We start from the raw sequence: 119,278 nt of genomic DNA, 5'->3' as shown, positions 1-119,278 counted from the left end.
ATGGATGGAATGTTAAAGGCAGAACTATTATTTTTCTAATTCTTTAAACTTTTTATTTTTAAATAATTTGCAGAAAAGTTGCAAGGATAGTACAAACAACTCTTATGTATCCATGATCCACATTCCAAATTGCTAATATTATGCCACATTTCCTTTCTTTAAATTTATCTATATATTTTTTTCCTGAATCATTTGCAAGCAGGTTGCATACATTAAGCCTCTTGACCCTTAATCTTTCAGTTTGTAGGTCCTAAAAACAAAATTAGACAATGATCAAATCCAGGAAATTTCATATTAATAGAATAATTTAATCTACATTCCCTATTCCAGTCTTGTCAACTGTCCTAATGTCTTTTATGGTTTTTTTTCCCCCATGGACAGAATATAGTCCAGGATTATGTATTGTATCTATTTGTCTCCACAATGTAATGGTCTGTAATCTTTTAGCTTTTCTTTTCTTCAGCTTTTCTCATTATTCCATTGACATTTTTCAAGAATACAGGCCAAAACAACAACGCGAGCTGCTAAACAACTGTTAGAATGGCCAAAATCCAAAATACCGACAACACCAAATGCTAACGAGATGTGGAACAGCGGGAACTCTCATCCATTGCTGTGAGAATGCAAAATGGCACAGCCACTTTGGAAGACAGTTTGGCAGTTTCTTATCAAACTGAACATACTCTTACCACACCATCCAGCAATCAATCGCACTTGTTAGTATTTACTGAAATGAGTGAAAAATTTATGTCCACACAAAGACCTGCACACAAATGTTGACAGCAGCTTTATTCATAACCACCAAGACTTGGAAGCAAACAAGATGTCCTTCAATAAGTGAATGGATAAAGAAACTGTATAATTTATCCAGACAATGGAACATTATTCAGCATTAACAAGAAATGAGCTATCCTGCCACAAACAGACATGGAGGAAATGTAAACGCATTTTACTAAGTGGAAGAAGCCAATATGAAAAGGCTACATACTGTATGATTCCAACTGTATGACCTTCTGGAAAAGGCAAAACTATGAAGGCGGGCGGTGAAAGGATCAGTGGTTGCCGGGCACTGGGGGGACACAGGGATCAATAGGCACAGCACAGACAATTTTTAGGGCAGTGAAACTATAATGGTGGATAAGTGTCATCATACAATTGTCAAAACCCATGCAATGTGCAACACCAAGCGTGAGCCCTAATGTAAGCTGTGGACTTTGGGTGATGACGTGTTAACGTAGCTTCACTGATGGTGACAAATGTACCACTCTGGTGCAGAATTTTGATATTGGGGAAGGCTGTGCATGTGTGGAGGCAGGGGTGTTGGGGGAGGTCATCAAAAAGACATGACTGCCTATCAACCTGTGCGTTGAACACGGAAGGTGACTCACCCGCTCCCTTGTCTTTGGAATGTGGGTTCCCCATGCCTTTCCTGCTCCCAGAAGCTACTCCAGGGACACAGCCTTGAGATAGTGATGTGGTGTTGAGGACACCTGCACACTATACTTGACTAAGCCCAAGTAAGGCCTCTTTATGAACTTAAGATGTGGCGGGCAGGTGCGGGGATCCGATGCTGATGCTGCCGCCCAAGACAAGCCTTTGTATGTAAGTGCCTTTTGCTCTTAAAACTGCCATCCACCAGCCTGGAGTGGCCTGCCTCTTTCTTCCATCTCTCCCTCCCCCCTCCCTTCGCATTCAGTGTCAGATTTCACCCAGGAAGCTCCCCAGAGGGTTGTGAACCAAGGGGGGCTGGGCAGTATATGGAAAATCTCTGTACCTTCTACTCAATCTTGCTACAAATCTAAAACTGCTCTAACAAATAAAGTCTATTTTTTATTTTATTTATTTTTATTTTTTATTTATTTTTTTTTTTAAAGATTTTATTTATTTATTTTGACAGAGAGAGCGAGAGCAGGAACACAAGCAGGGGGAAAGGGAGCGGGAGAAGCAGGCTTCCCGCCGAGCAGGGAGCCCGATGTGGGACTCGATCCCAGGACCCTGGGATCATGACCTGAGCCGAAGGCAGACGCTTAACGACTGAGCCACCCAGGCGCCCCTAAAGTCTATTTTTTAAAAAAATTTTTTAATAAAGTATTTTTAAAAGTCTATTTATTCATTGGTGTTTCTCTGATCTTTCCTCATGATTAGATACATATTAAGTGCTTTTGACTTGAACACCACGGAAGTAATACTGCATCCTTCTCAGGTGTCACATGGGAGGAACAAAATGTCTGCCTTTATCAGCGATGTTAATTTTGATTACTTTGCTAGGGTTGCGTCCATTTTCTCCACTTCATTCTTTTTTATAAGTAATACGTGTTTTGGGCAAGATAAAACAGCTAGCAGGAAGCAGAAGTAACCTATCCAATAAGCAGAAGAGTAGATTTTTTTTTTAAGTATGTGCACATAGAAGAACATTTTACAGCAGGAGAAAAATGAAAGAATCTCAGCCACACATAACAACAGCTCAATCTAAACAATCTTAAATAAACAAACACAGAATGATTGTATTTGTCTAGAATTTAAAAATGCGCTGAAGTACACAAAATATTCTTTAGGAATGCAAACAATATGGTCTGGTTCATACAAACACACAGGGTAAAACCATAATGAGAAAGGAACCGTAAACCAAAACTTTGGAAAGTGGCTTCCTGTAAGGTGGAAGGAAGGGCATGGAATTGGGAGATAGTCCATGGGGATGAGGGGGTGGGAATGACCATGAGGATGCCCACTGCATCATTTTTTTATGCCGTATATTTTTTTAAGATATTATTTTATAGTTACTTGTTATCTGAAAAAAACTTTTTGAACTATCCCTTCTGAATGGAGGGAAGGAGGCTGTGGAGAGAGCTGAGCTGGGAGTGGAGTGTGCCTGGTCCCCTGGGGCCTGCCACTCCCATTAAGTTCAAGGAAGCTGTGACCTTTGCTGAAACATCATTTGGTCCTGGTTGGTCACCACTGAGGAGTCATTTCTCATTACCCTTGGCCAAGCCCTTCCAGGTCCGGCAGCTCTATGCCACTTCCAGGCCACTCTGCTTTGATAGTGGGGTTTGGGAAATCTTTGGGAGCTGCTTGGATCCCAGGCGACCTCCACATATTGCAAGCCAACCTGCCAGCCCCACAAAAGGTAACTCTAGGGGAGGAGACATGAAGGGTATGAAAGACTGTAAGAAGGCCACCAGGGCTTGAATATTAAGAGTGAGGTAAGGGAGTATGGGACAGCAAAGATGTGATGTGTTGCCTTTGAGGAGTGAGGTTGTGGGTGTGCAGGTGGAGGTGGGGAGAACAATTGCTTCCCATAATAATTCAACACAACCTGTAGAAGAAAGTGAAACCAGACACTGTCTTGTGTGGCTGACCCCTGTTTATGGGGCTGTTGAGCCTCAAGAGAGCTAGGTCTAACAGTGTCTCCTCATTATAGGAGCTAGTGTTCCCCCATGGGACTTTAATGACAAATTCTCTTTTGTATCATCAATTTATTCATTCTTTCAAAGCTCTGTTCAGCATCCACCTTATAGCAGGTCCTGCCCTTGGTGCTGGAACGCAAAGTTGAATCAAACATACTTCCTTGACCATGAGGGACTGCAAGTTGAGTAGAGATAAGACATCATTGTTTTTTATTTGTTACGTAAACCTATAGTGAACTATTGTGTGTCAGGTACATATTAGAGAAAAGATTATCAAATTTTTCCTCAGAGAACTCAAAGTCTGGAGAAGACAGGGAAGTAAGCCTTCAATGACCCTCCCATTAGAGCTGAATTGGAGACATGGACAGAGTCCTGTGTGGGCCCCAAAGAGGGCTGGGTAACCATCTTAAACTATTCCAGCTGCTACAACAAAAATGCCACAGAATGGGTGGCTTATAAATGCAGGAATTGATTTCTCACAGTTCTAGGGGCTGAGAAGTCCAAGATTAAGGTGCTAGCAGATTTGGTTCTGGTGAGAGCCCACTTTCTGATTCATGGATAGCCGTCTTATCACTGTGTCCTCACATGGTGCAAGGGGCCAGGGAGCTCCCTGAAGTCTCTTCTATAAGGGCATGAATCACATTCATGAGAGTCCTGTTCTCATGATCTAATCATGCAAACGACCCCCAAAGACTCCACCTTCCAATACCCTCACATGGTGGATTAGCTTCCAACACAGGACTTTGGGGGTGGGGACACCAACATTCAGTCGATGGCACTAACCTAGTCTGAAGCAGGCAGCCTAGGGCTCAGGGGACAGGTGATTAGTGGTGGTGTCACTGAGATGGGTTTGATACAGCAATTATATAGATTGTGATCACATTACCACTGATACTCTCTGACCTAGGAGTCACAAAATGAAGTATCTCATGGGATGTTCAGTTATGTCAAAAGTGAAGTGGACCAGATGGATGGAGATTGTTGCCTACTAGAGGGGCCAACCCTGCCTAAAGAAGGTCCCAATGCATATCTCTGACCACTGTTACCCTGAAGGGGCCAAGGATCTGGTGTCATGAGACCTTCTGATCTTTGAAGAGAAACTGGAAATCCAGATTACATAAATCCCCCTGATTAAATGTTGACAACTCTAGCAATTACACAGAATGTGAGACACTGATGGACCAACATGGTCATTGTCAGAACAAATAGGCATTCTGGCCACAGCTGGTTGCAACCTTCAATGAGCTAGCAAATGACTCTGATCTTTCAGAGAAGTGAGTCACAGTCACAGATGTGGCTGAGAAGACAGAGACGGTGGGCTGACTACAGGCCCCTGAAGAAGAAACAGCAAGTCTAGACCAAACATGAGAGGGAAAGAAACACTCCCGAAAAGTGCAGCTGAGACATCCTGGGGAAGCAGATGCTGTTGACAATAGGGTGACAGAAAGAAGATAGGAGAACAAAGTGTCTAAAACAAAGTCATCAATTTTTCTCCCCGAAGTCAGGTCTCACTTGGGACATTTTGTTTCTAGACATCTCAAACTCCTCAAAGGGAGACAAGGGACATGGGGACATGGGGACAAGGATATCCTAACCCTTATGACTGCCATATGGTGTGATCCAGTTCCTGATACACAGTTGCTGACTTTTATTGGAACTGTGGACAAACTGTTGGTCAATTATTTCACAATTTTATCTTTTTATTGTTTCATAACCATACCCATCAGTTGATTGCACAACCTAACCCCAGGATACAAGTCTCAGGACTTTCTATGTCAGAAAACTTAAAGACATGAGAAAGATAAGGATTTGCTACACAGCAGAACTACCCACGTCTGTAGGCAAGAGACTTTATTTTTCTGTTTTTAAATAGCTTTGTATTTTGACATAAGAATTCCTGGATGCCCTATTCCTAATTCATCAATAGTTAATATTTTGCCTTATTTGTTCCATAATGTGCTGTCTCATCATAGACATGTAATCTATGTGTACACTATGTATAATATATAATTGTATATATGTAAATAGATACATACTATTATTACCATTTGAGAGTAAGTTATACCCCTTTACCCCTAAATGTTTCAGTGTATTTCCTAAGAACATAGCCACAGTATCATTACCAAAATTAGGAATTTTATTATTGATACAATATTATTTTTTAATCCATAGTCTATATTCAACTTTCATTAATTGTCCCAATAACGTCTTGTTTAGCTATTTTCCCTCTCTGGTCTGAGATCATGCATTGTATTTAGGTGTCATGTCTTTTTAGTGGAGGCTTTGTTTTTTTTCCTTGCCTTTAACATATATCATTTAATACTCCTAAAAGCGATTCCAAATTACAAGTATTTTAATAGAATTTTCTAAGTACTAGAAAAGTAAAGTTTGTTAACTTTTTATGCTGAAATACAGGTCAGAACTGACATAAGGACTTGAAATTTGCTGAATAGCAAAGCTTTGTTAAGACCATCAGGGGAACTAGGTTGGTCAAAGGGGTTGAGATTCATTCTCCTGGGCACAAAGCGCTGTTAGCATAGAAAAATAGGATTTTCATCTATTTTATTGGGCCACACATCTCTCTCTCCTTCATTGTTCTTAGGCTACAGATGAGGCCTCTGTGCTTCTCAAAGTACCTTTGGTGAAGGATCAGTTTTGTTTCTGTGGTTATCAGTGCTTTTCCCCATATTTCAAGGACTGATCCTGCTGTAAAAATACAATAAAAGTAAATAACTAGGAAAGGAAATAAAAACAGACTTACAAAATTCACATCTTCTTTTTGCATGATTTGATTCACCTGACAAACTTTCTCAAATTGCTACAAGTTTCTAAAGACCTACTCTGAATTTCTGAACCTATTTCACGCCACTGGTACTCGGACCACACTGAGTATCACTGGTCTATATTAAAGCATGCACCATATTTCTATTTTAAACATTTTATTTATTTATTTGTGAGAGAAAGAGCGAGCACAAGCAGGGGGGCCGAGGGAGAAGCAGGCTCTCTGCTAAGTGAGGAGCCCAATGTAGGACTCGATCCCAGGACCCTGAGATCATGACCTGAGCCAAAGGCGGATGCTTAACTGACTGAGCCACTCAGACGTCCCTATAGTTTTTTTTTTTTAAGATTTTATTTATATATTTGAGAGAGAGTGAGAGAAAGAGAGACAAAGACAGAAAGAGACGAAGAGCATGAGCAGGGGGGAGGGGCAGAGGGACAGAGAGAAGCAGACTCCCCGCTGAGCAGGGAGCCCGATGAGGGACTCAATCCAGGACCCTGGGATCATGACCTGAGCCAAAGGCAGACGCTTAACTGACTGAGCCACCCAGGCGTCCCTAGCATGCACCATATTTAATTGTGTATGTGAACATCTTTCTCACTGGACAGGAGTCCCTATCCCTAGAGGGCAACAGACTTCTCGTGGTCATTTCATATCCCCCACAACCCGGAGCAGGAGGCTTTATATCCCAGCAAACTCTATGTGCACACTTGAACAGGAACTAAAAAATATAGCCAGAAGCCCAGCTTTGTAAAAATAACTCATGTTCTAAAGTCAGGCAATATGACTTTAGAGCCTCCATTACCGTCTAGCTCTGTGGCGAGTCATTTAACTCCTCCGTGCCTCAGTTTTCTCTTCCGTGAAATGTGGGTAACAACATGCAACTGGGATTGTGAGGCAGCAGTGACACACTGCTGATAAAGCAGTCAGCTCTACTACAACACAAAGGCAAGTACTCAAATCTCAGAAACAAACTGCAATCCATACTCCCTGGGCAAGCTTTTACTGTAAAGTGCCAGATAAAACACCTTGTAGGTTTCGTGGGCCTTAAGGGCTCCGTTTGGATGACTCCGCTCTGCCGGTATGCAAAAGCAGTTATACACAAAACGTGGAGGATGGGAAGTGGCTGTGTTCGAATACAATTTTACTTGTGGACACTGACACTGGAATCTCATACTATTTTCGAATGTCACAAAATATCATTCTTCTTTTGATTTTTTCCCCCCAACCATTTAAAAATACAAACATAATTCTTAACAAACAGGCCATACAAAAATAGGCAGCAGGCCAGATCTGGGCGGCTGGCCTTTGTCAACCCCTGTGCCTCAATTCAGTTAAGAATGCCTGCTGTATATTATCACCTTGGGCCTATAAGCTGGGAAAGTGGGAAAAACTGAATCTGCCATGTGCTAAGGATTTTTTAAAAAAAATTTAACTTCATTAGAAAAAAGTTGAAAAAACAATACAAAGAATTCCTTGTTTGAGTCCCCAAATGTCAACATTTTATCATATTTGCTTTATTGTTCCACGTGTATGTATATACTCATTTTTCCTGAACTGTTTAAGAGTTGCAAAGGTGATGCCCTTTTGTTTCCTAAAAACAAAGACATCTTCTTATATAACCACAGTGTGAGTATCCAAATCAATAAATTAATACAAAACTATTATTTAATCTTCAGACTTTGTACCCTTATCGAACTCAAGAAATTAACTTACAGGCCTAATTCTGACTTCATCAACTGTCCTACTAACACTCTGTATGTGCCAAATGTCTTGTAGTCATCACCTCTGCTAACTTCCCCAACTACCCTGTGAGTTTGATATTATTTTACCAATGAAGTAAAATGATTTACCAATTTACCAATGAAGAATGGTACTATTTTACCAATGAAGGAACTGAAGCTCAGAGAAGTTAAGTAACTTGCCCACAGTCACATAGATACTAAGTAGCATAGTTGGAATTTTAATTCAGGTGTGTCAGCTTCCAAAGCCCTTGCTTTTCAGTACTGGACCCAGGTTGCAGGGTTTGAAAAGGACTTCACCATACAAGGAGAAGCAGTCGGTGTTTCAGGCATGAGAAGAACCTGAGAAGGGAGAGCCAGTGACTATTTCTCAGTTTCTCAAGGAAATGCCCAGTGGGAAAAGAGAAAGGCATGAACAAATGGAATTTTAGCTATTTTGTTACACAATACAAAAGGTTTTTGAAACATTTTTAAAAGTAAAATATAACTTTTTAACTTATTTTAAAAATAGATACAGAAAGTGACATAAAACAAATACATGACTTAATGAGTTATATTATGGAGAAAACCCTTGTAACCACCCTTCAGTTCAAGAAACAAAACTCTCTTGCCTCCCAGCCCCCAAAAGCCCCTGCATGGCCTGGGTCCCAATCTCAGCTCCTCACCCCCCTAAGTAACCACTATTCTTGACTTCTATAGTCATTTCTCCCAGCGTTTAAAAACCAAATTGAGGGTTTTTTAAGGATCCACAAGTTGTACAAACTAGTGTTAAAGAAAAAATTATTCTGACACTTGTTAAAATGGTAAGGAAGACTTCCTTCAAGATGTAATGTGGGGTAGCTGGTTGGCTCAGTAAGTGAAGCGTCTGCCTTGGCTAGGTCATGATCTCTGGGTCTTGGGATCCGTGATGGAGCCACGTGTCAGGCTCCCTGTTCAGCGGGGAATCTGCTTCTCCTTCTGCCCCTCCCCTCACTCGCGCTCTCTCTCTCTCATAAATAAATAAAACCTTAAAAAAAAAAAGATGTTGCAATAGGGGAGAGAGATAGGTTTCAATTCTTTCTTTCTATTTTTTAGGTTTCAATTCTAAGTAGAGCAAAAACAAAGACAGCTGGGGATTTATAGCTTACCAGCAGAGTGAGGGGGTTGTGGGTAGAAAATTACAACAGGGGATATGAGAAAATTCTTGCTAAGGGCAGGTCAAAGACTTAGACGTCAAAGTCAGGGGATGAGGAACTTGATCAGGTATCAAGAGTCAGGGAATTTTCCCTAAACTGACTAAGCAGGATTCTTTGCTAAGACAAGGCAATGCAGGCCTGGCAAGGACAGGAGGAGCCTAACTAAAGTTTAGTTCAGGAGGGAATCTGTTAATAGCATAATTTAACCTTACATTTTATTTTTCAAAATAAGGAGTTAGCAAAATATAATATTTAAAAGAATTTTGTGCTGTCAATTATAACTAATAAAGCTGGAAAGAATTAAATATATGTATATATTTAAGGGGCGCCTGGGTGGCTCAGATGGTTGGGCGTCTGCCTTCAGCTCGGGTCATGATCCCAGGGTCCTGGGATCGAGCCCCGCATCCGGGTCCCTGCTTGACGGGAAGCCTGCTTCTCCCTCTCCCACTCCCCCTGCTTGTGTTCCCTCTCTCGCTGTGTCTCTCTCTGTCAAATAAATAAATAAAATCTTTAAAAAATAAAATAAAATAAATAAATATATGTATATATTTAAAAGTTTTATATATATACATACACACATATATATAGAAATGCAAACTAGAACAACCTTATGATCCAGCAACTGCACTACTAGGTATTCACTCAAGAATACATGAACACTGATTCAAAGGGATACATGCACCCCTATGTTTATAACTGCATTATTTACAATGGCCAAGATATGGAAACAGCCCAAGTGTCCATCGATTGATAGATAAAGAAGATGTGGTGTATATATATAATGGAATATTATTCAGCCATAATAAAGAATGAAATCTTGCCATTTGCAACGACATGGATAGAGCTAGAGAGTACAGTGCTAAGCAAAATAAGTCAGTCAGAAAGACAAATACCGTATGATTTCACTCATATGTGGAATTTAAGAAACAAAACAAACAAGCAAAGGGAAAAAAATAAGAGAGACAAAGCAAGAAACAGACTCTTAATTCTAGAGAACAATTTGATGGTTACCAGAGCAGAGGGGGTGCGGGGGTAGGTTAACTAGGTGATGGGGAGTAGGAGCTCACTCGTAGTGATGAGCACAGGGTGATGTATGGAAGTGTTGAATCACTATACTGTACACCCAAACTAATATAACACTATGTTAACTAACTGGAATTAAAATTAAAACTTTAAATAAATAAATAAACTGAAGGAAAGAAAATAGAAGCAATTTCCCTCTGAAACTCAGTTTCCATTAAAGGTGAGACTCTTGCAGTGTCAGTGAAGGGAAGTGGGATTTTCAGAGCTCCTGGGGAACCAGCCGGGAAAAGATTCTGTTAACTGAGGCTGCAGAGACTTTTTCTTTCCAAGTGTAAAAAGATATAATGCTATTTCACACCCATTTGACAGATTCCCTGCATTGCAAGGATGCTGGGAGACTCGTGCAAAATTGAAAGGTGGGAGGTGTTGCTTCTCTTACCTCTCAAAACCCAACCATGAAGTAGAAATTCTGCAAACCGGGTGCTTTGCGGGTTGGTATTCAAATTTTGTCACGGTTGAACCATACCTCTAAAACTAGTAACCTAGCACAGTGGTTCTCAAATTCTCACTGGAATAACCTGGAACATTTGTAAAAATGCAGATTTCTGTACCCCATTCCTAGAGTTTCTGATTGAGCGTTTCTGGGTGACGCCCTGGAACTTTCATTTCTGACAAGTACCAGGTATACAGTTGGTCCAGGGGCCACACTTTGCGGACCCCTGGATTAGTCTTGCGGAGAGCCCCGGACGCAGGGCTAGCATTCTATCTCCTCCGCTTAGGTGTATCTGGTCTCAACTTCCCCTTCTGTCCTCTCAAGGCAAGGGAGCAAGGAGACCCTTGTTAAAGTCCAGCCCCGGGGCGCGTTATCAAGCTGCTGACAGTCAGGCCTCCTGATTGCCTGTCCAAAGGGTCCCTCCCCGCGGCAGCTGCCAGCAAAATCCAGATAACACAATCCCGGAGTCACGCGACCGCCCGCGGCCCCCGGGTTCGCCCAGGCCCCTCCCTGCCCCCGCCCACGGCTCCGCGGTCGCGGGGCGGAGCGAGGGGCGGAGCAGGCGTGGGGCCGGTAGCAGGGCTGTTAAGGGGCGGTGCCAGGCCACGGGTCCTCAGTCAAGTGACGCGGAGCGGCTGGCTTGCGCGCCGACTGCGGAGCAGAGAGGCTGGAGAATGGACTTGCGGGGGGTGGTTCGCATTCTCTCTCTACTGCTGGTGCCGCTGCTGCTGCGTTCTGCGCGCGGCTTGCGCGTAAGTCCACAGGACCCCGCGCGGGGGCACACTGATAGGGGGCAGGCTGGCGGGGGACCGGGCGGGGGCTGCGGCCTCCCGGGGGCCCTGCAGGGCGTGGGCCTGGGACCCCGGAGCGCGCCCCGGCAGGCAGGCAGCTGGAGGAGCGCAGGCAGTGGACCGGCCCTCCCGTCGGGGGCGGGCCGGGCGGGGCGCGCGTCCTTCCCGGTAAGCTCTGTCGCTCGCGTGCTCAGCCCCGATCGCCCCTTTCGCTTGGACCCACTTCCCCGTTGGTGCAAGGACGGGGCGAGATAAGGTGCGCCCAAACCTTTCCAGCTTTGCAGTTTTCCGGGAGGGGGATTCCAAGGAGCGCTCGGCATTGGAGGGCGCCTTGGGCTGTGGCTTGAGGCGCCCTCCCTTGACCAGTTCGGGTGCTGCGGAGCTCTCCGGAAGGAGAAAAATGGGGTCAGATGAGGCCCCCGCGATGGGAACGTTGGATTGATTCCTTCGAGGTGTTCTCTTTTTCAGACATCTCGTCCCCTTCTCGCCACTCTTTGATGCCTACTTTTTTGGCTTGGATTTTCCCGATCTTCAGGGTTTGGCGGTGCAGGCCAAGGGTGGGCAAGAGATAGGCTGCAGGTGGCAGCCAGCGTTGCTGGAGGGGGGTCCGGCGGAGCAAGTAGGTGAGGTGGTGGGGGAGTGCAAAATTGGCGGGAGAAGGACAGTCTCAGTTAACTAGTCAGAGCTAAAGCATGGGCCCGACGGGCCTCCAGACCGCTGCCTGGGGAGGTCAGCATCACAGTCGTGGACAGATGGGGGGGGCAGTAATTGAAATGGGCACCTGCCCCTCTGCACGTTTAGCGAACCGACTGTGGTTCCCCCAAAGTTTGGGTGGGCTGATGCTAGGGCGTGTTTTCAGTAGAAGGAGGGGAAATTTGGGCCCGTTTACTTGTAAATTGCATCCCTTGATAAAAGGCTTTCAACGAGTGCTTAGAGAAAAGTCATGGATGTATCTAGAATCAAAGTTGAAAATTTTAAGTAGTTGAAAAACAGCCGCTGAAAATAGCTTAATTTGGGGTTCTAGGGAAAGGTCATCTCAAATTGAGTGTTTGCTAACTTCTGTCTGCCTCCGTTTCTGGTTTCCCTGCCCCATTTTGTGTGTGTGTGTGTGTGTGTGTGTGTGTGCGCGCGCGCGCGCTCCCTCGGGGTGAGAGCTACCCAGCTGTGAGAACCACTGGCCAGGGTGGAGTTGGGGAACTGTTGCAGGGAACAGTGGCAGAGAAAATGGGGGGTGGTGGCAGATCCAATATCTGGGAGGGTTGTGGGAGGAGAGAGATCAGGGTTTATGAATGGGGAGCTGGTGGGAAGGGCAGCCCCCTGGAAAACGGTTGTGCAGCATCATCCAGCAGGGGGGTGCCCAGAGCCTACACAGGGAGGCCGGCTTCACCCCAGGAATTCTTATGTCAGGTGTCTAGGTGTCCTTCCTGGGCCCAGAGCTTCGGAAAGATACCAGCAAAATAGCTTTCCACGATTTCCTTGTTTACACGTATATAGAACAGCGGTTCTCACACTTTAACTGTCCTAGAAATTAAAATAGAAAAATTTAAAATATTTATTATTTTATTTAAGAAATAATAAATCATTATATGTTAACAAACTGTATCTTTTGAAAAATAACAGTATTTCTCCCCAAACTTGAGGGGGAAGAGTGGCACTGTTTTACATTTTTGCAAACCTCTTTCACACCTGTCCTAATAGATGATAGCCGGGAACAGTCAGTCTTGCCACATCACATGTCACTGAGCCTCTGGAAAACCCCACTCTACACTCATGAGAGAATGAGAGTGCAAAAGACAGTTATAGCTTAGTATTATTATGAACATAATTTTGAGTAAATGTACCTCCTGAAAGGGTCTTCCCGGACCACACTTTGAGAACCGCTAATTTAGAATAACATTTTTCTTATTATTAAAAAAAAGTTCATATGCTCTGTGGAAAAACTTTTTTAAACATTCAGAAAACTATCAGTAGGAAAACGAAAACTGCCCACCACGTGACAATCCACTCTGTTTGTATTTTAATAATAAAGTGTAGCAACTGACTGGCATTTGAGTGGCTTGGATTCAAGGAGGGTTGGGTAGATATGAGTGGCCTTCAGGTTTTGAATGGGGACAAGGAAGCTCTAATATCCCACAAAGCTGACGCCGGTTCCTGGTTGCAGGCGGAGCTGACCTGGAAACCTCTGCTTGGCCACTGTCCTTTCTAAGGAACTCGCCTTCCCGAGCCCGCCCGCACAGAACTGGCAGGGGACCCTTTTAGGAGCAGAGAACATGGCGATCTTCAGGCAGCTGTCCCTGGGTGCAAAGGCTGCCCTGGCTGCCGGCACTGTCTTCGTGTCCATGATTGTGTCCCGCTCCTATCTGGCGGGGAGCCTCGAGCTCAGGGCCTGGCGTTGGCTGTTGCGCCTGCAGCTCGCCCTGTTTGCCAACTCGCTCATGCTCATTGGCTCCCTCTACATCTGGCGTAGCACAGTCAGCAACCTCAGCCACTCCCCAGCCGCAGAGTCCACCTGTTTTCAGCTTTGGAAGATGGCTGTTGTGGCATTTCTGGCCCTGGCCCATTCCAGTTTCTTCACCATGCTCTTTTTAGTGGCCGAGGAGCCCTATCTCTTCTCCGTGGCGGCCTACTCCTGCCTCGGGGCATACATCATCATGCTCTTCTTCCTGTGTACCCTCAGTGGCATGGAGCAGGCCTCCCAGCTCTTGGCCTGGCGCGGTGGTCGGGCCGTGGGCAGCCTTGACAAGACAAGGAAGCTGGCCATCAGGCCAGCCCTGGCAGTGGCAGTGACCGCCGTGCTCAGCGTGCTTGGGCTGCTGAACGCCGCCCAGCCCCCAGCTGTGAAAACCGTGGAGGTGCCCATCCAGCAGCTGCCTCCCTCGATGGACAGCCTCAAGATTGTGCTCCTCTCAGACATTCACTTGGGCCCCACGGTGGGCAGGACCAAGATGGAGATGTTCGTGAGGATGGTGAACATGCTGGAACCAGACGTCACAGTGATCGTGGGTGACCTCTGTGATGCCGAAGCCTCCATCCTCCGCACAGCTGTGGCTCCTTTGGGCCAGCTCCACTCACGCCTCGGCACCTACTTCGTCACGGGGAATCACGAATACTACACGTCGGACGTCAGCAACTGGTTTGCGCTGCTGGGATCCCTGAACGTCAAGCCCCTTCACAATGAGAACGTGAAGATTTCCGCTGCGGGGGCCCAGCACGGGGGTGGCGAGGAGGAGGACTGGATCTGCTTGGCTGGGGTGGACGATATCGAAGCAGACATCCTGCACTACTCCGGCCATGGCATGGATCTCGTCAAGGCCCTGGGGGGCTGCAGCCCAGACCACACCACCATCTTGCTAGCTCACCAGCCACTGGCTGCCAAGAGAGCCCTGCAGGCTCGGCCAGATATTAACCTGATTCTTTCTGGGCACACGCATGCTGGGCAAATCTTCCCCTTGAACGTGGCAGCCTATCTCTTGAACCCCTTCTTTGCTGGCCTCTACCAAGTGGCCCAGACTACGTTTGTATATGTCAGCCCAGGCACAGCCTATTATGGGATACCCATGAGGTTGGGTAGCAGGGCGGAGATTACAGAGCTCATCCTGCAGCGGGCTCCCTGAACCTGGCCCTGCCTCGTACGCCTCTTCAGCACCCTTGCCCTTCACCAGCCATCCCTCCTTAGAGCAGGTTGCCTGCTTTGCCCCCTTCAGCCTCTCCTGCCCAGCCCTGCCAATACACGCTTGGTCTCAGGCCTGGCTTGAACAGTGATTTGTGCTGGGGCTGCCTGGCAAGTCCAGGCTGGTTCACTCTGTAGATGGCCAGTTACTTTTTTATATGTATCTGTGAGGCCACTCAAGTCACATATGTAAGAACGAGCATCTGTTTTCCAGGTGATGTGGAGTAAGCTCTCTTCCTCTGCAGAGCTCACAAGGCTGAACTGAAACATGGGGTTGCTTGAAAGGATACCTCTAGAAAGCAGAACAGAGGAACACTGGCGTTTTTAAACCCTCTTTAGGACTTAGGCAGTTCCCAGGATCATTGATCCAGAGCTTTCTGGGGAAGGGGCAGTGTTGCTAGGTGATCTGGGAGGACAGGCAAGAGGGAAGCCGCTCTGGCTGCTGGAGAGGAATGTTTCCTTTTCCCTCGTGGTTCTGTCAGAGTCACCTTTATTGAGGTCATCAGGCAAACCCACGGGGGCACAGGGCTCGGGCTGTTCTGGGCCTCCAGTGCTGCTATTTTATTGCCCGTATTCCTGGGCCTTGGGGATTGGGGGTGGGGGTGGGGGGTTGGAAAGAAACATGAGCACAGTGGTAGGCATTGGTAATAGTACTGCTGCTTAGGAATTCAGTGGGGGTTTGCCTCCCTGGTCTCCTTTTATCGAACACTTGGGTGAAGTAATTAGGGATAAGCTGCTTTTTCCTCCTCGAAGGTGAGCAAACGGAGGCAGAGAGAAGCAGGATGCTGGCAACATGACAGGGTATGTAGGGGACCCTTGGCCGGAAGCCAGGTCTTCTGCCTCCCTGTCCACGGTCCGATGCTTAAGGAGCAGGATCTGTGACAAGTGAGGGCAGGACTCAAGCACATGCAACTGTGTAAAGAGAATGAACAAGGCTCTAGAACCTGATGGTCTCTCAGGGCTGGAAGGGGGTTGGCTTGTTTCAGCGTAGGATGTCTGTAACGTTGGAAGAAGAGTCAAGAAAGTGGACTCCCCCCACCGCCCAGGTTTGGGTGTGTGTTTTGTGAGAAACGGGTTCACTCTCTACCAGGGGAAGTTGAGGTTTCATGGGGAAGTGGCAGGACTTTGTGCTCTGGCAGGGCAGCGAGACCTTCCTTCCCTCCCTCCCCCTGGGCCCTGGCTGTGGAATGCCAGGACTGTCTTCCCTGCTGGGTGACTTCCACGCCAACACCTTCCTCTCCATCCCTCACCCCGTCCTGACCCCATCAGCATTGTCCTAGGGCTCTGGCCATAGAACCATAGCGCCATGCTGCTGGGCTCTGGACCCTCTGGAGTGACCCCACCCTGCTGGCCAAGCCTCTTGTGCCAGAGGCAAGAGACCCTTCAGCCCTGAGGTAGCAGTCAGTAAGCTCTCCTGTTGGAAAAGGCCTCACTGAGAAGCCTGGGGACCTCGGCTCAGCATTGACTTATTTGTAATTGGGAGTCTTTCTCCAACGGGGAACAAAAACACCACTCTGCCTGGAGAAGCTCACCCTGCTGCTCATTGGTCAGGCAGCATCTGGCAAATGACTTGCCCTCACCGAGCCTCAGTTTCCCTCACCCTAAAATGAGGATAATTCTCTCTACCTCAAGATTGTTTTGTGGGGCTGGTATTAAGACGTGGAGTAAGGTACACGTGGCCCATGTTGGTGGTGGTAATATTTAAACATCACATGGGGCACGCTAGGGAGCTGTGTTGGGCACAGGTGCCCAGAGAATTTATGGAGTGGCCAAACCTGGGGAGTGTGAGTGGGTAGCATGCTGCCTGTGGCCAGGGTCCGGTGATCTGTCAAAGCAGCAACTGCTGGGGGTCCGCTTCCCTTGGCCTGTGCACACTGGGCCTGGCCGCAGGGAGTTTCTTCATTTTCCTCCTGTCTTCCTGGTGTATAACGGAATCCTAGGCCATCGTGGAGACCCCCTTTCTTGTTTGCAGGAAGTCGAGATACTGACAGCGAGCCTTCCAGGCAAATTTAAAATCTGTCTTTGAGTTGAGATGTCAGTGGTTTCCTTATTTTGTATCCCCTTGTGCTCAATCGTCCTTGCAGCCAGGAGTATTTGGAGAACAAACTTACTCAGAACTGAGGAAGGGACCCTGGCCTTTCTTTGAATACATCTTGCAGATGGTGGGATTACAGAGAGGTGAAGTGCTTCACCCGGGGCTGCCGCCCAGCTCCCACAGTACGCTCCTCGCTGGCCACCCTCCCGGCCTCAGGGTGACTGCTCTTCCAAACCCTCTCCGTTCCGTGGGACCTGACCCCATTTTCTGGATCATTCCAGTTGACTTTCTTGTTCCCTTTTGTTTAGATCTCACCAGACTCTGCTAGTTGATGCCATTTGTCGTCCAGCCTTAAGTGCAGCTGCTGGTGGTTGACTTGCCTACCTTTTTGGATCTTTTTTCATCAGTGTTCTGAGCTTCATGAAATTAGCTTCCTTCCTTATTTTTTATCTTGCATCTTTGTCTCTTCTTTCTCCTGAAGGCTGTCATTTTGTGGTCTTGTGTACCCTTCATCCTTGTTCTGAAGTCCTTGCTTGACTGATTTCTTTCTACTCCTGGAAGTAAGACAGGGCCATCCTGTGTGTCTCGGGAATACTGAGCAGCAACTTCCCGTGCGTGGTTTATATCCCATGATGAGGTGCAATTGTTCCCAGCAGAAATCCCTCCATTACTGTGCAGATGTGGCTCTGGCAGGCTGCTCTCCACGCTACCCTTTGCACCTGTTCCCTGTTCCCCACTCACTTACCTTCTTTGTTTTGTTCGTTTATGGCTGGGGGAGGTGGTGAGGAACATTTACTTGAAGCTTGAAAATTCTTTCAATTTCCTTTCTGTTTCTTTCTTTCTTTTTTTTAATTTGTTAAACACAAGTTAAAATGAAATGTAATGCTTTTTAAAAATTAACAATAGGGCGCCTGGGTGGCTCAGTCGTTAAGCGTCTGCCTTCGGCTCAGGTCATGGTCCCAGGGTCCTGGGATCGAGCCCCACATCGGGCTCCCTGCACTGCAGGGAAGCCTGCTTCTCCCTCTCCTACTCCCCCTGCTTGTGTTCCCTCTCTCGCTATGTCTCTCTCTGTCAGATAAATAAATAAAATCTTAAAAAAAATAAAATAAAAATAAAAAATAAATAAAAATTAACAATAGCATGTGAAATATACTGTTGTTATAAAATCTCAATGAATTAATGCTGTGTCATCCTTTCCAAACATCCAGCCATCCTTTTCTCACCCTTATTTTATTTTGTTTTAAACTTTTTATTGTGAAAAAGTAAAAATATTCACAAAGCAGAGAGAATAGTATACTGAATCCCCAGGTTCATCATGCAGCTTCAGTAATTATGACTATTTCACTGTACTTTCTCATGTACCACTGCCTGGTACTCTTTTTTCTTTTTTGGCTGGAATATGTTAAAGCAAATCTTAGAAAACATAGCTTCAGAGGCGCCTGGGTGGCTCAGTCAGTTGAGCATCAGATTCTTGATTTCGGCTCAGGTCATGATCTCAGGGTCCTGAGATCGAGCCCCATGTCAGGCTCTGCGCTCATGCTTGAGATTCTCTCTCCCTCTCCTTCTGCCCCTCCCCGCCATGCTCACTCTCTCTTTCAAATAAATAAATAAATCTTTCTTTAAAAAAGGAAAACATAACTTCACCCAAATATACTTTTTAAAAAAGCACATCCATGTCATTGTATCCAATAAAGGTAATTCTTTAACATCATTTAATACCTAGTTAGGAGATCTGGGGCTGGAAGCCAGGTCTTCTACCTCTTAATAAAAGTGTGTTTTTCTGCTGTTTCAGGGTTAAGTAGTTGTATCTGAGTACGGGATTAAATGAAAGTAACTGTGTAGAGAATTCATGTTCTGTTTCTCCTGATTACATCAATTGTCTTTTTATTGTGATAAAAAACATGTAGTGTAAAACTGATCATCTTAATGATTTTTAGGTGTGCAATTCAATAGTGTTAAGTATATTTACGTTGTCATGAACCCCACCCATTAAACAATACCCCCCCCCCCCCCCCCCGCCCCCCAGCTGGCAACCACCGTCCTACTTTCTGTTTCTATGAATTTGACTGCTCTGGGTACTTCATATAAGTGGAATCAAACATTATTTGTCTTTTTGCGACTAGCTTATTTCACTTTGCATCACGTCCTCGATGTTCAACCATGTTGTAATATGCGACAAGACTTCCTTTTTAAGGCTAATGTTCCATTGTATGTATAGCCTACATTTTGTTCCATTCATCCATCAGTGGACATTTGGGGTGTTTCCACCTATTGTCTATTGTGAATAGTGCTGCTACGAACATGGGTGTGTATATATCTCTTCAAGGCCCTGATTTCTATTCTTTTGGGTACATACACAGAAATGGGATTGTTGGAGCGTATGTTAGTTCCATTTTTCCTTTTTTTGCAGAACCTCCTCACTATTTTCCATACCAGTTGCACCATTTTACACTCCCATCAGTGCATAAGAGCTCCAGTTTCTCTACATTCCCACCAAAACTTCTTTTTTTTTTTTTTTGATAATGTGGTTTTGATTTGCATTTCTCTGATGATTAGTGATATTGAGCATCTTTTCCTATGCTTATTAGCTATTAGTCTATCATCTTTGGAGAAATGTCCATTCAGGTCTTTTGCCTATTTTAAAAATCAGGTTATTTGATTTTTGTTGTTACCGAGTTATAGGAGGTCTTTATATATTCTGGATATTAACCCCTTACCAGATATATGATTTGCAAATATTTTCTCTCATTCCAAAATTGACTTTTCACTCTATTGATTGTGTCCCTTGATGTGCAGAAGTTTTTAAGTTTGATGTCTTATTTGTCTGTTTTCATTTTTTTTTGCCTGTGCTTTGCTGTCATATCCAAAAAAAAATATGACTAAGTTCAGTGTTAAAGCTTTTCCCCTTTGTTTCCTTCTAAGAGTTTTATAGTATTGGGTCTTATGTTTAGGTCTTTGATCCATTTTGAGTTAATTTTTATATATGGTGTAAGGTAAGGGTCCAGCTTTATTCTTTTGCATGTGGATATCCAGTTTTCCCAACATCATTTCTTGAGGAGACTCTCCATTCCCTGTTGAGTTGTCCGAGAGTCCTTGTTGAAGACCATTTGAGCATAAATATGAGGGTGTATCTCTGGCCTCTCTACTATATTCCATTGGTCTATTTGTCTGTTTTTGTTTTTAAAGATTTTATTTATTTATTTGAGAGAGAGAGAGAAAGAGCATGAGCAGGGTGGGGGAAGGGCAGAGGAAGAGGGAGAAGCAGACTCCTTGCTGAGCCCAGAGCCCAACACAGGGCTCAGTCCCAGGACTCGAGATCATGACCTGAGCCAAACGCAGATGCTTAACTGACTGAGCCACCTAGGCACCCCTATTTGTCTGTTTTTATACCAATACTGCACTGTTTTGATTACTGTAGCTTTGTAATATTTTTGGAATCAGGAAGTGTGAGTCTTCCAACTTTGTTCTTTTTCAAAATTGTTTGAGCTACTTGGGGTTCCTTGAAATTCCATATGAATTTTTCTATTTCTGCAAAAAAATGCAGTGGAGTGTTGATAGAGATTGCATTGAATCTATAGGTCACATTGGGTAGAATGGACATCTTAATACTCAGTCTTCTAATCTATGAACACAGGATCTCTTTCCATTTATCTCTTTCAGCAGTGTTTTGTAGTTTTCAGTGTATGAGTCTCACCTCCTTGGTTAGGTTTATTAAGCATTTTATTCTTTTTGATGCTATTGTAAATGCAGCTGATTTTTATTTGTTGATTTTGTATTCTGCAGTTTTGCTGAATTTGTTTATTAGTCATAACAATTTTTTTTTTTGTATATGGAATCTTTTCTTTTTCTTGCCTTGTTGCTCTGGCTAAGACTTCCAATACTCCGTTGAATAGAAGTGGTAAGAGCAGGCATTCTTGCCTTGTTTCTGATCGTAGAGGAAAAGCTTGTGGTCTTTCATCATTGAATATGATGTTAACTGGACTTTCATATATGGCCTTTTTTATGTTGAGGTGATTTCCTTCTACTCCTAGTTTGTTGAGTGTTTTGTCATTGAAATGGCGTTGAATCTTGTCAAATCTGTTTCTGCCTCAATTAAGATGATCATGTGTTTTTTGTCCTTTATTCTGTTAACATGGTGTATTACATTGATTGATTTTCGTATGTTGAACCATACTTGTGTTACAGGAATAAATCTCACTTGGTCATGTGGTGCAGTCCCTTTAATGTGTTGTTGAATTCAGTTTGCTGGTACTTTGTTGAGGATATTTGCATCAATATTTATCAGAAATATTGGTCTCTAGTTTTCTTGTTATGTCTTGTCTTGCTTAGGTATTAAGGTAGTGTTAGCCTTATAGAATGAGTTTAGAAGCCTTTCTCCTCTTTGATTTTTTGGAAAGGTTTCTAGAAAATTGGTGTTAATTCTTCTTTAAATGTTTGGTAGAATTCTCTAGTGAAGCCATCTGGTCCTGGGTTTTTCTTTGTGATTTTCAGTTACTGATTCAATTTTCTTTCCAGTTATTGGTCTCCTCGGATTTTCTGTTTCTTCCTGATTCAGTCTTGGTAGGTTGTATGTTTCTAGGAATTTTTTCATTTGTTCTAGATTACCCAATTTGTTGGCATACACTTGTTCATAGTAGTATCTTATAATCTTGTTTATTTCTGTGGCATCAGTTGTAATATCTCCTCTTTCATTTCTGATTTTAGTTGAGTCTTCTCTCTTTCTTCGTTCATCTAGCTAAAGATTTGTCGATTTTGTTGATCTTTAAAAAAAAAAAAAACTCTCAGTTTCATTGATTTTTTTCCCTATTTTTGTTTGTTTGTTTGTTCTGTCTTTCATTTATCTCTGCTCTGATTTTTATTATTTCCTTCTTTCTGCTAGCTTTGGGTTTAGTTTGTTCTTTGGTTTCTTTTTCTTTTTTTTTTTAAGATTTTATTCATTTGACAGAGAGAGACACAGCAAGAGAGGGAACACAAGCAGGGGGAGTGGGAAGGGGAGAAGCAGGCTTGCCGCTGAGCAGGGAGCTCAGTGTGGGACTCTATCCCAGGACCCTGGGACCATGGCCTGAGCCAAAGGCAGACGCTTAATGACTGAGCCACCCAGGTGTCCTGGTCTTTGGTTACTTGAGGAATTATGTCTCTTTATAGTTCTTTTGTTTGAATCAGGACCTAAAAATAAGACCCATATACTGTATATGATATATTTCTTAAATCTGACTCTATAAAACATCCTCCCCTCTTTATGTCATTTATTTGTTTAAGTTATCTGGATATTATCTTAGTATTTCCTACATTTTGGAATTGTGGTGATTAATGTACTGTCCCTCATATTGTCTGTGAACTGGTAGAGCTAGAGATCTATAAAAGTTGCAGTTAGAGGCTGGATAGATTCAGGTTCAACTTCTTTTCTTTTTTGGGCAGGACGACTTCATTGCTTTCAGTGAGGCTAAGACTGACCCACGGGTCCAGTGTTGTCAACTCGATCCCTCCACTGGAAAGTTCCTCATCATCTTTTCATCTAATGTTTCAGCAGTCATTGATGACTATTGCCTGACTATTCCACTAGGGATTCCAAAGTTGTGATTTTTTTTTTTTAAAGTTTGCTACACTCATTATAGAATTTAGTGAGCCAGAGTACTAAGAAGGCTTTCCAGGAATAGTTGATTACTTAACTTTTATATATTCAGGAGACAATGGAAACTTCTTTTACCTCTGTTCTGAATTCTGAAAGAGTTTTTGGAGCACTCAGAAATATAATCCTGCCATCAGCCCCCAAAATGGTGATTTTTAATTTCATCATCTGTGGTTCTTCTAAAAAGAACTCTCCTCATCAGTTGGTTACTCTGAAAAAGGCTGTAACAGAGGCAAGAGAGATGCTAGACTCTTCCCCTTTATTCATCAATTGTCAGAATAAAGAGTTGATGCCCCAGCAAACTCCAAGGATGTTCAATAATCTCTTCTTTGGGGTGGGAGGGAATATCATGAATTTGGCTGTTTTCATATATCTGATGTGTTTCAGTCCATTGAAGTGATAAATGTTTTTTTTTAGATTTATTTATTTATTTATTTGAGAGATAGAAAGAGAGAGAGAGAACAGAGGGAGAGTGAGAGGGAGAAGGAGAAGCAGACACCCCAGTGAGCAGGGAGCCTGATGCCAGGCTTGATCCAAGGACCCTGAGATCATGACCTGAACTGAAGGCAGACGCTTAACTGACTGAGCCACCCAGCCACCCCTGAGTGATAAATCTTTTGCTGCTCAAAATCTCCCACCTTTGGCCAGTTGGAGCGAAATTGCTTCTGTATCATACCGTAATGGTTTTTGATAGTTTTAGGCTTATTTTGTATGTATTCTGTCCTAGACTTGGACTAAGTAATTTCTTGAAGGAGCTCTGGTTCCTTTGAGTGGGAAATATTTAAAGGCCATAATTTAAGTGCTAGAGGAGCTAAGTGTTACTAGCCAGTGTCGTTTCTAAGCTGTTTCAGTGGCTGTTGCTAGGAAATAAATATTTTTTAGAAAGAAAAAAATTATAAGTTATATTAGTATTTCCAATTTAAATGGCAAATTATGAGCTTTTTAAAAAACAAGCTTTATTTTTTAGAGCAGTTTTAGTTTCACAGCAAAATTGAATGGAAGGTACAGAGATTTCTCACAGAACCCAGATGACAGGGTTTTTACTTAACTTTCTCAGATTTTATGTTTGTTTCTGTTTTACACTGAAAATTTTGGTTCCTAACAGCCAATGTAATTACTTATTTACTTTATCCTACTTAACATCTATTATGGATTCAAAATAGCAATGAAATATTATTGCTAGGATGAAATCTACTGGATGCAGTTTTGTTTGTTCATTTGTTTTACCTGAATGCAGTTTAAGATATATTTTTATCCTTAGGCTAAATACCATCAAAATACTATTTCAAATTCACTTGAAATGATTCTTTTCTGTGTGGGAAGAAAGTTAGGTCTGATTTTAACTTTTAAGAACTGTTTTATAATTTTAAAACTTATTTTTATTTTTTTAAGGCTATGTACTTACTTTTCTCTGAGCTGAGGAGGCAGAATTAAATCTGTAACTGCCTGTGAGTCCTGGAGGATTGGGAGCTGGTCCCAAGCTGTGTTCATTTCTCCTCCATCCTGCCATTTTCCTCCCGCTTCCGTTGTAATTTATGCTCCGTTGTAATTTACGCTCTTCATCCACTGTCTTTTTGGAATGCTGGACAAAAATCTTTTTGGAACAAGACAGGCATAAATAAATAACAACATTGATAAAAATAGAATGCATAAGCCATAGCAGGTCATCCACAACTTCCTCCCCATCCGTATTGATCATCACCCTTCCCTGTGGCTGTTTTGCTTCTTCAGCCTGTCTGGTGTCTGGTGCTTCCCTGACACTGGATGTTTGAAAGGCTCTTAGCTCTGGCACAAAGTTTGTTGTGTAGTCATCTGAAATACCCCTCTGTCTTTCTATTCTGTGAGCTGAGGGATCTGGGAAGCCCATGTGTATAAACACCCTTCCATCCCTATCTTCTCCACTCCCCTCAATACCTTGTCCCTCAACCGGAGGGCACTAGCAGCCTAGGAGGGTGGGTCTCTGCCACTCTGGAGCCGAGCAGCTCATGTCAGGAATTCTCCAGGCTCTTGGGCCTCTGGGGTGAGTGAAAGGGCATACAGGGTGCTGGGGATGCAGATCCAGTGGATAGGTGCTTTACTAGAGTCCTACTGAAGGGCTTGAAGATGTATTGTCTTCATATGGTCAGCATGACCCATAACTTGTGATGTCACTGAGCTCCTTTTATTTCTTTGTTCTGGTTGAGGAATGTGCATAAAGTAATGCTAATATAATGATTTTTAGTCCTGAGTATTAGGAAACCTGGGGAATGTTCACCTTACTTGGTGACATAAGTATTCGTATTATGTTTAGTTTTCTTAAAGAAATGCTTATTTACCACTGAAATAATCTACACAAAATAAATAACTTTAAAAATGTTCTGTAGGACAGTATTAGGTCTCTGCTGTGTAATTGGTTCAAGGGTATTTTGTTTGTACTGCTGTCTTTTTTCTCCAGTATTATATGCATTATGTACACAGGGGTCTTGGGAAGGTGTGTGCTTTGCCTTGCCTGCAATTGCTTTTTCTTTTATAAGTTTCTGTGCATTGTAATGCATTGTAAACACTGATGCTACCACAGCCCTGCATGTGTGAAATAAAACCATGGCTCTTCAGTGTTCCGTTCCCGTGCCAATTAATTTAGAAGGCGTGGAATCTGCCCACAGGTCAAATTTTATGTTGTTTGTATTTTGGGGGAATAAGCTCTGAAGACAGTTTCCCTCTTGCCTTGTCCCCTGACATTTCTCAGTTGCCTTACTTCTGTCAGAGGTACCACAGCTCAGACATACTAAGGACGCTGGCCCTTTAAGCTGGATCCTCTCAGGTCCTTCAGTGTTGAAAGGGGTCACTTTGGAGCCACGAGGCGGATTTTCCCTCTTGACCTTGGCCATGACAGCCACCATTTGGAAGCTGTCTCTTAGGTGATGCTGCTTCTGTGGCTGTCCCTATCACTCCACTCTGTGCTGCTTTTCTAAGCCTCAGTTTCAGAAACTTGTCACTGCTCCCTGGATCCAAATAACATGATGCTGTTTATCTGTCAGACCAGCATGACAGCCCATGGGATGTGCTGATGACCAGGGTGTCTCACTGGAGAGAGTGGGGCAGTCAGGGGGGCCCTGGGACAAGAGAGAGAATGTGTACTGCTCTCCTGCCCGCTTACAAACAAACTGCTTTTGATCCTTTCTACTGATGGTTTTGAAAAGAATAGAACATTAGCCACAGACCAAGCGCCAGGGCTGCGTTGACTCTCCAGTAATAATACTACACCCACACGGCAGGTGCCGCCTAGCTCAGTTTGTAGCCCACCATCCTGCACTGTGATCTGTCTGCTTTTTGCAGGGGCGCACATGTGACAGGAATAGGGATATGATGAGAATGTTTTGTGAGACTTTGTGGAGCGGATATGAGGATCTGCCATCCCAGGAGGAATTGTGGGCTTGCCTCAGATTTATCTTGGATCGAGGTGGGGAGTGGGTACTTCCACGATTTCCACTTGGCTCTTCCCTCCATAATGCCTCTGACTTGCGGTGTGGGTTCAGGGGGCTCTTAAGTAAAACCATCCGAATTCGTGCTCAGGACCAGGGAAATCACCATAGGATAGGCCCTCTGACTTGTTGGACCCATGTAGAGAAGGACTTGGGCCGTGGTTCCCTTTCTCCCCGGTCTTCTAAAGAGTGGTAAATGCCATTACATTTCAGAATACCCTGGTATGTCAGCTCAGGTGGATCCAACCGTCCCCAGAGGGCCTGGGGGGCCATATTCCCCAGGTACCCGAGTTCTGTTGGGGAAGGATTAGGGGACTATTCATTGTGTATACTGGAGTGGCATCACAGGGTTCTTCCTCAGGGGATCCATCCAGCCCTCCCTTCAGTCAATTTTCCATTGCAGTACTCGTGAGTTCTTGGTTGTTTTTTCCTTGTTGGACACATCAGGCAGCACACTGGCTGGTTACCCAGTCATCCCACCCACTGGTAGTGCTGTGGTTTATGAGCCTTTGCCTGAGATTGCCACAGGTCGGCACGCCCTGGTTGCACTCTGGCCTAGCTGGTCGTTGTGGTGATTGTGTGGTCCCTCTCTGGTGATGCCAGAGTCTCGTCATCCTCAGTGCCATGGCAGCATTTTCTGTCATCCCTCGCCTACAGAGGACAGCCTCACTGGGCTTCTCGAGGATGCCAGGGCCCTCCTCAGTAGTGCATTCCTTCCTGAAGGGAGCGTTCTCTGGCCTGTCCTGGGGGATATAGTCAGATGGTGGGTTGTCTGGTCACCATTTTTACATTCCATCTCTTTGAGACATCTCACACATTCCTCAGGATGCCAGGCCCATCCTGGCATCTCCCCCTCATTTCCCGTAGGCCGATATCATGCTCTGGCTCCAAGGAGCCAGCTCCCAACAGCATCGGAACTGGCTTAAGGTACCTTTGTCAAGATAGTAACTCACAGGGGCGCCTGGGTGGCTCAGTCGTTAAGCGTCTGCCTTCGGCTCAGGTCATGATCCCGGGGTCCTGGGATCGAGTCCCGCATCAGGCTCCCTGCTCGGCGGGAAGCCTGCTTCTCCCTCTCCCACTCCCCCTGCTTGTGTTCCCTCTCTTGCTGTGTCTCTCTCTGCAAATAAATAAAATCTTAAAAAAAAAAAAAAAAAGATGGTAATTCACAGGTCATGGGAGAGTGCACTGTCAATAAACTTCCCTCTGGCCGGCCTTACATTCTGTCCCTCAAGGTCCTCTCCCAGTGTGCCCACATGGTTAAGTCTTGAGCCTTACCCTTCTAGCTGGAGACATAGTCTCTTTAAAGATAGTCACAGAAGCCTCTGGCATCACAGAATGCCTGGAGTGGATGTTGATCCCATCAGGCAATCTTTCTTCAAAGCTTCCAAATCTGCTAATAAAAATCAGCCAACTTCACAATCCTTGTGAATTACCAGTACCCCTCCCCCCCATTCCAGGGGTAGAGCTGATGTAGACGCCAACTCCTCTTTTGCCGGTACCTGTTGTCAGTCCGGCACAGGTGAGGACCGTAGAATTCATATTTGCATAATATGGGGTGTCACCACCCACTTAACATCAATTCTAGGGTCTTGTTGCTGTTGACAGATATGAGAAATCCAGGTATAGGTTCACAGCCTGAGGATCTGCTGTTTAGGCCAATCCTGGTACCCATTGTCTTAATTTGGGTTCTTTTAGAAGCAAAACATGGAACAAGGGCTTGAGTGCAGGTGATCTGAGAAGTGATCCAAGAATGCAGGCATGAAGCACAGGTGGAAAGAAGCAGAAGTCTGTATAAGGATATATCATGGTTCTCACTGTGGGCAGTAGGGTCAGAATCCTGCCAGGATCTCCTGGAAGGTACACAGAACATCTCCAGTATTGTCTGCCTAAAAGATGCAGCTATCCACCCCATTGGTTGAGGGTTGGCCCCGGGGGCATGGGCACCCCAGCACTCCTGGATCCCTGGGAGAGAATCTTAAGCAGACTCCCACTGAGCATGGAACCTGAGGCAGGGCTCAATCTCATGATTCTGAAATCACGACCTGAGCTGAAATGAAGAGTCTGTCACTCAACCCACTGTGCCACCCGGGCGCCCTTCGTCAGTCCACTTTTTAATTTTATTTATTTATATTTATTTTTCCAGTTTTACTGACAAATGATTCTCATCACTGTATAAGTTTAAGGTGTACAGCATGATATTGTGATTTACATATATTGTGAAATGATCACCACTGTATGTTCAGCTAATGTCAATCTTCTCATATAGATACGGTGGAAAAGAAAGAAAAAAAGAAGAAAGGAAAAAAGTTTTCTCCTTGCGATAAAGACTTGTAGGATTTACCCTCTTTTTTTTAAAAAAAGATTTTATTTATTTGTGAGGGGTGCCTGGGTGGCTCAGTCAGTTAAGCAGCCTACTCTTGGTCATGATCTCAGGGTCCTGGGATCAAGCCCTGCATCGGGCTCCCTGCTCAGTGGGGAGTCTGCTTCTCTCTCTCCCCCTGCTCATGCACATGTTCTCTCTCTCTCAAATAAATAACATATTTTTAAAATTTTATTTATTTATGAGAGGGGGGAAGGAGCAGACGGAGAGGGACAAGCAGACTCTGTGCTGAGTGCCGAGCCTTACGGACCCCAATATCATGATCTGAGCCAAAACCAAGAGTCAGACACTTCAACCGACTGAGCCACCCAGGCCCCCCCCAGGATTTACCCTCTTAACAACTTTCCTGTATATCACATAGCAATGTTAACTATAGTCACCACGTTGTACATTTCATCTCTAGTGCTTATTTATCTTTTAGCTGGAAGTTGTACCTTTTGAACGCCTTTCCCCAGTCCCCGCCCTTTTTTATTTTGTCAACATTTTATTAGGAAAATTTTCACACATAGAGTTGAAAGAATTTTATACTCACCGTCCAGATTCCACCATTAACATATTACTGTCACTCTATCTCTCCATCCATCCACCCACCAATCCATCTTTTTTGGATGTGTTCAAAAGTAAGTTGCAGGCATCAGTGTACTTTTCCCCCAAGCATGTCTTCTATCATTAATTAGAGGTGAATATTTGTTTATAACTCTCTTTCCCCCTTTAAGGTAGACTTTACATACAATGAGATATACAGATCTCAAGGGTACCCTTTGATGAGTATTGAGAAATGCACACACCTGTATAATCCGAAACCCGTTTTCAGCTAGAAGATTACCATTACCCCAGAAAGTTCCCTCATGTTCCTTACCAAGCAGTACCTGCCTTCCCCCTCCCAAGGACAACAACTACTCTGATTATTTCCCGCCATAGATTAGATTTGCCTGCTCTAGAGCTTCATATAAATGGGCTCATACAGTGGGAACCTTTTGTGTAGGGCTCAAACTCAGCATGACAGTTTTGAGATTTATCCGTATTATTGGCAGCACCAGTAGTTTTGCTTTATTCCTTAGACGTATTCTATCGTATGAACACACTGAAGTTTGTGTATCCTTTCTCCTGTTGATGGACGTTTGCTTACTTCCAGTTTTAGACAATTATGAATGAAGCTGCTGTGAACATTTGTTACTAGTCTTTTCATGAATGTATGGTTTTGTTTTTCTTATAACCAAGAAAAAGGCTTTATTTTGAGGTGCGATTTGGTTTAAACAGTGTTGCAATTAAAACACACAAACGAACCAAGAATAACAGGTGTCCATAGCAGCTTCCACAGTGATCAGCTTTGCGCTGTGTGCCCTCTGCTCTTTTGTTTGCTCTTCTTCTTTTTCATCTGTAGTAACCCCAGAGGTTGTGTCATTCTACCCATAGAAACTTCTGTATGTATCTCTAACTGATGAGAACTTTTTTTTTCTTTTGTGTAATCAGCATGCCACTGTTTTAGCCAACAGAATGAACAGTAATTCTTTTTTTTTTTTTTTAAGATTTTATTTATTTATTTGAGAGAGAGAAAGAGCACAAGAGGGGGGAGCGGGAGAGGGAGAAGCAGACTCCCTGCCGAGCAGGGAGCCCGATGCGGGACTCGATCCCGGGACTCCAGGATCATGACCTGAGCCGAAGGCAGTCGCTTAACCAACTGAGCCACCCAGGCGCCCGAACAGTAATTCTTTAATTCCACCTAATGCCTGATCTCTGTTCAGACTTTCCATCTCAACATTGGGTTTTTTTTTGCAGTTCCTTAGAATCGGGATCCAAACCAGGTTCCGATGCTGCATTAGGTCGTTATGCCTCTTAAGTTCTCTTTTATTTTCTAACAATACTCTTTATTTTGTTTGATTTTAATGCCATCAATCTGTTGGAGCAACTCTATCATTGGACTTCTAGAGTGTCCCACACTTGGGATTTGGCATATTTTGTGCCAAATAAATAATAATTTATTTATTTATTTTGGATGTGTTCAAAATTGCACAAAATTGCACATAATTTTGTGCCTTGTGCTATGGGTAGATTAAGGTTCAGTTGAGGTTCAAGTTCAGTAATGAGGCCTGCTTCTAGGTGGGGCTGTACTTCCTGTTGAATCACAACATGAGGGACATAGTGTCTGCTTGTTCCATTTTTAAGAGGCTGACATTGAGCAGAGGAATCATGTACATGTAACTCCCAGTTGTTAATATCCGTGCAGGCTTTAATTTCCCCCAGTTGATACCTCTTTTAAGTCTCTCTCTTTTTTTAAATGCCCCCAATTTTTCCACCTGAGACCTGTGGGAGCCTCTTCAGGTTAGCCCCTGTGTCCTACATCTAACCACCCCCTGGTCCTGGGGGTTCCGCCTCCTGTCCACTGCCCACCTCTCTGCTGCCGCCACGGTCCATGACTCTGTTTCCCTTTTGCAGCTTCAGGAAAAGGCCAGAGTGACCGACATTTGAAAACACATGTTTTTTTTGTTTTGTTTTTTTTATTTATTTGACAGAGAGAGAGATAGCGAGAGCAGGAACACAAGCAGGGGGAGTGGGAGAGGGAGAAGCAGGCTTCCCGCTGAGCAGGGAGCCAGATGTGGGACTCGATCCCAGGACCCTGGGATCATGACCTGAGCCGAAGGCAGACGCTTAACGACTGAGCCACCCAGGTGCCCCTGAAAACACATGTTTTCACGTGGTCTTCCGTGTAAGTTGCTCTCCACAGCTCTTGGCATAAAGCCCAGGCCCATGAATGTGGACGTCAGGGCTCATTTGGTCTGGTCCCTGTCCATCTTCAGCTCCCTGCCGTGCACGGTCTGTACTGAGGTTCTAGGGCTCCTTCTCCGCACCCCACACACTGTCTTCTCTGCCTGTGTCCTTTCCCTTGCCCAGCTGCTCCTCATCCTGGGGCTTAGCTCAAGCCAGTAATTCCCAACCTTGGCTGTACCTGACATCATCATCTGGGCAGTTTTAAGAAATGCCGATGCCTCCACCCAAGATAAAATCTGAATGTCTGGGGGTGAGGCCTGACTTTGCTGTTTTTAAAAATTTGCACAGGTGATTCTGATGCCTGGCCAAGGTTGAGAACCAGAGTTCCTCCCTCTGGGAAACTTGTCCGCACGCCCCACTCCTGGGTCATGTGCCTTTTATTACCACTGCAGCTTTCCACTCTACCCCTGACCCCAGCTTTATTGAGGTACAATTGATAGCTAATACTGTGTAAGTTAAGGTGTGCAGCATGATGATCTTATCCTTACTTTACCATCTGGGCCTCACGATGTTGACATCTAGTCTAGATGGAAGCTTCATGTAGGCTGTGGCCACATCTGTGTGGCTCCCTCTGATATTACTCAGCACATAGTAGGTGGTTGTAATATTTGTAAATGGACGGCAGGGAGATACTTGGGCTGGATTCTGGGGTTGTTTGGATGCAGGGGTGGTGCTCCTCTGAGTGGGACAAAGGCCTGAGTCCATCGTCTGCTAAGATCAGGTCTCAGCAACCTCATCTGCTCCTCTGAGGCCCTTCCCCTAGACAGGCGGGCTACAAATGCCCCTCTGCATTTCCCCGTAGCTTACCCCCTTTCTACCTGTGCAAAGAATTTCTGCACCTCATGCATCACCTCTGAACTCACAGGATGTGTAGGAAACCCTTTTTTGGCACCTAATCGTATATGTGCTGTGAAAATGTTTTTAAAATCATCCATTGGGGCACCTGGTATAAGAAGTAACTTTCATATTTTTCGTTTCTTCAGGAGTTTCTTGCGTTTGAATGACAGTCAAAGCCTTGTTTACTAGAAGAACAAAGTGATATGCGATTGATGCTCTGGCCCTTTCTTTAGAAATTACTCTTTTTTAATTTTTTAAAGATTTTATTTATTTATTTGACAGAGAGAGAGAGTACAAGCAGGGGGAGCAGCAGGGAGAGGGAGAAGCAGGCTTCCTGATGAGCAGGGAGCCTGATGCTGGGCTTGATCCCAGGACCCTGGGATCATGCCCTGAGCCGAAGGCAGTCGCTTAACCGACTGAGCCACCCAGGCGCCCCAGAAATGATTCTTAAATTAGTTATTCATTTATTTTTGGTTAGCTTTATTGAGGTGAACTCACATACAGTATAGCTTTCCATTTGCCCCTGAGCGATCTACTCTGAGTTGTTTAACTTTCCATCGTAGTGCTTTAACTCCCTAGTTGGATTTCAGGCCAAATGTGATCTAGGACCTATGCTCTTACAGTTGTTTCCAGATATGGCTTCAAGGGAGGCCTCCAAAGCTGTCATGGACTGTGGTACTGCTATGAAAAAAAGCTTTTTTAAAAAAAGCCTAAAGCTGCACAGGGAATCTTAACAGCAATGGAGGAAAGCAATTAACTGGTTTCTTATGGCCCTGGTCCTGTTGGCACTCAGGACACCTCGCTGCCTTTTTCCATCCACCAGAGGGCAGTGTTCTATTCTACCTAACCATTGGCTTCCCTTCCAAATCCTAGCATTTTAGCTTCTGAACCAATCCCCAGTGTTTCTCGAAATTTGATTTGCCTAGATTTTGCTAGAAATACGCCTTTCTTTTTTTTTTTTTTTTTTTTGAGACAGAGAGAATGAGAGAGACAGAGAGCACATGAGAGCGGTGAGGGTCAGAGGGAGGAGCAGACTCCCCGCAGAGCAGGGAGCCCGATGCGGGACTCGATCCTGGGACTCCAGGATCATGACCTGAGCTGAAGGCAGTCGCTTAACCAACTGAGCCACCCAGGCGCCCGAAATACGCCTTTCATTGCAACCCAGTAGAGACATATATCAAATGCAACTCTGTATATGTATATATAACAAAAGTTTAATAAAACAATACTTGCCAATCATCACTCAAATTAGGTTCATGAATCACAAATTGGGTTGCAGCCTGTAATTTGAAATATACTGCCTTAAAGTTCATTTAGTCTGACGTCCTGTGTGTTTATGGAAGTGGAGATACAGAGTTAGAGAGGGTGTTTGCCTAGTCACTGCAAGACTTAGAGCCCCAGCCAGGACTTTAGACTTCTCATCTGTTGCTTTCAGCAAGGTGACATGACTGTCGAGATACATCTAGTGCTCCAGCCGGTCACAGCCACAGGGATGGAGGGTGTCCATGTATGTGTTCTATTCCCAGGACACTGTGCTTTGCTATACCAAGGAGAGAGTCTCCTCCAGCAGGGTTTTCCCTTGGGGAATAAAACTTCTGTGTCTCATCCACCGATTGTCACATTGGCGCTGGCCTCTGGAAGGTAAAACCTTTGGAGTCCTGCACATGGGTCCTCCCTGATGATTTCTGTTGCCTGGGTGCATTAGCCACTGGCTTAGCGGTGCTTTGTTTTATAGCCCAGAAGCCAGGCATTAACTCCATCAGCAAATTCCACAAATGAAAGAGGCAGGGAGCCACTTGCCATGGTCAGAGTGTCTGCTTCCGAAATGCGGAAGATGGAGGTTCTCATGTTGTCCCATCCTTGCTCTGTAGAATGCTTCCCAGAGGACATTCAAGATCGACTATGGTCACAACCGCTTCCTGAAGGATGGCCAGCCCTTCCGCTACATCTCAGGAAGCATTCACTATTTCCGCGTGCCCCGCTTTTACTGGAAGGACCGGCTGCTGAAGATGAGGATGGCTGGGCTGAACGCCATCCAAACGTAAGTAGGAGGGCACTGGGCTCTTGCCTGGGCCTAGACACCCACACCTAGACAGAGGGCACAGCTGCATTTCTCCATGCAGCTAGCGATTTCGCTCCTCAGAATGGGACACAACATAATCTGGAGTTCCGGGAGGGGCTTGGCATCAGCTCAATTGGCCCTTCTTCCGATCTTGAACTTGGTCTCTGGAAATCATAAAATGAACCTTAGCTTAAAAAGGCAAAGGGGAGTGGGGCGCCTGGGTGGCTCAGTCGGTTAAGCGTCTGCCTTCGGCTCAGGTCATGATCTCAGGGTCCTGGGATCGAGCCCCACATCGGGCTCCCTGCTCTGCGGGAGGTCTGCTTCTCCCTCTCCCACTCCCCCTGCTTGTGTTCCCTCTCTTGCTGTGTCTCTCTCTGTCAAATAAATAAATAAAATCTTTAAAAAAAAAAAAAAAAGGCAAAGGGGAGTAACAGTGACAGAGCATTTTCCGTGTGCAGGGCACTTTTCATGAAAGATTCCATTTCTTCATTCCCATTTACAGCTGGTGACACTGAAATTTACCCAAGTGCCTGTTTCTGGCCAGCAGTCTCCCTAGAATTTGGAGTGTTTGTAGGCAGCACGGCTTTCCTCAGCTCTAGGGGTCGTATGCCACGTCAGGTAGATTCCTGAAACCCAGTTTTCCTTGTGGTTCTGATGGGGTAATTCTATAGCCTAGACTTACAGAATTCCCCCAATAACCATCTCTCCTCATCTCTTCTGCTGTTGCAAGGTGACTAACTGGGGGGAAAGTTGGTGCGGCTGGCCACTCTGGTTTTCTCACTACTGATGAGGATTGCCGATAGCCTTTTCAAGATAAGGGGTGAGGGAAATGCAGAGGCAGATTCCTGGGGCTCGGGGACCTACCTGCAGTTTAACACTTCGCTCTGGGGGACCAAGGCTATCTGTCCCAGGGAGCCCTGAAGCCATGGGATTGTGGGAAAAGGCCACGAGCCAGGGGTCATCCAAGAGACCTCTGTGATGGCAGCGGGTAGCTTCGTAATGTAGTCTGTGGTCTAGGCTGAAGGCAGCCAGGGGAACTGGTAGAAGTTTTTGTCACTTTACTTCCTGCGTGCCGTTCCTGACAAAATCTTTTGCAGGAGGACACAGGGGTCAGAGGTTTTTTTTGTTTTTTATTTTTCTTAAAAAAAATTTCAAAAAGAAAAGTATACCTCTTATTACCTTAGCATAGATATTTTCATTTTCCTTTGGCCTTACACGGGCATACATAATTTTTACATAGTAGTAATTTGTGCTCATGTAATTCTGTGGTTTTTTAAAGTCATTACATAGGAATGGGCATTCTTTGTGGGTCATAAACTTAAGTGTCCCCCACCAAATTTGGTTCCCTTGGGTAACTGCTGAGAAAACTTGAAACAAGGCCTGGTTCCCAAGGGGCTGCCGGAGGGAGCTGTGTGAGTGTCTGAGGGTTTACACCCTGGATTTTTGAACCCAAGAAGGGGCTATGTGTGTCTCGGCAGGTACGTGCCCTGGAACTTTCACGAGCCCCAGCCAGGACAGTACCAGTTTTCTGGGGAACATGATGTGGAATATTTTATTAAGCTGGCCCAGGAGCTGGGACTGCTGGTCATCCTGAGGCCTGGACCCTACATCTGTGCAGAGTGGGACATGGTGAGTACGTCTAGACTGGGCTCTACCTGGCTGGTGCGCCCGACAGGGGTGGGCTGGCAGGCAGGGATCTGGGAGAAAGTGAATTAAAGCAGTTTAAATAAGTCTCTAATTCCAGATCCCACTGAGCCTGTCACTGTAGCCAGCGCAGGTGTCCTTTACCTTAGGAGGTGCCTCAGCAGAGAGGAACCGGTAAGGGTCAGAAGGCAGGTGTCCTCCTCTTAGTGCGCACTCATGTAGCTCAGTTTCCCCCTTTGTAAAAAGCAGGTAGTGATATGGGCCCTGTCTCCCTCTTAAGTGGAATAATTATACAAAGGCTTTGATTCTCCAAACACTGCATGCGTGTGAAGTCATCTTTCACTGTGTTACAATTTCTAGTTTCCTTGGAAGTTTTAAACCAGAAAGCCCAGTTAATACCTCTTCTCCGTGAAACTTTTCTTCTTTTCCCTCACTGCTAAGGGTATTCCTGTCCCTTCCCGGATCCCCAGATGTTATAATGGCTTTTCTCCTCTTCTTTTCTCTCCCCTTCCCAACCCCCATCCTAGGGAGGATTACCTGCTTGGCTATTATTAAAAGAGTCTATTATTCTCCGTTCTTCGGATCCAGGTAAGTTGTTACAGATGTCTTGAGAGAATTTATGATGTCTTTAGACATTTTATATCAGAAGTATCAGGTATTTTGAAGGCTGGGGTACCTCTGTACCTCTGAAAGCTTACTGGAAGTGTGAGGGTTAATCACTGTCCACTGCAGGCATCGAATGTGTAGGAAGTAAGGCTCGCTTGAACTATTTGACCAGATCTTGCTGATAAACTGGTAACTTTGAACTGGCATTGGGCCCTGTTTGTGGTTTACCGACTCACTTTAATGCTTTCTCTTCCTACTTTCTCATTAAATTACATGGCCAGTGATAGCATCTAGCTAATCAAACTGGCAATTCATTTGTCTACAGAGTGATCTGTAAATGAAGTCTTTTTCTTGTCTTTTTAAACAACTAGAAATTGGGGTGCCTGGGTGGCTCAGTTGGTTAAGCGACTGCCTTCGGCTCAGGTCATGATCCTGGAGTCCTGGGATCGAGTCCCACATCGGGCTCTCTGCTCCGCAGGGAGTCTGCTTCTCCCTCTGACCCTCCTCCCTCTCATGCTCTCTGTCTCTCATTCTCTCTCTCAAATAAATAAATAAAATCTTTAAAAAATAAAAAAAAAATAAACAACTAGAAATTATTTTAGCTGTAAACCCTGATCACTCAGAAGGTACCATTTAGCTGCACTTCCATCTTCTGAAGACTTCAGTTTTTCCTGGTGATGCTAGCGTTGGAGATGGTGATAAGAGCAGCTAACCATTGATTAAATTAAAATAAGATAAAAAGGGAAAACACCCAGTAGTGCAATTGCTGGGTCATAGGGTAGCTCTATTTTTAACTTTTTGAGGAACCTCTGTACTGTTTTCCACAGTGGCTGCACCAGTTTGCACTCCCACCAACAGTGTAGGAGGGTTCCCCTTTCTCCACATCCTCACCAACATCTGTCGTTTCCTGACTTGTTAATTTTAGTCATTCTGATTGGTGTGAGGTGGTATCTCATTGTAGTTTTGATCTGTATTTCCCTGATGCTGAGTGATGTTGAGTATTTTTTCATGTGTCTTTTGGCCATTTGGCCATTTGTATGTCCTCTTTGGAGAAATGGTGATCTGAAGGGGCACCTGCACCCCAATGTTTATAGTAGCAATGTCCGTAGTAGCCAAATTATGGAAAGAGCCCAGATGTCCACTGACAGATGAATGGATAAAGAAGATGTGGTTCTTATATACGACGGAATACTACTTAGCGATCAAAAAAAAAAATGAAATCTTGCCATTTACAATGACATGGATGGAACTAGAGGGTATTATGCTAAGCGAAATAAGTCCGTCAGACAAAGACAAATACCATATGATCTCACTCATATGTGGGATTTAAGAAACAAAACAGATGAACATGGGGAAGGGAAGGAAAAATAAAGACAAAAACAGAGAGGGAGGCAAACCATAAGGGACTCTTAACTCTAGAAAACGAACAGTGTTGCTAGAGGGGAGATGGGTGGGGGGATGGGGTAACTGGGTGATGGGCATCGAGGAGGACATATGACGTAATGAGCACTGGGTGTTACATGCAACTGATGAATCACTGAATTCTACCCCTGAAACTAATAATACACTCTATGTTAACTAAATTGAATCTAAATTAAAAAATTGAAAATTAATAAAATAAAATAAATGAAAAGGAAAAACACCCCCCCCACTCTGACAGAGAGAAAGACACACCATTCAGGCACTCTTTTCTTCATTCAACAAACATGGGCTGGATGCCTCCTGCGCTCCATGCTTGGTGTGTAGTAGTGAGGACAGGTACCGTGCATACCGCTCGTTGTCTACTGAGAGCTCATTGAGGACATGGCTCCTTGCAGGACAACTTCTCTGAGACTTTCAGTGCAGCAGCTACCCCATTTCACGTAGTCATTGAATCCAGCATGTCCTGGTCTCAGCTGCCAGCTCCAGGGTAAGGGGGTGGCCTTGTGTCTGTTTGCAGGACCAGGTGTGGAGTGGAGTTAACCTGTCTTGTTTTCCAGGTTACCTTGCAGCCGTGGACAAATGGTTGGGAGTCCTCCTGCCCAAGATGAAGCCTCTCCTCTATCAGAATGGAGGGCCAATCATAACCGTGCAGGTAACCTAGAGACGAGCATGGGTGGGCGGTAGGGAAAGCTTTCATCCATCCACAGCATACGCAGGAGTGATGCAGCTATGAGCCTCACAAGTCTGTTTCTTTGCGAGGCAGTGCCACAGCTGGTGGTTTTCTTGAAGTTGCGTTTTGGGGAGGCGTTATCGTTTTGAATGCCTGCTGTGTACCAGGCCCTGTGCTGATGGCCCTGTAGACCCTATTCCGTTATTCCAACCACCGTCTCTTTTAAAAGAAGAACTTCGGGGCGCCTGGGTGGCTCAGTCGTTGAGCGTCTGCCTTCGGCTCAGGCCATGATCCCAGAGTCCTGGGATCAAGCCCCGCGTAGGGCTCCCTGCTCAGCGGGAAGCCTGCTTCTCTCTCTCCCACTCCCGCTGCTTGTGTTCCCTCTCTTGCTGTGTCTCTCTCTGTCAGATAAATAAATAAAATCTTAAAAAAAAAAAGAAGAAGAACTTTGAAGAGGTTGAGTGACTGGGCCAAGGTCACCCGGCTGGCAGGTGGCCGAATCCGGATGGCAGCATAGGTCCCAGGTCCGCTGATCCTGTGGCCTGTCTCTTTCTCTAGTGTGTCAGGCCGCAGGGATACAGCACAGATGGAAATGCTCCGGTGTCTGCCCTGCTTAGGCTGTCAGCTCTCGCTGACGTGGAAAGAGGATGTGCTGAATTGGGGGCCATTATATTTTCCCTCCTGCTTCCTGCCCCCACTCTCCTTCTTTTATCTGTCCTTTGCTCTGCAAAGACTGCGATATTGTGGGGTAGATCGTGTGCCAAGTATTTTCCCTGTGAAAAATGGGGACCCTTGACCTGTAACAACTTGTGATGTTTGCAAAATTCCTTAGGTTAAAACATTAAAGCATGTTCACTAGTCATTTGCCAAGGAATAAATGTAACACTGGCTGCATCCTGAAACAATGGGGTGCGGTGTGGTGCTCCCTACAGAACTATGGCCAAGATTTCCTTCTTAGGGACAATACTATGGACAGTTGTAGGGACGCTCACTGTGGGAAGGGAGCATGGCCGCTCTCTTGGCCTGCAGGTGTATGTCGAATGAAGCAATGAGAAGGCGGATCTGGCCAGAGGGACCTTTCTGACACTGCACGTTGAAGAGAGGCCAGGTTGCTGCTCCTAGAGGGATGTCCAGGGAGCGCCGAATACCCCTCCACCTGACCTGAGTCTGTACTGGTGAAGCATACAGGAGCCCATTTTTCTGTATGAAGCTTCAAGGCTGCAACTTGAGTGTGTCTTTGCATGGCCGGGTGTTCTTCCTTTCTCTTAATCTCAAGTTTTCTCTAGTCTTCCTCCTTTTTTAGTCTCTGCTTCTTTCCAAGTCACTTTTAATTTTTGCTCACTTTTCTGTACCTTTTGGTTATTGAAATGCCACGAAAAGCGTAATCAGATATGAACTCTGCAGAGGAGAGCAATGTTGGCTGCCCTGGGGGCATTTCTTGAGTACATCCCTGGCAGCCTCGGATGGCCTGAACTTGACTGTGGGTCCTCCCCGGGGACTCAGCCTCCTCCTCCGCCTTTCACACGTCCACCTGCTTGAATGCCACCTAGTCTGTGTGCCCCTTGACTACTAAATAAACAAGTAAGTGTGGGAGCTACAGAAGAATATAAGAAAACAGAAAAGCCATAATTTCACTTAAATGTCAGGGGCCAGAAGCAAAGCTTTTCATATTTTGGAGAGATTTCCTTGAATTTTTTCCCATGCCTTTAAAAAATTTCTTTTTACAGAGTCAGTTTAAACTGTGTGACCAGTTTCTTATCCGACTTTTCTTACTTTAGTCTTATGTCATAAGCATTTTTTCATATCATTAAAAAATCTTTGGGATGCCTGGGGGCTCAGTTTGTTGAGCGTCTGACTTCAGTTCAGGTCATGGTCCCAGGGTCCTGGGATCGAGCTCCGCATCGGGCTCCCTGCCCAATGGGGAGCCTGCTCCTCCCTCTCCCTCTGCTGCTCCCCCTGCTTGTGCTCTCTCTCCCTCTGTCAAGTAAATAAATAAAATCTTATAAAAAAAAAAAAGCTGATTTCCCTGTCTGTCTACATTCAGGCCATGGGGCAAAATGATGGCTTTACTCAGTTCATGGTGTTGGTGCTCTGTCTGGGTGCCTGGAGAGTTTGAAGAGGCCTTGCCTATGTATCTGCAGGCAGGACAAAAGTGAGGTGCAGAGAGCCCTGCCTGGTCCTTTATTCATCCTTATGACTCAGTCATGTAGCAAGTGTTCTCTTCTGGAGGGGTTAGCTAATCCAGCGCCACCTTAGCTGGTTTGCCTCTGTGGATGTTTATCTCAGTTGGTACCAAGACCACACCTAAAATAAGTAAAGCCGCAGATGCCTATTAATAATATCCAAGGTGAAAATAATTAGGAGTGGGAACTTTTCACGCACAACTTTGCTTCATCCAGTTTTTCATCCAGTTTATGGGGTATTCCTCCTAAGGTAACAGCCCTACTTCTACCTGATGTTGTGTAAGATCAACAACTTTAGAAGTCGCAGTGCCTTGTGGCTTCATTAAGGAGCTTACAGGATGAGACAGTTAAAACTCTCAGACGGGGACCCGCGGTGGCCTGTTTTTGTAAATAACGGTACGTTGGCACCCAGCCGCGCCCAGTCGTTCACGTGTGAACGTGGCTGCTTTTGCACATCAGGAGCAGAGTTCATCGGTGCAGAGACATGTGGCCACAGACCCTGAAATACCCCGTGGGCCTTAATTGAAAAGGTTGGCTGACCCCTTGCTCTAGAAAACTCAAGCGTTCCTCTGGGTTGGGGTGTGGTGGTGGGCAGAAAGGAACATGAGGTGCAAAGGCTCCGGGCCGACTTGGTTGCTAGAGCTGACCCTGGAACTAGCTCTGAACTTGTGAATGGCCAAAGGACAAAGGAACACACAGCCATTTAAGTAGATCTTATTAAAAGACGGGGGGAGAAAGAAAATGAGGAGGAAAGTATCTCGCCAGTATTTGCAAGCTTTTCTTCGAGTTGCTCTCAATTATTTCCAAAGGGACACCTGTGGGACTAATCAGTGTCAGGAGCAGTTGCCCCGGTGGGGGGCGGGGTGGGGGCGGAATCTGCTCTGTGTGAGGGCAAACTCCTCCTTTTTCAAGGTGGCTTCAGGACCAGTGAAGCTCTTGGTGCTGGGCATACTTGCTGCAGTCTGAACCTGTAGCATGAAAGTATTATCAAAGGGATGGGCGCCTGGGTGGCTCAGTTGGTTAAGCGACTGCTTTCGGCTCAGGTCATGATCCTGGAGTCCCGGGATCGAGTCCCGCATCGGGCTCCCTGCTCGGCGGGGAGTCTGCTTCTCCCTCTGACCCTCCTCCCTCTCATGCTCTCTGTCTCTCATTCTCTCTCTCGCAAATAAATAAATAAAATCTTTAAAAAAAAAAAAGTATTATCAAAGGGAAATAGTCATTCATTAAACTCTTTGGGAAGCAGCCCTGTGCAGAGAATGATGGTGGTGTTTAGTTCATCTCCGTCCTTCACCGTCCTGTGCCTACTCCCTGACTGTCCACGGGTCACATGAAGCTACTGGCCATCTAGCAAACAGGGAGTGCTCTCTACCTGTTTTCTTCCCTGGTAGTGCCTTTCCCCCTAGAGCTACCTTGGGCAGCCCCTCCAGAGAAGCTTCCTTACCCGTCTCTCCCAGTCACCCTCTTTTTGGAGGGATCACAGTTTCTTGTGCTTATGTTTAATGACTATGGATTCCCCAGGATCACAAAAATTTATTTGCCTTATGTGCAGGTTGAGACTGGATGGCCGGGTATTATTGTCATTTTTGTAAAATCGTGAACTCTAATACCAGGGTGTGGCATAATGAAGCGTTAGGATGAGAACACCCACATAACCACCACCCGAGATGGGAAATAGCATATGGCCAGCACCGGAGAAGTTTCCCTGGTGTCTTTCGTGACCACCCCACTCCTTCCCACTGTCCTGACCTTCACGGCTATTCGTTTCTTGGTGTCATTTCTCTTTTTGCCACCTGTGTACGCACCCAGATTTATAGTTGGGTTGGGCCTGCTTTGAGTTTTCTGTGGGGGGCATACTATCTGTATTGCTTCCCTCAATGTCATAGCTCTAAGATTCTTTCATGTATTGGGTGGAGCTGAAGGTCATTCGTTTTATTGCTTTACAGCAATGTTTCTTCACCTTTTTTTCGTTGTTGCCCCTAAAGAGTCTCTTTAGACATTTTTTTCTAATTGCCTCCCCCACGAAATCTTAATGCCTTCCATCTACTGTATAAGTGTATGTATATCTGTGCTTTACAGATAAAAAAGAGTAAGGTGTTCTTTTCTCCTGTAAGAATCAATTTTCACCTCTTTGGGGGTGCTGTCCTCCCCCATTGAGAGTTTGCGAAAGTGGAAATGTGCCCTCAGCACTATTGCCATTTTGCACCTGATAATCCTTTGTGTGGAGGCTGACAAGTAGGAGGTTTAGGAGCATCCCTTGGCCTCTACCCATTGGGGTGCCAGCAGCACACTCCCCCCCTCCCGCCACTTGTGACAACCCAAAATATCTGCAGATTTGTCATATGTTCCCCGGGGGGAAAATAACTCCTGGTTGAAAACCACTGATGCTATTCAACGCAGACTGAGCGTTGGTGATGGAGTACAAAAAGGAGGAGGACCACCTGAACGTTTGACAGCAGATCAAGGAAATGATGGTACATCCTTATCCAGCCAGCATTTGTCCTCGTTACTGCCATGGACATTTTGCATAATGTGTTAAGGTGCAAAACTTATGTTACAACTGGTGCAAGTAATGTGATACCAGTTTTGAGAACAGAGAACAATGACTGTGTATTATCGTGTGTATTTAGGGTGTCTGTAGGTGTGTAAATCTGGAAAACTAAGCCAGAATGCTTATAGCACTTATCTCTGGCGAAAGGAATTAACACATGGTTTTTCTATTTTCTTTGCATTTCCCCCCATTTTCTAATATTCTACCATGGGAAGATCTTATTTATGTCACATTTAAAGTACCTATTATTTAGTACCGGCTAGAACATCACCACAATCCAAAACCACGTGGTGGTTTTTGTTTTTCTTACTTTGGTGGAGTGGGACATAGTAGAAGGTAAGTTTTTATGCTGAATTGCTCTTTGGAAAATGAGTGTTTGAGGACTGAGGGTAAGAAATATTTTTGGCAATCATTGGGCCTTGTCATCTCTCATAGATGCTCAGGTTTTGTCTACAAACAAAAGCTTGCCTTAGAATGAGGGTATCGGGCTCTCCTGATTTCCCCCGCCTCTTTTGTAATTTGTAGGTTGAAAATGAATATGGCAGCTACTTCACCTGTGATTATGACTACCTGCGGTTCCTGCAGAAGCTCTTCCACTACCACCTGGGCACTGACGTGCTCCTGTTCACCACTGACGGGGCACATGAGACATTCCTGCAGTGTGGGGCGCTGCAGGGGCTCTATGCCACAGTGGACTTCGGACCAGGTTGGTGTTTGTAATCACAGTAAAACCCAGCTAAGGCCATGCGGGCTTGGGCAGTGAACTCCGTCAGTCGCTCAGGGCAGCTGTGTGTTAAGTGGGAACATTGAATGAGATCTCTCAAATTTTCCTTTACGGAGGAGCAGGTGAAATGGAATAATGAATAAAGCACCCCTCCGGTGCGCAGATTTTATTTAAGCTGATTGGCCCTTTTGGGCAAGGGCTCCGTCTTTAGCGCTGGTGAACGCACCTGGAAGGTCAGCCACTGGCGGGGTGCGGTGGGCCTGTCCGCCCTGGAGTGCAGGGAACTTCCCTGCGCTTCCGTTCTCTTTCTGCGGAACTCAACACTATGAACCGGGATGGCCTGCAGGTGGTTAGCGGATGCCGCACAAATTGTGTTCCCTGACTGGTTCATGCTGTGTAAGCTGCAGAGGCTCCACACAGGCAGGTTCTGGGGGCAGGCAGTGTGGCCCAGAGGCTCCTGGCTGCCGTAAACGTTAAGAGAGCAGCTTTCATGAAGGGCATGACGCTGACAGGCAGCGTGTGCGCCTGAAAAGGGTCCCGGGTTGGACTTGCCTGCTTGCTTTCTATCTTTCTGTGCTATGAAGGACATTATTGGGACAATCGAATTTTTTGAATCAATTCTGTGGATTACATAACAGGATTGTATCCATGTTAATTTCCTGGTTTTTTATAATTGTATTGTGTTTATTTGAAGGATGCCCTTGCTCTTAGGGAACGTACACTGAAATATTTAGGGTAAAGGGAATTCATGTCTGCAACTTACTCATAAATGGTTCAAAAAAAATAAGTGTATTGAGAGAGAGAGAAACTGATAAAGCAAATGTGGCAAAATATTAACAATTGGGGAATCTTGGTTCTTTGGGAGTATGAGTTCTTTGTTCTATTCTCACAACTCTTCTCGAAGTTTGAAATTACTTCAAAATAAATGTTAACTCCCGTCCCGTCCCCCCCCCAAAAAATAGCTGCTCTTCAAGTAGCATAAAGACCCCATTGCCTTCCTGGCTGAGGGGTAAGACAGCCCGCCCACAACACACACCCAGTGCTGGCTTTCTCTCGAGACGCATGTACGGAAGACTGAAGTTGCACTTTGCAAGACATGTCTCTACGTTAGCATAAAAGAAAAGGACTGGCTTTAGGTGAATGGAGTGTTTCTAGACACATGGTGCGTGGCTGCGAGCATCTGGTGCTGAAATAACCCATCTACAAAGAGCGGCCCGGGAAGTGGCCCGCTGGTTTCCTCCTGCCTTGGCACACTTCCCATCACAGTGGTGAAGAAGCGCATAGCTTTCTGTTGGGAGCAACAACGGGAAGGTTATCCCGAGTCTGTCCTAAGCATTACGTGTGCGGGGGGGGTGGATAGCGTACCGGCTGTGGCTCTGGGTTGAAGGACAGCCCACTGGAAGGCCCGTGGTCGCGGGGCAGGTGGGGCTCGGGGCAGGCTCGTTCATGTGTGTGGGACGGGGGGCAGCGCCCAGGGTCAGGTCACGGGAGGAAGCTCATGAGAACAGAACTGAGAGATCTGAATGCCACCCGACACTTAATAGTGAGACATTAACAGCCATAAAGTAAATGAGATTGCACTCTGGCTGAGCACGTTCTCTCCTGAAACCTGGCCTTACAGAGAGCAAGGGGTTATTTGGAGGTCTTGGCCACTGTCACTTCCACTGTGGGTGCTGTGGGAAGTGGGTCGTGAAGTTTGGGGCCAGGGGGTCCCCTGCTCTGACTAGAGAGACACTCTTCATTGTTGCTCGGTCACAGAAGGAGGGCAGACCACTGCCTCTGTCGGGGAGAGCTTCGTTCCCTTTAGAGGAGGAGGGAGAAAGAAGACACCAGGAGCAAGCTCGCATGCAGACATCTTAATGGGGTATTTTAGGAGGAAAACTTGAGGGCACATACCACATAGCCTGGGATGGCCAATGATGTACAAATTCAAAATCAGCGTATATGCCATGATTCAGGCAGAAAGACAGACCACATCCATCCCTTTGATTCGTTAAGTACTGGGCGGATGTCTGTGGCACCACTATGTGTGTGGTGCTGTGGAGGCTGCAAGGAAGTACCTTCAAAGCAAGCCCCTCCTGTAGGGAGCCTCTAGGTCAGATGTCCATGTGAAGAGAGAAGAGCACAAAACACGTGTCCAGGCCTTGGGGAAACTCAGAGAAGACAAGCCTGCGACGTGATCTCCTGAGGCAGTGCAGTCAGGAGAGGCCAAGGGGACCACTCAGAGAGGAAGCAGTGTTGCATGGTCCCCACACGTCCATTGGGTGGATGGTCCAAGGCCAGCCTGCAGCTGGTCGGGCGGTGTTCCAGGCCCACGGGCCTGTGGCGAAGCATGGGGCCTCAGGCTGAAGGTCTGTGAAGGACTCCTTTTATTTAACTTCTTATCATTCCCATGATTCTCCCTCTTGTAATTTTCAGGTGCCAACATCACCGCTGCTTTCGGAATCCAGAGAAAGAGTGAGCCCAGAGGGCCGTTGGTAAGAATTGGGGATGAGGTGTGGGTTTGCTTGCACTAAGGGAATAGGGCCTTGTTTTCTCTGGCTGAGGGGTCAGCAGCTGATGGGACTGTGGACACGTGGCCCTCTGGACACATGAGTGACAGCAGCTGTGCTCTTATTGGAAACCGCGGCCCTGCTCTTGAGTGGAACAAGATGGGGACAAATGTGAGAGTCTGCCATGAATCAGGCTGTGCTCTTGCATGCTTCATCCCGTTTGGCCTTGCTCATAGGTAATATCATGGTCTCCCTTTTCACGAGGCTCAGAGAACAGGTCACTTACCAGGGTCGCAAAGCCGGTGAGTGGCAGTGCCAGGATCCGAGATCATTGTGGTGTTTCCCGAGATCTCTTTGTGACAGAGCTTCTCCATCTTCCCTGTGCTCCTAAATCACGTGGGAATCTTGGTGAAGATGCCAGCTTTGATCTGCTGGGCCCAGGGTGGGCCCCGAGGTTCTGCGTTTGTGACAGGCAGCCTGGCGAGCACACGTCGAGTTGCAGGGCCCTGTGGTGCGCAGGGCAGGCCGCGGGGGAGCTGATGGCAAGACCCGGGCAGGTCTGAACGGTCCTTCAGCTCTTCACGCTTGGCTCTTCCCTGCTCTATACTTGTTCCTGTTGTTTCTCGGCACAGTTTAAGGGCTGATGTCCTGTGCCTGCCCTGCGGCAGGTGCACAGAGCCTTTGCTGCTTGGTGAGCTGTGGAGAACCTGCATTCACAGACCAGGGGGGGCGGTGGCCGGGGAGGGGGTTCCTAGACCCTGAGACAAGAAGGCCCCAGAACACGTCCAGACTTCTTTTTCCTTCTCAAGATGAAGGGCGTGGCAGGGTAATGTTCAGGAGAAACATGAAGTGCTTAGGGCCTGCTTTGCAGAACCACTTGGATGAGTCCACCTCACTTGAAGTCAACCTGGGACCTAAAAATCTGGAGTGACACAAAGGGTGAACTTAGACCGGATCATTTTATTAGAATATTTTGCCGTCTAATTCTTTTGCCCAACAAACTTTCCTGCCTGTTTAAACTCAGGGTTGGCTAACAAAATTTTGTTGCAGGGACAACTTTTCAGGAATCTCTGTGTCGTCGGTGCCTAAACACTGAATTTGGGCAGTGCTGTCATTGGAACCCCCCGGGGCTCCCCAGCTCTGGGTCAAGCACCACATGTAACACACGGCTCTCCACCCGTCCTTCGGTGGAGTAGAGAGGGCGATGGGTACAGGGAGATGCCAGCCTTTGAAGGTCCTAAGTCCGTCCTAGGCTCCATGTCCTTTTCTCTTCCTAGGTGAATTCTGAATTCTATACTGGCTGGTTAGACCATTGGGGCCAACCTCACTCAACAGTGAGGACTGAAGTGGTGGCTTCCTCCCTCCATGATATACTTGCCCATGGGGCGAATGTGAACTTGTGAGTGTTAATTTCTGAAGGGCAGGGCACCCTCCACAGCTGTGGGCTCACAGTGAAGTATGTCTCTTCTCTTGTTTCCTTGTAGGTACATGTTTATAGGTGGAACCAATTTTGCCTATTGGAATGGTAAGAACAATCCTACAGGTGTGGAAGCTTATGCTAGAAAGTTTCTGGTGCTTGATTTGGGGGTGGGAAGTACCTACAGACAATTTTTATTTTCTATTTTTGTTTATTCCTAAATTTCCTGATATAAAAACTGCCTATATAATTTTTAAAATCATTAAAAAAAATTTTTAAGGAACATAACTTGTGCACTTAGAAGCCTTATTGTTTTTTAATTTTTTTAAAGTTTACTTATAATTTTTTTAAGTAATATCTACACCTAGTGTGGGGCTCAAACTCACAGCCCCGAGACCAAGAGTCACATGCTCTTCCGACTGAGCCAGCCAGGCGCCCCAGAAACCTTATTTCAAACCAAGTAGCTGGGCAGGTCCCATAGTCTCTGGCGATAGCTTACTTCCTCATGTATTCTGCTATGATCTTTTTCTTCTTCTTTTTTTTTTAACGTTTTGTTTTGTTGAGATATAGTTCACATACTATAAAAATCACAATTTTAAAGTGTACCATTTAGTGGTATTTAGCATATCACAAAGTTGTGCAGCCGTTACCACCATCCAATTCTAGAATGTTTTCACTACCCTAAAAAGAAACCCCTTACCTGAGAAACTTCCCTCTCTTCCTCCTCCCAGCTCTTAGCAACCACTAGTCTATACTCTCTGTCTTTATGGATTTGCCTATTCTGGACATTTCTTATAAATGGAATCATACAATATGTGGTCTTTTGTGTCTGGCTTCTTTCATTTAGCATAATCTTTTCCAGGTCCATCCATGTTGTAGTGTGGGTCAGTACTTTATTTTTCTACTGACAAATAATATTCTATTTATGGATATAAGGCATTTTGTTTATCCATTTGTCAGTTGATGGGTCTTTGAGTTGTTTCCACTTTTTGGCCATTATAAATAATATTGCTATGAACACTAACATGTAAGTATTCATTTGAATCCTCGTTTGAGTTCTTTTGGGTGTATACCTATGAGTGCAATTGCTGGGTCACGTGGTATAACTAATTCTATGTTTAGAGTTTGAGGAACTGCTATGGTGTTTTCCAAAATGACTGTACCATACCATTTTCAATTCCTATGTGGTCTCTTTTTATTTCTTTAAATAGGAAAAATTAGGGCGCCTGGGTGGCTCAGTTGGTTAAGCGACTGCCTTCGGCTCAGGTCATGATCCTGGAGTCCCGGGATCGAGTCCCGCATCGGGCTCCCTGCTCGGCGGGGAGTCTGCTTCTCCCTCTGACCCTCCTCCCTCTCATGCTCTCTGTCTCTCATTCTCTGTCTCGCAAATAAATAAAATCTAAAAAAAAAATAAAAGTAATAAATAAATAAATAAATAAATAGGAAAAATTATGACAAAATTCTCTTCATTGCCCTTGATTTTTGTGGACAAATCATGCTATATTAGGTTTTTTTTTTTTTTCTCAGGCTCATTGCTCACCCCTCTCCACATCTGCATTTTTCTCTCTGAATCATTGAGGATGCTCCTCAATGCTGAGTTTTGGAAGCTTCATTTGGGCCTGAGTCTCCTAGGATCTGTAACTGGATGCTACCAGCTCCTATGAACGGCTCTCTTTTGTGCAGGATGGGATGGGCTAGGAGAAGACTTTGCTTACAAATGTTACTGATATTATTACTATTATCAGAGCCAAGAAATGGAGATACTGCAAAACTCAAACGTCGCTTCTGAAAAGATCATAGTATGCCAGGCTTGCTCGTCAAGGTCTTGGATCATGTCTGTGTGTAGTCTTCTCATTAGAAAGTGATACCTTTTTCATTCAGTAGATAAGGACTCCACCTACCTTCCATTCAGGGACTTGAGCCAAGCATCCAGTCCAGGAATAAAGACTGATACTTTTGGGAAACTTTACAGTCCATGGTAGAATTTTTTTTATCTTGTATTATTTTACTTAAAATGATACATTCGTCTTTTTTAAAAATTTAGATAGATAAAAACAACCACTCAGAAAATGGAAGTTGTCCTTCTAGAAAAAGTCTGTTGCCTTGCTCCTGACCCTGCCATAAGCCCCCATAAAAGTCTCTTTTCTGCCTCTGTTTTCCCATTTAGTCCTCTTAGCAGTCTCATCTGTGCCAGAGATTATGGACCCATTTTACGGATAAGAAAAGCAGGGTACCAAAAAAAGTCCATGTGTTTCCCCTTCAGCTGGCAGGGGATAGGGCTGGCCTGGAACCTGGGCCTTGGAAAGCTGGTCACTGCCCTTGGATCACCTCTTGCATCCTGAAACCCCCGCACCAGCCCCACCTGTGTCTGTGGGCCTCTCTCACCTGCTCTAGCGCTTGGTCTCTTTGGGGACATGGAGGAGGGCCAGTCCGTGCTTCTTAGCTGCTACTCTTCAGGCCAGATCCCAGAGGAGAGCAATGAGAGCAAAACCCCTGGTGGGGGGCTTCCTGCTCATCCTGGCCACAGTAGATGCACCTGCTCATGCAGGCGTGTGCACCACACTCTGCCTGTGTGCATCCCCATCTGTGAGGCCCCCTGAGGGATCCAGGCCATCCGAGGCTTCTCACAAGACGCACAGAGTTGAGGAATGGTAAGCCTTGCCATTTCGCTTGCCTTCCCACCTCGCACTCCCTACTGTGGACAGAAGACACTTAAGTTAGGACTGTTTCTCTATGATACTACCCTGTGATGGTCTGAGGATCAGAGAATTTTCCAGAGAAAGATTCTGCTGGTGGAACTAGAACAAAGACTTCGTGTTTCAGTCCATCCTTTAACTCACTGGCCAGTTTCCTGCCTGGCTTCCCTCAGCCTGTAATTTTGTTTCTGGGAGTTACATCGTTCAATTCAACTTGGTAACCACTGATTGAGCTCAGCTCGGGTAAGTGAGGCCGCATCTACCTCCAAGGGGCAGGCAGCTAGTGTGGTGCCATGCATATAAATAGGAAGGGGTGGCCCGGGGTGTGGGGGCAAGGTGACTGCCACATTAGAGCTAGAGGAGGGGCCACGAAAGAGGTGAGCTCCTTGCAACAAGGGATGTGGTTTTATTTTCCTTTGCATCTCACAACAAAGGATGTGCTTTAATGTATGTATCCCCACAGGCAGGTGGACCTGTTGGCAGGCCGCTCCCTCTGATTAATACAAAAGACGGTAAAGGTAATAGGACTGGGTCAGTTGGTCAGTTCAATTGCCTGAGTGGTCCAGGTCCTTTGGAAATGTAGATTTTGTACAAAGAACAAATGAAACAGAGTACTGGGGTCGGGGGTCGGGTGGAATTGATCCTCAGCCTAGCTCATCTGTCAGCTTCACCACCAGTAGGATCACCCAAGGTGGCTCCATCATTTGTGGGCTGGGGGATCAGTCAAGGGAACTTGTTACTAAATCACAGGTGAACTATCAGATTTTATGCCTCATTTACTTAAAAATTAGGTTGGCTATAAGATGATCTGAAAGCAACTTTATTCTCATACCCTTGCGTTGTAAAATGCTCTTTGGAGTAGAAGAGAAAGGGCTGGCCCAGAGCCTGGCTGGTCCACAGAGGGCAGCATCAGCATCACCTGGGAGTCTGTTAGGAATGCAGAGTCTCAGGTCCCACCACAGACTTGCCAACTCAGAATCTCAGGTGGGGTGGGGCTTAGGAATCTGGACAAGCTCTCCATGTTGCATGGGTGAGGTTTCTAAGTAGCAGCATAGAATCACAGCCCACTGTTGCATCCGATCTCCTACCTGTGAACCTCATCTGTGACAAGGGGAGGGGCCTCTGCTCTAGGTTGTGCCGCTTGAATGATAATTGCAAAGTCATCTACTTTTCTAGTCTTTTTTGGCATTATTTATTGGTCTCTGTTGTGGGTTTCATTCCCTGGGAAAAAGACTGAGATTGCCCAGCAGGAGGTTTATTGGGGTGCGTTCCCAGGAACAGCACCTTTAGAGAGTGTGGGTGGCAGCCCTGGGCAGAGGAAGAAGTTGACCAATGAGGCCTCTCTGAAGGTGGCTCAGCTGATTCTAGAGGGAACCCTGCAGCTGGGACCGCCAAGGGTCTGGGTTTTTGAGCCCCCCTTGATCAGTCATTGGATATGGGCCCTCCCTGGAGGGCCATAACCTAGGCAAGGTCACCCAGCAGAGGCCCGTGAGCAGAGGGACTCCTCTGAGAGCCAGCAGCAGCTAACCCTCCCGGCAGCTGGGGGTGTGGGGGCATGACTTGTTCCTGAAGGGGATACGAGAGGACACCACAGCACCCTTGTTCTGCAGACGTTAACAAAGACCTTAGGGTTCCACTTGAATCTGGGGACTGACGTGTGTCACAGTCATCTCCTGCTCTGTGTGTTCTGATAACCCCTCGGTTGTGTTTGGCTGGTCCTTGGTCCGAGGGCATGGAAAAGATCACAGACTCTGGGATTATCAGTCAGAGGTGTGGGTCATGCCAGAAGCCCTTTACTCCTGGCTGTGAGACATTGAGCTGGTTTTGGAGGGAGCTTCAGCTTCCCTCCTGGTTCAGTGATGGTGATATCTGCTAGGGTCCCTGCTAAGAGCTTCTGCTGAGAGAATGGGTGGGGACAGAGCCTTGTAGACTCTCAGGTGCTTGGTGAGGGCCACCTGCAGGAAGAAACTCATTTCTCTAAATCTGGACTCCTTAGGGCCACCTCTGTATCACTTGACAATTGGTTCTTAATGTGTCCTTTATTTTCTCCCTCCACGACCCGAGCCCACAAATCCCAAAAACCTTGTCCCGGGGGAAGGCCTTCGGTAGTAACTAGTGGTGTATTTTTGTCTTCTAGGGGCCAACATGCCCTACCAAGCGCAGCCCACCAGCTACGACTATGACGCCCCACTGAGCGAGGCAGGGGATCTCACTGAGAAGTATTTTGCTCTGCGAGACGTTATTCGGAAGGTGGGTGCTTGGTGCGGGCTGCAGTGGGCTGGTCTGGGACCGAGCCTGCTTTGGACACATTGTGCTCTGTCAGTGATTCCCTGCTGTTTCAAACGACGTATGAAGGGAGGCCTCAGAGGGATTTGGCCTTGAGTCTCGGCCCCCACCTGATTCAGAGTGAGCCTGTGAGCAAGTTCCTCCACTAGTCTGTTCCCCGTAAAACCGGAGCGATAGCGCCTAGTTGCGTTATCAGGATTAAAAACACCAGTCAGGCATCCAGGATAGGCCTGGCCCATCTGTTGTGCACCGAGCGGTAGCCATTGCAGTTATTTATACTGAAGGTAAGAAAATGTGTGTCCACACACAGAGCTGAAGCGTGGATGAGAGCAAATCTGTGGGCTTTTGTGAAACACGGTACAAAGGTGAGCTGTCAGCAATACTTCATTTTTTAATTTGGGGCAAGTCATTGCTATTTCCTTTTGGCCTGCAAGCTCAACTGCTCAGTCCCACTAACGCTGTGACCTTTTGAGGCATCTAAAGCACCCAGGTGGGGTTTCCTGTCTCTGCTGTGGGTAAAAAAAAAACCCACAATTTTTCTGCTCAGTCACCTGAGTTTTGAAGTTAAAAAACAAAGGTTTTCTGCCTATAAATGGTATGGACCTTTGTTTTAAGTATGCCTTAGTCTCAGTTTAAGACTAAGTGTTAAAACTTACATGATGAAATATTTTAAGCATATTGAAAAATATGATCAATACTTAACTACTCATAGAACTTGTCCATTGCATCTGGATTTTCAGATTTGTGGTTGAAATGTTGTGCACGCTAATTTTTACTATGGGTTTCATCTCTGCACAATTTAAAGTGATGACTCCCAAGTTCTCTCTTTTGTGTTTGTTCTGTTTCAAACCTCTCTGTTCCTATCTTTGGTGTTTCCTTCCTTTATCTGAAACTTTGTAACCTAGCCTTTCTTTCAAGTACCTCTATAGCTCCAGCTCCTAAGTGTTGATATGTAATATATTTATATCATTTGCTTCTAAAAATGCCTATTTGGGCTCTGTGCGTGATGGATAGTGCGTTGGACTTCTAAAAATGTGTATTTGGATTTCCTTTGGCCCTAGAAATGTTCAGAAGTAGTTCAAAAGTAGCAGTTATTAAACATAAGTATTTTTTCTAGTTTGCTGGTTTCTAACATATTTGCATTCTGGGTAGAGAATATGGTCTGTATGATACCAATCCCTTAAAATGTGTCGAACCCAGTCCTAGAGCCTGGCGTGTATCAAAATTTATTTGTCAGAGAGAGAGAGCTCAATGAATGAATGAATGTTCCATGCCTTCTTGGAAAGACTGTATGTTTTATAATTGTTGGACATAATCTATATACCTGTTCCTTAGATTACGCTTATTCAAGGTGCTGTTGATATCTTTGCTATCCTTCCTGGCTTTCTGTCCATTTATTCGATTACTTATTGAAAGAATTGTGTTTACATATTTCTCTTTATACTTGTGTCAGTTTTTTTTTTTTTAAGATTTTATTTATTTATTTGAGAGAGAAAGAGAGAGCACAAGCAGGTGGAGGGACAGAGGGAGAAGCAGACTCCCCGCTGAGCAGGGAGCCCGATGTGGGGCTCGATCCCAGGACCCTGGGATCATGACCTGAGCCGAAGGCAGACGCTTAACGACTGAGCCACCCAGGCGCCCCTAGTTGTATCAGTTTTGAAGCCATGTTATTAGGTATGCAAACTGAGAATTAAATCCTTCAGTATCATTTATTTAGTATCATTATGTGGTAACTCTGTATCTCTAATAATGCTTTTTGTCTTCAAGTCTTTTTTGTCTGATACTAATAAAGCTTACCTGCATTCTTTTGGTTAATATTTACCTGGTGTACCTTTCACAAGGCTTTAATTTCAATCTTTTTTTTTTTAAAGATTTTATTTATTTATTTGTCAGAGAGAGAGAGCTCAAGCAGGGGGAGTGGCAGACAGAACGAGAAGCAGGCTCCGTACTGAGCAGGGAGCCTGATGTGGGACTTGATCCCAGGACCCTGGGATCATGACCTGAGCCGAAGGCAGATGCTTAACCAACTGAGCCACCCAAGCATCCTGAATTTCAATCTTTAAGTATTTTTTAACGTGTCCCTCATTAACAAGATATAATTGGATTTTTGAAAAATCTAGTTTGAGCTCTGTTTTCTAACTGGTGCATTTATTCATTCTCATTCATTATGATTCTTGATACACATTGATTATTTCCAACTGTCTCATTTTATAATAATCTTTTTATCCACGTTTTCCATTTTGTCTTCCCTTGATTACTTCTGAGTCATTTTTTTTTCTTATTTTTATCCTCCCCCTTAGCCGCCCCCCACCCATCATCCTCCCCCCCAGTTTGGAAGTTATTCAGTATATTTCTGTTCTTTTAGTGGTTACCTACTGAAGTGTAAAATATGTATCCCCCCAAAGCACAACTCATAAGCACCCCATTCAGTGAACTTATACAAAGTGAACACACCCCTCTAACCAACACATAGCACCCCAGAAGCCATGCTCATGCTCCTCTCTAGTCATGAACCTTCAATTCCCAGAGCCAACCACTATCCTGACCTCTGTCACCATAGGTTAGTTTTGCCTGTTTTTTTGACTTTATATAAATGGGTTCATACAGTATGCCTACCTTTATGTCCGGCTCTCAAAAAAATTTAACGTTCAGTTTTAGCTTATAATAATTTAAAAAGTAATCAATACAACCATCCAACCAAAACCTTATCTCATATTAACCCCAATTATATCCCTTTTGACTTATATGTTATTAATGTCATGTAGTTTAGTTCTCTTGGGTTTAGAGTTCATGTATTTCAATTCTTTCTTTAAAAAAAACCTTAGAAGGCATTATTATAATTGTTTCAGACACTATTTGACCTGACCCACATTGTTCATTTATTCACAAGTAATTCCAAGTATTTAGCAAGTTCCCTCTACATGCCAGGTATGGTTTTAGCCACTCAGTATGTATAAGGCCTCCTTGAGAAAGTGAAGCTGGAGTGAAGACTTTAAGGTGGTAGGACAGCCATGGGGGACATCCAGGGGGAGAGCGTTCAAATAGAATGTCGCCAGGGAAAGGGTAGGCATGTGCATGGCATTTAAGAACTAGCAAGGAGGCCAGTGTGGCTGGAGCCTAGTCAGCCAAGGGGAGAGTGGTAGGAGGTGAGATCAGAGAGATAATGGGAAACTCATCCCATAGGGCCTTATTGGGGGCCATTGTAAGAAAGGGCTTTGACTCTCAGTGCAATGGAGATCCATTGTAGAGTTGAACAGAGCAGCTAAAGGATTGCTCATGCTGCTATGTGGAGACTAGACTCTGGGAGGCAAGACAAGGATAGAACAGGAAAACCAATTCCAAGGCTTTTGCAACCGTTTAGGTGAGATGGCATTGGACGAGTTCAAAGATAGCTGTAGACAACTTTCTTGAAATGGCATTAGTGGGTCAATGTTGCTTGCCTCTGACATTCTGATAGATACTACCAAATGGTCCTTCAGTGAAATTGTACTTCCCCACAGTACCAATACTGTGAATTATCAGACTTTTTGACCTTGCCATTTGATAGTTATAAAGGATTGTTTTAAAAGAAAACACTGCATTTCTTTAGTGATGAGTGCTAGAGTTGTACACCCTCTCATGCATAAATTGTCCATACGCATTTCTTTTTCTACTTTTGCCGGTTCTTTCATAATTTCTCTGTTTGCCTATTTGTCTTCTCTGTAATTTGCAAGAGTTCTATTATTGTGGCATTTTTAACAGTTTGGGGGGGGGGGTTCTTCATTGTTTTTTTCTGTAAAAAACAATCCTGAATTTTTATGTAGTCAAATCTACCACTTCTCTCCTTCATGGCTGCTTCCCTAGTCTAGTAGTGTAAATAAATTCCTGTGGAGTGCTTAAAATTTTTGTGATTTCATATTTTATATTGATGCACATGGAATTGCTGTTTTTGCTGTTGGGAGTGAGGTAGGGATTTAGCTTTATTCATCTCTTAGATTACCAGAGACCTTTAACTATCTCCAGGTCCCTTTTGCTCTCCGATCTCTTTCAACTGTAAACCGTCAATGCTATATTACTGTCCTTAAAAGACAGGTGACATTATCACCAAGAACATTAATACTATTGCATACGCCCTGTTGAGGAACGTGAAGAAAGTGATGTATTCAGATACGCATTTCAGAAAGGGTATTGGATAAAACAACAAGAATGAATGTATATTTATTGTTTTTAGTAATCTCTATACCCAACGTGGGCCTCAAACTCACAACCCCAAGATCAAGAGTCTCATACTCCCCCAGCTGAGCCAGCCAGGCACCCCAAATGTGTATTTAAATGAGTAAAAAAAAAATCATTACAAATTTAAAAATTTTAAAGATTAAAATAATCACAAACATCACAAAACTTAAAAGCATATTTTGGATTTATTAACTGTTTAAAATATATCTGCTGGGGCGCCTGGGTGGCTCAGTTGGTTAAGCGACTGCCTTTGGCTCAGGTCATGATCCTGGAGTCCCGGGATCGAGTCCCGCATCGGGCTCCCTGCTCGGCGGGGAGTCTGCTTCTCCCTCTGACCCTCCTCCCTCTCATGCTCTCTGTCTCTCATTCTCTTTGTCTCAAATAAATAAATAAAATCTTTAAAAAAAAATAAAATAAAATATATCTGCTGTCCTTCTTTCCTTACAGTATTCTTTTGGCTGCATTCTTTTTTTTTTTTTTTTTTGTCTCTGTTATGTTTGTAATCTTTTTCTCCGGAGAGAACGGAAATCTTTCTCTTCAGCGTGGCTGATTGAACCTTGTCTTTTAGTATGTATTAAAAATTTAGAAAACAGAAAATTTCATGTTTTATTACTGATAATGTTATATAAATGGTTAGAATTGTTAACAAAATTGGGGCAATCTCTCTCCAGTTCCTTCCTACACGAGCTGCAGTATTTGGAAGAAGTTTCTCCAGACAGGTTCTGGCCCCATACATTTGAAACCCTGTGTCTCCTCTAGAACCCCCATACTTCTGAGGCTGGGTGCCTCAGGGCACTATCAAGTGATATGCAAGTGAGTCAGCACATTGACTGTGAAGTGACTATGAACTGTGTAGATATATTCTACACCCAAATTAAATAAATCTCCACCTCAGCTCTCCTTTGGTTGAATTCCAAAAATGCCTGTAGCAACTCCAAAGTCTCCTGATGTGAAAGGGTTATGTGACACAGGGAAGCTGGAGCAGAAGGAGACAAGGGTCTTAGCTTATTGTGGTTAAATTATATTACTTCTGCACATTTTACAAACACCTGTGACCATGTGAACGCACTGCCAGGACCCTCCCCTGGGACATTTCTGGACGCAGAAGATGAGCTAGGAGGCTGCTGCCATAACCTAGGAAGGAGATGATGTTAGGGGCAGCAGGGAATGGAGAGGAAGTCAGAGATTTGAAGAATGTTGAGGAAGTAAAATTGGTAGGATTTGGTAACTGACTGCCTGCCGGTGTGAGGAAGTATGAGGGGTCATTGATTTGTCCAGGTTATAGCTTCAGTTGGATAACTGGATGGGTATTGTGGGCAGCAACCATGATAGAGGATTGCAGACAAGGTACAGGCTGGGAAGGGGCAAGGGAAGCAACTTCCATTCTGGGCTTGTGCAGCTCCAGATGCTTCTGGGAACATCCCGGTGGAGGTGTCTATCCAGCAAGCACCTCACCTAAGAGGGAGAAACTCCAGAAGAAGTCAGTAGGACAGGGTCATCAGTAGATGTAGAGGCTGAAGTCCAGGAGAGGTTAAGATGGCCCATGGAGAGCTCAGGGAGAGGAGCAGTGGGCCAAGAAGAGACAAACCCAGGGTATCCTGAGTGTTTAACCAGGGGGCACAGGAAGATGAACCCATGAAGGAGACAGTCTGAAGAAAGTTTTCCCTATTCTCTTTTTTGATATTTTAGGTTTGGAAGAGAGAAATGAACTACTTTCTTAGACTTTGTAGATGCTCAGTTGGGTGGTTTGTTAAATGATATTCAAAATATTTGCTTGCATTGAGGAAAAGAATGGGATCATAAACACCCCCCTATATAGCTCTTCCTGTCTCTTCCATTAACAGAGACTTAAAAAGTGGAATGGGTCTCTTTTTTTAATCTATTTCAAGAGTAAGTTGGGTGTCTGTGGACAGTATCTTTCACTGACATGGACGCTCAGGGATAATTTCCCATCAGGCTGCACAGACCTGTGCTCAGTGATAAAGGCTCCAGGTGGCCCTTTGCATATGATTCTTTAAGGTATGACAAAGCTCATGACATTTGCATTTTCTGAGATATTCTCTTTGGTGTGGGTAAAACTCTACCAGACATGGTTAACACTTTGACCTCGAGGATGAACCATAATACTGTGGGGCAGCGCCCTCCTCCTCCCTACCAGTCCCTGAGAGGGGCAGTGGTGAGTTTATTTTTGTATGCTTTTGAATGAATTTAAGACCATTTTTTAGGAGTTTTGTTACACTTCTTCATGGGGATTCTATCAAAGATAAAAGTCCAGATGGGTTTTTGGCAATGGGTCATTTTACAAAAAATAATCAATTTGTATGTTGAGGACCTTGATCAGTGGAGCGGATCTTAGGATTCCCTGAGGTGGGCATTGGGGCTGGGTGGGGACTCAGAATGCAAAAATGGCCACAGTGACTCTTAGTACTTCAAAACTAAATGAAGGGATGCCTGGGTGACTCAGTTGGTTAAGCATCCAACTCTTGATCTCAGCTCAGGTCATGATCTCAGGGTTGTGAGATGGAGCCCCACATAGGCTCCACGTGTTCAGTGTGGAGTCTGTTTGAGCTTCTCTCTCTCCCCCTCTCCCTCTGCCCTTCCCCCCCCCACACACCCATGCTATAAATAAATAAATAAATAAATAAATATCTTCCAAAGGAAAAAAAAAGCTTAATGAAGTTTGAAACTTGACTGAGGACAAGTCTACACTGGCTGATTGATTGTTCTTGGTTTATGGATGGAATGACATCAGCTCAGTGAGTAGACACAAGCTATCTCTTGCTGATCCATGGTGCCTGTGGAAACAGTGTTTTATGTCTGATAATTAAGGATGACAAAGTGACTATTACATAACAAATGTTAGACTTTTAAAGCATTGCCTACACTCTTGTGGCACTAGTCTTTTCCTCTCCTGCAGACCTGGCTTTTCTAGTCTATCTTCCAGAGTGATTTCTCTAAAATGCTGATCTGATCAGGATGCTTCCCATGATTTGGCGTCCTATTTTCCTCAAGCCTCATTTTTCAATTCTCCCCTTGTTGTACGTGACTCTCCGGCCTTAAAATGAAGGTACATAAAATTCCATGAATGGGACAGTACTGTTGATACCTCCTGGCCGCTGCACATATGTTCCTTCTGCCCTAATCCATCTGGAAAATGAGGACACACCTCAGTTACTTTCTCTGGGGAGTTGTCTTTGATCTGTCTCTCTGCAGAGTTAGTCACACTTTGTTTTCTTCCACCACCTTACAGTGTGGAAATCTTGAACACTCTACTTCCCGTAGTGTGTTGATACAACTTGTTTACACATACATTTCTCATGATCTGGACTATTAACTCCTCACTTGGAGTAAAAGACTTTTTTTAGGGGCACCTGGGTGGCTCAGTCGGTTGACGTCTGCCTTTGGCTCGGGTCATGATCCCGGGGTCCTAGGATCGAGCCTGGCGTCGGGCTCCCTGCTCAGCGGGAAGCCTGCTTCTCCCTCTGCCTGTGCCGCTCCCCCTGCTTGTGCTCTCTCTCTCTGTCAAATAAATAAATAAAATCTTAAAAAAAAAAGGATTTTTTTAAACCGAGATAATGCTATAAACATAAAGTTGTTCATTGCAATGTTATTCATAATATCAAAAATTGGAAATGATCTAACTCCTAATATTGAAAGGATGGTCATATCCATTTGGATATAATATGCAATAAATAAAATTATTGTCGATATTTGGTCATACCAAAAGTACTTTTGGTAAGTAGCAGTAGCAAATTACAAAACTATCTCTAACCTTACATGGTGTATGTGCATAAGGGGATGGTCCAGGAGGAAAACTGGAAGATAAAAGGTTTTGTGGGGTGTTTTTGTCTTTGGAATTATGTTTAATAGAAGACACTTTCTGTCGTATTATTGTTGTACAATAAAGGAGGTCAGATGGAGCTGTAGAAACAACACTAGGCTTAGAGTCAGCAGCCCAGCCCACTCCTTTGCCCTCTTGATAATCTTGAGCAAGTTCCTTAGTCTCACCTCTAAAAAGGGAATACAATACTGGCGATGAGGGTCTTTGTGAGTAGCAAATGAGACGACAAAACCGGCAGAGAAGCACTCCATCAATGCTGGGTGAATGGAGCTTAAAGAAAGATGTCTGTGCAGTGACTTTTTCTTCCAATGTGGTAGATGAGATGGCAGTCCTAGTTACACTGGAATCCACTTTGACTTTCGGAGTTAGACATGACATGGTCACTACTATGTGCAGGTGAATGGGGGACCTCGGAAAACAGATCAGACTACTCTCAGATCCCCTCTGTGAATTTGTGTTTTCTGAGTTTCTTGGCCAGCTGAGGTGGAGAAGGAAGAGGTGCGTAAACTGCCAAAGGAGAATGAGTGTGTTCTAGGACTGTAGGGAAAGCTGGAAGAGAGCTCACATTTTGTCTGTCTGAGGTCAACAGTAATAACTCCTTGGCCTCACATTCATTTTAATACGAATCATGAAGATCATTTTAATGTACTCTTTTAAAAATTTCACAGAAATATCAATGCATAGAATACTAGAAATATAAAGGACTTCCACTTCAAGATGGCTGACTGACCACATACTCTGCCTTTCAAAATGTTATTAAATGATAAAAAAAGATTTTTTTAAAATGAAGCCAACAGGGGTGCCTGGGTGGCTCAGTTGGTTAAGCGACTGCCTTCGGCTCAGGTCATGATCCTGGAGTCCCGGGATCGAGTCCCACATCGGGCTCCCTGCTCAGCAGGGGGGTCTGCTTCCCCCTCTGCCCTCTTCCCTCTCATGCTCTCTGTCTCTCATTCTCTCTCTCTCTCAAATAAATAAATAAAATCTTTAAAAAAAAATAAAAATAAAAAATAAAATGAAGCCAACAAGGGCGCCTGGGTGGCTCAGTTGGTTGAGTGTCTGCCTTCGGCTTGGGTCATGATACCAGAGTCCTGGAATCAAGCCCTGCATCAGGCTCCCTGCTCAGTGGGGAGTCTGCTTCCCCCTGCTTCTCCCTCTACCCTTCCACCCTGCTCATGATCTCTCTCTCTCTCTCACTCTCTCTCTCTCTCTCAAATAAATAAAATATTTAAAATGAAGCCAACAAGGGGCGCCTGAGTGACTCAGTCATTTTGTTAAGCGTCTGCCTTCAGCTCAGGTCATGATCCCAGGGTCCTGGGATTGAGCCCCGCATCGGGCCCCCTGCTCCGCGGGAAGCCTGCTTCTCCCTCTCCCACTCCCCCTGCTTATATTCCCTCTCTCACTGTGTCTCTCTCTGTCAAATAAATAAATAAAATCTTAAAAAATTTTTTTTCTAAAATTAAGCCAATGAGAGGGAAGCTGTCCATGCATGAGAGATTTCAAAAACTTTCTGGGAAACCAAAATAGGTGGAGGGGACTAAGGAAGTAGCATAAGGAACTCTAGATCCCCAGTCCCCAGTGAGCATGAAAGGGGGTTATAGAAACAGGTAACAGAGAGTAGATTGCCGTTAAAGAACCTTGGAGAGCCAGGGTCCTGGAAGTACAGGTGTGACAAGAGACAGAATGAAACAGAGCTAAAAATGAGAAGGCTGATGAAATTCTACATACTTCGCATCAAGTCCTCCACTCTTCCACCCCTCTTTCAAATAGACTATCAGGGAAGCATCTTTTTTAACAGTCAGAAAATCAGAATTAAAAAAAAAAAGTGTGCAGCCTGAGAGCAAAGACCTTACATATTATCTTTGATTCCCTCCCAAATCACCCTAAAACAAAGTTCTCCACTGGACAAGCCTTGCTCCTATATACAGAACAGGACTGGCATAGAGAGGATGGTTATGCAAATGTTGGTGCATTCATTTGCATTACCATTAAATGTGAATGAATGGCCAAGGGTGGCCAGATGTTTGAGGACATCCATAAAACCTGTAAAGGAAAAGAGAAAGCCCAAAATGAAATAAACAGAAAAATAACCTAAGGGCAACAGAGAAATCAGGGATAGGAATGAAAGATCTTAAGCAAAACAAAGCAGACCGTCTCAAATTTATATCTTTCAGAGACGTTTGAAAAGATGTTGCTTCCACAATATAAGAATGGGATGCTTTGAAAAAGGAGCCACTAAAAAACAAAAAAGAGTTCCCCAAAATAAAAAATAATCTAGAAACTAAAACTAGAGGACAGAGATGGAAATAGAGAAAAGATGAGAGATATAGAGGGACAATCTAGAATGTTTAATTTACCTTTAAGGGAAAAAGATGGAGAAAAAGAAAATATCAAAGAATTTTTTTTCCAAAACAGAAAAGGATATTTGAGTTGCTCAGAATAGTAAATGTAAAAAACATACATATCCAAACACATCCTTGGAAAAATTTAAAACAGAGAGAATAAAGCACTTACAAGCTTCTAGAGAGAAAAAGCCAATCACCTTTGAAAGAACAACAATGAACTTGGTATCAGTCATACTGGATGATACAAGGAGGACATATCTTCCCTTCTGAGGGAAGATGATTTTCAACATAGAACCCTATAGTCATTCAAATTATCAGCTAAATGTGCCATTTTCAGACATTCAAAGATTCAAAAAATTTTCCTTCCACATACTAGTACTTGGGAAGTTACTTAAGATTGCTCCAGTGAAATGAGGTAGTTATAAGATCCTAGAAACAGAAGCTAAAACAAGGAGAATAATGAAGAGAAGTCCCAGAATATCAAGCCTAGAGGAGAGTCAGTTCCTTGGAGCAAGAAGACTTGAGAGTTCCAATAGGGAGTTCCCTAGGGGGGAAACGGATGTTTGGAGAAACTTGATACCATCTTTGGAAATTTGGAACAACCTGTAGAGGTATTAACCTAAAGGCAAACAGGAAAAAAGAAAGGCAATTGGAAGCCCCGGGGGAGGGAAAAAAAAACACAAAAAGCTGAACAAGACAGAACATGACATCATGGTATATACCACTTAACTTTTCAGGGAGTAATGTTATGTAATTATAATCATGTGAGCACAAGCACTATTGACTGATTTTGAATTTAAAGTCAATGTACAGGTGAAGGGAAGATCTATGGGTACAGGACAGACTGTTTTAACCTTGACAATGTAAAAGTATAGCTGATGGCTTGGGGGTGGGAGTAGGGAAGAGAGCTCAGGGAAGGATGCAAATAGCCTTAAAAGGTATGGATACAAAGGATAATCTTAACTGATGGAACTAAGATATAAAGGTATATTATTTCAAGCTACAAAGATAACCAGTAGAGAAACTGAAAATGCTGATATAACCATGTTAGTAAGAAAGATATTCAGAATAGTACAACTGAGCTAAATTCTCATGTATTAAGGAAATCAATGATAATGTTTTAATAGATCAAATAAGAAATCGCAGTAAGTATATTATTTAGAGACCAAAATTGCAAAAGGGGAACAATTAAATGAATTTAAAATGGTTTCTTCTGAAGAATAGAACTAAGAGAATAGTGAGTCAGGAGACTCTTGTTTTTCATTATAGCAGTCTGTTACCTTCCTTCTTAAATTACTTTTAAAAGGGGAAACTGAAGGGAAGGAAGGGAGAAAGGGAGGAAGAGAATAAGGGAGGAGGAAGGAAATATAAGGAGACTGAGAGATCATAATGCAACCTACTTGGAGATGGACACAGACTTTTGAGACCTGGCACTTACATCTTCTGACTCTAAAGTGTGTGTGTGTGTATTTAATAAGGTTTTATTTTTATGTTAGTTTTTAACTTTTATTTAAGAATAATTTCAAAGTTACAGAAGAGTTTCAAGAATAAAAGTAGTACAGGGCGCCTGGGTGGCTCAGTCGTTAAGCGTCTGCCTTCTGCTCGGGTCATGATCCCAGGGTCCTGGGATCGAGTCCCACATCGGGTTCCCTCCTTGGCGGGAAGCCTGCTCTCCCTCTCCCACTCCCGCTGCTTGCGTTCCTGCTCTCGCTATCTCTGTCTCTGTCAAATAAATAAATAAAATCTTAAAAAAAAAAAAAAAAAGAATAAAAGTAGTACAAAGAACACTTGAGTATCCCACACCCAGATACACCCATGTCAGCATTACACTCTGTGCATCATCATTTGCCCCTCACCACCCCCCTTGGGTTTCCTAAACCACTGGAGTGTTGCATACGTCATGAGCCTTTACCCCTAAATACTTCGGTGTGTGTTTCATAATAGGTAGGCATATGCTCTTATATAACCACAACAGATTTAACACTGATACAAAACTTTAATCTACCAGTAAGATTTAACCTGCAAGCAACCCTTCTCCCTACTAGGGCTGCCTCCCTTCAGGTTCTGTCTTGCTGTGGGCCTTCTTCCTTTTCTCCCTCCACCCCACCTCATTCTCTCTCCTTGTTTTTGCTCTTTCGAAGTCTTGTGTTCTATAATTAGTTGAATGATTCCTGGAGCTTAAAATGCAGAGAGAATACACAAGCACACACTTAGAAGTAAAAACTTTACCAGACCCTGTCATGGAAAAAGTCTTTTGTTCCTTTGCCTTTCCAAGAATCACTGGCACTATTGTTGGAGTCTTTGAGCCTCCTTTTGAAAAATGAATTGTATAACTGTGTTTCTGACGATTTAACAGCTTTTTATCTTCTCTTTTTCCACTCTGATTTATAGTTTGAAAAAGTACCAGAAGGTTTTATCCCTCCATCTACACCCAAGTTTGCGTATGGAAAAGTTGCTCTGAAGAAGGTAAGAGAGCACATAAGCAGAGCTGTTGAGAGTGGGGAGTGGAACTAAGCAGTTGTGAGTGAAAGTGTTACACTGGGGCGTTGGTTCTATTTTTCTGTGAATTTGTTTTCTGTGAGACTACTGGGGTAGGTGATGTTTCTGGGAACATGGGGACGTGAGAGGTGAGAGGATATGTGTGCAGGTTGACAGGATGAGCACGTGGGGCATGAGCAGGAGTAGGTGGGCGTTCTTAGATCACTCAGGTCATTTTGGTTCGATGATCAGTCATCCAAAGCAGCTTCAGGAGCCTTTGTGGGAATAACATGGTACCTTGTTATGTCCGGTGAGGCTCTTTTCCATAACTCACAGGCATTTTCATAGATCTTTGCACAATTCAGTATACTCTCCTCCATCTCAGAATCATGTTCTAATTTTTGTGCTCTGTGGTTTATATGGTAAATGGGACATCAAGGGGGAAAGCTAGAAATTAATCATAAATAAGAGAGACATTTTATTCTAGGAAAGAAAAAGGGGAGATTTCATTTTCTTGTCAGGAGTGACGTAAGCCAAAATCAATTTGTTTTGACCATCTTTGTCTTCAGGATTTCCCCTTTTATAATCCCTAACTCCTACATCTGTTAACTCACAAGAAAAAAAAAACAACACAAGCAGTTACATATTTCTTAAGAATCTTGATATGCTAAAATAGCGTAAGTTTTTATCTAACCAAAATGCCAAACATGATTGTATAATTTTTCCGTTCCTGAAGCCCTTTGATATTATGGTTGCTTGAGCTCTTGTAACATTTTCCACCTAGTGTCAGATACATGTGTTACATTCTACAAAGAATGTGGTCTGTCTGCCTGATAGGAATCTTTATTTAGTTCAGTCAGACTTTAATCACACTTGTAAAGGGAGCACCTTCTACTTTTTCATTGCTGCTGCTACTTAAGGTAAAGGTTGCTTAGTACCAAAAATACATTCTGTTTACAATGAAGGAAACTTGTGTAAGCAGAAGTAGCTTTTCATTATTAACTAAATGTGTACAATTTAAGGTAGCAAGTTTGCATATAACTGAATTAAATTTATATTGGACATGGTCATATAGAATAAAACCTTTTACCGTGAGTTGAATTTCTTTAGCTGTCCAAACAGAAAGACATCCATGTGAGTAGCTGAATTGATGGAATTGTACTTAAGATTTTGTTTTCCTTGATGCCACACATCAGCAAGGTAAAGTAACCCTGGCAAGTGTTTATAAAATTCCCAACCAGTATCATGCCGTGGAAAGTCCTGGGTTTGGAGCCAAACCTAACTGCAGATCTTGGCTCTGCCGTTGCTGCGGTGAGCCTCTCTGAGAACCTGTTTCCTCATCCCTAACATGGGGACAACGAGGGCAGCCTCCCTGGGTGCTGTGAGGATTCAGTGAGGTGTGCATGTAAGGTGTTCTCACCTGGAGTTGGGTAGGCGCTCAGTGATCAGTAGCTGTTACCATCCTTGTTACTGCATCAGAATAAACTTCCTGGGCTGCAAGAATACACAGTCATTTAGACTGAGTATAATAAGTATTTATTGAGTGTCTACTGTGTGCTGGGTATTGGGTGACACCGCACCGTACAGACCCTGCCCTAAGGAGCTGACAGTCTGGCAAGGACAGCAAAGGCAAACAACTAGTCAGTGATGCAGGCGTGGAAAATATGCTCCAGACAAGTTCAGAGGAAGGCACAGTCATGGTTACTTCCCTCAGGGATGCTAGGGAAGGCTTTACAGAGGAGGCAGCCTCTGAGCCTTGGTTTTCATTCATTTTAAGGGCCTTTAATACAAAGGAGGTTGTATTTGCGAATAGGTACGTTTGAAACCTTACCATTACCATCAGTTATTTTTCATCAAGAGTTCCCTAACTCATGGATAGACATGATTGAAGGTAACTTGGCAGTGCAGCATTGAGCGGGATTTGAACTACTTAGGTCTATTTAGGGATTTGGGGGAAATCCACTAATGTCTTTGATAATTTGCAAATGGCATTACCCTCCACCCAGGGGTGACAGTGAGTGAATGCTGCTTTTGTTTCTTTTCAGTTAAAGACAGTGGAGGATGCACTGAACATTCTGTGTCCACCTGGGCCCATAAAAAGCCTTTATCCCTTGACGTTTATCCAGGTGAAACAGGTAGGCCTCCTTCAGCCTTTCTCTGCTTACAAAAATGTCCTTTCTGCACTGCCTTGCAGGGCCTGTCCTGAGTGCAGGGACCAGAACGGTAGGCAGATAAATCAGATCCCAGGTAAATTCACTGCGTATTTCCAGGCTCTCTTCGGCTTTAAGTACCACATGGTGGGCTGATCTTTCCTATCTTCCCACCTCCCCATTTCTTATTATCACTCAAACAAGGTAGTAACTCAGCCTGATTCAACATAATTCTTTAGTGCAAGCTATAAACAGTGCATTTCTGATCTAATTAATCTGTATTACTAAAGGAAAATCACATTTTAATACGCAAAAAAGACAACTTAATTATTTGTCCTTGTTTGCTCAAAGGTATAGGGGCTGTGTTCTTAATAGATCAGGTTCTCAGAGATTCTCTTTCCTGCTTTTGAAGAGAACAGAGAGCAGGGCACGTGTGTGTGTGTGTGTATGTGTGTGTCAGTGTGTGCACGTATGCATGTGTGTGGTGAACCCAGGCACTGCCTCATATTTCTTTTTCTTTTTTTTTTTTTTTTATTCATTTGAGACACAGAGATAGAGAGCAGAGAGCATGAGCAGGGGGAGAGGCAGAGGGAGAGGGAGAAGCAGGCTCCCCGCTGAGCCAGGAGCCCGACGTGGGGCTCGATCCCAGGACCCTGGGATCATGACCTGACCCGAAGGCAGCATCTCAACCCACTGAGCCACCCAGGCGCCCCATTTCTTTTTTTTTTAGTAGGCTCCATGCCCAACATGGGGCTCAAACTCATGACCCTGAGATCAAGAATTTCATGTTCTACCAACTGAGCCAGCCAGGCGCCCCTCATATTTATTTAAAATGTTTTTCCCAACTTTTTATTTTAGAAATTTTCAAATCTAAAAACGTTGCCAGAGAAGTATAATTACACCCATATCGCTTTCATTTGGATTCACTAAGTGTTAACAGTTCCTCTGAGTGTATGTATGCAGTCAACTGCCTTTTTTTAACCCTTTGAGTTTGTGGTCAATATCCTGACACTTCACCCCTAAATATTACAGCATATATATATTTTTTTAAAGATTTTATTTATTTATTTGACAGAGAGAGAGACAGCAGGAGAAGGAACACAAGCAGAGGGAGTGGGAGATGGAGAAGCAGGCTTCCCACAGAGCAGGGAACCCGATGCAGGGCTCGATCCCAGGACCCTGGGATCATGACTTGAGCCGAAGGCAGACGCTTAACGACTGAGCCACCCAGGAGCCCCTACAGCATATATCTTTTAAGAAAAAGGACATTCTCCTACATAATCACAATATAATGATGAGACTTAAGAAATTTACAATTGATATAATCCTATTATTTAATATGCATTCTATAGTCAAGTATCCAATGACGTCCTTGATATCTAACTTTTTTCAATCCAGTTTCCACTCTATGATCACACATTGCATTAAGCTACGATGTCCCTCTAGTCTTCTTTCATCTGTAACTATTCCTAAGTCTTGTTTTTCCTCTCTCTTTCTCGCTACATGGACATTTCTGAAGAGTTTGGGCCAGTTGTTTTGTAGACTGCCCCTCACTGATTAGATTCAGTAACACATTTTTGGCGGGAACACGACAAAGGTGGTGTGTCCTTCTCAGAGCGTCGCGTCAGGATGCCTGTGAGGTCAGTTTGTCCCTTTGTTGTGATGTTAAGTTTGAACACTTCGTTAGGAATTCAGCCCCATTTTTCGAAATGGAAACTTATCTGGAACCCCCTTCATTGACTGTCTGTGGAGATCCCCTTCTGGAAGGTGATAAAACAATGGCATATCTAATCTTAGTTTAGTGTATTTTGCCCCCAGTGACTTACTTTTTACACTTGTGATTTTTATTCCAGCAACTCTGGTCAATAAAATGAGTAATGAACCCCCTCTCGTTAACACTGGATAGAATTCTTGCTCTAGCTCCAGCCAACACAGGCTATGTGTCCACATCTTCATCTAGAAGATGCACCCCGCCTTCTCCACCTCGTAGGGGAGCACTTCGGCAAGACATGGTCACTAGAGCACTTGGAACCTGGGAAGTGAGTTCCAGGTTGGTGTGGAGACACTTGTACTCATTGTTCTTGGCCGGACCCTCCTGCTTTGCGATCTCTGGCCAAGGCAGTGCTCGAGGACTGGGGGGACTCCCTGGGCCCTGGCTGTTTCAGGTCTGGGGCAAGCCCGCTGGATGTTTATTTCCAGCGAAACCCATCGAGGGCCCAGCTGCAGGGAGTAGGGTGCAGCCCTGTTACCTCTGCAGCTGCCCGCCCCCCCACCTCCCACTTCGGTGGCCTCAGCCACCTTCGCAGGGAGGACTGCAGCTTCCACTCCCCTCGTTGAAGCCCTGCACAAAGTGTTCCTCAGCCTCTGAGTTAGGACTTACCACTTTGGTTACTTTGAAAAGAAAAAAAACAAAAAACAAGAGCTGGAGATTTGGGGTCTGGGAGGGGAGGCATCCTTGTGCCTGAAGCCTGGGGTGGTGGCCCCAGGGACATTTCTTGAATTCAGCCCTTTCCTGCAACACAGGAACGTGGGTTAACGTTGGGGTTTTTTCAGCTCCTCCAGATCACCTTTGCATTTGCCGAGATGCACTTCCTTGCTTTCTGGGCCCTAGACGCGAGGAACTGTTTCTCTGCCCCATGCTGGATGTCTGTTGGATGCTCTTGTATGGCGGGGTCTGATCCAGCTCACCCTGGCCAAAGTCCGCAGCAAGAGCGTCACCAGCTGAGGCTCAGGGTGCTGTTGCTGCTGGGGCTGATAATCTGGCGCCTTCCTCTCAGACCAGGGATACCAGCATCTATGCGACTGTTTTCTGACTTAGCAACAGGCTACACCCCCATCTCTCACTATCTCTATCCCCGCCACCCCCGGCCCTCCACTTTAAACAGTTTCTGGTTGACTCTTGTGTTGTATGTTAGAGCACATGTAGCCCAAGAACCTGGAAAATGTTTTACTGAACATTCTTGGCTTTGTTGTTGTTTTTTAAGATTTTATTTTTAAGTAACCTCTATACCCCATGTGGGGCTTGACATCATGACCCCGAGATCAAGAATCACATGTTCTACCTGCTGAGCCAGCCAGGCGCCCCGGTTTGTCTTTTTGGTTGTTGTGTTGTGTTGTGTCGTGTTTTTGAGATACCAGAAATAACCTTTCGATATATATGATAGGATCCCCCCGAGTGATTCTGGGCAAATCATCGAACATGTCCCAGAGTCTGGTTTCCTCGTGTGGGAAAGGGCTGTCTGATAAAATGTGGGTTCCTTGCTGTTACTGCCGTGCTAGTGTCTGATCTAAAACTGTAAGCCGGGTCCCTTCATTCAGACTGAATTTTTGTGGGAGGCTGGGAAACCTCTTAGAAACATTGCTTTCCCACAGATCGAGGTGACCAGGGTATCTTTAAAAGAGTGATGTGTTTTTCTTATGTCTTTTTCTAACCAGTATTTTGGGTTTGTGCTGTACCGAACAACGCTTCCTCAAGACTGCAGTGACCCCACACCCCTGTCGTCACCCCTCAGTGGAGTCCACGACCGGGCCTACGTCGCCGTGGATGGGGTAAGAGCTGTCTCTGAGCTGTGTGCTTGTCTGCCCCAGCAGCGCGACGTGTGGTCTGCGCTTGGTAATGTGGCATTCCAGGCCATTGCCCACCTTTCCAAACTCGGGCTCTGCCCCTCCTCTTGATGTCCCTTCGCTGTGCCCCCTTGCTTGCCAATGTGGCCTCACCCATGCTCCTTCTGCCTGGAATATGCCCCCTCACCCATTTGAACCTGGAGGGGAGTGCTCAAGGCTCCGCTCTTCTCAGAGACCTCCCCGGTCTCCCCAGTCCACGCCACCCTCTCTGCCCCATCACAGAATGTTGCCCATGTGTCCTTCGCTCCTTGAGAACAGGGTCCGTGTTGTACATGCTGGAGCGCTGATTCATTTAACCTTGCGCCTTCATCCTGTGTGAGAAGTCCCACTCTAGAGCACTGTTCATGATAACGATCGCTACAATACGCAGAGATCTTTGTCTCCAAACACAGCAAAGACACACTGAAATAATCATGTGAAAGAACACATGAAGAGATTGTTCGAACCGAGGCAATTTGTTCAGAAATTTTAAATTAAAATGTTTCCATTCTCGGGGCGCCTGAGTGGCTCAGTCGTTAAGCGTTTGCCTTCGGCTCGGGTCATGGTCCTGGGATCGAGCCCCGCATCGGGCTCCCTGCTCCGCGGGAAGCCTGCTTCTCCCTCTCCCACTCCCTCTGCTTGTGTTCCCTATCTCGCTGTGTCTCTCTCTGTTAAATAAATAAAAAAATCTTAAAAAAAAAAAATGTTTCCATTCTCTTGTGATCAAAGGCTTTCATTTCAGTGGGAGCAAGTTTCTAGGACATTATGTGTATATTGCCCATGTGTATACGATGGCAGTTTCTTGAATTCCATTTTAGGGGTTGTCTTAGTGAATTATAGTCAGTGTAGCTTCTTTTTTTTTTTTTTTTTTTTTTTAAAAACCTCCCCTTTCAAAAAGTTAGGAATATGTTGCTGCTAAAATACCTGTTGTTTTTTCTCACTCTCTGATATAATTTACATGGTTAATGCACCATATCAGGTATTTTGAGGTGAGACTACTCCACCTAACTCTCTGATTTTATCTCATTTATCTGATTTTGTCTCATTTCTCCTCGCTGTTTAGAAGCTGCTTTTCATGACTGCCTTTTGTGCTGTGAGAACACAAAGCAGTTCCTGTGGCAGGGACCCCCTCCTGGAATTTTTGCCTCCATTCCCTTCCTATTAAAAATAGATGTGCAGCAAAACACCCCAGAGCAAAGGAAGCTAGCCTAGAGCTTCCCTTGCTCGGAGCTGCATCTGCTGAGTTGCCTGGTTCAGAAGCAGTGTGGGGGGAACTTGACCACCCGGCCGGTGACTTGGGCAAAGGGGCCATCAGAGCATTGCCTCCCAAGTCCGGTGACCCTTCGAGACAAGAAAATGAGTGTGATGACTGAGCAAGCCGTGCTCTGCTGACCTTCTCACCCCAGCTAATTCCCACTGGACTCTGACCCCGCAGGTGCCCCAGGGAGTCCTGGATCGAAGTGAGGTCATCACTCTGAACATCACCGGGAAAGCTGGAGCCTCTCTGGACCTTCTGGTGGAGAACATGGGACGTGTGAACTATGGCAGATATATCAATGATTTTAAGGTAGGACCGACCTCACTGTCAGGAATGAGGTTCAAAGGTTGACAGAACTGTGCCTGTGCTGCCACCCAAGGAAGGTTCTGGAAAGCCATTTAAAAACTCACATATACCTTCTTCTCCTCCAGCCCCGTTCACACACAAAAGCGATTTTTAAAACCGTGCACACTTTGCCAAGTTTGGCAAGTGAACCTACTGTGATTTGTTTTGCAACTTCAGAGTTGGGTTATTTTGAAGACCTGTTTTCCTCTGCAGGTGATGAGAAAGTTGTGCTTTGCAAAGAGAACCCTTGCTTTGTGTTCAGGTTCAGTCACCCAGTAGGAAGAAACAGAAGGAGGAAGCAACTGCACTGTGCTGCTCCTTTGCTTAACAGACCCAGCTCACTTTCGAAAGGCACTTGGTCTCCGACAAAGCCAGCCTAGCATTTGGTCTGCTCTGTTTTCTGGGTGTGGACAATCCATGACAATGTCTTGAATCGTAGAAAGCCTTTCCCTTGATGCACGGCCTCTCATCCCTGCTGGTTACTCTGTGTCCAGGTGTCTAGCCCTAGCCCAAATATTGTTCCTTGGAAAACATTTTTCGAGTGTTATTCAGCAAACACTTGTTAAGCTCATACTCTGTAAGATGCTCCGCAAGGTGCTTTGGGGCATGCAAAGATGTTGAGATACAGGCTTCCCGAAAGGTGGCTCACCATCTGCTAGAGGAGAGAAGGCCCGCATCGAAGGATTGATGGTACCACCCGCTCTAGGACAGAACCGGTGTATGGGGCTATTTCCTGACCCTCTTGGTGCAGCTCAGAGGCAAGGTGATTACCCTCTTAGAGAATGGCCATGTGGGGCAACCTTTACCTCCAGTAGAAATGTCCCCGTTAAAGTCCTTGTGCTCAGGCTGTAGTTAGTGGCCTTCCTGCTTGGCTGTCACAGGCCATGTTGACACACGGAGTGACAGGGATTCTTGTGTAGTCTCTGGGTCCCGGTACCCAGCAAGGGACCCGCACACAGCTGCCTGGTTCATGTTTATTGAATTACTAAGGGGGCAGTTGAGACTTGGTACTGAGAGTTGTCCTGGGATGAATTTGGGATCTCCTGGGGAATGGAGAAGTTCACCATGTAAAAGGCGGGAGAGAGGAAGCTAGGTGAGCCGTGAGCATAGGCTTCAGTGCAGTGGCCGGTGCCGTGGACACCCCGGCCTGCTGACCCGGCTGGATGAATAGAGCCAGCTGTTCACCTTCATCATCACTTCCTTTCTATCCTTCCACAGATATCAAAGTATCCTCGTTTATGGTTACCTCACTGAGTCCCACGGTGGGTGAATGGACTCAGGCGTGATCATCCCATGAGTGCTACTGAGGGGCTTAATGCCAAGACTTGCTCCCGGTCATATGAGGGGGCAGAATCTGTCCCCCCCAGCCCCCATTAGAGTGGCTAGCTGTTCTTCTGCATTCCTGACTCCATTCATTCTCCCGTGCCTCAGATGCCATCATCCCTTCCATTCAGCAGTGACTCTGAACCAAACATTGAAGATCGGGGGTCATGGGGTCAGAAGCTCTGGCCTCAAGCCAGATGTCACTTTGACATATGCACAGTTGGAGTCTCACTTACTGTTGGTGTTTCATATCCTAGTTTGTTCTCCCCAAGAATTCAGGGAGGGACACAGAGACACTTGAAGCCTTTTGTTTCCCACCCCAGCTCATTGCTGTGTTTCTCCTTTACAGGGTCTTATTTCTAACCTGACCCTTGGTTCCAATATCCTCACGGACTGGATGATCTTCCCACTGGACACTGAGGATGCGGTGCGCAGACACCTGGGAGACTGGCATGGCTGTAACAATGGACGCCATGATAAAGCCTTGGCCCACAGCTCGTCTAACTACACACTGCCGGCCTTTTATATGGGGAACTTCTCTATTCCCAGTGGGATCCCAGACTTGCCCCAGGACACCTATATCCAATTTCCTGGATGGACCAAGGTACGTGTCTTCGTGGAAAGTGATAAAGAATCAAAAAGAGCTGCTAATGAGATGGTGTGTGACAGTTCGGGAGTGGAGGGCTTTCCGTGTTAGTTTATCCATTCCTCAGTAGTGGGACCTTGGCCGATCTTCAGAGACTCAATGGCCAGCTTGAATATGTACCCTCTGCCCCATTTTCACTGACTGACAACTTCCTTGAGCAAATGATGGCTTTCCTGCTTCCTGTAAGAAAAACTCTAGCTCCTTTGGATACTGCTTATGAGGGACACTTTCTCTTTCTCTTAAAGAAGATTTGGTCCAGGCAAAGGGGTGAATCACTGGGAGAACTTGTTTTTATTTTGTCCGGGCCTACCTCTGTACCCCCACAACACCCCACCAGCCCTACACCCTGGGACATCCACCGCTGTCTGCATGATCTTCTGCTCTTCCTTGGCCATTTTACTGCCTGGTCACCCTCCCTCCCCTTTATTCTTTGAAGACATTCGCATGTCTTCCTTCACTGTTGTCTTCTTTACTTCAGTCCTATTTTCATCTTGGGTGACCTTACCATGACTCAGTTATTCATTCAACAAGTATTTTTCACTGGCCACTCTGTGCCTAAGCTTTGTGCCAGGTGCTAAGGATACAACGATGAACAGTAAGGATACAATGACTTGCCCTCATGGAACTTACATGCTAGTTGGGGAGACAGACCCAAATCATATAATCACCCAAATTAAATGGTGAGACTGCAGCTGCAGTGAGTGCTAAGAAGAAATATGGGAGTTGATAATAATTGGGGCATTTGACCTTGTCAGGAAGGTCAGTGAAGCCTTCCCTGTGGGAGTGATGCTTGACAGAGATATGAAGGATAAGAAGGAATTAATGTGGCAAAAGGGGGAGGGAAACATATTCCAGGCAGAGGAGATAGCATGTGCAAAGGCCATGTTGTCATAGAGGAAATGAGGAGCTTGAGGACCTGGTAAAGGACCCGAATGTAGGGTTTAGGTGTGGAGTGTGGTTCAGAGAGAAGACTAGAAAGTGGGTAGAGATGAGATTGGAATAGGCCAATTAAACCACATTAAAGTTTTTCTTTGTGTTGAGAGCCTTTGAAGCAGGAGGGTGCCATCACATGATTGTGATGGAACAAACCTCTCTGACCCCAGGGTACAGAGAGGGCTGGGTGAGGGCACCTGTGGATTTGCGGAAGCTATCTAGGTGACTGGACCGTAGTCTCAGTGAGAGACTAGGATGGTGGTAGCCAAGATGGAGATGATATCAACTATCTGAGAGATGTGTGACGTTAAATCAATGAGATGTAATGATGGATTGGTTATTGGGGTTTAAAGAGAAGGACATATCCTGGATGACTCTTAGGTCCCAGGCTGGTAGCTGGGCAGATGGTACCACTTATTGAAAGAAGAGTTTTCAGAGGAAAACATGGGCTAGGAGGGGGAGATCATGAGTTGGATTTGGACAGATTGAGTTTGAGAGGCCTTTGAGAACAGCTGAGAGAAGATACTGGAGGAGGGCTGTGGGATCTGTGGATGGAGAAGTTGGAGGAGGGATCTGGGCTGGGAATATATGTATCAGATCATCTGTGTGTGGATGGTCATGGAGACATGGGATGGAGGAGATCCCCTAAGGAGAAAGGATACAGAAGGAAGAAAAGAGGCACAAACATGGTGGGCAGAGAGTGAGGAGGAAAACTGGCATTTGTGCTGCTGAGGGGATGAGTGAAAGACAGGAGCTCTTCTACGGGATGTAGTAACACGGAGCTCCCTGGAACCCTCAGCAAGTGTATGGGAGTGGGGCATCCACAGGCTGCATTGCATGCTACTGAGGAGTGTCAGATAAAGGAACAAACTTGGGAACGTAAATGTGTTTGTTTGGGGTTTTTTTAAGATTTTATTTATTTATTTGACAGAGAGAGACACAGCGAGAGAGGGAACATAGGCGGGGGAGTGGGAGAGGGAGAAGCAGGAGCAGGGAGCCCGATGAGGGACTCAATCCCAGGACCCTGGGATCATGACCTGAGCCGAAGGCAGACGCTTAATGACTGAGCCACCCAGGCGCCCCAGGAGCATAAATTTGGATACTTGAATATAAACATTGTTTTTGAGAATTTTGACCCTGAAGGAGAAGAGGAGAAAAGTATATAAATCGCTTTTAAGAGGGAAAAAGATGCGCACAACATTTGTTTAAGAAATGTCCTTTGGGGGCTCCTGGGTGGCTCAGTCAGTTAAACGTCCAACTCTTGATTTTGGCTCAGGTCATGATCTCAGGGTTGTGAGATTGAGCCCCATGTCAGGCTCTGCACTGAACGTGCAGTCTGCTTAAGACTCTCTCTCTCCCTCTCCTTCCCCCCTCCTGCATCCTCTCTCTCTCTCTCAAAAAAATAATCTCATAGATTATTTAGAAATGTGTTATTTAATTTCCATATATTTGTAAGGGGTTTTTTTAGCATCTTATTTTTATTGATTTCTAATTTAATTTCTCTATAAAACTCCTCTAGAAGAAGGAAGAAAGTCTATGACCTTCAATTAGGCAAAGACTTTTTTTAAAAAAGATTTTATTTATTTATTTATTTGACAGAGAGAGAGACAGCGAGAGAGGGAACACAGGGGGAGTGGGAGAGGGAGAAGCAGACTTCCTGCTGAGCAGGGAGCCCGATGTGGGGCTTGATCCCAGGACCCTGGGATCTTGACCTGAGCCGAAGGCAGATGCTTAACAACTGAGCCACCCAAGCGCCTCTAGGAAAAGATTTTTTTAGATTTGACACCTAACGCATGACCCTTAAAGGAAAAAGTGATAAATTGGAGTTCATCAAAATTAAAAATGTTTGCTGTTCAAAAGAAATCATTAAGAAAATGAAAATCCGAGCCACAGAATGGGAGAAAATCATATGTTTAGCAAAGGATTTGTTTCTAGAATACATCGAGAATTCTTACAACTCAGTAATAGGAAGATAAACAACCCAGTCAAAAAATGTGCAAATTTCACCAAAGGAGATATACAAATGGCCGATAAGTACATGTATAATGCTCTCAACATCATTAATCGTTAGAAAAGTACAAATCAAAACCACAGTGAAATACTACTTCACACCCACTAGAATGGCTATACTAATAAAAGATAGACAATAACAAATTTTGGCAAGGATATAGAGAAATGAGAACCTTCCTATGTCACTTGTGGGAATGTAAAATGATACAAACACTTGGGAACACGGCTTGGGGTTTCTTCAAAGGTTAAACACGGACTGAGGAGTTCCACTTCTGGGTGTATACCCGAGAGAAATGAAAACCTATGTTTACTCAAAGACTTCTGTGCAAATATTCAGAGCAGCATAATTCATAATAACCCCAAACTGGATGTAATTCAAATGTCCATCAACTGATTAATGGGTAAATAAAATGTGGTATATCCATACAAAGGAATAGTGTCCCACAGTAAAACAGAACAGACTACCGATACACGCTACAATGTGGATGACTCTGAAAAACATGCTAAGCAAAAGAAGCCAGACATAAAAGACCACATGCTGTAGGATTCCATTTATATGAAATGTTCAGAAAAGGCAAATCTATAGAGAAGAAAAAGTAGGTTGATAGTTGTCTGGGGCTGATGGTGGGAATGGAGAGTGACTGCAAGTAGATATGGGGTTTCTTTTGGGGATGATGGAAATGTTCCAAAATTAAATCATGGTGACGGTTCCACGGTCTTCTTAAATTTATTGAAACTTGTTTCATGACCGAGCACATGGTGTATCTTGGTGAACGTACCTCCAGAATTTTAAGCTGTGATATCCTCTCTCTTGCTACGTGTTTCTATCCCCCAAACTCTCATGCCCTCCAGCCTGCTCTTGGATCTTATTGATGACCTGAAACTCTCCCCCATTAAGGCCACAGTTCTTCCCTATCCAGTCTAGACATCACTACTAATATTTTTTTTTTTTAAAGATTTTATTTATTTATTTGACAGAGACAGAGAGAGAGAGGGAACACAAGCAGGAAGAGTGGGAGAGGGAGAAGCAGGCTTCCCGCTGAGCAGGGAGCCTGATGCGGGACTCGATCCCAGGACCCTGGGATCATGACCTGAGCCGAAGGCAGTCGCTTAACGACTGAGCCACCCAGGCGCCCCCACTACTAATATTTTTTAAAAGCCATCAATCCACTGGCCCCCTTGACCTTCCGCTCTGTCTCCTTGTTCATCCTCTATTTTGAGTGGGTCCACAATCGGCCTTTGCTCCTTCACCAGTGACTGAGCACTGCCAGGGGGCCTCTCCAGCGTGCTCATCAGGGCCCCTATCCCTTCACTCTCTCCAGCCTCTGGAGGCCCCCAACTTGCCCAGCAGTCTTTGGTCTCTTCCCCTTTCCCCAGCTGGTCTTTCTAACCTTCACCTCTCCCCTTAGCCACCGTACTCCTCCCCCACCCACTCACCCTCTTTGACTGCTATCAAGTGTAACTCCTTTGTTCCCCCAGCTTCCTGTCAGACTTATCTCGGCCTCTACCCTCACTTCCTGCCCGGTGGCCCTAGGAGGAAGTCTAAGCTCTGAATCCCCTCCCCACCTTCTTCCTTCAGGCCAGGATCCTGCTCTCGAACCTCCTGTCCTGCATCATGTCAGCCTTTCAGTCTCCTCTGCCAACTTCCGGGTTGCAGCCAAGAAGTGACCTCTGGGGGCTCTAAGACCCCAAAACGAACTAAAACCCTCTCTGGACCTTCCCACTTTAGCCAGCAGGCTTGTTCTTCTTCCCTTGCTGCCTCCTTTCCTCCCCTCCCTCCTTGTCCCCTTTTCCCTCTTGGTGTCCTGCTTTGTCATATATCTCCTTTGTTCATGCTTTTTCACTCCCTCACTCTGCCCACCCAGCCATCACGTATTCATCTGTCAAGACCAGCCTTAACTCCTCTAAGAGGCCTTCCTAGACCCTTAGTCCAGCCCTCCCTTGAGCCCCCTCTGTGCCCCTCCTGGACTCCTCACACTTCGGCTGGCACCTCGGTTTCACCCACTGGGTCATAAGCTGCAGAAGCGGCATTTTTTAAAAGTGCTCAGCTTCTTCACCATCCTGCTCACCTCCCAGGGCCTGGTTGCTCTGTAAATGCTCTAGGTGGAAGGGTGCCCAGGTGTCTGTGTTGCTGAGCTCCTCCACCCCTGGGCGCCTTCCCCCCAACCAGGGAAGAAAGCAGGTGGGAGGAGTGGAGGCCCTCAGGCAGCCCTGTAGGTGATGAGGGGCTTTGCAGGGTGCTGTGGGTATAGGGCCAAGGCGGACGAGAAGACAAACCATTGCTCCCCAGGTGGTATCAGTTTCGTGCTTTAAGAGAAAGAACTTTCAGGAGATGTGAAGCAGAAAGAGAAGCTGTGCATGACAGGAACAATGAGAAGAGTGGGGTGACTCAGGAGACACAGGCCAGTGTTTCGGCTGCACAGAATAGAGGATGAACAGCAGACCTGACAGGTGGACAGCCCTTCCCCGGAGTCAGAGGGAGTTTTGTCAGGGAGGGAATTTTAAGTGGGAGAATGGTAAATGCAAAGGTGCAGACGTGGAAAAGCATGAGACGTCTTTGGAAGTCAGAGGGGCTTCACCTTGGCCAGGTCATAAAGGTGTCACACCCGAGAGTGCCTGACCCAGGCGTGGTGCTCAGCACTTTGGACACACGACCTCTGTAATCACCAAAAGAGCAGGAGGAGTGCAATATCCTGTCATCAGCTCTAGTTTGCAGAGGAGCAGCTCAAGAGAGCTAAGGAACTTGCATGAGGAGCAGAAGTAGGTGGTAGTGCAGCTCCCTGACCCTCAAGTCCGTCCGACTTGCAGGCCCGCGGGGAAAGGCAGGCAGCAACGTACAGGGCCTGGAAGGCCAATGAGGAGCTGCGCTAAGTATGTAGACAGGGGCTCTGCACTAATCTTGTCAGTCTGATGGATGTTCCACACCTTCATGTTTGGAAGGTACATAGACACGTGATATTTCCAAATGTGTCAGAAGGTTTGGAACCCCAAAAGCCCATAGAATGCATATGTCCCCTCAAACACTAGCACACAAATGGTCAAGTCGGCATTATCCAGAATTATCCAGAATCACCCAGAAGGTGGAAAGCTCAAATGTCCATCCACTGGAATGAATAAACAAAATGTTTATTATATATAGTAATGGAAAATAAATTTGCCATAAAAAGAAATTAAGTAATCATATATGTTACAACATGGATGAACCTTGAAAGCATGTTAAATGGAAGGACCCAATCACAAACCACACATGTGGAAGCTTTCATTTATATGAAATGTCCAGAATAGGCAAATCTGCAGACACAGAAAAATCAGTGGTAGCCTAAGCAGGGAAGGAGGGGTGTGGGGAGGGAGGATGGGGAGTGCAGGGTTTCCGTTTGGAGTGATGAAAGTATTCTAAAATTGATTATGATGATGGTTGCATAGCTCTGTAGTGTTCTCACAGCCGCTGAACTGTATCCTCAAGATGAGTGAATTGTATGGGGTGTGAAGTATATCTCAATAAAGCAGACACGAAGGCCCATCTATGGGATTTGTGGACCTGGGTTACGTGGGTCCGAAGGTCACACATACCCATAAGACAGTGCACACTGTTCATACTGTTTTCTTTTCTTGTCTTTTTAAAGATTTTATTTGAGAGAGAGAGAACACGAGCAGGGGGAGTGGCAGAGGGAGAGGGAGATGCAGACTCCCCACTGAGCAGGGAGCCCAGTAATGATGCAGGGCTCAATCCCAGGACCCCGGGATCATGACCTGAGCCGAAGGCAGACGCTTAACCTACTGAGCCACCCAGGCATCCCTCTGTTTTCTGTTATTTTCTGGTGAACAGTTGTACCTCTTACTGAGGACAGTCCCAGGCCGGCTTCTGAGGTTCTGAAAGATCAACAGATGCAGAACAAACAGAACCCTCCCCACAGACCACTGAGTTCTGGCTTTTGGGAGAATGAGCACTTTGGCAGGTGTGGGGGTGGGGGTAGGGGTGGACCGAATGACACGTGAAGCCGGAGCCATTCCTAGGACCCTGCCTCTGGACACGCTAACCCTCTGCTGCCCTCCTCCATCAGGGAGGTCCTGTCCCAGCCTCTGGGCTTGTGCTCTTCAGTTGATATGAAGAAACTGCCTAGATTTAGTGAACAAAGTCACTGATAAGGGCGATTAAAAAAAAATCACTTCTGGTTAGGATGTGGCTTTCTGGTTAAATGCCCAACCATCAAACTGGGATTACAGTGGGAAGTGGTCAGGCATGTTTTGCTCTTTGCAGGAGACACAGGCCAGTGTTTCGGCTGCACAGAACTCTTATCTGACCACAGCTCCCTAAGATAGGCGGTGTGCTGGCTGTGTCATGTGTGCTGTACTTCAGGTGTCCTGCTCGGCCACCGCAGCGCCTCTGTGCTCTTTCTCTCTCCACCGTATGCTGTGCCCAAGCCCCGTGGCCATATCCACCACAGCCTTCCTGCATGTATTATCCTCTCGGGGCAGCTTTGGGTGCAGGACAGAGCATGAGGATGAGAGCGGTGGAGTCGTGTCCCACTTTCCTCGGCCAGAATTATGCTTTGAAAGCTAGGAATCCAAATAGAATACTGACTAAAAGTAATCTTATTTTTTAAAGGCAAGTATTCCCTCTATCAAGATGTAAAAAATCATGAAATAAAAGAATTTCTAACAAAGGGCTGACAGGGTGCCTGGGTGGCTCAGTCAGTTAAGCGTCTGCCTTCGGCTCAGGTCACGATCCCAGGGTCCTGGGATCGAGCCCCGCGTTGGGCTCCCTGCTCTGCGGGGAGTCTGCATCTCCCTCTCCCTCTGCCGTTCCCCCTGCTTGTGCTCTCTCTCTCAAATAAAATCTTAAAAAAAAAAAAAAAAGGCTGACAAAAATCCCTTCATATATTTAAATTATTTCTGCATCTTGTTTTTTGAAATTTCTAATACCCTCATCATTTGGTCTTTCTGGTGCCAGTGGGACCTGATCACCAGAAACACCAAGTGATCAAAGGATTGGAACTTTCAGCTCCACCCCCCAACCTCTGACTTCTTGGGGTAGGGATTGGGGGCTGGAGATGGAGCTCTGTAAAAACTCTAGAACTTTTGGTGAGTGAACACATCCAGGTGCTGGAAGATACACCTGGTGAGGGCAAATGTAAGTAAAATGTTTTCCTGTGTTCTGTGCACCATTCTAGCAAATTATGAGCCTGAGGAGGAGGTTATAGGAACCCCTAATTTGTAGCTAGTAGTTCAGAAGTGTGGGTCAGAGTCCTTTTAACTTACGGGATCTGACCCCTGCTCCAGGTAGGTTATGTCATAATTGAATTGTTGGACATGCAGCCGGTGTCCAGAGAATTGGAGAATTGGTTGGTGTCACAGAAAACATCCTAGAAGGAACCAGGAAGGGAGTGATAGAAAGTGCAGTTGGAAAGGTGATTTCATGGCCTCAAATGTCAAGGAATTTATATATTATCTTGAGACCTTTGTAGAACTAGGGGCAATTTTAAGCATCAAAGTGATATGATCAAATATGGCAACAGTGTATAGAAAGTACCAGAAACTATGAAGTACTTGGTGACTGGTATTCAGCATGTGAGCAAGATAGGCAAGGGCACTGCTACTGGGGAAGACATCATAATTAAATGCTATAATTTCAGATAGTGATAACAATTAGGAAGAAATTAAATGTGATGATGTGATCTAAAGTGAGGTATAGGGGTGAAGATGTTGCTATCTTATATGGCATAATAGTTATCTATTGCTCTGTAACAAATTTTACCCTAAAATTTAGTGGCTTAAAACTATGATAAGCATTTATTAGGCTCACAGTTTCTGTGGGTCTGGAATTTGGGGCCACCTTGGCCTGGTGGTTTTGGATCAGGGTCTCTCATGAAGTCAAGCTATCAGCCAGAGCTACATCTGAAGGCTTGACTGGCTCAGGAGGACCCACTTCCAAGGTGACTCACTCCCATGGCTGCCAGGTTGGGGCTGGCTGTTGGCAGGAGGTCTCAGTTCTTCCCCACATAGGCCTCTCCATAGGTTGCTTGAGTGTCCTCATGACATGGTGACTAGCTTTCCCCAGAGGGAGAGATCTAGGAAAGAGAGAGCCAGGCTGAAACTAGCCTTGGAAGTCACATAGCCTTCATCACGTTCAGTTAGTTAAAAGAGAGTCATTGAGTCCAGTCCCTGTTCTTGGGATAGGAATTAGATTCTGCCTTTTGAAGGGAGAAGTGTTAAGAATGTATGAACATATTTTGAAGCCACCACGTAAGGAGTGGTCAAGGGTGCCTCTAGGAGAAGGTAGCCATTGAGACCTGGAGGATGAGACTGAGTCATCCATGTGAGGAGCCAGAGGAAGAACGTTCTGGAGCCACGAAGCAGCGAGTGGGAAGGCCCAGAGAGAAAGATCCTGTGAGCAAGGGGGAAAGTGTGGGAGATGAGGAGTTGGCATGGGGGTTGGCCAAGTCACGGCGGGGGAGATTTTGGCTTCTCCTCACTCCGGTGGTGGTATTAAGCAGAGAGTCAAAGAGCTGACTGGCTTTGAAAGCTCACTTCTCAGTGGGAATGGATTATAGGAGGTCGAGGCTTGATGCAGGAATTCCTAGTGGGAAGCTAGTATAGCAATCCTACAAGAAACTGTGGGCTTGGGTGCTGGTGAAGAAAAGTGCAAGATTCATACTGAAAAGAAAAGGCAAGGTTTCCTGAAGGATCCTGTATGGTGTTCAAGAGAAGGTAGTCAAGGAGGATGCCAGAGTTTGAGGCCCGTGTAATGGGAGGGGTGGGTGTGGTTAGTTTCTGAGGTGGGAAGGCTGGAGCAGGGCAGGCGGGGTGCTGGCGGGGATCAGAAGCTCTGTTTTAGACATGTTCAGCCTCAAGTATTTACTAATCATCTAATCTCCAAGAGGAAGTGGCCAGCCATCAAGTCTGAAACATAGCAAAAATAAATAAATAAGTAAAGCTACATTCAATACAATGAAATCATGTTCTCTATGTTACCAGACCTAATAGGCATCCTATAGAAGACCTGTGGGTCTTGAGTCTATACAGAGAAGTCTGTACAAATCAGGAGGTGGCCTGCAAGCAAACGTATATATTCAGGGGCGCCTGGGTGACTCATTTGGTTAAGCATCAGACTCTTGATTTTGGCCTAGGTCATGATCCAGGGTCATGAGATCAAGCCCCACGCTCAGCACAGAGTCTGCTTGCGATTCTTTCTCTCCCTCTACCCCTCCCCCCAGCCCATGCTCTCTCTAAATAAATAAATACAATCTCTAAAACAAAAGGTATCTATTCATATATTCAGTGCTTGTAATGGGAATGCAGAGGTGGGGTACCTGTCCCACATTTGGAGCTTCTGGGAAAGGACTCAGTCGGTAGAACTAACTCTGGAGTGGAGGGCCATGGGGAGGAACTCCCTTCTGCCCCCACACTCCTCTGAAGCTGTTCTTGCCAACACCACCTGCTGACACGTCCCCCGGATATTTCTCAGGCTGTGTCTTACTTGACATCTTGGCAATAACGTCTGACATGAGGAACCGCTCCCTCCCTGGAAACTCTTCTCCTGACTTCTGTGCGAAATTCCTCCAGGGTTTCCTTCCTCCTCTTTCTTCCTTCTCAGGCTTCTCTTTCAGCTCCCATGCTACAGTCCTCAGGACTTGATCCTGGGCCCCTTTCTAACACTTCCAAGGGATGTCGTCCTCACAGATGTGCCAGCAACACCCCAATTCCCAGCTCCAACCCAGCATTTTTGAGGACCCAGAGAACCATATCCAACCACTAGTGTTGGCCTGCCATTAGGACTCTCCCAGGCACCTCCAGCCTGCTACGAATAAAATACACCTCTTCCTCCTCATTAGCCCTGACATCTGCTCTTCTGCTGGAGAAGTGGTCCAGGGAGAAGGAATGAAGCTGGGACTTCAGTGTAGCAGTGGGGGTGGGGGCGAGGGTCCCACTGTGGGAAATTCCCCTAGCTGCATTTATTGAGCAGCTGCATTTATTGAGCGCTTACTGCATGTCACTGGGCTGAGTGCTCACGTGTGTCCTCCCACTTAGTCATTTAGAACAACCCTGAGAGGGGCATAAATACTGCTAGGCAGCCCTGACGGATCTGGTGACTGATTAGTAAAAGAGGAACTGAATACTAGAAAATGACTCTGTTTTTAAATTGGGTTTATAAACATTATTTCCTTTACTGAAAAGTAGCATGTTAATGCACCTTGATGTGTATCAGTTAGCTTTTGCCGTATAACAAAGCATCAGACCTTAGTGGTTTAAAGGAATGACAGTTCATTCAGCTTGTCATTTTGAGTATTGGCAAACTGGGCAGTTCTGCTGGTCTCAGCCGGCCATGCCCTTCTGGTCAGTGAGGAGGCTGTGCTCCCGGATGTTAGCTGTCTGTCCACTGAGGTGACTGAGGAGATTGGGCCATGTCTCTCTCATCATCCAGCAAGCTATCCCAGACTTGTTCATGTGGTGACCAGCAGTGTTCAGAGGAAGAATGCCGATGTACAAGGCTTCTTAAGGCCCAAGTCAGAAATCACAAGTCATTTCTTCCATGTTCTTTGGCCAGAGCAAGGCACGAGACCAGCCAGATTCACAGGAGGGAGGAACAGATTCTGTCTCTTGATAGGGGGAGCTGCAGAGAACTGGGACCATTTCTGCAACCTGCCCCAAGTCTTAGCCCTGTTGACCCTACTTTCATTCTGAATCTGATAATGCTTTTTAAGCTTTTTGGGCCTGATTTACGGTTATTTTTACCCCCTACAAAGTCTACTATTTCCATCTAGTTCATTGTTTCCTAGTCACAAGTCCTGTGAGCTTGGAAACTAGATAATCAAACTTCTTTCCACGAATAGATATTAATTTGGCACCCAAGCGGGGTGCCCGGCTGGCTCAGTCCATAGAGCATGCAACTCTTGATCTCGGGGGTCATGTGTTCAAGCCCCACATTGGGCTTAGAGCTTACTTTTAAAAAAATAAATTTAAATATGTTTTAAATTTTAGTAACAAACTTGTGAGAATTACGTGTAAACAGGAGTAAAGAGGCTCTGAGTTGAAGGTGGGGATCTCCTGCAATTTTGGGTGTATGTTATTTTGTAACAAATATACAGCAGTTTTTACTCAGCGGGTTCCTAGCTTTGTTCCAGATATGTGAGGCCCCATGATGCCCATTGTTAGGTGAGCTGCTCTTAAAAAGGTCAAGCAGTGCTGGAACTTTGGGGCTAAGAAGGAAAGGCATTTATGTGTGGGGTTTATAAAAAAAAAAAGGAAAAAGTGATTCATCTTTATGCTAATATTTTTTCGTGGCTTTAATTCTAGTTGCGTCTATCATAAAATACAGGGAGATCATAGAGTTCTGTATTGCTCCAAGACCAAGGAAGAAGCAGGGAGTGTGGTTTGCATCAGCTGCAGACCCTTTTGGGTCTAAAGGAAGCGGAGAATCCATTTTCTCCCGTGCACTGCTGTGCAGTGAGATCTCTTTACCATCTTATCTAAGCAAGCCCCTCACTATTTTACCTTTTTTAAAAAAAATTTCTTTTTCTTTTCTTTCTCCCAAAGTAACATCACAATTACTCATTAATTGTGTGTGGTGTTAAAAGGTGTCAAGCCTTTTAACCTTGAGAAATGGACCTTGGTCTGTTCCACTCTTAAGTCCTCCAGGTGTCTCCATGACTTCTTTCAGAGATTGACCGAGTCAGTGTGTTCAACCGGAGTTTGTTGTCTTTGAAGGAACACTGGAGCACATTTGAAAATTTTTAAATTGTGACTTAAAACAGCATTGAAATTTTTGCTTTAAGTTCGAGGATTGTACTTATCTAGAGAATTTAAAACAGACACACATTTGTCTGATTAACAAAGAAGGTCACATATTTCCTGGAACCTAACATTTATTGGAACTATTATCACCTTGGTGATAATAGAGTGGGGAGTCTGCCAGGGGTCAAGCCATGGTCAGAGAAAGTCAGACTTTGTCATGGAACTATTTTAGCTGGGAGAGCCCCCACGAAGCCCCAGAAGCCATTGGTGTTCACTCTAGAAACGCTGGGCCCCAGTGGGGCTCACTGTATTAAGAGTGAGTCTACTTTTACTAACATGTGCATACTTTCCTCCTGCCCCCAATAATTTCAGCATCACTTTTTAAAGAGAAACAATAGTCAGTGTGTGTATTTTTAAATAGAATTTTTAAAAATTTGACTTTTTTAAAAAAAGATTCTATTTATTTGACTGAGAGAGAGAGAGAGAGAGCGCACAAGCAGGGGGGAGGGGCAGAGGGAGAGGGAGAAGCAGACTCCCCGCAGATCAGGGAGCCCGATGGAGGGCTTGATCCCAGGACCCTGGAATCATGACCTGAGCCGAAGGCAGCCACTTAACCAACTGAGCCACCCAGGTGCTCCTAAAATCTGGGTCTTTTAAAGTAATTTTTTACAACTAAAAAAAATCACAGTGCTAATCAAGGAGCGATGCAAATATTTTATTTTTCTTCCCAGAGAACAGGATTCTCTAAAACTGTTAAGCTGGGAGCAGAGGAGCCTGGAATATTCTTTCAGTTGGACTTCATGTCACCCGTTCGCAGAATCTGTCCTCAGGCAGAAGTATCAGCCAGTCTTCCCTGACGGGTGCTCTAGGTATAAACTATCACTGCGCTGAGCACGGAGAGTCCCATTGTGAGCAAGGTGGACCAAGTCTTTTCCTTCATAGAATCTATGCTGGAAATAGCTGATAAGCCAATGGCCAAGCAAATGATACAAAGATCAAACAATGACAATAACTAGAAGGGAAAGAAGAGCCTGAGGGGGTAGTGTGTGACCTGGACTGGAAGGCCCAGGATTGAGGATGTCCACGGCTCCTGTCCCTGAGGTGCTGGTGGGGTTGAGATCTCTGCGATCAGAAGGCTCGGGATCTGGGAGAACAGCCCTTCAGGTGGCGGGAACAGTTACTACACAGGGGAGACGAGCTTGGTGTGTCCAGGTGACAGGGAAAAGTCCAGTGGGGATCTGAGTGGGCAGGTGGGGAGAGAGTGGTGCAGACTGGGCGGGGAGGAAGCAGGCACCGGTCGCCTGGGGCCCTTGGGGAAGAGGTCGGAGGCAAGAACGCCCCAAAATCATCTGATTTTCATTTTGCTGCTGGACGAGCCTCGGTTCTAGAGTTAATGAAGGGCATCGGGGGACCTGTGAGGAGGCTGCAGGAGTCTGAGACAGCATTGATTATGACTTTCTCTAGAAGACGGCTGTGAGGGCCGAGAGAAGCAGAGACATTGTGGTCTGACAATGAAATGCCAGGCACCTCACCATTCCGCCGCTGTGCTAGCCACACGCGGCTGTTTAGGTTTAAATGCGAATTAATGAAAAGCGAAAATTCAGTTCCTCCTCACAGTAGCCACATTTCGAGCCCTCAGGAGCCATTGCCAAGTTGCTGCTGTGTTGGGGCAGTGTGGAACATTCCATCATTGCAGAGAGTTCCATTCAGCCGGGTGCTTCAGAGCTAGGGGCCTGTGACCCATTCTTTCCAAATTCCTTGTTTGTTCTTTCCAAATGCTTTATTCCTGTCCTGGAAGGGCATCTAGGCCACCTTAAACTTCATTTAATGCCCATTCTGTTAGGAGCTGAGAGTGGAGGGACATTTTGTCCTGAAGAAGTTCACAGCTTTCCAGAATTAACCAAGGCCACCGAAGGTATAACCCTGGGTTCGGGGAAAGTTAGAGGGGATGTGCAAGGCACGATGCCCACATACTGGGGCATCATCTGGGTGGGCCAGGAGGCAGAGTTCGTATGGGAGTGGATCACTGGGGGAGAAAAGAATAACTGGACTAGATCATGCTGTGTTCAGAATTAAGGTAGCAATTAGGAGAAAAATCCTATCAACTTTGATCAGCAACTAGGAGCGAAAATTTGGGATCTTGTCTGTCCGTCACAGTGCAGTCTGTGGAGATATGAGTATTCCCTAGTAGGAGTGAGACCTCACACGAATGTGGGATGAGCCAGGAAAGTGAAAGTTGGAGAGGGGCCAGGGAATCAAAGGCAGACACACTAAGATCCCTGCCAAGCTGGTCAAGCCGGCCCCGGGGCCCCTCAGAAGCAAGTCTAGCTGCCAGAGTAGTACTTTGGGGAGCTCACAAGGAGGTCTTTGGGACTATTGCCCAGGGAGGCTACTGCACGATTGGTTGGCAGGGCAGCATTTAGGAAGATGAGCCGGACACGGAGCAGAGGAGCGAGGACAGGCTGAACCTGCAGGTGCTCCTGTGGGTCTGTCAGCCGTGTGTCTGAGATAACCCCCCCAGGAACAATGGCCTCCGCTTCCCTTCCACATGCCCAGTCTCAAACAGGGTCCTTTTTTGACCAACTCTAACCCAGAACCCTCTGGCAAAGGGGATTCAGGGAAACGGTTCCCAGCTTTCCAGATGGACATGCCAATTCAGCACAAGGGATGTGAGGGACGGTCCCTTGGATCCTCTGAAAGGGAATTTCAGGCGAGAGGGGATCAGGCCTCCACTTGGTCTACCTGGTCATTCGGTCGGGAGTGGGCGTGGCTTTGGTCAGGACACCTGTGAAGCCCAGGGCGCTCATAGTCCTCCCGCTGCTCTCCCCCTGAACCCGTCTCCTCCTCAGCCTCGAAAGTGAAGTGCTGCTCTTCTCTACTACTGCAAAAACAAGGCCCCGGCAGATCTTCAGCTGATAAGGACCTGGTAAAGCTGTCATTGCCCATGCCCGGGAGGAAGGATCGAGAGAGCATATCCCGTGGTAAAAACAAGAGTAAAATAGTTCTGAGAACCATGAAACTGTCATCCTTTCTCTAAATGACTTAATTCAACAGACAGATGGTTTTCAATCACTGGCCTCCTTTGTAGGCATGTGAGCGCCACGACTCACACGCCATAACTTTTTTATGTTAGTGTGAGAAGCCTGATGCTCCCTGGGCTCTGTCCCTGGCACCAGCCACCGTGCTGACGGCCAGCCAGCGCTGCTTCCTCCGCCGTCCCCAGTCACCTGCCTGACGTCCGGCAGCCAGGAAGTAGCAGGACTAAGATGAGAACCCGGGGAGGAAATCCAGAGGGAGGGAGAATAAAGGGGACACCTGGAGGCTGAAAAATACCCAAAGTGAGCAGCTGAGTCGCTCTAGGTGAGCGGCTGCAGCTGGGTCATGAAGCATGCAGGAGTCAGGGCTCAGCAGGTGACCCCATGGCTGAGGTGTCCAGGGTGTCCATATCCAGGGCGGCCACTGTGGATAGCAATTTCTTTACTTCTCCCTCCTTCCCTTCTCCCTTTATTCCTTCCTTCCTTCCTTCATCTCCTGTATATTCATTCTGTGTGTTTGTGTGTGTGTGTGTGTGTGTGTGATCTCCCCTCCTCCCTGCCTTTCTTTGTAATAGAATGTTCCACTTACTCAGCCACGTGTTAAGTCCTTCCCTATGAGCAAACCCTAGGCCAGGCAGGGGGGCTGTGTAGACACACCCAAACGTGGTCCCTATTCTTTAGGCGTTTCTCTCCTCTCAGTTTTAATTTTTTTTTTTTTAAGATTTTATTTATTTATCAGAGAGAGAGAGAGAGGCACGCAGAGGGAGAAGCAAGGCTCCTTGCTCAGCAAGGGGACTCGATGTGGGACTCGATCCCAGGACCCTGGGATCATGACCTGAGCCGAAGGCAGACGCTTAACTGACTGAGCCACCCAGGCGTCCTTCTCCTCTCAGTTTTATAGGGGAGGGAACTTCTACTCACAGAAATGGTCTTTGCAGCATGTGGGATCACGTCTGCTCCTGGGAGCAAGTGTGGCCTTCCCACCATGTTTGAGGATGGCTCCTGGGGCCTGGGTTCCCGAGCTGCTGCAGATCTTGTGTTCATCCCATGCATGCAGACGACATGGTTGAGCCCTGCCTCTCGGAGGGGGAGCGAAGAACTAGAGATTATCTCCTCGGGGCACAGCTCAGCAGTTCTTCTCTGTGGACAGAGAAGTCAGGGAGGGCCTGGCATACGGAGGCAGCAGTCCCCCGGGACCCGGGACAACGTTCCGAAACCCGGCGAAACTGCCACAGTGCTGTCCGGTACTGTCCAATACCGACCAGGCCGAAGCACCAAACGTGTATTGTCCTGAAGCGGGAACGGGTGTCTGGGGCAACGTTTTGTTTTTCCTGCCCTCCAGCCCCGGCCCGACTCAGCCAGTCATCTCAGCGGGGTGTGGGAGCTGAGGCTGGTGTGGGCCTGGGGCTTGAGCACATCTTCATGAGGGCGCTTCCTGTCTCTGCCGCTGCTGGCCCCGAGCGTCAGACCCCCCCCAGGGCTGTCGGTGCAGCCGGGCTTGATGGTTCTCTCTCTCTCTCTCTCCAGGGTCAGGTATGGATTAATGGCTTTAACCTGGGGCGATACTGGCCAGCGCGGGGCCCCCAGATGACTCTGTTTGTGCCACGGCACATCCTGGTGACCTCGGCCCCAAACACCATCATGGTGCTGGAACTGGAGCGCGCGCCCTGTGGCGACAACAGCCCGGAGCTGTGCACTGTGGAGTTTGTGGACAGGCCAGTTATCAGTGCCACCCCGACCCCCAGTCCTCCCCCTCTAGACCTGCCTTATCAACACTGGGGACTGGACTATGTCTGATGGCTAACCACTGTGACCCTTTGGAGTTTCTTCGGCCTTACACATACCTCACATACCCCCGGGTAATGCCAACATTCACTGGAAAGTTCGATTGGAAAATAGATCTAGCATGTGCATTTTCTCCAGCGGTTTCCGGGCAGCCTCGTGGTGCCCAGCCCTCCACCGGCAGGGACCACCGTGAATGCGTGACGAGCGTGGTGGCACAGGAAGGCACGATGCATCTGCCCGGTTGGAATGAAAGCTTTAAAGGTGTTCCTGATTTTTATTTCAGTGGAATCATGTTATCTTTTTGTGAAATAAAATTTGTATTCAAGTGATGTTACTGTTTTTCATGTTGAGTGGGTATTAAATTATAAGTTCTGATTTAAATCATAACTAGACTTGAGTGGGTCGAATAAGCCACTTCACTAACTTGCAGTTCAAAGGAATGGAAAATCGTCTTGGTTTGATCTAGTGGACTACTGCTTCTCTGATCCTCATTTGACTTCCTTTTGTGTTTCTGTGATGTCTATTAGGTGGCCCATAAATGCAATTCAAAACCATTATGCAAACCACCTAAATGATCAGCCATGGAGAGTGTACATAACGTGGCACCTCTGCACATTGGGATGCCACGTAACCACGAAAATGCTGACGTAGATCTGTAGGTGAAAACACTTTCGTGATCTGCTATGTGAAAAAAGCAGATTACCTTAAATTTGGTCCCGTTTGGTGTGTTTAGACATCAGAACTGCACGTATCCACGCAACACAGGCCTGAACACACGTCGGTGGACACGCATACACGTGGGTGTGTGTGCATACACGGATACACGGGGACGTGGCATCGCAGAATATGCGTGTCCTGCCATGGGGCCGTAGCTCTCATTTGTAGAGCACTTGTCCTACACCATGCCCAGTTCCAAGCATATCATAGATTTCATTCACTCATCCCTCGAGAGAACTGAGGAAAGTACTAGCGTCTTCCCCGATTTACCCAGCCACACAGCTGTAAGTGGTAGAGACAGCATTGGGAGCCAAGCCACTTTGGTGCGAGTGTCCAGGCACACACTGCACAGATAATATATCAATACATGCTTATGTTCCCACGGGAAAGGATTGGAACGACATAAACCAAAATGTTACTTGATCGTATCTGGGTGGTAAGGATTTGAGAGAGAGTTTACTTTTTCTTTATTGCTCACCCAAGTTTTAAATCCTTTACAGAAAAGATGTAAAAGTTTTTGAAGGAGGAAGAAAGGAGAGATTTTTGATGCTAATCTACAACATGTTTTCACGATAGAGTCATTTTCCCTGTCTCGTAGACATCAATAATGAATATGTGAGACTCACCAGGGAGTACCAGAGCTCTGGCTGAGCCAGCTGCAGGAGACATCTCTGGGTTGAGACAAACTGAGACTAGAACTGTATTTAGGACCATATTCCGTAGCATCTTTGTCTAGATGTCCTGCACTCGATGTTTGAGGCTTGCTGCAGGGCGAAGGAGGTGCTGTGTGGACTCATGTTCTCATTACTCCTCCTTTCACTGCTGGTTACCAAAAACTTATAGAATGATACTCCAGAACTGTGCCCAGTTATAAGCTTTAGAAAGAAATGTGAGACAGTTCCTTGCAAGGCATTATGTGTGTTGGTAATTGCACCTGCACTGTTCAGACACTCCCTGTTGAGACTCCAGAAGACTCAGGCAGCGGAGCAGGGTCTCCTCGAGAGAACATGTGCTTGCATAAAAAATAAATAGCTTTATTGGGGGCGCCTGGGTGGCTCAGTCAGTTAAGCATCTGACTTCGGCCCAGGTCATGATCCCAGGGTCCTGGGATCGAGCCCTGCGTCCGACTCCCTGCTTAGCGGGAAGTCTGCTTCTCCCTCTGCCCCTACCCCCGTGCGCGCACACGTGCTCTCTCTCTCTCATTCAAATAAATAAAATCTTAAATAAATAAATAAATAATAGCTTTATTGAAAAGTAGTTTACATACCATAAAATTTACCCATATGATTGGGTCTTGATGAGTTTCACTAAATTTATGCAGCTGTGCAGCCATCACCACAGTCCAGTTTTAGAACACCCCAGAAAGTTCTCCGTGCAGGAAGTCTTCATTCCCGCTCTCACACCGGGCAACCGCCGATCTGTTTGCTGCCTCTATGGTTGTGCCTTTTATAGGAACTTGCTATCACTGGGATCACAATATGCAGCCTTCCGTGTCTGACCTTCTCTCACGTGGCAGCATGAGTTTGAGGTTCATCCATACTGTAGCATGTTCAGGAATCTGTTCCTTTTTATTGCTGAGGAGTATTCCATTGTGCAGACACAACACCTTTTGTTTATCTGTTTGTCGACTGATGAGCATTTAAATTATTCCAGGTGTGGGGCTATTCTGAATAATGATGGTGTGAACATCCATATACAATTCTTGGTGTGGTCAGATGTTTTCATTTCCCCTGAGTAGAATTGTTTAGTAATATGGTAAATGTGTGTTTAACTTTTTTTTTTTTAAAGATTTTATTTATTTATTCATGAGAGACAGAGAGAGAGAGGCAGAGGGAGAAGGAGGCTCCCAAGGAGCAGAGAGCCCGATGCGGGACTCAATCCCAGGACCCTGGGATCATGACCTGAGCCGAAGGCAGATGCTTAACCATCTGAGCCACCCAGGCGCCCTGTGTTTAACTTTTTAAGAAACTGCAAGACAATCTCAGAACATCGTTTTTGAGGCTAGCGAAGACCAAAGAAGCGACAGAGTGTACTTGGCACCATCCAGAGTTGTCCTCTGTCCCCTCTTCTCCCCGTTCCACCCCTGTGAGCGTCTCTCTTTTTGTCTCTGTTAACTTGTCAGTCTTTGTTTCTCAGCAAACTCAGTTTATTCAGAATGAAATTGTTTAGTGCTCATCTGAGTTTGGGTTTTTTTCATTGTTTCCGCAACAAGCAATGTATCTTCTGTCAAATGACACAAATAGGAAATGATCTTGTGTGGTCTTTGTTTCTTGCCTTAGGAGAAAAAAAGTCATTTTCTGAAATCGCTTTTTTAGTCACTGTGAAGGATTCTGTCTGGTCTGTGGTAGACTAGCTGGCTGATGTGAACCACTATCTCGTGGGCCGTGAGGAAAGTCCAGTCAGTGTCCAACAAGAGGGGGTGGCTCTGGGTTTGAGCCCTGGCTCTGCTCTTGGTCTGACTGAGCACTACATTCTGGGTCACCCCTGGCCCACCAGCCTCCTGGCAGTGATGCTTGTTAACTGGACACCCAGCAACTGTGTAAATGCCCCATGAGGATTCTGAACAGATTCCGCACCACACAGTTGCTCTGCTTGCATCCCAAGGGGCTTTCCCACATGAGGAAGCCTCCCACGAGCTTCATTCCCCTGAACTCCCCCAAGCAGAAACACTGTATCCCCAGCTGAAACAGGACAGGCTCTGGGACAGAAATGCAGGTTCCTGTTCCCACTCCAACACTTACCACTGGCATGGTCTCAAGCAAGCAATTCACTTATAATCTTCAATTTCCTCATCTCTTGTGTGTGGGTCCCCACCTCATGGGGTTTTAAATCCAATGCAGTAATCCTAAACTCACCTCAGATGGCACTTGCCATGTAGTAGGTGCTTACTGAATGCTAGTTGGACTCTTTCCTATGACATTCCCCCACAGAAGCTAGTAAGCCATCATCTGAAAGCCTGAGGGACAAGGGGAGAAGAAATGCCACCTAGGACCCACCGTCCCTACCCTGTACCCCTTTGTGTTCAGTTCAACAAGCTGGTTCTTCTCACCAGGCACTGTGCTTGACTGAAGGATGCAAAGGGGAAGGAGACAGTCTAGTATGAAATATGGACACAGACTGGCGGTGGAAGAGGAGGTTCCACAAAGAGTGAAGGTGTGTCATCTGTCAAGACCCTCCAGCATTGGGACGCCTGGGTGGCTCAGTTGTTAAGCAGCTGCCTTTGGCTCAGGTCATGATCCCAGGGTCCTGGGATCAAGCCCCGCATTGGGCTCCCTGCTCAGCAGGAAGCCTGCTTCTCCCTCTCCCACTCCCCCTGCTTGTGTTCCCTCTCTCGCTGTTTCTCTCTGTGTCAAATAAATAAATAAAATCTAAAAAAAAAAAAGACCCTCCAGCATTAACATGACGCTGAGGGGGGAGAGGGTGGTGGGCAGTGATTGGAGGGCAGCCCCAGCCTATGGAAAAGACTCCTGTTCTCAAAACCTAAGTAGGGCCCTTCTGCCACAGCAGCCATTGAAGAGAAGCTGCCATGGCTCTGCGCTATCCCATGGCCATGGGTCTTCACAGGGGCCACAGGACAGCCAAGAATGTGAACAAGCTGACACACCACGACCGCCCACAGCACCTCACCAAGCACGCCAAGTTCATGCAGGACATGATTCAGTGGGTATGCAGCTTTGCCCTCTATGAGCAATGAATGCACCAAGGAGCTGCTCAAGGTCTTCAAGGACAAATGGACCCTCAAGTTCATCAAGAAGAGGGCCAGACTCACATCCACACCAGGAAGAAGTGCGAGGAGCCGAGTAATGTCCCAGCACCATAGGAAGGCTTCCAAGGCTGCCAAGAAGGACTCAGCCCCTCCTCCAGGTCTGTGCATAATAAAACCTTTACAGAAGAAGAAGGGGGGGGGGCAGGGGGAGCTTTCCAGTGCCAATGTATTGAATTCCTCGCCCAAAGGGCTTTCTCATCATTGTGTACTGTTTTGGTTGTTGTCTGTTTATTGTACATAAAGCACTTCAATTAAGTTTGTGTAAGTGGCACAAAACAATTATTTTGTGTTGCCCATGATGCTATGGATCAGGAATCTGGACGGGGCGGGTAGGATGGCCTGTCTCTGTTCCGTGACAGCTGGGGCCTCTGCAGGATCCTGGAATCATCTGGAGTTTCCTTCACTCCAGTCTGGCATTGGGGCTGGCGTGACTTGACGTCTGAGCTCTGGTGGGACTGTCACTGAAGCAACTCCGTGGGGCCTTTCTGAGAGGCTCTGGCTCTCCGGTGCAGCGGCCGGGTCCTGAGAGGGTGAGCAAGCTTGCCGGGAGAGCCAGGCGGAACCTGCCTGGCCTGTGAGATGCGGACTCGTTGCCACACAATTCCACCGGACTCTGCTGCACACCCAGACTCAAGGGGAGGGCCCAGAGGTCCCACCACTTGATAGGAGGAAGGACAAAGGATAATAACCCTCTCACAGGTACATAGAGTGCTGGGCGGTAGCCCAGCCAGTTTTGTGTATTTCTGTCCATCCCACTCCAAGTCTAAGAACCCCCGGAGCATGAACCGAGTCCTAGTCCCCCTTGGCCCAAGCTCATAGTCCAGGGGCAGGCAGTCAGGGACCCTGTCATACTGCAGGACCTCAGACAAGGGCTCTGGTGCATGCAGTTTAGAGAGGGGATGTTCCGAGGAGAGAGGGAGTGAGGGAAGAACAAGGGCAGGGGAATAAAGATAAGCCAGGAGACTAACTTCAAAAACAACCACTATTTACTTAGTTCACAATTCTGCTGGGCAGGTCCGGTCTGGACTAGGCTCTGCTGGTGTTGGCTGGGCTCACTGCCACGTCTGAGGTCAGGCAGTAAGTCAGCTTAGGCACCTAGTTCCAGAGAAACACACATATTCATCGTATCACAAAGTTGGTCTCACCTTGAGTCAGGGGGGCCAGACTTATTACCCGAAGCCGTGTCAGCCAGCCATTGGCTGCAGGCTGCCATGGGTGGGGAGAGGGACTAGCTGTGCTCTGAGGGACTCGTGGAGGGGAGCCAAAAACAAGGGAAGAGGGGCGTCTGCAAGGTTGCAACCAGTACTCACAGACGCTGGAGACTGGGGCAGGCATCATCTGCATCTGCTATAGGTCTCTAAACTGAGGCCTGAAGGATAAGATTTGGCCCCCTGAAGGGTGGGGAAAGTGTCCTGGGTGAAGCTGACCATATCTGCAGATGGCCAGAGACACAAGAGAGCAAGGCCAGCCCAGACATGTGGGTGATGCGGATGGACAGTGTTGAGAACATGGGGGGTGCAGAGGTGTCCAGGAACCTGATGTGAAGTGTCTCATATGATTGTACATAATGAGGGTAACATTTCTGAGGCATTAGCCCAATATTTCTGTATCAGTCAGTATAGGCTAAGTTACATCACGTAACAAAAAACACCCAAATCTTTGTGGTTTAAAGGAAGATTATTTCTCATTCTTGCTGCATCCTTTGCCATCTGTCGGGGGTCTTGGTTGTTTTCACACAAGGCCCCAGGCTGACAGAACAGCCACCACCCAGAGCGTTCCTCCCATAGTTGCCAAAGTGCAGTGATAGCCCACCCCCCAAGCAACAACAATAAAAACCAGACTTGAATTGTGAAAGCATCTTTAGGAATAGAAAGTCACCTCAAAAATGCTGAAATTACTCTTCATCAAAGAGATAGATCAGTCCTAAACATATATGCATATAAATAAAATGTATAAAGAGAAAAATGATAGAACGATAGAGAGAAATGGACAACCCTTTATCAGAGAGCCCTGAAAAGCTGATGGGATAGTAAAAAGGAGCTAAATCATTAGAGACATGTTTGCATTTGGCGATCCAAAGTAAACTGACAGGGAAACTAGAAACTGTCTTGGGGTGGCTTCGTGAGGCATGGGGGGCAGGGGTCTTCAAGGTTGGGAGGTCCAATAGGAGCCAGACCCACATTACGGTGGGGGGCTCTGATCCTTAGGGTACGAGTGGAACAAATGGAAACCACCTTCCTTTGTCTGAATCCCAGGGGATGGAAGGACAAGTGCTTGGATGTGCAGCAAGACAGGAATAAGTGATAGGACCCCTCCCTGAGGTTGGGAGCACAGGCCAGCCCTTGTGTGGATCTGTGGTCTAAACTTGCATTACTGAGCTAGTCCACTAAACATCAGGCTGTGAGCTGAAGTATTGCACAAAACTGATAATGCCCCTTTGTGTCTGACAGAAGCAGAATGGAATAAGGGCAGCTTCCTCCCACATCTTGGGAAATCCCCCCAAATAATATTCAGGGTCAAAGAGCAGTCACAGTCAAATATAAGCAAATACACACACAAAAACAAAGCAATATAAACTAGAACCAGCAGAAACAGACCCACACAGGCTTCAGATATTGAAATTATGAGACATATTTTAAAATAAATACAATATTTATTTTTTTTTTATTTTAAAGATTTTATTTATTTGTCAGAGAGAGAGACAGAACACAAGCAGGGGGAGAGGCAGGCAGAGGGAGAAGCAGGCTCCCTGCTGAGCAAGGAGCCCGATGTGGGACTCGATCCCAGGACCCTGGGATCATGACCTGAGCCGAAGGCAGCCGCTTAACCAACTGAGCCACCCAGGCGTCCCAATAAATACAATATTTAAAGACCAGTAAACAATGTCTGCAGGGAATAGGAAGCTATGATGAGGCCTCGCAGATTTGTGAAAGAACTAAATAGAACTTTGGGAACTACAAAATAAAGTAGCTAAATTTTCATCTGTACCATGAAGGCAGAGCACTTTGAGTCCAGAGAGGGGAAACGCAGACTTAAAGCCACACAGCCAGTTAGTTGGCAGCACGGACAAAGCCAGGGCTAAGGCCCAGCTCACCTGTGGCCTCCCACACCCCCCCGCCCCGTCCTCCCCTCCCCTACCTTCCCCAGTTATTCCAGCGGGTAAGCAAGGCCTCCACTGGGGAGAGCTGCCTCTCTCTGCTGAGTCGTCTTGAAGAGTATTTTGCCTTGGATTTGTTCATCCATTAAAAAGAAAGGGAAGTAGAAGCTTGGATTTTTTGCAGGAATTTTTGTTACAAAATTCCTTTTGTGTCAGAATCCCACGAATTCCTCTGTTGCAGGAATCTACAATACATGAACTTATTTCCTTCCTCAACTCTTTTTTTTTTTTTAAAGATTTTATTTATTTATTTGAGAGGGAGAGAATGAGAGAGAGAGAGCATGAGGGGGGGAGGGTCAGAGGGAGAAGCAGACTCCCCGCTGAGCAGGGAGCCCGATGCGGGACTCGATCCCGGGACTCCAGGATCATGACCTGAGCCGAAGGCAGTCGCTTAACCAACTGAGCCACCCAGGCGCCCTCCTTCCTCAACTCTTGAAACATAACTTTTGTTTTATTTTGATTGCTGTTATTATGGAAAATGGTGGGGGAGAGCTGTTCTTTCCAACTCCCACCTGGAGAAAACATGTCCCTGAAAATCCCCGCATCTTCACACTAAATGTACCAAGAAGCTCAGTCTCCTTGGGACAGAGGCCCCTCTCCAGAAAGAGGCTGTTTTTCTTGGTCCTAACTCTGGACGCTAAGGCAATTATCTCACCCAAGGGTTTTTGAGATGAGGGGCAATTTCCTGTTTTGGCGACACCATTGGTAACACTTCGCCTGTACTCTTCCGGTGTCAGAGAGTGGTCATCGTGGAGCTTCTGCAGTGTGGCCCTGGTCTCCCAAAGCAGTCGTTCCTGATGATCACAATACCCAACAAAGAAGAGAAATGTCCCACTTTTAATTAGGCGGAGGACACAAGTAAATATCCGGGCGCGGTGTCAGAAATGCAGACTTGCAGATTGGGACCACGTTGGCAAAACATTCTGTGAGCCTTGGGGGCAGAAGAGGAAATGTGTAGGGCAGATAGTAAGCACCCACAGGTGCCCGAAGAGCGAGGTTGCCCTGAAGGTGATTTGTGCAGGGGCTGCTAATTCTTTCTGCAGTTACATCCCTCTCTATGGCCCGTAGCTCGGAATAGTCTACGCATTTGTTTCCCACTGACTGAGAGAGAGCCTGCGTTCCATGTGATTTTCATTCTTGTATCCTCAGTACCCAGGCCAGCGCATCTAGCCCCTAGGAGGTTCTCAATCAATGCTTTGTGGGTGAAAGAGTGCTTCCGTGACTATGCCCACAGATTAAGAGGGTGTCAGGGTGTCTCCAGCTTTCCTTTCGGCATGTCTGACACAGATGTGAGGGCAGGTGTCCTTCTCTTGAAGAATCTAGATAAGATCTGTCTTTAAAACCTTCCCAAGTTTCTGTGAACCCCTGGAGGCCTCACTTTCTCACAGTTTCCTCTGGCTAGACATTCTGCCTCGGCTTCCACTGAATTAGTTCAGTTCGTGAACCATCTCACCATCCCACACGCCCTGTTGCAGTATCTTGACTCAAATGTGGAGCTGAGTCCCTTGAGTTTCACAAAAACCTCACCCACATCGGGCCTTTTTATCTTTAGAACTTTATAGATGCTTTGAAGAGATTGTGGGCTGGGGCGGTCCATATTGCAACAGCATAAGCTCAGTAGTTTTGAATATTAGATATTCCAGGGTTTTTTTAAAGTAATCTCTACACCCAGCGTGAGGCTTGAACTCACAACCCCGAGATCAAGAGCCACATGCTCTTCCAACTGAGCCAGCCAGGTGCCCCTAGATAATCTAGTTTTCACAAGACATTTTCCCATCATTCATATTGCTTACCCATCCTTTTATCTTCTCTCCTCTTCTTTGTCGACTCCCACCTCTGAATTTCTTTTTTTTTTTTTTTTTTTAAGATTTTATTTATTTGACAGAGAGCACAAGCAGGAGGAGCAGCAGAAGGAGAGGGAGAAGCAGGCTCCCCACTGAGCAGGGAGCCCGATGCCGGCCTCGATCCCAGCACCCTGGGATCATGACCTGAGCTGAAGGCAGATGCTTAACCCACTGAGCTGCCCAGGTGCCCCCCACCTCTGAATTTCTAATAATTTTTAACATGAACATATTCCGTCTATATTCCTGAAATGACACATGCTCACCTTTGCCCTCCAGGTTCAATTTCTTTGGAAGAGGCCCTAGAGGCAAGCTGAGAGAGAGGAGGAGAGAAGTCAGACGGAAAGCAAAACAGGCAGATTGTGTGAACATCCCTGAGTCCGGAGAAGAGTTCTAGCACTGCCACCTCCCACGACCCAGTCCTTGGGGTTAAGCAGCATAATAGCATCCCCACCAAGGTTTTGGTGTCTCAGCAAATGGGGCTTTTGGAGCCATCATTCCCAAGGCCGAGCTCGGGGAAGCAGAAAGCCCCCTGAGGTCCCCCTCGCGGTGCCGGTGGGCCGACGCAGCCGCGGAGGGTTCCCGGGAGCCAGACCGGGAGAGGAGAACAGTAGGAAGGTCTCCTGTGCCAGCTGGCGCAGCACGAAATAGCGAAGATCCAGACAGCCTCACTAAGCCTCTGAGGCCACAGAGGAACACAGGAGAAAATGGAGTGTCTTCTGTGTCACAAGAGGAGTGCCAAAGGATCTGATAGGTAGCCTGTGGGAGTCCTGGATGCGAGAGTGGGTCAACTCAGCGGGTCACTTCATGGACTGATGCTTGAGGCCGGGACAGGCTGAGGTGCATCTCAGCAGGTACTGACATCAACAGCTAACGAAGACCAGAGTCCCTTGTAACACCACACGGTACAGAGGGGCAGTAGGTGAGACCCTGAATTGACTGAGATTATGTCTTTGCCTCTGGGAGAACTGGGGTCTCAAAATAGAAATGAAGTTCAGTTCTAGAAGGAAGTTTACTGTTGACACCCATGTGTGTCTCGTTTAACACCTCTGGTAGGATCGGCCCTCCCTGGTGTCAGTAAATGTTTTAGAATCTTTTGTTATTTTAGTGGGTATTATTACTTCCTCAAAAATCAACATATTTATTTAAAAGTATTTTCTACACTATTCTATTATATTGAGTTCATCTCAAGTGAGCTCTTGTTTTGATTATTGATCTTGTTCATTGTTTTAGAATTATATTTTTTTTCTTAAACTATGGAATTTTGGTTTGCATGCTCATTTTCACTGGGAAATTTTCTGTTAGTTTGTCATAAAGATTTGTTTCTGTCTGTCTGTCTCTCTCTCTCTCTGTGCTCCTCCATCCCTATATAGGAATTTTGAGGTTGCTTCTGTACAGGATGTTGTTGGTCCCCTACCCAGAAGCCTTTGCCTGCCTGTGCACCCTTCCTCCCTCTGCTGTGAGCATTGGATGCTCCTTTCCCGGCAGAACTAGTCTGGGCTTACTTAGGAAGATGCCTCACTGACATGGAGACACAAAAGACCAGACCCTGGGCACCTGGGTGGCTCAGTTGGTTAAGCATCTGCCTTCAGCTCAGGTCGTGATCCCAGGATCCTGAGATCAAGTCCCACATTAGGCTCCCTACTCTGCAGGGAGTCTGCTTCTCTCTCTCCCTCTGCCCCTCCCCCTACTTGTGCTCTCTCTCTCTAAAAAATAAATAAATAAATAAAATCTTAAAAAAAAAAAAAAGACCAGACCCTTTGCTTCAAAGTGGAATTAATTCTGTGGTACAATTCATGCCCAAGAGGCCCTGTGGGGGCAAGCCCATGCAGAGAGCTTGTGATGGTTCATTTTATGTGTCAACTTGACTAGGCCATGGAGAGTCCAGACATTTGGTCAAACATGATTCTGGTGAAGGTTTCTGGGTGAGATTAACATCTGAATCTCTAGGTTGAGAAAAGCAGATTGCTCTCCCTAGTGTGGATGAGCCTCATCCCATCAGTTGGAGACCTGAATAGAACAAAAAGGCTGACCCTCCCACGAATAAAAGAGGCAAAATTCCTTCTGCCTGAGTGCCTTCAAAGTAGGCCATTGTTTGTTTTCCTGCCTTTGGACTCAAACTGAAACACTGGCTCTTCCTGGGTTTCAAGGCTACAGGCCTTCATCCTGGAACTATACCATCAGTTTTTCTGGTCTCCAGCTTGCAAACTCACCCTGCAGATCTTGGGTCTTGTCCGCCTTTCATAAGTACATGAACCAATTCCTTAGAAAAGTCTCTAAATAAATGATGGATGGATGGATGGATGGATGGATGGATAGATAGGTAGATAGACAGATAGTTAAACAACCTCCTATTGGTTCTGTTTCTCTGGAGAACCCTAATACAGAACACATCTTTGATTACCTTCTTCCCCTTTCCTACCCTACATCCTTCCTCCCTTCTCCACAGAGCAGCCCCCAGTAAACCACTTGCAAGGGAATCCTTGTCCAGGTTCTACTTCAAGAGAATTCAATTTACAACTCATTCCAGTTAGCAGGTTAGAGTTAAAGTCTACAACCAAGTCTTATATTAGTGGCTTGAATCTCAAGTCCTACAGTTCTGGGGGTATCACAGATCTGACCACTGAGCCCTGTGCTTGGGGCTTAGTTCCAATCTTAGCTGTGAGTTTGTGTTTATCCTCCAGCCTACAAGGCCTACAGCTGCCAACCAGCAGTTCTTCCCTCTTCTTTCAGAGGTGAGATAGCCCTGCCTCAATCCAGCCTCTGGCTTCAACTCCCTCCCCCTCACCCCCCATATCATATGGAGCAGGGTTACCCCACAGGATCAGAACTCCTGACAGCTACTACCAGCCTCAGGTCCCAGGACCCAGCAGACTTGAGGTCTCAGCTTTGCTCACCACTTTGCTTTCATTTCCCAGTTCCGGTCCTCTGATATACTTAATCCTGTAATTTTTCTGTAATATTTTTTTATTGATGTATAATTTGCATGCCATAAAATATGCATATTGTTAAGTGTATAGTACAATAAATTTTGATAAATGTATCTCTCCAGGTCATCCACACCCAATAAGATATAGGAAGTCTTCATCACCAGTTTATTGCTCTGTATTCTTTTGCAGCTGATACTCTACCACACGTCAAAGGCAACCGTTGTTGTCATTTTTTTCTCCATAGATTAGTTTTGCCTGTTCCAGAGCTTCATATACGTAGAATACTACAATATGTGCCACTTTGTGTCTGGTTTCTTTTGCTCAAAATAATGTTTCTAGGTATATCAATGTTTTAAGTGACTTATTCCTTGATTTACATTACTGAGTAGTATACCATTGCATGAATATACCAAGTTTGTTTATCCATTCTCTTGCTAATGGACAGACGGTTGGATTATTTCCAATGTTTGGCTATTGTGAATTCTTTTATTAAATATTTTTATTGAGATATAATTCATATACCATAAAATTTACTCACTGAAAATGCACAAGTGATGGGGCGCCTGGGTGGCTCAGTCGGTTAAGCGTCTGCCTTCAGCTCAGGTCATGATCCCAGGGTCCTGGGATCGAGTTCCGCATTGGGCTCCCCGCTCCACGAGGAGCCTGCTTCTCCCTCTGCCTCTGCCTCTCTCTCTCTCTATCTCTCATGAATAAATAAATTAAAAAAAAAAAAAGAAAATGCACAAGTGATGTTTAGCATATTCACAGAGTTGTGCAACGTCACTGCAATCTACACTGCAAAGGCTTTCATCCTCCCAGAAGAAACCCGTACCTTGGTGCTCACTCCCCACTCCCTCTTCTCCTAGCCCTGGGTAACCACTCATTGACTTTGCCTCTATAGATTTGCCTGACCCAAGGTCATAAAGATTTACAGCTATGTCTTCTTCTCAGAAATTTACAGTTTTAGCTCTTACATTTAGATCTGGGATCTATTTTAATTTTTTGTGTATGGGGTAAGTAGTGTGGTCCAACTTCATTCTTTTGCCTGTGGATATCCAGTTGTTCTAACAAAGAAACCATTCTTTCCCCCATCGAATTATCTTGACACCCATGTCAAACAATCAATGAACCATAAACACGATGGTTTATTTCTCCACTCTCAACTTTAAGCCTTTGATTTATATGTTTATCCTTATGCTGTACCACATTGTCTTACTCAGAGTAGCTTGGTAATAGGTTTTGAAATCAGGGAGTGTGAGTGCTCCAATTTTAATTCCTTTCAAAGTTGTTTTAGCTCTTTCGGATCCCCTTCATTGCTATATAGAATCAGCTTGTCAATTTCTACTCCCCCCAAATTTTTAAAAGTCAGCTGGGGTTGTGATAGGGATTTTATCTAATCTAGAAATCAATTTAGAAAGTATTGACATTTTTGAAAGATCTTTTTTTTTTTTTTTTTTTTTTTAGATTTTATTTATTTATTTGACAGAGAAAGAGAGACAGTGAGAGCAGGAACACAAGCAGGGGGCGATGGGAGAGGGAGAAGCAGGCTTCCTGCTGAGCAGGGAGCCCAATGTGGGGCTCGATCCCAGGACTCTGGGATCATAACCTGAGCAGAAGGCAGACGCTTAACGACTGAGCCACCTAGGCGCCCCTGAACGATCTTTAAAATACCAAATCTTCTAACCAGTGAGCACAGAATGTCCTTGTATTGATTTAGGGCTCCTCTAGCTTTCAGTACACATATCTTGCACTTTTTTTGGTTAAATTTATCTATGTTCTTGTACATGGAATTGTTTTCTGATTTCATGTTTGATTATTCATTGCCAGTATATAGAAATGGAATTGATTTTTTATATTGATGCTTTATCCCATAATTTGCTGAACTTATCTGTTCTAATACTTTTTTTTACTGATTCCTTAGACTATGTCATCTTATAGATATAGTTTTACTTGTTCCTTTCCAAACTGGATGCATTTTATTTCTTTTTCTTGCCTTTTTTCCCTACCAAGAACCTCCTGTACAATATGAATGGAAGGGGCAAGAGCAGATGTACTGGTCTTGTTCCTGATCTTATGAAGGGGAAGGCACTCAGTCTTTCACCATTAAATATGATGTTATGAACATTCTTTTTTTTTTTAAGATTTTATTTATTTATTTGACATAGAGAGAGAGAGAACAAGTAGGCAGAGAGGCAAGCAGAGGGAGAGGGAGAAGCAGGCTCCCTGCTGATCAGGGAGCCCGATGCGGGACTCAATTCCAGGACCCTGGGATCATGACCTGAGCCAAAGGCAGCTGCTTAACCGGCTGAGCCACCCAGGTGCCCTGTTATGAACATTCTTGAGTAAGTCTTTAAGACTTTAAGGCTGAGGTCTTCATTTCACTTGAGTAAATACCTGGGTATAGAATCCCTGGATCACAGAGTAGGTATACGTTCAACTTTACAAAGACTGTCAATCTATTTCCCAAAGTGGCTTTTGTATAGAACCATCTTTTAAATTTATTGCATGTTATCTGTCATCTCAGTAAGTTTCAGAAGACAGGAAGACCCCCCAAACTGTGAACTTTTGCTGCACCTCAATTAGAAGTCTTCCCAGTGAATAACTCAGCAATTCTGTGACCCTCAATAAGTTTTCAAGGCACACTCGAAATGTGCCCTAATGTGCCCGTTCCCTCATAAGCTCACTCTTTGTCCACTGCACAAACCCCCTCTAACTCCTCCTCAGTTATTCCCCCAAGAGGAGCCCAGGTGGACCACAAAATGCATCACCTGACCCACTGTTCACTTTGTTTACATGTGATATTTTCATGGTGATGTCATCAAAATTATGAGGAATCCCTCTAACCAAGGCCACCATGGAGAGGAAGCTGTACAGTGCACGATGATGGAGACGTTTTTCCTGCCTAGCTGGGCTCCAATTATAGTCTCGTTTATCTCCTGTGAGATCAAAAAAAGCAAACATTCTGCAGGCTCCTAATGCTATCTCGTACACATCTCCCACCATGAACTCGGCTACAAACTGATCTCTCTGAAGGCCGGCGTCATATCAGGATGAGCTCACCTCACCTGTGAGCCCCCTTTTTTAGACTATCTCTCTGTGGTTCATTAGTCAATTTCCATAATCACGAAGATCTCCTTTTTTTTTCTTTTCTAAAATGGAAATATTTCTATTGTTTTGGCAGATTATGAAAGTAATCCATGTTTGTTTAAAGAAATAAAGAAGCCTGGAATGTATAAAGCATCATTCTTCCTTCTATGAAATGGCTAACATCAGTAATAGGTCGATAAATCCGGAAAAAAATTTTTTTTAATGACTAACATTTTGGGGGTTAAGTTTAAGGTTTATCCTTCCAGGTTTTTAGAATGCTGTTAATAGTTCTCATAGAGAGTCTTATGATGGTAATCACCTGATCCCCCAATGCCTCCACCGCCATGGCCAAGGAGCTCTCCACAGCCACATCCCACACCAAAGATGATTTTTACTACCCTGTCAGGAGGTGCTCAAAACGCCCATGAGGACTCAGCCTGACTGCAACGAGAGAAAGCGGAATACATTGTCTCCTCTGTCGTGGAAGTGTGACTAGAAGAGAGAGAGGCCTTAGACCTTGAAATTATCATGAGGAAGTAGGTGCAGATGCTGTGTAAAACAGATTAAATTCTACCACATGAGGGGCGCCTGGGTGGCTCAGTCGTTAAGCATCTGCCTTCGGCTCAGGTCATGATCCCAGGGTCCTGGGATCGAACCCCACATGGGGCTCCCCGCTCGGCAGGAAGCCGGCTTCTCCCTCTCCCACTCCCCCTGCTTGTGATCCCTCTCTCGCTATGTTTCTCTCTGTCAAATAAATAAATAAAATCTTAAAAAAAAAAAATTCTACCACATGAGACATCATTACAAATCTTGTAAGAAGTATCAAGATGAATATGGTGTTTTCTCTCTCATTCCAAAATTTCAGATCTCTCAATATTCAGTAGGGAACAGTAATAGGAGTGAAAGATCTACATCTGATAACACAAAAACTTATAAAGAGAATACAAGGTCTTTTTTTTTTTTTTTAAGTAGGTTCCATGCCCAACATGGGCCTTGAACTTGTGACTCCTGAGATCAAGAGTTGCATGATCAAATGACTGAGTCAGCCAGGCGCCCCTAATGAGTTTTTTGTTGTTTTTTTAAGCAGGCTCTACATGGAGCCCAACACAGGCTTGAACTCAACCCTGAGATCAAGACCTGAGCCAAGAGCAAGAGTCCGACGTTTAACCAACTGAGCCACCCAGGCGCCCCAAGAATACAAGTTCTGGGCATCCCACTTTTAAGGGTCCCTTTTGTCAAGAATCACACTTTACCAGACAGCATTTACTGGATCGCTATAACTGTGATCACCTATTCCAGATCACTCCTGTGTTGTGTCCTATTTGTGTGTCTCTTCCTTGGGGAGATCCTAGCCAGATTACTAAAAATTTCGTTAGTTGGGGTGCCCAGGTGGCTCAGTCAGTTAAGCACCCAACTCTTGATTTCGGCTCAGGTCATGATCTCAGGGTCCTGGGGCAGAGACCCGCCTCAGGCTCTGCGCTCAGCAAAGAAGCTGCTTATTCCCCTCCCTCTGCTCCTCCCCCTGCTCACATTCTTTCTCTTTGTCTCTCTCAAATAAATGAATAAAATCTTTTTTAAAAATTCATTAAAAATTTTGTTAGTCATCTATCAAAGATGTCAGTTTGATTATGGAGAATTTGTGAATCCTCAGCTAGATAAGGAAAGCTAATATCAAACTTTTCAAGTAAACATCTGAAGGCTATAGACATCTCAGCGTCTTTGTACCTGCAAGTACTGTCTTTAAGGGGAAAATCACATGAAGTCACCTTTCAATAACACAATGTGTCTATTAGTAATTCAGTCTAAAAAATAAAATAAAATAAAATGCTGTTAATACGTCATGGACATTTCCGCATGATAATAGGTATCTAGCTGGAAAGCATTCTTTTTAATAGCATCACATTCCGTAGTATGGATACACAGTAATTAATTATTTTTTTATTTTTAAATATTTCAACCATATAGAAAAGTACTGAGAATAATAGCATAAACAGGGCGCCTGGGTGGCTCAGTTGGTTAAGCGACTGCCTTCGGCTCAGGTCATGATCCTGGAGTCCCTGGATCGAGTCCCGCATCGGGCTCCCTGCTCGGCGGGGGGTCTGCTTCTCCCTCTGACCCTCCCCCCTCTCATGTGCTCTCTCTCATTCTCTCTCTCTCAAATAAATAAATAAAATCTTAAAAATAAATAAATAAATAATGGCATAAACATGCGTGTGCCACTTAGTTATTAGAGAAAATGTTCAACTGCATATAAACATTTTCCCCAGTTTGTTGTCTTCTGATTTCTCTTTTGGTGATGTTTGTGTTATGCATATTTTTATATTCACATAGTTGAATTTATTAATCTTTTCTTTAAGGCTTCTGAATTTGAGAAAGGCCTTGCCCATGCCGAAATTATGAGGAAATTCTCCTGTTTTTCCTATTAGAACTTTTATTGTTCAACTTTTACATTTAAATATATTTTTGAGGTTTAACCATGTACGGTGTGATTTAAGAATCAAGCTTAATTTTTTTCCTCAGATGATAGTCCATTTGGCTCACTCCTTAAATAAGAAATTTATTGTATCCCCCGCTTGATTTAAAATGCCATCTTTAATATATGCTAAATTCCCATGTATGTTTTGATCTAATACTAGATTTCTCATTCTGTTCCACTCAATTTTCTGGTCCATTGCCATACTATTTTAATTAACTAATTAATTTAATATACATAGTAATTTATAGGGCGCCTGGGTGGCTCAGTTGGTTAAGCGACTGCCTTCGGCTCAGGTCATGATCCTGGAGTCCCGGGATCGAGTCCCACATCAGGCTCCCTGCTTGGCAGGGAGTCTGCTTCTCCCTCTGACCCTCCCCCTTCTCATGTGCTCTCTCTCATTCTCTCTCTCTCAAATAAATAAATAAAATCTTAAAAAATATATATACATAGTAATTTATAATATAGACATCCTTATTGCTCTTCTTTTCAGAGTGTTCATTTTTTGTTCATTTTCACAGGAGCTTTTAAACCAGTGTATGTAGTTCTTTTTAAAGAACCACTGATGTGTCTTGAAGAATAACACTGGATTTAATCATTTAACTTAGGAAGATCTGACGTTTTTATAACGTTGAGTCTTCTTGCAAAAGAGCATCTAGGCCTTTTCATCCACATCATTTTGGTGTTCAGCAATCGTGCTTTAAAGTGGGGGGTTTTCATATATTTATATCTATTTCCTATATATTTCATATGTATAATATGTATCTTTTTTTTTTTTAAGATTTTGTTTATTTATTTGACAGAGAGAGAGACAGCGAGAAAGGGAACACAAGCAGGGGGAATGGGAGAGGGTGAAGCAGGCTTCCCGCGGAGCAGGGAGCCCGATGCGGGGCTCGATCCCAGGACCCTGGGACCGTGACCTGAGCCGAAGACAGATGCTTAACGACTGAGCCACCCAGGCGCCTCTATAATATGTATCTTAATTAGGATTTTTTTTCCTATTCTCTTTTAAAATGCAGGTCTGGTTTTCCATCACATCTTCTAACTAGTAGTTATTTGTAAATATAAATATAATTGAGTTTTATGTATTAGCACTTTCCCCTATTAACTCACTTAATTATCTTGTTATTCATAATAGTTCTTTCCAGTGATTCTCTTGAGTTTTCCAGTTATTCAATACTATCATTACAACTAGAAATACTTTGTCTTTTCTTTTCCAATCTTAGAACAGTTTTAAGTTTACAAAAAATCACAAAGAAAGTACAAACAGTTCCCATGCACCCCACATGCAATTTCCCTGCATGGTGTGTTATATTTAATGAACCAATATTGATACATTATTATTAACTAATGCCCATACTTTATTCAGATTTCCTTAGTTTTTAGCTAATGTCCTTTTCCGTTCCAGAACTAACTCATTTAGTTGTCTTCTCTCTTTAGGCTCCTCTTGACTGTGACAATTTCTTAGACTTTCCTTGTTTTTGATGACATTCAGTTTTGAAAGGTACTGTGCAGGTATTTTGTTAACTTGCCCCCTTTTCCACTTTTTATACGACTGATTTCTTTCTCTTAGAGCATGGAGCTAGCATATTCAGTATGATGTTTGGTAGAAGTGATAGCAGGCTTTCTTTTCATCTGTTTTTAGCTGGACTACCTCTGGAGTGCCCCAGGAAGCATTTTGAGCTGAGGTCGATATATTGGGTCATGGTAATAAAATATTACATTCCTACACTTCTATCCTATCCTGATGATAATATTATTTTTCTTAGTGACTAGCTTTGGGTTGTTAAGCATGTTTGTGTCAGCAGCTCCTGATCTTCATGGTGCGCCCCTCCCTCAGGAAACAGGTGTTTGCAGGCTGTATGAAGTCTGTCCCGCCGCCCCTCGGACTGCCCTTTTCTTCACCTTCTCCCCCATAATTCTTGCCTGAGAGTGGCTGCTTTTAGTAGCTCTTACATATATTTTGAAGTCTGAGAAACTACCTCTCTCCAAGTTTGACTGAAAACGGAGTTTGTGGGGCACCTGGCTGGCTCAGTCAGTAGAACATGTGACTCTTGATCTCAGGGTCATGAGTTCAAGCCCCACCCTGGGTGTGGAGCCTACTTAAAAAGAATTTTTAAAAATGGAGTTTGTGGGCTTTTTAATTCATTCTTCTTGCTGTTATTTTATAGGTCCTAGAGAAGGCGAAAATGCAGACTTCTGCAATTGTGCTCATAGCAAAAGTTTTAATGAAGTAATTTTTGACCCAAAGAACACCCACTGATTTCTGGAACTAGGAGGCAATTCAATCAATCTTTGAACTCTGTCACACAAAGTTTTATTAGAAACATAGTGGGGATTTTGGAGAGAAGACTGCTGAACTTTGTGTAGTGAAATAGAAACTTGAATTGCCAGTATAGAGGGCTTAATTAAGAGATAAGGAAATTCACTCATTCACTAGAAAATAATTGAACAACTGCTTTGTGCTAGGCATTTTGCTGGGCAGTTAGGTAGTGGTTACTGTTGGAGTTAGTTTAATTCATGATTAGAATATTACTCCCCCTGAACCTCAGTTTCTTGGGGTAAACCCAACCTTATCTACTTTACAGTGAAGCTCAGTTGAGTTTCAGTATATGAAAGCACTTGGTGGATTTCTGCTTTTCTGAAAGGGGAATTTGGAGCCATTATAAGCTTTTAAGGAGTAAAGTATTGTGACCACAAAAAATGGGTGGAGCTTGTGTCTGGTTCATTTGAGTCCAGGAAGTCACTGATGGGTACGGAATATAGGATGTCAGGGGGCTATAGCACAAGCAAAGGTGGAGATGGTCCATGACCACAACAGTAGTGGAAAGGGAGATGCCTCTGGGAGTGAGGCAGGCAAATTATGGGAGCAAAGGTGCAATTGACAAATGGAAGCATAAGAACCAAGAGTCAGACGGGGTTGATGGCCAGGGAGCAATGAATGAAGGACTCCCCGGGCAGAGACCCCCCACACCTGGGGGTCAATTTCCATTTGTATTAGGGGCTCACTTGCCCCTGTGTGATCCTGAAGTCCTCGTTGTAGACTGGGGTTCCTGAAAACAGCCTCTGAGACTCTGAGATTAGCATACAGCAGATTGAATGGGGAGTTGTCCTGGGAACAACACCTATGAGGGCGTGAAGGAAGCAAGACTGAACAACAGGAAAAATTGCATTAGCGTGTGGCCGCAACAGATGCCCCAGCTAATCGTACAGGGCGCTTGGAATTGGAAGGTCCTGTCAGAGTTGTCCCAAATTAAGGCAAGAGGGCAAGTATTTATTTTGCTGCTGCCTCCCACCCCCCACATATTCTCTTTTAACTACCCAAACCCCTGCCCCCCCACCCCCGCCGACCACACAGTATGCTCTTAACACCACTTGCCTTTCCATCAGCCTCGAATGTCCTTCCCCCTTCTGTTCATCAAAATCATGGTCCTGGGGCGCCTGGGTAGCTCAGATGGCTAAGTGTCTGCCTTCAGCTCAGGTCATGATCCCAGGGTCCTGGGATCGAGCCCCGCATCGGGCTCCCTGCTCGGCGGGAAATCTGCTTCTCCCTCTCCCACTCCCCCTGCTTGTGTTCCCTCTCTCGCTGTCTCTCTCTCTGTCAAATAAATAAAATCTTTAAAAAAAACAAAAACAAAATTACGGTCCTTTTAAAAGCTAATTGTATGCTGAAATTGGAAATTGAACCCATTTCTCCTTCCTCGGAAGTCCCAAAGCATTGTGTTTGTTGCTCTGTTGTCCTATCTGTCCTGCTTGCATTCGAGTTGATCTAGTGTTTGCGTTTTCCCTTTAGCACATTGTAAATTCCACAAGCTTCCTCCTTTATCCTGTTAGTCTCCCCATAACCCGGCATCCTGCTTAGCACAAAATAGACATTCAACCAACTGGAACTAATTGCAGCCAATGTTCCAAACTATGAAGAGAGTTTCTCAAGGAAAATCTCCCAAAGGGTCTGAAGACCATTTGCCAACACCCTGTATTTTTTTCTTCTCCCAGAAAGAAGATGACATGTATTTATTCGGTAGAATTTGAGTGCCTACTATGGGACAGATACAGGGCTATTGCCCAGGGTTCTTGAGATAAACTTCACAGGCTATCAAACTAATCATTTAAAAACGTGCAATTCAGCGGCACGTAGTATGTTCACGGTGTTGCGTAACCACCACGACTGTTGTTCCTAAACAAACTGCACCGAGTCTGCATTCCCCAGAAGCTGGGCACGTTGCCAAGAGGAAGGGATGGGTCCAGTGTCTGAGAATGGAGAGTTAACCTCCCCTTTGTGGTACTACCTTTGTGTGGAAATCGCGCTGGCTTGTTTTCATGTTTCTGGTGCTGAATGGGAAGAGACTTTCTTGTCAGTGTTCTGAGAGTGTCATGTCGGGGTGTCACTGGAGCTTCCAAATTCCCCATCCTAAGGGAATCCGCCCAAGCTCTGGGACAAGGGAAGACCTGAGGGTCTTGAGGTGATGGATGACCCCCCCTCAGGACGAGGGACGGCAGCGGGCAGACTGCACCCCACCCTGTCTACCACTGTGTGCTCAGAGGGACAAAGGGACAGTGAAACCCCTTCAGTCCATCTGTCTTTCGGGGCCCTAAAATTTCCCTCTTGCTGTGATTAAATGAATACCATTACAAGCTCTATCAGGGAATAATCATCTTTTTTTCCATCACCCTGGAATATATTCCGCTTTACAGATGAGGGAAAACTGAGGCTGCAAGTAATGTGTTCAGGTTCACACGGGAGTGCAGAGCTAGGATTTGCAGGCCGGGCGGGGCAGGCCACACGAAGGGAGGTTTTCTTGGGAAACCGCCCGTGAACCCAGCCTAGCCCTCCCTGCCATGCATCCCAGCCTCCTGGCCACTGCTGCCCACGGCGCCACCCCCCAGCCCCACGTGGCCGCCTAGACAGGTTGCCCTCTGGTTCCTCCCGCTGCCAGCCCAGTGCACCACACCCACATCAGCTGGCATCTGCAGCCCCATCAGGAAACCGAACACAGGGCGCCTGGGTGGCTCAGTCAGTTAAGCGTTTGCCTTGGGCTCCGGTGATGATCCTGGGTGGTGAGATCGAGTCCCACGACCAGCTCCCTGCTCAGTGGGGAATCTGTTTCTCCCTCTCCCTCTGTTCATGCTATCTCTCGCAAATAAATAAATTAAAAAAAAAAAAAGGAAACCAAATACAAACAGGATCAGGAAAAAAGGCTCTGTGGGACTATATACAAGTTTATTTTTGTCTATAAAGGCAACATCCACTTACCCTTCTAAAATCACTTCTCTGAAAACCACCTTTCTGGAAATGCATCCTTTATAAATGTAGAGCATGTAATAATGTGTAAATTTACAGAAGTATTTGAACAGATAACTCAGTTAATAGTTTGCAAGACAGGTTTTTTTGGGGGAGGGATTACAGGTCTCTCCCGACTTGATTAAAGTCTCTACTTAATTCTGATTAATTAAGGCTGGAAGAACAGAAATTTATTTTAATGGTGTCAAGCAATTAATTACATGATTATGACTTGTAAGAAATGACTGAAATTTTGAGTCATCCAACAGTTAAAAAGGAGGCCAATATTTTAAAAGACAGGATGACATTTTTCACAACTTCATAATTTTTTGACGGTCCAGTTTATGCCACATCAGTAATAACCGTTAGTTGATTATTCTTGCCTCGCTTATTGGCAGGCACTTCAAACTTATTAAGGAAGCATTGTCATACTTTATTAGCCCTCGTTATTTTTAGTTTTGAAGGTTCTGTTTGTACACGAATAAGAGACCCTAAATAAATGTATCTGCACCTACATATTATTTGTGAAATTTGAATATTCATCTGTTATAATTAAAACAAAACATGCTCACAAGCATATGAAAGTGTGTTTGAATCTCCACAAATGTGTTTGGATCTTTTAATGCCTTGTATTTCACGTTTGGAAATCAGACCACGCTAATGCCTTCACATCCTTACACTTGTAATCAGCATCAAAAGTTTGGCTTCCATTAACAAATCATCCTTTAAAATAAAAGACTCAAGATCCAGGTTCATTACTTTGCTATTTGTTTCTGAGTACACCTGGCTTCCGGGAATATACCATGCTTCAGATATATTATTAGAAAAACCCTAGGACGGCATGCCAAAGTTTTCTGTATTGTTCCACAAAAGCTAGAAGTTCATTAAAAGGGCCCATTTTTCACATCAAGGAGCAAGGAGTAGCAATTGATTGCACCAGTCAATCCTCCACAGTTCCTCCTGGAGAACGGCATCAGTTCGAGTCAGAAGGGAATGAATGGTCCTTCCCTTACAGGATTATGGATAACCTCACTGAAATGCTGCTTAGCGCTCTCCTTCGGTTTACTCATCCCTGCAGGCAGGTCATGAGAGAGGAGGGCTGCCGCAGCCCCATTGAGCTCTTCCTGCACTGAACTCGCCTGTGGCAAGAGGAAAAGCTGACTGCGGGGTGAGAAGCCCGCCCTTGGCTGTGGATGTAAGTCTCCTTCCCGCCACTTGCTCAGGAACTCTTACTATAATACAATTTTAAGCTCTTGACACGGGATGCTCGACTCCATCTTTTGCCTCTTCTTTTTCTACAGAGCATCATGGAGATCGTGATCCCCGGTGGACTGTGTGTAGGATGAGCTGGGAGTGTCGGGCGGGTAGAGTTGGAGGACCCTGCAATATTGACAGAGCATGAACGGCCCCCTGCAGGTTTTGAAGAGCTGTACGATGTACTTGCGGAATTTCTCCCCTAGGAAAAAGTAGAGGACTGGATTGAGGCAGCAGTGGACGAAAGCCAGGGTCTCTGTGGCCTGAATGGCGTAGTCCAGGTGCCTTTCAAAGGTGCAATCCTGAAGGACTTCCAGTTCCACCAGTGTCTCCAGGAAGAGCACCACATTGTAAGGTGCCCAGAACCCCAGGAAGAGAGCCACCACAGCAAAGACCAACCTCACCGCCTTGCTCTTCTTCTCGTTTTTGCAGTGCTGCAATGTCCTGATGATCATGGAGTAGCAGAACAGCATGGTGCCCAAGGGAACCACCAGTCCAAGAATGTTGATCTCCAGGGAGCTCAGCACATTCCACCTCGTGGAGTTGAGAGAGTACTTGGTTTTGCAGTAGGTATGGTTGCGCTCAGTATAACAGGTGCTGAATAAAAGGCCTGGAAGGGAGGCCAGGACAGCCACGGACCACGTGGCCAAGCTGGTGATGACCCCATAAGTCAGGGTCCTCGCTCTCAAGGAAAACACCGCATGCACAATTGCCAGGTATCTGTCGATGCTCATGAGCATGATGAAGAAGATGCCACTGTAAAAGCCCACCAAGTACATCCAGGAAATAATCTTGCAGAGACCTAGTCCAAAAACCCACTGGTCTGCAGCATAGTAGCCCCAGAAAGGGAGGGAGAGCACGAAGAGCAGGTCCGAGATGGCAAGGTTGAGCAGGTACACGTCGGTCATGGACTTGAGCCTCTTGTACTTGAACAGGACCACAATCACCACAGAATTTCCAAGGAGACCAAACAGAAAGACCAGGGAGTAGAGAGGGGGCAGGAAGAGCTCCCCAAACGCCTTGATGCCTTCTTTGGTGCAAGGCTTGGGGATGTTTTCGTAGAGATAGTAATTGCTATAGACGCTTTCATCCAGGGTGGTGTCTGCTATATCCGTGGGGTTCATTTTCAAATCTACCAGCACCTTGGCTCAGGTCTGAGCCCAACCAGAAGCTAATGAGGGGAAGAGCAAACAAGATTTCTGTAAGAACAAAACCATATCAAAGTGGTGCTGAATACAGAGCATAGTTGCTTAATATTTTGCCCCGGATCATCACACACTCTTCCCAACCTTCCCAAGTTGAAGGGCTCCATTCCCCACAGGGCAGTGCAGCCAAATGGAAGAACCCTGCCCTTGGGAGTTTAGCAGATTCCACGTTCCAGCTCTGCTCCTTTTCTATCCCTCTGAGGGGAGCTTCCGTTCTCTCATTTGTAAGTGGGGACAGAAAAACCTCCTTCTTGAGGAGGTGTTTTCAAGGATGCATTTCTAAATAGTAGTCTGCAGTTACTGAATCATTTGCAGGCCAGTTGAGATTTCCAACAGTCCTACACCCAGAACCACCTTTGTGACATAAGAGCAAAAGAAAAAACAAAAAGATGAAAAATCTACACATGTTTCCCCTTCAGATTATAGCTCCCAAAATTCACGAATTGCTTAATCATTGGGCTAGAAGGTTCGTCACCTGCCTTTATATAAAAATTCTAATTCCTCCTGCAACCTTGACACATAGATTTCAAAGTACGTTCCCTGGTATTGTGCATTGAATCCTAATTCCATGCTCCTGTCCCCCACCACCCTCCCAACAAAAATTGGGCACTCTAAGCCAAGCAAGCATACCGAACCGTGGTGTAGATGACTCATAAAAGCTTCCAAGAGGTTAAATGAGGCCACACAGCTATATGCAGAACTTTTCTTTGGGCCCCAAGTCCCGGTAGGGGCTGGTTGGGTGGTAGGGGACTCTGATCTATGATGTTTGCTGGTTTCTGTGGTGCAGATATTTCCACCATGGCAAAATTCCAGCTACCAACCACCTCACAAAATTCCTGAATCTTTGCAGTCCTGAGTTGGTGCAAGTTGTCTCTGGCACACACCACCAGGTCCCCTGTTCATTCTAGAACACCATCTTAGATGGGAACATGC

At 45.4% G+C, this 119,278-nt stretch overlaps 3 protein-coding genes and 1 pseudogene across 3 annotated transcripts; 3 read left to right on the top strand and 1 right to left on the bottom strand.

Annotated features, from left to right (window-relative positions):
* Window positions 1–11,217: 11,217 nt before the first annotated feature.
* On the top strand, window positions 11,218–92,946 carry GLB1 (galactosidase beta 1). Its single transcript, XM_021677570.1, has 16 exons — window positions 11,218–11,368; window positions 34,060–34,229; window positions 35,729–35,879; window positions 36,422–36,482; window positions 38,480–38,574; window positions 43,849–44,029; window positions 46,466–46,524; window positions 47,817–47,938; window positions 48,024–48,064; window positions 52,790–52,902; window positions 65,728–65,802; window positions 67,860–67,949; window positions 71,400–71,513; window positions 73,003–73,134; window positions 74,843–75,097; window positions 92,377–92,946. The coding sequence occupies exons 1-16, from the start codon at window positions 11,291–11,293 to the stop codon at window positions 92,644–92,646; spliced, it is 2,007 nt and encodes a 668-aa protein (XP_021533245.1). The 5' UTR covers window positions 11,218–11,290; the 3' UTR covers window positions 92,647–92,946.
* TMPPE (transmembrane protein with metallophosphoesterase domain) lies at window positions 13,678–15,106 on the top strand. Its single transcript, XM_021677571.1, has one exon. The coding sequence runs from the start codon at window positions 13,678–13,680 to the stop codon at window positions 15,019–15,021; it is 1,344 nt and encodes a 447-aa protein (XP_021533246.1). The 3' UTR covers window positions 15,022–15,106.
* Window positions 92,947–108,476: 15,530 nt separating the features above from the next.
* On the top strand, window positions 108,477–109,828 carry LOC110569622 (annotated as a pseudogene).
* A 7,316-nt stretch (window positions 109,829–117,144) lies between these two features.
* On the bottom strand, window positions 117,145–118,264 carry CCR4 (C-C motif chemokine receptor 4). Its single transcript, XM_021677526.1, has one exon. It carries the CDS (start codon window positions 118,262–118,264, stop codon window positions 117,182–117,184), a length of 1,083 nt encoding a protein of 360 aa, XP_021533201.1. The 3' UTR covers window positions 117,145–117,181.
* Window positions 118,265–119,278: the final 1,014 nt, after the last annotated feature.

Source organism: Neomonachus schauinslandi, chromosome 1 (assembly GCF_002201575.2).
Source record: "Neomonachus schauinslandi chromosome 1, ASM220157v2, whole genome shotgun sequence".
In the NCBI taxonomy this organism is placed as follows: Eukaryota; Metazoa; Chordata; class Mammalia; order Carnivora; family Phocidae; genus Neomonachus; species Neomonachus schauinslandi.
The sequence above is the reverse complement of the archived record's forward strand: the minus strand, read 5'-3'. Positions and strand labels throughout refer to the sequence as shown.

Bases quoted from the DNA above. Each gene is read 5' to 3' on its own strand.
- GLB1 (XM_021677570.1), top strand. From the start codon at position 11,291: ATGGACTTGCGGGGGGTGGTTCGCATTCTCTCTCTACTGCTGGTGCCG. The intron at 35,880-36,421 runs GTGAGTACGTCT...CCCCCATCCTAG, and splicing joins TCTGTGCAGAGTGGGACATG to GGAGGATTACCTGCTTGGCT. The intron at 38,575-43,848 runs GTAACCTAGAGA...TGTAATTTGTAG, and splicing joins GGCCAATCATAACCGTGCAG to GTTGAAAATGAATATGGCAG.
- TMPPE (XM_021677571.1), top strand. From the start codon at position 13,678: ATGGCGATCTTCAGGCAGCTGTCCCTGGGTGCAAAGGCTGCCCTGGCT.
- CCR4 (XM_021677526.1), bottom strand. From the start codon at position 118,264: ATGAACCCCACGGATATAGCAGACACCACCCTGGATGAAAGCGTCTAT.